Raw genomic sequence first — 143,444 nt, 5'->3', positions numbered from 1 at the left:
GTCCCTCAAGAAAGGCTACAGGGACTGGGTCGTGCAGGGTTGGTGGGAATTCAGCTGAAGGGTGAGAGTATTTGCACTGGCATGGAGAGAGCAGGGGCGGGCAGGGGCCTATTCGGAGTACTGTGCAAAGCCCAGAAGGCCAGGAAGACTAAGGCTTGCTTAGGGAACCCCACGTGGCTGGGTATCCTCAGCACACAGAGCATGCCCTGGGGGCAGGATGAGTTCTGAGAGATGGGCCTTGTAGGCCACTGTAGGGACTTTAGATGTGCCACACGAGGTGTGCAAGGATAGTAAGCAAAGAAGATCTATTTGTGACGTGGTCCCTCAAGCATCTAGGAAGGATGGCTCTGGTGGCTGTGTGGTCTGTGGGTGGAAAGGGGCCAGGTGAGACAGAGGAGAAAGTGACAGCCTCGCGTGACAGGGGCCAGAAGGGGACCATCACAGAGAGTGTGGGGAGGAGGGGATGGATTTGGGAAACATCGAGGTAGAAGGACAGGTGGACTTAGTGTCCACTTGGGGTGGGGAATGAGGGAATAGAAAAGCCAGAGGTGCCTCCAGCGTGTCTGGGCCAAGGGAGCAGGTGGAGGTGATATTTGCTGAGCTAGGAAGTTGGAGGAGCTGCATTTGTTTGGAGACATACTACATTTCAATCTAGATCAGTCAAACAAACATGTATTGAGGGCCTACTATGGGCCTGGCCAGGTGCTCCCTTGGTTTACAAAAGCCATAGACGAGCTAGGTCATTTTCACGGCCTGCTGGCACAAAGCCCTCTTCCAGGCTTCCCCAGGTGAGGAGGTTCTGACATCTGCTGGTGGGGCCCACTGACACCCCCACTTTCACCCCAAGAAACCCACTCCACAGGAGAGCCCAGAGGCCAGAATAGAAAGAGAGAAAGAAAGGTTGTTGTTGACCCAAGAGGGAAAACCAGGCTTCCTGTTTGAACTCAGGCAGGTACTGGAAGCTGTGAGTAATGTCGAATCTCGGCCCGCCCAGAAGGCGAAGGCGGCCTGCAGCGGAGGCTTCTCACACTTGCTGTGAAGAGCGGCTTTGAATCATTCACTTGCAGGGGACCTGGGGCCCAGCCGGGGCAGGCTGTGTAGAAGGACCACTGTGTCAATGTGGGCAGGTGGCTGGGTGGGTGACATACACTCTGCACGCAGCAGTCACCCTCAAGCAGGACCCAAGAGCAGATGCTGAGGGCTTCTCAAGTCACAGTCCCCAGTGGCCCTGGCTCCCACCAGCCAGACCATTCTCAAGCCGTTGGAGGCTGGCATTGTTCCCTTTTGCTCTGCTTGGGGTTGGGCCAGTGCAAGATGCATGGGACCGGGGACACACTCTGACTGGGAATGCTGGCCTGCGCTGTACCAACTCCCTGTAGGACCTAGGGCAGGGTCCTTGGACTCTCCCAGCCCCAGGTCCCTGTCTCTAAAGGGACCTCACAGTGAAATAAAATCTACAAGCCACCTACAGAGGTAAAGCACCAGATACTGGGCTAATGCCTTATCTCATTTAACCCTCATAACAATATTCCTGGGTTACAGACAAGGAAAGCATTCTCTCCTAAATGCACATATTTTTCAACTTTATTGAGGTATAAACTGCACATATTTAAAGTGTACAATTAATAAGTTCTGACCTGTTTATACCCATGCAATCAACTTAACAAATATTCCCATCACCCCACCCCCAAAGATTCCTCTTACCTCTTTGTAATCCATTCCTCCCTCCTTCCACCCCAGCCCTAGGCAACCACAGACCTACTTGCTGTCAATTTATTAGTAGATTCCTTTACATTTTCTAGAGTTTTGTATAGATCAAAACATACAGTATGTATTCTCTTTCCTCTGGATTTTCTCATTCAACATATTTATTGCGAGTTTTATCCATGTTGTTGCATGTAGCAATAGTTAACTACTTTTAATTGCTGAGTACTATTCCATTGAATGGATGTACCACAATTTGTTTATCCACTCACTTGTTGGTAGACATTTGGGATGTTTCCAGTTTGGGGCTATTACAAAACAAGTTTGCTGGAAACATTTATGTACAAGTTATTGTATGCATGTGTTTTCATTTCTCTTGGTAAATATCTAGAAGTAGAATATCTGGGTCATATAATAGGTATGTGTTTAACTTTTCAAGAAACTGCCAAAGTGGTTTTACAGTCCCAGCAGCAATACAGTTGTTTCACATCCTTGCCAACACCTGGTATGGTCAGTTTGGGATTTTTTTAAGGCCATTTTGATGGATATGGTAGTGTTATCTCACTGTGGTTTTAATTTGCATTTCCCTGACGACTAATGATGTTGAGCATCTTTTCATGTGCTTATTAGCTATTTGAATATTTTCTTTTGTGAAGTGTCTAGACAAATCTTAATATTTCTGAAACTGAGATACATCTTACAGCTGGTGGCTTAGCATAGCTTAACTGGCAGGGAGTGTTTTTCTCTTTCTTGCTGGGACATAAAATCTGGTACACCTTACGGTGGATGGAATCAGATTCATAAAATACATGAAGTCACTGCCCTGGGTCATACAGTAGATGGGGGACAGAGCGTCCAACACTGACCCTGTGCTTTTAAATAGCACATTATTCTACATTGTTAGAAGAGTCAGGACCAAGTTTGTGGGCAGTGTGAGAAAAACAAAGTGGGTCACCCTACTGCAATGCTGTGCTCTAAGTGCTAGGCCAGAGAGCACTGGAGTAGCCTGGCCCCTGGTGGGACCAGATGGAAGGAAAAGCAGCCCCCAGTCTTTTTTTGGCCAAGGAGCACGGCATGTGGGATCTTCCCCGCCAAGGATCAAATCCACGCCCCCTGCAGTGGAAGCACAGAGTCTTAACCACTGGACCACCAGGGAAGTCCCAGCCCCCAGTCTTACAGGCCCCACTGGCCTTGGTACCCCCTCCACACACCAGGTGCCTTCACTCTCTGAACCTTCAACTAGCAAGGGCTTACCAAGACCAACTATGTGACAGGCAGGTATGCGGAGCGGATGGCGCTGAATAGGATGCAACCTCTGACCTGCAACGCTCAGCCCAGAGAGGGTGATAAGTGAGATCCATGGAACACACACTCAGCGAGGATGGGAGTGCTCAGAAGACAGAGGGGTGGTCCCCAAGTGCTTTGTGAATGGGACAAAGAAGTCAGTGCTGTGTGGTGCCTACAACCCTGAGTGCTTTAGGTCATAAGATTCATATCCGGGCTCTACCCCCTGTCAGCTGCATGACCTCAGGCCTGTGGCTTAACCCTCTGAGCCTCAGTACCCACCTCTGCAAAATGGGTGATAAATGATGTTGGCTGTGTATATTTCTATTTCCATTTTACAGGCAAGGAAACAGAGAGGATTAAATACGAAAATGTATGTAGAGCCCTTGGCTCAAAGGAGGGCTTTTTGGTCTGGGCTTTAAGGATAGCTAAGAATTTGACTGGCAGGCGGAATGAGGGGATTCCAGCAGGGGAAACCTGTGTGATCCAAGGCAGAGGGCGTGGACACACAGGAGAGGTGCTGAGGGAGAAGACTCTGCTGGAGCAGTGATTCCCCTGCCTCCACCTCGTAAAGGCCTTTGTAGTTGCCTCCTGAAGTAACTCCTAGAATGCTGCCAGCTGTTGTGTGTGAGGCCAAGGGTCCAGCCACTGAAGCTGCACATGATAAGGAGGCTCAGAGGGCCAGGCATTCTAAGCCAGACCCTGAAGTTCTGGTGCTTCTCATTCCCCTCCAGGATAACACAGTAGGGATCCCTGACAGAAGGGGCTGCCCACAGACAGTCCAGAAATCTCCACATGTCTGCTCAGGTCCTGGCCAGCACCAGCTTGCCAGAGTTCCTGCGGCTAGCTACTTAATCTTTCTGTACCTCAACTTTTCCACCTCTCAAATGGGGATATGAAAATATGGCATGCCTGCCTGCCTACCCCACAGAGCTGTGGCTGAGATCAAATGAACTGCTAAAAGGTATGTGAAAGTGCTTCGAAACCTATAAGATGTTATGCTTATGCAAATTCAGGGTAATTCATAGAATCACAAAATCACAGACGCTCATGCCTAGCAGGGACCCTGAAGAGCTTTAACCATGACACCTGTATTTTCCTGATGAAGCAACTGAGGCCCAGAGAGGTAAAGTAACTCACCAAAAGTCACACAGCTGGTTAAGCAGATTCAAGCCTCAGTTTGTCTGATCCAAGCCAGCTCTAATCCCTCTGCCTCACAGGCTGGGGATCTTTGGGGTCCCTGGGAACAAGGCAAAGCTAAAAATGAAGTCAAGAGACAGGATGATCTCTCTTAAGAGACTTGAGAAGCCACTGATTTTAGCCCGAATCTTAGAAGTCTTTGAAAATGCCTGGTCTTTGCAGACACAATTATGAGACCTCCACTGAAAAGCCCTTCTCTTGGCCTTGGAGTATTTTTTGCAATTGTCACTTTAGTCACTCTTACCTTTTCTGTAAAATGGGCCTAGTACCCTACTGGGGTTTGTGCTGGCTGCCATATTGATGTCAACCTTCTCCATGGGTTTGGAGATGAGATAATGGACATGAAAATGCTTTGAAAAAAGCAACCATTGCTTATACAATGCAAGGGTCTGTTCCCGTTGTGAGGTAATGACTCCAGGTGTGGGCAGCTCTTGGTAGATTCCAAATACCGATGAGCGAAGGGAATAGCTTAAAGTCAACCACAGGAGGTGCAACACCTGATGAATCCAGAACCTCAAGACTCCCCCGGGAGAGCTCCGACATACCCAAGCTCTCTGGGCCGCTTAACAGCAGCCTCAAGGAGTCTTTTCCGTTAAGGAGAACTGATGGGCCTGAGTGCACAGATTCTTGGCAACTGTTGCCAAGGGGAAATAGCTCTTTCTAGGACATGGCCCACCATTTTCTCCTCTTCTGATCGGTGCCTGGTTCTTTTTTTTTTTTTTTTTTCCTCTTTGCAAAATCTTCAATACAGGCATCAGAGAGGAGAATTTCACAGACTCAGCACATTACTATCCCACTTCTCATAAGTTCGGGCACCTGATTTTCTCTTGTGACGCACATCCTATTGGTGAGCACGAGGTACAGTGAGTAGTTTTGAAGGCAGTTCCTTATCATGGAGCGTTATCTGGGCCATCAAAGTACACATTAAGAAAAAAGCAGTTTCAACATCAGACTTGAAGGGTTGACTGTTAAAAGGAAGAGCCGGGACAAAGTGACCACAGCTTTTATCGCACATTTATGAGGGCGGCGTGCGGTGGGAATACTATATTTTGGGCCCGCTGCTGAGAATGCCTTCATGGCCTTTGAACAAAAAACAAACCATGCTGTGGAAATTGCCGGTAATTGTCTTTACCTACAGTTTCAGAGGGCGCACAGCGGGCCTTGCGGTTGTGGGCGCCGTTTCATGCCGGGGTTCACGTCCCCGGCTCCGCGTGGCACAAAGAGAATGGAACAGATCAGGGCCTCAGATCTGCGCGCACCTGTGGTTTCTGGGGCAGCGAGTCGGGGATTGCCACAAGATAAGGCAACAATGGAAAGTTTCTCACCTGAAAGCTCTGTGGAAGAGCCCCGAGGCCTGGGCACCCTGGGGGAGAGTCATCTGCTCCCAGAAATTAGGAGTGTGGAGGAAGCCGGTCCCCCCGAATCCGGCCCCTCCCACTTAGGGACCCCAACCCCACGCTTCTCATTTTCTCCTACAGTTTCTTCAGCATCCACTTTGAAGGATCCATTTCACCCATTAAAAGGCAATGCCCTTTAAAACAGCAAACAGAACTTTGAAGATCAGAGATTTTTGTTTTCAAAAACTATGCTTATTCTAAAGATTGCCCTTCGTTCACAGTGAGGGGTGCCCCAGGGCATCCCTCAGAGAGAGCTGAGGTTGCCAGGGCAGGCCTGTTACCAGAGGCCACCCGACGACCGTCCACAGAGGCTCTCTGACCAGCTACTCAGCTTGCGGGCTGTTCCTGCAGAAGCTGAGGCAGGGAAGTCCAGGCGGCTCTGACGATTCCTGACCTGATGAGCGACCATGCGGAATCTCTCAGAGCCAGGAAAGTCGTGCCAATCGATCCAGGGCCCAGTGCTGGGCTAGGCCCAGAGTGGGCAGGGGCTACTGAGAAGAGGGCTCCACAGCCCCCTGGGCTTCAGGGCTCTCTGAGGATCAGGAAGTCCCCCTCACCTGTGACACCATCAGCACCAAGGAAGGCCTGGGACTGAGCCAGGCTGGGTAGGACAAGTGGGAAGGGGCTGACCGCTGGCTCATGGGGTGGGAGTTGGAGTGGGGGAGAAGAGGGAGGGAGTGTTCCAGGGCCCTGAGGACAAAGTGGGATGGAAAGGAGAGACAAGCCAGGGAGGGCAGTGAGTGCCATGCTCACTCGTTCAATGTCCTGTTTTTTGTTTTCTTAACTTTACTTTGTTGTTGTGTTGTTTTGTTTTGTTTTGTTTGGCTGCACCACATGGCCTGCCAATTTCCCTGACCGGGGACCATACCCATGCCCTCTGCAATGGGATCTCAGAGTCCTAACCACTGGACCACCAGGGAAGTCCCTCTTAGCCTTTTTTATTGTGAGAAATAGCCCATTCAGAAAGTCCATAAAGCATAAATCTACAGCTTCATGAATGATTGTAGAGAACGCTCCTGTAGCTACCTCAGGATCAAGAACTAGAACACGGCCTGCCCCCTGGAATCCCCCCGCCCCACCCAATGCAATCCCCAACCTCCTCACTAAAGGCTACCATCATCCCAACCTCCAGGGTAATCCCTTCCAACTTTAGTTTTATCTCCTAAGCTTACCTCTCTAACACCACAGAATAGTTTTACCTGGTTTGGAACTGTATATGAATGGAGTCCCTCATTCGTATTCTTTCACTCAACACCACACATTTAAGATCCATCCACGCTGTTGTGTGGAGCTTTGGTTCATTCACCTTCAGTGCAGCCGGCCTCCTGGCCTGCTTTGGTGCCCTGATTCTTGGTAGTGGCTGGGGGAGCCCAGAGTCCTCACTCCCCTGAACCAGCCTGGGGCACCAGGCCTCCCACAGGCCATGGGGCTTTGCCCAGACTCGGTTGTCTCCAGCTGGCTTTGCTCTGTGGGGACAGGCAAGGACAAAGAGCAGTGTGCTCCCAACTTCCCCCACAGAACTTCACATGGGGGCACGCTGGAGCCTGGGAGGGCTCACAGCAGAGGCTCACCCCAGCCTCAGCATGGATGTCTGGCAAGGGTAGTGATCCATGGCTGCCCTGCTGTCTCTCAAAACCAGCTGGGCCTTGGAAACAAACAATAAACCCAGACACATCCCAAATGAGAAGCAGGTGGCTTCCTGGGACCAAATTTCTTAACATCGGTTTACCCCTTCTTCAATGTGGTTCCCATTTGAAGGAGTCTGAGCCTCTGGAGCCTATAACCCATATGAAAAATGATATAAATTATAGCTCACCATCCCAGCCTGGCTGTTTAGGATTTGGGCATAAACATTAAGCAAGGGCCACCCTGATTATAAGGTAGAGGTCCTGGGGGAGAGCTGGGAAGCCCCCCAACATGTCTCTCTCTGCTCCCCTTTGGGTGCGGGGAGTAGCCAGTTCACCTCTCCCGGCCACCATTGAAAATGAGGCTCAACAGAACGTAGTGACGCAGGCTCCGAGCCCTGGGAGCGTGGAGACTCCCATCATTCCCCATGTTCAGGCCCAATGAGTTTCTACCACCTACCTTTTGCCCATACCGCTGGGCTGTCCTCTCAGCTACCCACGTTTTACCATTCCCAGACCCCAGGAGTTATTCCAATTCTCCACGGACTATTCATGGGCACTTGGTTCAGAGACCCACTGATGTTCTGCCCCCAAATGCCTGGCATTCCTCCCCCTCCTCTGAACCACACCAATTAGCGCTGATTACAGAATGCATACATTGTTCTTTAACGGTTTCATGTGTGCAAGTCCCAAATCCCCAGATGGGGAAGCGTGGAGGGGGTGGGGAGGTGGAGATTAGCCAGTTCTCCGCTCCTCTCCGGGCTTTAGTGCTCCCATCTTTGAAAGGAGATGGAGTCAGAGGCCTCAAAGGCCCTTCTCCCTTGCCTGCTCCCCAAGTGTAAGGTCTGGGGGCTCTGGTTTTCAGGAAAGATAAGTGATGATGGAACGTCTCCCAGCCTCAGCCTCCACCCTCAGGCCCTTTGCTGCCAGGAAACCCACTCCCACCAACCCTCAGCCTGAGGTCGCATCCCTTGGCCTCCACCCCAGCCCCACCCGCTGCCACTGAAAGGCAGCATTGGGGCAAACATCCTAAACCACCAAGCGCTTCTAAAAATACGGTGTTTTTGTCAGAGAGCAACCTTTTACTTCCTTCAGACTTTGATCTCCATGCAACCCACGGACAGAAGACACACTTACAATAACAGTTTAAAGCCTTCATCTTCCCTCGGGGGCTACCTCTCAAGGGCTTTGAATCCCCAACTGGGTGGTGGTACCCCCCTACGGTCCTACTGAGCATGCTCAGATCTATCTGCTGTTGGCTGGGGATGGAAGACTGACACATCTGCCCCCTGGGTGAGTCTGTGGTCAGGGAGAAAAGTCAGTAAAAGTCAGAAAAGACAGAGAGGTTGCCGGGTACAAATTGGCCCTCGAACCCTATGCAGTTTTCTAAGGCCCTTTGCCTTCTAAAATATTAATGCTATAGGATAAAGCAGAATACACAAGTGTTCAAGTGCAAAAATGGGCTGGGAAAAAAGAATGGAGAAGTTACCACCAGCACGGTACTGAACGGAGTAGGCACTCAGTAAATATCTGTTCAACTTTCAATGAATATACTGACTGAGGAATCAGGAAAGTTCTTCCCATTCTTCCCACAGCCTTTCAAGCTAGGCCTTGGAAGGATGCTAATAGATAGGGATGGAGAAGTGAGGAGCTTCTTAGCAATGGAACAGCATGGGCAAAGGCTCAGCCACATACTGAACAAGAGAAGCTCAAATTCGCACCATATTTGGCAGAAACAGAGCTATGGAAACTCTCCCGCTACTACTGTATGAGCCGTTGCTGCCCTGCCGGAAACGCAGGCAGAAAGAATAGGGACAGTGAAAAAACGACCATCCATGAGCACCCGGCACCAGTTCTAAGCCCTGAACATGGAGGTCCTTGCAACAGACCTGCGCTATCATTATCCGCTTTTATTTTTCCTTCAGGGAAACAGCCTCGGAGAGAACGAGTCCTTTGGCCCCAGGTCAGTGACAGAGTTGGATATGAACTCAGGCAGCCCTGCTTGTGATTCATAAGGCCGAGCAGGCTCTGCTTGAGCTCTCAATGTAGGCTGATTCTGTGCTTGCTGAGCAAGACCCCAGGGGTTATTCCCTTCCTGCTCAGCCAGGGAATAACCCAACTGCCCATTTGTTCAGGTCTCTTGGGGGCCAAGCCTTCTCTGCTCACTACCTCATTTAGTGCCCCAGCAACTCTTGAACTAATCCTGGTGTTAGTTACCATATCCAGCAAGGAAACTGAGGCTCAGAGTGGTTAACTCACACAGTAAGTGGCAGAGTGTGGATCTGAATTCAGATCCATCTGACCCTGGATCCTGTGTCCCTAACTTCTCTGCAGCCTCTCTGGGTTTCGCCCTCTGCCTGGGAATTCCAGACTGTGAGTAATTCAAACATGTCTCAAAAAGTCAAAATCACTATAATTTCCTAAAGACTTTAATGGAGGCAGAACATCTCGCTTCAAAACAAAGAATCTATCAGCAAAACTGCCAAGCGGGTTGTGAGTCACCATCTTGGCTTTCTCTCTGTTCTGGAGAGGAAGCTGTGTGTGGGAGGGCTCCAGGACAGGGGTCAGGCTTAGAAGACCAAGGTTGGGGTCCTAGCTTTGCCCCTCGCGTTCTGTTAAATGCTAGGGTAACGTCTTGATCATTCTGGATCTGTTTCCTCATCTAGAAGATGGGCAGGTTTCTCTGGGTGATCTCCAACACTGGTTCTAGAGTCCCCCCACTCATGCCAGTTCCCCCCACCAACCCCCTCTGGCCCGCCACAAGGATGGAAGACAGGTACTGTACTTGTAGCATTGCTGCATAGTTCAGTAAATTCTCTCCTGGGGCTTAGGTTATCACAGATTCGCATCCAAGTCTTTCTTGGTTTTAGCGCTTTACCACTTCTCAGGGACCAGCAGAACTACTGGAGTTTCCTTATGATGGCTAGTAGCTTTGACCAGGGTTTGCCAAAGACGCTTGCGGCAAAGGTCTCTTTCAATCTAACACACCATCATCCTTCCAGGGAATAAAGTGATTTATGGATTCCTAAATCTACCAGTGATCGGCTGTAGTTGGGAACAGCAGCTGCCCTGGCCCTTGGCAAGCCTGAATGTATGTGTGAGTCACTGGAGCACAGGTGCACTTCACCTGAAAGAGCTGGATGTGGTCCTGCAAAGTTAGATGTAAACGGAACCCACTTCAAATGCTCTGAAGGAAGCCATTAATTTCCAAGGGTGGGCAAGATCACTGCCTGTTCTTTTTAATCAAGTTGGATTTTTGTGTATCGGCGATACTGAGGTGTGGTGAGGAAGTGTGCATGGTGACAAGACTGACACGTATGTATGTGTGTGTCCCCAGCACAGTCACACGGGTCCCCTGTGAGTGGTGCCCCCAGAGTTGTTCCATGGTAGCCATGCATGTGTGTTCAGTGAGCCCACAGGAAACAGGCCCAGCCGCAGGACTCCAGGCTGGGGCAGAGCTGAGCATCCCACCTCAGCCCAAGCCCTACAGACCTGTAATTGCCTAGGTGGCTGGTGATATCTTATCACAGGGCCCGACCAGGCCTCCCAGACGTGCCTTCAGACTTCCCAGAATAGGTGGCAGGAAGTGTTCCGGATCTCCCATCAGTGCTCCTCATATCAAGCTCAAAGCATGGATCTGGGTAGGAGAGAATAGGCCTTCATGCAGGGCAGAGACCTGCACCCACAGAGTTCTAGGGGGAGTCGGGGGGAAGGCCCTCTTCCCTGCTGCCCAGAGAGGACTGAACCATCTCCCGAGGGAGAGACAGCTGCTGGGCCACAGCCCTGCAGAGAGAGATAGAAAGTGGCCATGGCAGCCCCTCTCCTGTTGGCCAGTTCCCTATTCTGATAAGCACGTAGGAAACCTTTGAACGTCCCCAGCAGGAATGCCCTGCCTCACCAGAGAGTAACTGTCACTCTCCTACATTTGCAGAGCTTCAACCCCACTGAGGTGCCCCAAAGACCAGACTGTTGGGGCCCATGGGGAGTGGGGGTGGGCTGCAGCTGCCTCCCTGCTTGGCTTGATGCAGGTGACAGGGCTTGTCGAATCAGCATGGAGAGTGTCCGGTAGGAGCCCTTGGAGTCTCCCTGCGGAGGTGCAAGTCCTGGCCAGCTCTGGGTCACTGCCTACCTGGGCAGATGGAGGGAACCCCTGACAGACACCTGCCCCATCTCCCCTCTCTTCTCATCAGGGTCCAGCTCAGAAACTAGAACAACAACAGAGCTTCTCCCAGTCCAGACACGTGGTCAGTCAAAGCAGTAGAAGATTGGAAAGACATGAAATGGGGCAGCTGCCTCTGTGCTCCCCACCAAGAGGCCCACATCCCACACCCTAAGGGCAATGGATGGAGCGGGGAGGGGCTGCCCTGGCCTGCAGCTGCCAGGTCCAGGGCAGAGCACACAGTGATGGAGCCTCCCAGGGTCCCTGCTGGGTTCCTGCCCAGGCCAGGAAGCCCTGGGGCAACCCATGGGAACATCTTCAATTTTAACCAAGAGCTCCAGGTTCCCTACACACGCTGCATGAACCAGAAGTAGCCCCATTTGGGAGTGTTAGCTCCTCTGGGAGTCTAGCCTCCTTTCGCAGCATTTCAAAGGGTTCCCAGAATACTACTAGCTGTGCAATGTGAAAAAGGCGCTGTGCTCACATGCATTTGGAACATTTGAGCTTAAATGAAACCAATGGGTTTCTTCTGAGCAGAAACATCTCAGAGCCTTTATTTCACATGGTAATATGCATCTCAAAAATCCAAGAGGAGAGATTAGGGTGTTTCATGGACTTTATCACAAGACTGTGGTTTATTGAAATCATTGGGGGACCTGCTTCCATACCTGATACTGCCATCCGCTCCCACTCACAGGGGCTCCAGTGAGCTGCAAGAGGCTAATGGGGCCCAGGGACCAGAGCTGCACTGTCCAGAAGGTTGCCACTAGCCACTGGCGGCTATTTATATTTTAAGTTACTAAAATTTAATTTAATTTGAAATGTAGCTCCTCAGTCACACTAGCCCCATTCTTTTAAAATTTTTATTGGAGTATAGTTGCTTTACAATGTTGTGTTAGTTTCTACTGTACAGCAAAGTAAATCAGCTATATGTATACATAGATCCCCTCTTTTTTGGATTTCCTTCCCACTTAGGTCACCACAGAGCACTGAGTAGAGCTCCCTCTGCTATACAGTAGGTTCTCATTCGTTACCTATTTCATACACTAGCCCCATTTAAATGCTCAGTAGGCACATGCGGCTAGTGGCAACCTTTCTGAACAGCACAGAGAACACTTCCATCACTGCAGAAAATTCTATTGGTCGGTGCTGATGAGACTCTCAGGGAGGCTAGGAGATAGCCCAGAGCCACACAGTAATTCTAGAAAAGAGCTCTGGACTTCTGCCCTATCGAGGAAACCAAGAACAAGCCTCCCTTGAGTCCTGAACAGCCATGGGGCACCGGCCACTGAGGCAGCCTCTACCCGAGTGGAGCACAGGTATTTCACAGGGACAGCAGCGAGGGGCACACTTCCTCCACCCAGGGCCTGACTGCCACTCTCTTGTTCCCTCCCAGGGCCTTCTTTCCCAACTCCTCCCCAGGCCTCACTGCTGCTGGATGGGGAAGGAGGGGCCGTGCTCCTCTCTCCCTTCCTCCCTCCCTCCCTCCCTCTCTCTCTCTCTCTCTCTCTCTCTCTCATACACACACACACACACACATGCTCCCCAGAGGAGTCCCAGCCCTGGGATGCCCTCCATGCCAGGTGACAAGGCAACTAAAACGTTGCCTCTGCCCCCAGTCAAGGCCCCACGCCAGCAGCTTGACTGAGCAGCCCTAGCTTTGGGATTTGAGCAGGTTCCAGAAGCTTTCTCTTCCAGGACTCTCAGCGTTATCAAATCCCTATTCTGGGGGTGGGAGTTGTAGAGCACCGAGCTCTCTCCTTCATCCAGGGAACAAGGGATACTCTGTTTCCACGCCCCTGCCTTCCCCCAGGGCGATGCCACAGGCTGACGCCACAGGCCTCCCTCAATGTTGGCTGTTTGGGAAACCAGAAAAGGGGCTGTCTTCCCTGTGGACCTCCAGACTCCTTGCTGCCCAGGCCAGTGCTGCTCTGAGGCTGGCAGTCTGGGAGGTCGGGGAGCTGGTCTGGGGGTCGACCCCCAGCAAGAAGTGCCAAAGACCCCTGCCCGCTGCTTCCTCAGTACATCCGGGAATAGACCCAGGCACCACCCGCTCTCGGCCGAGGGACACTGTAGACCCAGGGATTGGACAATCTGCCCCTACCTCTCAGCTCCCTGGGGACTTGGGCTCCATGCAATGCCCAGAGCAGCCACCAGATCTACTCAGGCTCCTTGGGCCTGTCTTCAGACCTCCAGGCTCCCCTTAAGGCCTCCTTCCTGGGGGGCATCAGCCCTGCCCCGGGACAAGGGATCCTGGGCACTCCCCTCCAGGGGAGCTTGCTAGGCTGGGGAGCTAATCTCTGTAGGAAGCCAAGCCCGTGACAACATAGACACCCCACGTGGCGGTCCTATGCTGCCTCGATGTAGGTCAGTGCACACATGGCTGTGGACTGGCCCTGCCCAGACCTGGGTGCTCAGGAAGTCACACAGTCTGCTCGACATCAAGAAAGTAGAGACCAGTTTAGCCGCCTACCACTGGTTCCATTTGGACCCCAAAAGGGCCACCATGTCACAGAACTCCCGGGGTCACCATTCACATGACAGTCCACATAAACAACACCTCCTGGAGTTGTGCAGGCTAAGCTTGTTGACCACATGCAGCAACCCCAGAACCAGGCTGACGGGAGGGCACGTCCTGAGGAGAAGCCTCGATGTCTGCGTTGCACAGCAGCGAGTTTGCCCCTCCTCCCAAGGAGCTGCTGCTTCAACCCAGAGTCCAGCCCCAGCCAGTTCCTCAATGAGCCCAACACAGACCTTTAGCAGATGTGGGGCTGGGAGAGGCCAAGAGCCTCATATGGTTCTTCAGCTCTTTCTCTAAAAAGCCACAATCTGAATCACAGGAATACTCCTGTAGTCCAGAAAGCACTCTTATAAACTCATAAGAAGGCTAACAAGCCAAAGGAAAAAATGGGCATAAGGACACAGATAAGAACTTAAAAGAGCGCTGCAACATGTTGCCATCTTTCTTCATGGGAACAGAAAAGACTGACACATTTTATCACACTGAGTATTGGTGAGGCAGTGGTGGGCCTGGCACCTTCCTAAGTGGGAAGGCTACTTGGTTATTGCCATCACAGCTACAAACACGCATCCTCTTTGGCTCAGCACTTTCACAGTTGGGAATTAGCCCACAGATATACTTGCCTATGTGTGAAATGGTGAATGTACCACATCATTCACTGCAGCATTGTTTATGACCAAAAATATACAAAACAATCCATATGATGATCAAGAAAAGACTGATCCATTTGAATATGGTTCATACAGTAGAATACTGTGTCACTACTAAAGCAGATTGAGAGCCATCTCTCTATACTAACATTAAGTGATCTCCAAGATATGTTGTTAGGTGAAAAAAAACAAAGTGCAGGACAATATGTTTAATATGCCATTTATGGCAGAAAAAAATTGCATTCGTATGTGCTTGTAGGTACATCGACTATTTCTGAAAAGATATACAGAAAAGTGATGGCAATGGCTATCTTTGGGAGGGGATGGGGGAAGCAAGGGGGTAGAAAAGAGACAATTTTCACTGCATATCTGTTTGTACCTTTTGAAGTTTGTCCCACTACCTATATAGTCTTTTCAAAAGATGAAGGAGGGCTTCCCTGGTGGCGCAGTGGTTGAGAGTCCGCCTGCCGATGCAGGGGACACGGATTCGTGCCCCAGTCCGGGAGGATCCCACATGCCGCGGAGCGGCTGGGCCCGTGAGCCATGGCCGCTGAGCCTGCGCGTCCGGAGCCTGTGCTCCGCAACGGGAGAGGCCACAACAGTGAAAGGCCTGCGTACCGCAAAAAAAGATGAATGAAATAAAATATAATAAAGCTCCCTTGGGGTGCACATTTCCCATTTCTCAGCCCTCAGGCTGGGCCAAGCTCCACCCTCTCATAGATTTCCCCAAAATTGGTAGTTTCTCTCTGGCCCCATTGGACCCTGCAGATCATGTGGAGTCAGCCCCCAGGAACTCAGATGGAGGAACGAGTGAGGTGCTGCCCACCTTCAGGGGAAAGAGACAAGGCCAGAGCCAAAAGCAGACTTCTTTTCTTTTCTTCCATCATTCAGATTTCCACAACTGTCTTTTTTCCCACATTTTCTTATTGTGGTAAAAACCACATAACATAAAATTTACCATATTAAGCACTTTTAAGTGTACAGTTTAGTAACGTTAAGAATATTCACATTATCCTGCAACAGAGTTCTAGACTTTTTCATCTTTCCACACTCAAACTCTATGCCCATGAAACACCGATCTCCCCCTCCTTCCCCTCCAGCCCTTGGCAACCACCTTTCTACATTCCTCTTCTATGCCCGAAGCATGATCCCTGCTGGGAAGATGGGCCCAGGGCCAAAGTTCCCAGGGGGTCCTGGCACAGTGTACACACACCTCTCACAGCTCAGGCAACCCCATCCTGCCCTCCATACATGCAGCATATTTTCAAGGTTGAGAGCATGGACATTCCAGCTTTCCACTCACAAGGTTGTATGTCCCTGGGCAAGTCTCAGCCTGTTTCCAGCTCAGTAAAATGTCAACTCACTTATAATCATGGTACCTTCCTTTCCATGGGATTGGATGTAGTCGAGCATATTAGATGAGTAGCCTGGCCCATGATACAGGCTCAGCAAATGCTAGCTTTGATCAACATTATCATTGGAGAAGCTCACATCTTAGTCTCAGTTCTCCAGATCCGTGCATGTGTGCATCTATCCATCTATCCATCCATCCATCTGTTGCCTGGGACCGACACTGTTGTTCTGTGAAGGACACCCTTCCCTGTGTAATGCGGAAGGGTTGAGGTCAAAGCCTTCCCAGGACCTGAACATATATTCCTAGAAGAGAGAGGAGTAAGCCTGTAGGTCACCACAAGTCCTCAGGAAAATCGCTGCCCTCAGAAGTTCCTAACCGGTGATCTATGGAATTGGACGCAGAACCAGGCAGATGTGGCTCTTTTTCCTGAGAAAGTCTTCTACTTTCATCAGGTCCTCAAAGGGGCCACAATCCATCACAAGTTCAGAACCCTCCTCCACCTGCTACCTGGTACCTGACAGCTTCTGATTGCCTTGGCCTACCCTCCATCTCCCTCCTTGAAAGGTGGGCTCTCCACCAGGCCTACCCATTAAGACACAAGCCCAGCAGAGCACAACCCAGGCTCTGGGCCAGGTGGAAGTGGGTCTGGGGTGACTTGTTGGTAAGTAGTGCACTGGTGTGAGTGTGGGTCCGTCCCCACAGCACATCACCTCTGGGGGAATGAGCACATTGATCCCCTGGGCCCTGAAAGCTTAAGATGTGATCGTGGTGAGCTTCATACCACACTTCCAGGCCCTCCAGCCCATTACTGAGGGGGGATGCTTCCAACGGAGCTTGGAAAGAGGTGTAGTAGAGTAGATCTGGTGATGAAGGGAAATATCCATTGTGCAGCCCATGGCTTGGCAAGTGACAAAACAATGTACTGTATGGCCTCGGTTTCAGAAAAAAAGCCAAAATGCATATATGCATGGAAAAGAAAGTCTGAAAGAAGGACATCAAAACCTTAAAAGTGGGGGACTTCCCTGGCGGTCCAGTGGTTAAAACTCCAGGCTTCCACTGCACGGGGCATGGGCCCAATCCCTGGTCAGGGAACTAAGATCCCACATGCCGCATGGCATGGCGAAAAACCAAGCGAACAAACAAAAACCTTAAAAGAGGTTAACTCTGGATACTGGAATTATAGATTTTTTTTTTTTTTTTGCAGTATGCAGGCTTCTCACTGTTGTGGCCTCTCCCGTTGTGGAGCACAGGCTCCGGATGCACAGGCTCAGCCGCCATGGCTCACGGGCCCAGCTGCTCCGCGGCATGTGGGATCTTCCCAGACCGGGGCACGAACCCGTGTCCTCTGCATCGGCAGGCGGACTCTCAACCACTGCGCCACCAGGGAAGCCCTATAGATTATTTTTATCTTATTTTCTATCATGAATGTGTATTATATTTTAACGCTGCAGTTCTCAACTGGGGGTAATTCTGTCCCCAAGGGGACATTTGGCAACTTCTGGAGACACTTTTGGTGTCACAACAGTGGGGGAGGGGTGCATGTGGGCTACTGGCATCTAGCAGGTAGAGGTCAGTGATGTTGCTAAACATCCTACAATGCACAGGACAATCCCTGGTAACAAAGAATTATCTGGCTGAAATGTCAATAGTGCCAAGACTGAAAAACCCTGAGGAAAACATCAGAAGTCTCTCTAACAGAGAGACTGGGGTGGGGAGCATGAGGCACTGCAAGCCGACTTAGCCTGTCCCACAGGCCGAGTGGCAATCCCTTCGCACCCACCTCTCCATGTCTGAGTAGACACATATGGGCTCTCCAGCAGGCAAGCTGAGGCCTGGCCAAGGGGCTAACGGCCCCCTCTCAGGAAGCTGTGAATTTCCTGGGGCCCAGACCATAGCTGGAGGTTCACAGCTCCCAGCTCATATTCCCATCAGCTTCTCCAGTTTCACCCTTTCCCAAAGCCCATCCCTGTCTAATGAAAAGACATCGACACATATCAACACTGTCAGAACCCTTAACATCGCTGCAATCAGTGAAACCCCCAAGTTCTCAAACGTCCCGTTCCCAGCGTTCCGACAATGGCATCCGGTTTTCTTTTGGAAGGAAACCCAGGTTGGATTGATTAACAAATACAATCATTATTTAACCTCAGAACTTGGTTTTGAAATTAATTTACAATAAAGGAAAAAGTCCATGCTAAATAATCTTTAATTATATGTTAAGGGCTCAGAATGGAAAACATTCAGGATCACAAGGGCACAATCAAGCTCATTAGCTCTGTTTTTGCCTCTAAAGTATCCCTAGAGGAACTCACTGAGGGTCCAGGCGGAGAAAAAGGCTTTTAAAATCAGATCGTTGAGAACTTCACCCAGAACAGCCACAACACAAAACTCTTTTAAATAAATCTTTGGATGATGAAACGGTGAGGGTGCATTTACACTGGCAGCTGGGCACAGGCATAGGGAAGCCATCTCTTCCTGGAAGCCCACAGCCTCCTCGGTTCACCAGGGAGAGGTCATTCCAGTGGCTCGAGTGCATTTGGTCCCTGCTGCTCTACACACCTCCACCTATGGAGGGGCTGCTGGTGAGTGGACCTCAGTAGTGCCCCTCTGGCTGGTAGGGGGACAGGAGCAGCAGTATGTGTTTGTCCGGAATAAGGGTCACAGCCATCAAGGAGATAGTTGTCTCATTTCCCCTGCAACTGGGGCTCAGGTTCCTGGGGACTTTCCCACTGGAACCTTCACAGGACAGGTCTTGCCAACACAAGGATTTCTTTTTCTTGGACAATTCTCTGCCAGCCTCTGACACTGCTCCCCTCTCACCCTCCAATCCTCTGTGCCTGGACAGGTAGTGGTCCCCTGTGTGGCCCTGACCACCAGCCCCATCTCCATCACATGAAGATCCTTGGCCCCAGGCCTCTGAGGCTTCTTGAATGAGCTCGGCCCAACCTTATCCTTGGCGGTATCTGCAGCCTGCATAAGTAGGGGGTTCAAGTCATGGTGACCAGGGCAGGCTCAGTGCCTACTCTCACTCCTGGAGTCTCCCCCAGAGAGACTGAGGCACTGGGGAGGGAGCCAAGTCCGAAGGGGCCAAGTTTGGGTCCATAAGGGACAGGAAAACAGCCCAGGTGGGCCGCACTGGATTCAAAGTTGTGTCTGAGGGCCTGTGATTCCGGGGCCTATATCTATTCAGGAGCAGGGGGCAAGCCAGACAGGGTTCCAGGCTCAGATCCTGCAGCTATGATGAGCAAGACGGTCAGATGCTGCTGACGCTGCCCCTGTGGGGGTAAAATTCTGAGGCCAAGGAGAAATGGAGCCTCATGAAGAGAAGCCGTGAGAGGGAAAGGAGAGGAGGAGGAGAAGTAAACAGACAGGCAGGAAAGACAGAACTCATTGAAACTCAGCAGCTCAGAGCCTGCAGTGTTTCAGGTTGAGGCCAAACTCTTAGAAGTAGGGCTTTTGGGGAGATTGTAATTTGGGCCAGTCAGCATCTGGCTGAGCCTAGCTTAGGGGACTGTTCTGGCTTGCCCTCTAATCACCGCAGAATTGCCCCTCGATGGGATCGGCCCTCTAAGTTACCAGAAGTTAAAGCCCTCCTGCCTCTTGGGGCCCTGAAGACCCACGGGGGTCCCTCTCACTCCTTTCCTCTCCACTTCCCCCATTGGCTCATCTTCTCATCTGAACTACCTAGCACAGCTTGAGTAAAGCAGGGCATCCTGTCTGGGAAGTTTCCAGGGGCACTGCCAGCTGTTAACCAGCCTTCACACCCTCTCCCTGGAGTCAGCCTTTCCCAGCTGCCTCCCTCACCTCACCAGAAACCGTTGTCAAGGCCCAGGGGTCAGGCCCAGTGGGAAGGGGGCTGTCCCACACCTCCCAGGCCTTGCTGGTACAGCCCGGCCCCTTGGCTGGCCCTGGGCCAATCCAGCAGGCTTTGTGCGTCCAGCCCTGTGCATAGGCCACAGGTGGAGCCTTTTATTTATTTAGACTTTATTCCCCACCTACTTCTCATAAGGATCTGAGGCCCCTCAGGGAGTACTTAGTGCCCAGGGGTACAGACTCTAACACTGCCCAGGGCACATTTCTAGAAGGAGGGGTCAGCAGATCTGCCCAAAGCCAGGGCTCTCTCTGGGGGCAAGCTGGATCAAGAGTGCATTTTCTGGACGGCACAAGCCAGCCAGAGCCAAGTCCCCTGCCTTCACATCTTGCTCAGCTGGGCTTTGAGGGCACCCACTCGTTTGCATATCATTAGCATCTATTTGCATATGATGCAAAGGATGGAAAACCCCTCCCCAACAGTGGGCCCCAAGATTACAGTCCCTAATGCTTTGCTCCCATATCTGTAGCACCCAGTGGTAGACAGGGGATCCTGCCTGCGATCTGGGCCTCCTACCTAGAGGTGGCAGCCGCTGTGAAGGTGGTAGCAGCAGCAGACACAGGCCTCGAAAAACAAGAGACTTTCACATGTGACTCACACACCAAGCACTAAAAGCAAAATTACAGTGTGAAAACCAGAGATGGCAGAGCCTTCTCTGGGGAATCCCCTCCAGCTCCCTTCTGTTTCACTCCTTTAAAAAGCCCTGGCACCACCCAGCACTCTGGAACCCTCCAGGAAAGTGCCATGCTTTCCCAGCCATGATGGGCAGGGGCTGTGCCACCAGGCTGGGTTCCTTGATGCTCTCTCCTGGGCCTCTGGGTAGAAGCAGAGAAATAGGCAGAAGTGGATTTATCCTAGGATGTGTGTTGGGAGCTGGGGGTCATTTGAGACCTCTGAGCAGTTGCTGCCTTCCAGGCCACAGGGCTACTTCACATTCATCTTTTCCCAGCCTGGATCTCTCCTTCTAATCCATTCTGTGAGCCATCCCATATCCCTCCAATAAACTCCTATTCTGCCCCCAAATTACCAAAGCTGATTTCTGTTGCTTACAAGCAGTAAACCCAACTGGCACATTCCCCATGACGGCAGGATGCCCTGAAGTCCTTAGCAAAGGTCATCTTCAGCTCCTGACACACCCCAGTGATGTCTGCCATCCCCAAGAGAGCAGCCTGGCTCCAAATCCTTCTCCTATCAGCTACCAGTATCCTGACCTTGGAAAGGCACTTCCTCCCTTTGAGCCTCTAGTTCCCTCACTTGCAGAATGAAGCTGCTAATCAGGAAACATAGGATTGGAGTAAAGATTCCAGGAGATAAGCACAAGCTGAGAGATGAGTGGGGACTCAGCAGACCTTAATTTCCTTTGTCATATTTGCAGTCATACCAATGTTCTATTAATTTTTCTGATTGCTTTATGTCGTTATTATTTTCATTGTTATTATTAGAGGCAAGAATAACATGGTACACTCATGCATTACCCTGTGAAGTAGTAAGGCAGTCATTATTGTTCCTCACTTTACAGAGAAGGAAACTGAGGACCAGAGAGAGTGATTTAGAGGGCAGGCTCCCAAGTCAGATTCTGTGGGTTCAGGTCCCATCCCTATCACTAACAAGCTTTGTGACCTTGGGCCAAGTTACTGGTCCCCTCAGAATCTCTGTTTCCTCATCTAATAAAATGGGGGCAATAAGCGTGCCTGCCTCACAGGCTGGATATTAGATAACACCAAGGAATTATTACTCATTTTTTTTGGATGTGATAACAGCTTTGTGGTTATTAAGAAAATGTCCATGTTTTTAGAAATACATACTAAAGCATGCAAGAGTGAGATGACATTATATCTGGGACTTGCTTTAAAATATTTAATTAAAAAGAGAGAAAGGAAGCGAAGGAAGGAAGGGAGGGAGGAAGGAAGGAAGGGGGAGCGAGGGAGGAAAAGCGAAACATTTGTGGTAAATCTTGATAATTGTAAAATTGGGACGATGGGATATAGGTGGGTTCATTATACAATTCTCTCTACCTTTAAGATTTTTCAGTAAAAAGAAGACCCCACTTGCCTCATGGAGCTGTTGTGAGGCTTCGGCTGTGCTGGCCCACAGGAGGCACTCAGTAAATGCCAGGTGACATTCTTACCGCCATTACTGTTGCTACTATCCTTCCAGCTTGAGCAGCTGAGCCGGGGTAGAGCCGGGCCTCGTGGCCCTGTCACTCTCGGGGCAGCCCTCACCGTGGGACCTCACCAGCTGTGTACCACAGGTCTGTCAGCAGCACTGAAGGTGGGGCTCAGACCGAGGCTCAGGAGCAACTGGAGGCTTCCAAGCTCTCGTGCAGCCTGCCACCCCCGTCAGGCCCCGTGTGAACGATTCTGCTCTAAAAGACCCCTTCTGGGGCTCAGTGGAACCTGCACATCCGGCCGCCAGGCCTGCTCCAGAGCCCAGGTGAGAACCCTGTCACACCTCCCTGATAACTGAGGGAGGTGAATTCTGCCAGTGAGACCGAGCGTCTGTCCTCCAGTATTCTCTGGGAGCAGCTGTGGAGAGAGGCGGGGATCCAGTGTCCGCGCGCCAACCTCCTTACTTCCCACCCCTGCCGTTCAGACACAGCCTCTTCCAGATCCAGCCACCAGGGGGCGCTGTGCGCGGGTCCGGCTGCTCCCCAGTAGGATCCAGCCTCCCCAACACTGGGAGGGAGGAGGCTGTGGAAGGAGCCGCCTGGTCACCCCGGCCGGCCCGGGCAGTGAGGGCGTGAACTACTTGTAATGCAGCAAGCTCCAAAGCCCCACCCTACCCCGAAAGTGTTTATGTCCACCTGCATTTTTTTAAAAATGACATTAAGTGGTTTATTTTTTATTACAAAAGCAGCTCATGCTCAATATACTAAATGTGTGCTTTGGATTTTTGTTTATTTTGCTGCACATTTCACGATGTCCTGAGCTTGGGGCAGGGGGCTCCTAAATTCTTTGAGCTAGGGAGTAGAGGAAGGAGCGCCAATGATTTGTGAGACCTGCCTCTCTGGGCCTCTTTCCCTGCCTGCACATTCAGGGGTCCTGGCAATCTCCTGAGTCTCTCTGAGCTCTAGCCATCTGGCTTTCCTCAGTGCTCAGGGCTGGTCCAGGGAAGAAAGGATGAGGAGCACCTCCTAACCTTTGCTCCAAAGGCCCCCGTCCCTGCCTCCCATCTCATCGCCCTCTAGTGCAGCTCTGGCCCCTCCTCCAGGGACCCTCCCGGACCACTCTTGTCCTCACTGCTCTCCTACCCTCTGAGGCCTGCACAGCTAGACTCAGCTGTCTGGGGCCTAGAGTTACACCAGGCCCTCGTCCATACAGTGGAACTCTTTAACTTCCCACTGACGATCCCCCATTTTCTGGGGGCTCTGGCACCAGCAGTCAACAAGACAGTCCTGGCCCTCTCTGTGCCGGCATCACAGCTCAGCTCCCTGACGAGCCCGTGAGCTGGTGCCCTGGGCACCTTCGGGACTTTCTGTGGGTGTAAAGGGAAGATCAAGACAGCATTTCCCACGCTGGTATGCCGTGGGTCTGTCTCAGGTACAGGTCTCAGCAACCAAAGGGGTTTCAAGTGCTTTCCCCCTACAGATCTGAATCTCATCTTTGAACACAAAACGAAAAGTTAGAGCTCAGCCACAAAAGCAAGAGTAGTTCTAGAACCAGCCAGGTCCCGCCCCTAGTATTTTGGAGGGGGAGGAGCTGGAGCAAAAAGCCTTGGAACTTCTGTCCCTCCCAGTTTGGGGTCCTGCGTACAAGGCTGAGCAGGAGGCCAGGAGTGTTTCTCTGGCTCCAAGGTGGAGGTATGAATTGAAGTTACTCTCTGAGAGCTCTGCAGTCCTGTCCTCCCAAAACCAGCTGCCAAGCGCTAGCCCCACAGTCAGGATAGAAGGGCCATCCCAGTCCCTGCCTAAGGCCCAGAATCTGCTGCAATGGGCCAGTGGCTATGGCCCAAGTGCTGCAGCTGCAGAAACCCCCGCCCCAGCCAGAGCGGCTGCGAATTTCAGAAGGGGAGTTTTCTGCCTAGACCTAGTCCCGCAATGAATCAGGATGAGCAGAAGGCCCCACGAAAGCCTTTTCCCATCCCCCATTTTGTCAGGCTCTGCCATGTGCCCATTTTCCCAGGGCACTACAGGCCCCAAGAAGTAAGTTGACTTGTTTATGGTCAGTGGTCTCAGCTGTGCTAGAAGTTTCCCTCAGCAGTGGGGACAGCCCCAAGAGGGAGAGAATGTTGGAGAGAAAGAGAAGGGGTGGGTCACGGCACCAAGGGGGCTTGTATGTGCAGGGCTAGAAGAACCAAAGCCACTTAGAACAAGAAAAAGAATTCCCAGTTCAAAGGGGCACCTTCTCCCCCAGGTGCTGCCCTCAGAGCTGGGTCCACCCTGGGGGCCCCTCAGGCCTGTAAGGGGCAGGGAGAGGGAGAGGAGGGAGGCAGGGGAAGCTACTTTTAAACCGCCTCCCACCTACCTCCTGCTTCAGCATCTTCCAAAACCACAGGCTGAGAGGAGAAAGAAAAGAGGAGAGGAGAGAAGTTCCAAAATTATATTAAAAACAAAAGACAAAGCTTGACCAGAAGGGGAAACCCTTTAAGATATCAGTAATAATAGAGCAGTGAACAAAAAGTAAAAACAGCAGAGCTGACAAGGAAAACCGCAGTTGTCAGCAGAGGCCCACCAGTGATCCAGAGGTGAAGAGATGTACTTTCACCGCTGCAGAATGGAGACTGGCCTTTGGGACAGTGACTTGGATGCACCTCCCTGGCAAAGAGCTTCTGACTGCATGGACCTGTCTATCTGACAGCCAGGAGAGGCTGGGAAAGAGCTTGGCATCCCTGAGCCTCCTCATCCCAGTCAGAAGCCCCGGAGGCTGTAGCTCTGTGTCCCAGTAGACAATAAGGCCATCTCCCCTGACGGTTTCTGAGGAGTACTTCTGTGCCAAAGGAGGCCATGGGGGAGCCTCCATCCACGAGGGGTTCCTTCTGTCCTCCCACTGTCCTCACACAAGGACAGGGGGAGACGTCTCTGTGGGCTGCGGAGCTACGGATAATTTGGAGCCCGGCGACCCGGGTTTGAGCTGTGTGACCTTGGGCAAGTCACGTCCTCTCTCTGAGCCGCAGTTTCCTCATCTACCTCTCAGGGTTGTTGTAAGGATCAGATGAGATAACAGAGGGGAAGGAATTTTGTAAACAGTGAAGTGCAGTGTCTGGAGACTTCTGGAATCCAACAGGTATTTATTGGACATCTGCTCTCCGCCAGGCCCTGGCTCAGCCCAGGGCGCACAGTTATGAGCAAGAGAGAGGAGTCCAGCTGGGACAGAAGAGAAAATGGGAGTGAGCAGGACACCTTAGGCCCACAGCCCCACACCACCCAGAGAGACTGTGTCCTTGTCCAGCTCCTGTCCCTTGTCCCTGGAGCTTGTCTGGGGTGGCCCAGCTCTCTCAGCAGTGTCACCGCCAAGGCAAACACTGCCAGCCCAGAACTCCGGCTACTTCCAGGCCCCCTCCTCCCCATCATGGAGATTACTCAGCTGGAGGAAGCAGGGCTGTAATTTGTAACCGGAGTCACCCAGCAACGTTTCCACAAATTAGTCAGAGAAATCTCTCCCAGGCAGCAGCCACGAGAGGGGGCTTCCAGCCTGACCAAGGCGGATGGGGGTTGGGGGACGCCTCTGACCCCTTCCTGCCCACTGATCTGTTGTTACCCTGCTCTCATTGGCACCTTACCTCCCTAGGGAGGCTGCAAACCTGTGGGGCAGCAGAGCCAAGTGACAGAGAGCCAGACCATCCGGAGTTTAAACCTTCACCCTGCCTCTCATCAGCTGTGTGACCTTGGGCAAGGAACTTGACCTTCTCAGATTCACTTTCCCTAATTTCCCTAATAATAGTAGTTTCAACCTCATTAGGCTGTTGTGGAGACTAAAAAAGGTGATTGATATAGAGACCTTTGCACGGTACTAGGCTAGGCATAGGTGAGTTTATCAATTAATTTTTATCTATTTAACAAATACATGGTACTTACTATGGACTATTATAGACCACAAACAATAACTCACTTAATCCTCACAAGAACCGAATGAGGGAGGTATTATTATCTTTCCGTCTTACAGAGAAAACTGAAGCACAGAGGGTTAAGTGACTTGTCCAAAGTCACAGAGCTACCAAGTGGCAGAACCAGTATTGAAACCCAGGCTCTCTCCTCTCCTGCTTCTTCCCTTCTTTCTCCTCAGCCCCTGGTTTAGAAGTTGCAGCAAGAGAGGGGAGGCTATGTAAGAATAAGACCCCTCCCACCACCAAGCTCTGTCCTCCGTGACCCCAGCAGGCCTAAGGCAGGTGCCTGGGTACAGAACAGGCTCCGGCTCCATGATGTCAGCCACTGAACTAAGCTGCTGCCTCAAAAAGGTGACTTTGTGGTTATTAACCCCCTTGAGATCAGCTTCTTATAGCAACACCCTCTCCCCTCCAGCCTCCAGCCCCAGTTTGGAGCCAGAAGTATCCAAGCTTTTGCTCTCACTCTCAGATACCTGCAGTGGACTCAGATGGGCCAGGGAGCAGCAGGCCCACTCAGGAAGTACAAGGGACTGCCCACAGCCTCGGAGGAGCCTCAAGGGTAGAAGTCCCCTCAGTGGCTTCCCTCCCTTGGAAGCCCCCAGCCTCTGCTCATACACCTCTGGTGACAGGGAGAGCTCACTGGCTCTGTCGGTGGCCTGGGCGGCCCACGGTTGGCCAGTTCTGCCTGGTAGACGTGCTTCCTCAAAAGCCAGATGAAATCTCTCCATGTAATTTCCTCCCATTAGTCCTGCCTCTGCCCTCAGGCGCCACAGGCCAGCTGGCTCCCTCCGGCCTGCAGACATATGGGATGGCCATCTCTTGGCAGGAGGAGTCCCTACTCAGGAGTCCCCACTTGAATACTCAGTGGCCTCGGCCTGGCCTCAGAAGGCAGGGTTCCCGGTGCCTTCCCCACCTTGGTTCCTGCTCTCCACCCATGACTAGCAGGACTGCAAGACGGCAGGACAGCCTCTGCTAAGCACTTTGAAGGGGTGGTCCTGAGCTCAGCCCTGCTGGCTGGGATCAATAATAATAATTGAAACTGGTCGCCACTTAGCAAGAACCTACTCCACACGTGACACCGTGCAAAGTACTTTACAAGCAGGAACTCATCTTCCCAGCTTTTGAGGCAATACTATTATTGCACCCACTTAACAGATGAGGAACCGAAGCCTCCAAGAAAGAGGGGACTCGCCCAAGGTCCCACCCACAATGAGTAAGTGCAGAAGCCCTAGTTCACACACAGGCTGTGAGCTCTAAGCCCCTCTCTTGACCACCAGACAACACAGACAGCAGTCGAGGGACAGGAGACTCACTCACAGGAAACAGAGACTGAACAGCTCAGGAGCAGTTGAGGGGTTCCAATTCTAAAGGCAATGGGAGTCTGGAAGGGAGAGAGATCCCTGTGGATCCAAGTAGGTGGGAAGGCTTCCTGGATAAGGGAGAGACCGGAGATGAGCCTTGAAAAAGCAAGGCATCTCAGACACTGCAGAATTCCCAGCTAACCAACCAATGGGAATAGCCCCTGGGAGTTTGAGGAACCGAGGTGGGTTGGGCCTTTACGCAACAGCCCCATCCCATGGGCAGCAGGCATTTATTAAGTGCCACAGTATGCTTGGTCCATATTAGCACTCAGCAATGGCACAGATGAAGCTTCCGTGATCCCAAGAAGCCGAGACTCCAGTAGGCCTAGAGTGAAGCCTGGTTAGAGCTGTAAAGACCAGTTTGGGGTGCAAGTGTTGCTAATTTCCTCCATATCAGGGACACAAATTGGAATATGTTCTGGATAAGGAGTGCCCATCTCTGCCTCCTGAAACCAGGGATACCAGCATTTCCCAAAAGACTTTCAGGGGAGCCACGTTCTTTGGAAAATCATACATGGAAAAATAGTTTTACAATCAGATAAGTTTGGAAGGCACTTAACCAAAGAAGGCTAGACAGAACTTTCCTGGTGCAGGACTTCTCAGAATCTTTACTGGCCATGTACATTGGGACTGGCAGTGACTCCAGGGTCTGGCCCAGGTCCCCCTTTTGTTTTTTTGCGGTACGCAGGCCTCTCACTGTTGTGGCCTCTCCTGTTGCGGAGCACAGGCTCTGGACACGCAGGCTCAGCGGCCATGGCTCACGGGCCCAGCCACTCCACGGCATGTGGGATCTTCCTGGACCGGGGCACGAACCCGTGTCCCCTGCATCGGCAGGCAGACTCTCAACCACTGCGCCACCAGGGAAACCCCCAGGTCCCCTTTAATCCTCCCTACCTCCCATGTCCTGTTGCTCCTCCCCCCGCCCAGCTGCTAGAAAAGAGGGGGCACTCTACTTGGGACACTGAGCCAGGAAACTCTTGAAGCCCAGTGCAAGATGGTGGATTATGCACCCAGGAAGTAGTCTGTCCTAGGAGAGGAGGTAAACAGGGAGAGCCGGTGTCTGGGGAGGTGGTACTTGGGAGAAATTGTCCCAGTTGGTGGGGGGCTGAGGGGACTGTAGGAAATGGGACGTGAAGATGTGCCATTCTGGGCAAGGCTCAACAGATAGCCAAACTCTCCCCCAGGATCCTGGCTCACCTAGGCCCCAGAGACCCTATGGGGTCAAAGTTCATCACAACCCAGAGTGTGGGCTACTGCCCCACCTCCTAAATTCTACTTGCCTCCTAGGCTGACCTCTACCCTCCGGAAGCCCTCCCTGTCTACCATGACATGCATACAACAGCCATGTCTCCAAACCCCTGGCTCCTGGGAACTCTATTGGCCTGATGTCCCCCGCAAGATGGCAAGTTCCTAGAAAGCAGGTACTGGGCTTGCTACTTTCTCCCTGAATTCTAAGTGGTCACTGCTGTGAATGATTCACCCATCCATCTATTCACCTACTCATCCATCCATCCATCAAGTAAGTCATCCATCCAAAAACTTCCGAGCACTGCAGTTCGCCAGCTCTGTGTCAGACCCTAGCGATAAGCAGCAAAGCCCTGACAGCCCTGTTTCAAAAAGAGACATCTAATGGTGCTTTCCTGGTAAGATGTTCATACGTCAACGTGTCTCGGGCCGTTCCCACACCCCAAACAGGAGCGAACGTGGGCACACTCTTCCGTGAAACTGCTGGCGACTCTCACATGGACACTGGGCCTCAGTGTCCCCCACTTCTTATTGCATTTGGGGTGCCTCTTGCCTCTCACCTCTGGACTCATCGCCACAGGCTCCTCATTGCATCCCTGAAACTAGGTAAGGGACACTGGGCCCGGAGAAGGCAGTTCACCCAGCAGGCCAGTGGTGGAGCAGGGTACAGGACACAGCCTCCCACTACTGAGCTCTTGGGAGACCAGTGCGCCCTGGCGGCACAGTGCTTGGCACGCAGCAGCCACTCCCAGCTTGTTTTTGCTGCTGACACCTTGGTGCCTCTGACTCCAGACCCCTTCCTGTGGAAACCCAGGACTCTTTATTCCTCCGGGTGAGCAAATCCCAGCCCCATTCACTGGGAACAATAGCTGGTCCCATGTGGGAGATTAGCCCCGGGAAACTGTCATAAGGAGCCCTCTGAACCTGTGGGGCAGCTCTCTTTATAATCTCACCACCACTACGACCCCTCAAGCCAATTTGGCCAAATTCCTTGGGTTTTCATCAGGAAAAACTAATATCGAGCTTCATTATTAACTTTCTATTTCAAGAGTAATTCTCGGGCTTCCCTGGTGGCGCAGTGGTTAAGAATCCGCCTGCCAATGCAGGGGATATGGGTTCGAGCCCTGGTATGGGAAGATCCCACATGCCGCGGAGCAACTAAGCCCGTGTGTCACAACTACTGAGCCTGCGCTCTAGAGCCCGCGAGCCACAACTACTGAGCTCACGCGCCTAGAGCCCGTGCTCCGCAACAAGAGAAGCCACCTCCATGAGGAGCCCACACACCACAAAAAAGAGTAGCCCCCGCTCGCTGCAACCAGAGAAAGCCAATGCACAGCAACGAAGACCCAATGCAGCCAAAAATAAATAAATAAATTTATTTTTTTAAAAAAAGAGTAATTCTCTGTTAGTGCATTAATTGCGGGGGAGGGAGCCTGGGGGAGAACACACACAAGATTATAAAGATGGAAAAAATGGCCCCAAACCCTGTTGCTTCATTTTATTATTTTTTTAAAATTTATTCGTTTATATATATTTTTTTGGCTGCACTGAGTCTTTGTTGCTGCGTGCGGGCTTTCTCTAGTTGCAGTGAGCGGGGGCTACTCTTCATTGCGGTGCGCGGGCTTCTCATTGCAGTGGCTTCTTTTGTTGCGGAGCACACGCTCTAGGCACACGGGCTTCAGTAGTTGTGGCTCACAGGCTCAGTAGTTGTGGCTCACAGGCTCTAGAGCACAGGCTCAGTAGTTGTGGTGCACGGGCTTTGTTGCTCCACGGCATGTGGGATCTTCCTGGACCAGGGCTCGAACCCGTGTCCCCTGCATTGGCAGGCGGAGTCTTAACCACTCTTGCTTCATTTTAAAGGCAGCTGCCAGAGCAGTCACATCCCAGCAATTGTGTGTCTTTGCCATTCTGCAGGCCACAACCTCCCACATGTACACACACAGACACACATGCACAGACGTGCAGTGAAACTACACAGAGTTTTCAGAGAGCAAACTGTGTTTCTAGTAACAAACCAGTCTGACTCTAGGACGTGTGACCAGGCTTTGCCCCGAGAGAGAAAGCTCCATGGGAAGTGTTCCTGCCTGGAGCCAGCAGCCCAGCCTCCAGGCAGTGTTCAGCAAGCCCCAACAGGATGCCAGGCGGCTGGCGGGCAGGAAGAGACCCACTCTGAACCTCTCTCCCCGTTGTAATTTACCAAATCCATCTGGGGCTCCTTTGAGCTGTTTTCTGGAAACACCACATTTCAAGGGTCTCCCTGTTAGAAAAGGTCAGAGAGTTCATGCGGGCCTTTCATGTTAAAGGAACTTGAAAGAAAAGGAAAGGAAATGTATATTTTCAGCCTTAGTTGTGATTAAGTGAGCTCAGGCCATGAGAACATTTAGATGATTTACATGACGTTACATGAAGAGCCAATTAGCCTAACAACTTCTGAAAAATATCTAGCTCAAGAGCACCCATTTATTAGAGTGCTTGGAATGTGCTGGGTGTTGTGCTAAGCTCTTTCCTAGGATACATGAGTCATCTCAGCCTTGCTCCCACAGTGCGAGGCAGGCTCTGGGGTGACACCCATTTTACCCCTGAGGAAGCTGAGGCTCAGAGAGGGTCGGTGATTTATCTGTAGTCCCCCAGCTAATAAATGACAGGGCAGGGATGGAAACCAGGTCTGTCTAAATCCAAACCTAGAGCTCTCTTGTTCCATCCCTCAACCCTTAAGAGCTCTGATTTTGTCCTGCATTCAGCATCTGATGACAGCGCGATCCACCTGGTTCATTTGTGTGAAAATGAAGCCTGGGTTGCGTGAGTCCAGAAGATTCTGGTGCCTCCCTGCAGCTGGCCCTGGTCCCCAAACTCCCTGGTCACCTCCAGAGGGGGCAGCCACAGCAGATCCCACTCACCACCCCACAGAGGAACCCCAGGGCCTATCATCTCTGTTTGGGATCTGAGTCAGCGCCGAGAACAAGCAGTCTAGGGTGAGTCCAAGTGAGAGATGGTATGGGCTGAGGTCTGTCTGACTCAAGGCAGATGCTCTGGGCCCTCTCAACCAGCAAAGGGCTTGAGCCACCCTATTCAGACCAGCCAGGAAGTTTCCCCAATCCTCCTGGTGGCCCCTGTATGCAACGTGAGCCACCCAGAAAGCTGGGATTCTATTAGTGACGGCTCATTCATCAGCATTTGTCTGCAAAGATCACAAAGCAGATAAGGACACCCTCTGGAATTTCAGAAGTCAAATGGAACACTAGAGTGTGGTGGTTAGGGTAGCTCAGGAGTCAGGCTGCCAGGGTTTGGAATACTAATACCCTCACTTCTAAGCTGTGAGACCTGCACTGACTTATTCAACCTCTCTGAGCTTTTTAGTTTCCTCATTCATAAATGGGGATAATAGTCCCTATGTCATAGGATTGGTATGGTGAGTAAATGAGATAATGTGTGTGAAGCTCTTGCCATGATGCCTGGCACATAGTAATCACTCAGTAATATGAAATCACTGTGTGGATGATAGATTCAGTGCTCACTAGACAAGGGGCTGCTGCAGAGGTGGGTATATATCTTATGGGGACAAGCCTGAATACCTTTTCCTCTCTCTCTCCAAGCACTACAGAGCCTTCCAGGCCCAGACGAAATCCGCCTCCTTCAGGAAACCAGCCTGACCGTTCCAGCCACATTGATCTCCCCATATCTGAGCTCCTTCTGCCCATCATCTGTACAGATTAATACAGTAACAAACTCAGCTCTAGTAATTTCTGAGCCTCTCAAACACTCAATGCCTCCTGGAGGGCAGGTCCCCACTTCGGCCCCTCCCTTCGCCACAGCCTGAGTCCAGGTATAGGGTAGAGGCTCCCTCAGCAAGCCTTCAGGCTGATTCCAGTGTGGCTGTGGATGTCTGAGCCTCAGCTTCTCTCTTCCAACCTTACCCCACCTCACCCCTCTGTTCTCCCTACTCGCCCACCCCCTCCCCCGGTTCCACCCAGCAGGGCAAGAGGTTGGGGCCATGACCCCATAGGGCAGCAGATCCCAGACCTTGGGATTTCACAGCCCTATAAAATGTCCAAAGAAATTTGGGGTGGCAGAGGGAACAGAGAGTAGCCAAGTTTTTCTTTTGCCAAATAAGGATATTTAAAAAATCAATTCTTACTATCATTTTAGTAAAGAAAGGCTGTTTTCATCCCAATAGAGCAGAAAGTTCATAATCTCTGATTAAAGGCTAATACTTTTTTTTTTTTTTTTTGCGGTACGCGGGCCTCTCACTGTTGTGGCCTCTCCCGTTGTGGAGCACAGGCTCCGGACGCGCAGGCTCAGCGGCCATGGCTCACGGGCCCAGCCGCTCCATGGCATGTGGGATCTTCCCGGACCGGGGCATGAACCCATGTCCCCTGCATCGGCAGGTGGACTCTCAACCACTGCGCCACCAGGGAAGCCCTAAAGGCTAATACTTTAAGCTGAAAAAAATTTAGCCTTATTGAGAAAAACAAACCAACCACTTCACTGTTGCCCTGACTTCTCTCCTTTCTCCATGGAGAAAACTTCAATCCCCACTGGCCTATGTCCACTGCGACGGCATGGGTCTGCGGACCTTCTCCTGGAGGAAGGAGGCTCCTGCTAAGCTGGGGTCACCCGCAAACAGAGGAGGACCTCCAAAGCCTTTGGATTAGGCAGATTTGTATTCCCATTCAACTTCCCAGAGGACGCTCAATCCAAAGCCAGACCCTGCAACCTCAGGGGCAGGGGATGGGGGGAAGCTGTGGGCCCCTCCTCCTGTACCCTCTCCCCTCTCAACTGGGCCAAGTCAGGATGGAACAACCCTCCCCCACACACACTCTAGAGGGGATGAGTGAGACTGACCAGCAAGCTCACAGCCAGGAAAGGAGCCGGGGGAGACCTAATGGGCAGGGTCTTCCCACATCTCCATCACCAAGCTGAGCACCAGTGCCCAACCCCCTCCCCCCCACCCCCCCCACCCCCGCCTCGCCCCTCCAGCACCGGGAAGGGAGGAAAAGTGGGCACTCTAGCCCTGAGGTGGGGGGCCGAGGCGCCCCGCTGGGCGGGTGCAGATAGGATCTGAACGCAGAGAAGGGCGGCCGTGGCTCTTTGATCCGCAGCCAGCCCGGCTGGGCCTGGACCCACAGGGGCGGCGCGGCCCTCTTCCGGCCAGGCTTTGCGCCGCTACAGGACTCCTGTGGGACTCTGAACCGGACACGCGTCCAAGACGCTCTCGCCTCCTAAATACCCTCTGCACCAGTTGCTTTCGGGAGACGTGGGAACGTCTACACTGAATCCAGCACCGAAACCTGCTGGGTTTACTGCACCGCGATCCAAAAGGGCCAGTGTCTTTCCTAGATGCAGTGGCTGAGCTGAGGTCAAGTGTGCTGAGGAGGCCCGCGTGGACGTGACACAAGGTGCCTGGTAGATGCGATGGAAGGTGTCTCACGTTCCCGCCCTCCTCCGGCTACAGACCCTGCAGCCTAGATCTTGCGAGGGCCCGCCTGCGCCAGGCTCAGAGTCAATGGGCTCTGCGGGAATGCGACTTCCCGGTTAAGTTGCTGGGACCACTGACCCCTCGTCAGAATCCCGCGGCCCACGTAGCTGCCCAAAGTCTCCCTCCCCCGGCCGCAGGTTCCAGGCAGGGAACTCAGTTGAGCGAGGTGTTGGGGGTGGGGTTGGGGGGTGGGGCTGGAGGATTGGAATGGGGTCTGGCGGGATATTTCCTCCTTGCCCTCTTGGCTGTGTTCGCGCCTCGGAGCCGCCACATGGCTGAGAGGCCCATCACAGATGTGTAATGTATGAGTCCCTCATACAACAGGCACTCAGTAAATGTGTGAGGGGTATATGCTTGCGTTCGCACTGTGTGCGGGCGACCTGGAAGGAGGGCCCAGATTGGCAGAAGGCTGGAAGATGCTTCAGAGAATGGAGTTTTAAGGAGTCCTAACTCTGCCGGCCCGGTGTTCGAGCACAGCCTCGAGCAGCCCCCGAGCTCTAGGAAGCCCCCAGTTCCAAGCCCAGGACATACTGGGCCCGGGGCACAGACTCTGCTCACACCTTGGCTCCCGTTCCAAGGCACCCACAAACTCCGCGCCCTCCGCAGCTGGGGGAGAAACCTGGGCGCAGGAAGGGACTCCCTTGTTGTAGGTGAGGAATCAAGGTCAAGAATCTCCTTTAGAGTCCCCGCATTTCAGGAGAAGTGTGATGCTTTTCAGGCTCCTCCGACGCCTCACTGAGGTTATGCCTGGGAGAGCGAGCCCTTTAAGTCTCTACCCACTGGGTATGTCCCGGCCTCTCCCGGGAGAGGAGGGGCGGGGCGCTATGGCTCCGCCCATCGGCCGGGCCCTCCCCCGGCGTCCCCGCCCCGCCCCCGGCACTCAGCCGGCGGCGCCTTTGATGTTCGGACCCGCCAGCTCCCCGAGCCTCGCAGCCCTGCGCCCGCGCCCGCGCCCGCGCCCCGCGCCCGCAGCCCGCCCAGGCGGAGTCAGCCCGCGCTCCGCCCGCCGCGCTCCGGGCTCGGAGGTCCGGACTCCGGGCTCGCTGCCTCCCGGGCCGGCTCCGCGCCCCGCACCCCCGCGCCCCGCGCCCCCGAGGGCGGAGCGCACCATGCCTCAGCTGGACTCGGGCGGGGGCGGCGCGGGCGGCGGCGACGACCTCGGCGCGCCCGACGAGCTGCTGGCCTTCCAGGACGAGGGCGAGGAGCAGGACGACAAGAGCCGCGACAGCGCCGCGGGCCCCGAGCGCGACCTGGCCGAGCTCAAGTCGTCGCTCGTCAATGAGTCCGAGGGCGCGGCCGGCGACGCGGGGGTCCCGGGGGCGGGCGCCGGTGCCCGCGGCGAGGCCGAGGTCGGGGCCGAGGTGAGCGCCGGCCCGCGCCCCGCTGCTCCCCCTCAGCCGCCGCGCTCCGCCGGCCCCGGCGCTCGACTCGCGCTGCCCCGCCCCTCCCTCCCGCGGCCCTCGGGGGTCCGCATCCCTCAGACCCCTCCTGCCCCGGGCCCCGAGCCCCCAGCTTTCCCAGCCCTCTCAAGGCCCCTCTGGATCTTCCCGCAGGCTCTCGGGCGGGAACACACTTCGCAGAGACTTTTCCCCGACAAACTTACAGAGTCTCTGGGAGACGGTGAGTTTCTGCCCGGCCCGGCTCCCCTCCTCCCGCTAAGGCCCGGCCTCGGTGGGAGAGCGGGGCCTTTGAGGATGGGAGGGAGCCGAGGGGGTGCCTCCCCCCAACTGCAGCTCGAGGAGGCGGTAAAACCGAGGGGGTGGGGAGTGGGGGCGGGTTTCCCGGGCGCCGCCGGGCTCGAGTCACTTCCGGTGCCCTGACCTTTATAGGAGTAAACAGACCCCCGCCATCTCCGCCTCCCCTCCTGCCCAGGTGACTGACTAATCCCCCGACTTGAGGAGAAAGCGTTGGCCAAGGTTTCTTGGCCGGAGGGCGGAGTGGGGGCCGAGAAAGGGAGGCCCGAACTCGGGGTCCTTCGTCGAAACTTGGCACTGCGGGCACCCCGAGCCCTTCAAGTCACGAACTTGAAGGGGACCCCTTGGCAATTCCGATTTTCTCTCGAGCGAGCAGACAGCCTTCAGCCCGAGCCGCCCGGGCTGGCGCTTCTGACCAGCTGTGGTTTTTCCAGGCCTGAAGGCCCCGGAGTGCGCCAGCGGCATGTACAAAGACACCGTCTACTCCGCCTTCAATCTGCTCATGCACTACCCACCCCCCTCGGGAGCAGGGCAGCACCCCCAGCCGCAGCCCTCGCTGGTAAGTGGCCCCAGCAGCCCAGCCCGCCTTGTGCCTGCAACCTTCTTGATCAGGTATGTGAGGCATGGGCAAGAAGTGACTTTTGCCTAGAACAAAATGGATACAGAACTCTTGTTCTTGTCTTTTTCCCCATCCACACCCAGCGGGATCTGAACCAGAAGGAGAACTTTCCTGAAGGAAGGAGGGCTGCCCTAGGCACCCCACCTGCCTCCAGCGGTTGGCTTTTGTCTTCCCAGCTTGCTCACTAGCAGGCGTGGGCCCTGTCCTGGTGCTAGGTGATGCTGGGATGGAGTCGGCTTGGAGAACGGTTAAGCTGAGACCACCCACCCCTCCGGAGGGTGGTGTATGTAGTGTGCTCAGAGTTGTAAGCTTTGCTGTTAGCCTTCTCCCACTAAGCCCCAATCCTCAGTGTTTGGAGGAACGGGCAGAAAAGCTGGTCTGCTTCAGGTCTCCTGGTTGTACAGGAGAAACATGCTCTACTCGCTCTGTCCTTACTGGCATGAATGTGGCCTTACCAGAGAAACAACCCGAACACGATGTGTGGAAAGTGGGTTTTTATGAAGCTGGCTTGGTCTCAAATGCACCAGGAAGGGTTTGCAAAGGTGTTTCAAATCAGTAGTGTCAGTAAGTAGCCTGTTTAATGAATTTGCAAATTAAATTTAAGTACCCAGTGCTTTGAGAAGATTCCATGACCATTACAAACCATGCTTTTTGCCCACTGGTGCAGATGACCTAAAGTGTGAAGAGCCTTTTCTGAGTGCTGGGGAGCAGCAGTAAAGCTGCACTTACGAAAAATTCAGATTAGTGTTTCAGAGTGTGCTCAGCTGGCCAAAGTCAGGGGTGAGATTAGAGCTTCTAGGGTACATGTAAGGGTTTGGGGTCTGTGGTGGGTGGGTGTTGGGTGCAAATGTAGACCCAGGGCAGGTCAGGCCAGCAGAAGGAGGCTCACATGGCTAGTGGTGGGGGTCACCCAGAGGGCGGAGAGTGACTGCCAGGCTGTGTCAGATCAGGAGTGAGGAGGGTTGGTTCTGAAAGCTGTTTCATGCTGAAGCTGGTGGGACATGAGAAAGTAGACTGAACCTTCTCTCCAGAAACCCAGGATGGAAAACCTGGTGGTAGGCAGCTGACTAGAAATAAGCTCCTTGCCCTTTGGACTCCCATTCCTTCATCTGGGAAGGAACATGTTGGCTGAGTGGTCTGTCTGGCTTTCTGCTCTGGGGTGGCTCCGTCTGTGAGGCACTCGCTTCCTTCCAAGTCTGTGGGGGCAAGGGGCTCACCTTCTGACCTCGCCACCTGACACAGCAGCTCTCCCCAGAGACCTCTACCCGCCATGAGCTGATACTGAAGGATGCTCTGGGGGCCCCCTACAAGGTCTAAACCCTTAGATTTGGGGCCAAGTGGTGGGACATGACCCACCACTGCCAAACCACAGGCACGTGAGCTGCTGACAGGGAGCTGGCATCCCTGATAATCATGACTAAACAAAAGGCCTAGGACTCAAAGCAGACCTAGCAGGCAGATTCCCTCCAGCATCTTATGATTACACAGAGGTGCAGGGAAAAGGCAGTGTTTCTGAGTTTCTTTCACAGCCTGGGCAAGTGGTAGGAGAGTGCCCAGAGTGGGAGTGCCTCGTTCTTCATAAGGGTGTGGTGATGGGACCATTTGGTGTCCTCTAGCTTACACTGGTCGAAGTGTAGGCAGATGGATGGCTGCCTTTAGCGGTCAGGATTGGGGGGGGAGTAGGAACTAGGGCAGGCACACCATCAGTACCCTGGCCTGGATCATTCATTTTTTCAACTTTGGGCTCTTTCTCAAGGTACAGCAGATGCATTTCTATGTGTCACACCCTCTCTTATAGGGGCAGATCCCTTTGTCCTCCTCCCCACACAGCTGTAGCCTCCCGCAGCCTGGCTTCTGGGAACACAGGAGGAGGGCAGGCTCTGGAGCTGACTTTCTGTGCCCTGGCATCGGCTGCTCCATGGGGCTGGGGACAAGGACAGAGGCAAGGGCCTAAGGTGGGGAGATGCTGGGTGAGGAAGGTGTACGTGAATATAGGGGAGCCTCCTTTAAGCAAATCTGATACTTACAACCAAATAGCAAATAAGAGTAGTAGTTCTTTGTGTTACTCAGAGTTGTGTGGATATTTAAAATATGATGAGGTTTTAAAAAGCAAAATTAATTGACCCCATGTTTTGGGAGCACATTTATCATGTGATTCAAGGTTCATGTGTCTGGAATGAGGAAAGAAACTCACGATGGGTTAGGAGTCCCTTGTAGGGGACCTGAGGAAAATCACCTTTGGAAGTTTTTTTCCAAAGCTCTGCTTTCCTGAGCCCCTCTTCAGGGGACAGATGACACACTGCCCAGCCCCCACCCCCCATGAGCCTTAGAACTTGGCCCCTCTTGCTCTTTGCCCTCTCTGAGAGAATCCAGGTGGTCAACAGTTGTGTGGGGTAGCTCGGGGCCGAACGCTTGACCTCCCCTGACAGTGGGGAAAACTTATGCCAGGGACCATCTGCCCTTGTGTGGGTGGAATACCCACACGGCTGCTACGTTGGACACCTCAAAGCAGGCAGACTTGAACGTTGTCAGGAGCAATGGGCCAAATGACCACCTCACAGACAACTGCCAGGGGGGCAGAGGGATTTTTTTCCCAAAAGGTTCCTTCCTTTTGGTACTTGGTTTCTTGCAAACTCTGTTTTTGGAAGTGGAAATTAGGTCAAAGTTAATTTCATAGCTGATGTCTTTCAGGCATCTAATGTAGGCTTGCAGACAGTTACTGGCCTAGACCAGTAGCCACTATTGTTTTGTTTTGTTTGCTCCGCTCTGGGATTGAGGTGGGGAGCGGCAATGACTGGTCCTGTGCCAGACTTTGAGGGATTTCTGGGATGAGTAAGGCATCACTACTTAGGGAAACTCAGAGTCTTAGTGCAGAACTGACAGTCTGGTGCAAATCCTCATCTCAAAAAGGATATGAGGCCATGTCACTCTTCTGACCCCTTCTATGGGCTCTGCCTGGAACGCTGCTGAGCCTTTTGCCATTTAGATGAAATGCCCAGAATAGGCAAATCCATAGAGACAGAAAGTAGAGGAGTGGTTGCCGAGGGCTGAGGGAAGAGGAGAATGGGGAGTGACTGCTAATGGGTATGGGGTTTCTTTTTTTGGGTGATGAATATGTTCTGGAATTAGATAGTGGTGATGGTTGCACAATCTTGTGAATATATTAAAAGCCGCTGAATTGTATACTTTAAAATGGTCAGTTTTAAGGTATGTGAATTACATCTCAATTTAAAAAAATAGCTGAGCTGAGCCTTTTGGCTCTTGCAGGGACTTGGGGCTGTTTCCCTGTGCCGTACTGGTGTCTGGGCATGCCCGGAGACATCTGACGTGAAGGAGCCCACTTGAAGCAGTGGGCTTCTGGCCATCGGGCTCATGTTCTCTGACTCCAAGGTCTGAGGACCAAGTGAGGGGAGCGAGCCCTGGGGGAGCAGGAGGTGAGGGTATGAGCAAGACTTGAGCAGAGGAAGGAAGTGCTGCTGACGCGTGGCTAGCCGGTCTGGGGGGCCTCTGCAGAGATGCACCCACCCAACCCTCCACACCCCTCAGAGGGTGAGCAGTGGGGCCTCGCAGAGGAGGGGTAGTGATGGTTGGTCACCAGCCCTGGTTGGGATGAAGCCTGTTAGGAGAGAGTTTGGCACCAGGCTGGGCACCAGACAGAGCAGAAGCAGCCTTTGCCCCTGGAGTGCCCAGCTGAGTGGAGGAGACAGATGAATAGACCTGAATCCCTGGCCAGAGGAGTACTGTCACAAAAGGTCCTGCCGGCGTGTCCTGGGCAGACCTGGCCCCTGCCTAGGCTGTGGGGAGGGTCTGCTGAGCAGCTTCCTGAAGGAGTAGAGTTGTCTGCCCGCTGAAGACAAATAGGGGGCTGGCAGGCTTCTGGGCTCCCTCCAGACATCCCAAATCTTCCATGTCTCTACTTCATTCGCTACCCCCAAGTCCCAACCATCACCATCCCTCCCCCAGGAAGGCAGCCTAGTCCTCTAGGGTCCCTGCAGCGGACCTGGGTCCCTCCCCACAACCCTACCCTAACCCTCAATCCAGGATCCACAGAGCAGCCAAACATAAGTCAGATCCCATCTCTCGCCTGATGAAACCCTGTAGAGGCTCCCATTGCTCCTGAAGTAAAATCTAAGTCACTCACCACGGCCTGAATGCCTGGGTGGCCAGCCCCTGCTGACCGCCCCTCCTCATCTGCACCATACTCTTCCTTTCTCCCTAAAAAGCAGCCACCTCAGTGGCCTGATAGGTTTTACAACCACCAGATTCTTCCCATCTCAAGACCTTTGCTCTCGTTCCCGCAGTTCAGCATTCTCTTCTCTAGCTCTTCACCTAGCTGCCGCTTCTCATTCCTCACTCAGGGCTTATTCAGATGTCTCCTCCTCAGAGAGACTTGCTCTGACCATCCAAGTGGGGCCCTTCGTCATCCCCCATCGGGCCTCGGCTGCCTTGTCCACCCCAGCAGCTCTTCAGGCCAAGGTTTATGATGCACTTGCCATGCTGAGTCCAGAGATAGCCCATGTGTCAGAAGTATGTCTGAGCCTTAGTTTCCTCATCTGCACAATGGGAGTGGCAAGCCCTCCTCCCAGAGTTGGAGTGAGGACTGGAGGCAGCAGTACCAGGGACGTGCCCAGGAAGGTGCCAGCATGGCCTGGGCTTGGGGGTCAGGGTTTGGCCACAGTTGATCCCTCTCCCTTGCTGTCCTGGCTCCTCTGGGACCAGTGGTGGCTCAGTGGTAGGCTCCATGTGCACTCCTGTCTGGAGGACTATATCTCCACTTTGGGCCACGGGGTTTGGGGGTCTGAACCCTGGGGACCAGCCCTCAGGTGGGACTCAGGTGTACAGGCCCCCTCCTCAATGCCTGCCTCACCCAGGCATTCTTGGGAGGAAAAGTGTTATTCCTGGGGCCAGATTGGGAGCCATAGCCACTCATTCCATCCTGAGAATCCTCTCCCACCGCCCAGAGATTTTTCGGAAAGAGGCTCCCCTTCCCCAGCCATATAGAAGCCCTTTACCCAAGATGTTAGGGGCTTAAGCTATTTTGTAAGAAAAAAAAGGGAAAAGACCTTCATGGCCATTAGCCTCTGAACCACTCCCAGAGCTTTTCTCACATGGTGCCCCGTGTGCAACACCCCTGTGTCTTGCTCCGACGCTTCCCTGGTGTGCAGGCCCCCAGGCAATGCCCATGCACGGCTTCTTTGCTTGTTTTCCCTCATGTTTATTATTCATCTCTCCCTCATGTGGCTTCTAGTTTGCCCACAGCTTGCCTTACCAGTGGGAACGATGCTCTATACAAATCACTCCTTAGTTTCCATTTTGATTATTTTCCTGGAGCATAATGTTCAAAGAGAATTATGGGTTCAAGAGGTAGGAAGAATCAAGGCCCCAGTTCACTGAGGGTTCCTTGCGGTGCCCAAGCATAGCTGACGTGGAGTTTCCCCTTTTTTGTTGTTCATTTTATAGGTTCGTGGTGGGCAGTGAGACTTAAAAGTAATTTTGACTTGCATTCCTTCCTGACTTAGAAGGCTGTGTGGTATTTGGAAAATCTGCAGCAACCCCCTCACAGCCAGCTGCTCCCAAGGTGAAACTTTGTTTTGGGGGCTTCCCTGATGGTTTCAGGGCCAGGAAAGCACCCTGACAGAGGCCTATCCTGCAGACCCCTGCCCCACCCTGTCACCAGGGGCTGCGGTTTTAGGGCTGCCATCCACTCCTCCAGCTTAGCAGGGTGGAGGGGCTGACAGAGAGCCCTGAGTTGGTCACCAGCACCCAGGTATTCTTCCCCCGGCCCCAGCAGGGTTTCACGAGCCAGCTTCCATAGCCCGCAAACAGGGATATCCATACCAGTTCTGCCTACTTCCTCAGGTGCTCCAAGACTTAGGCGTGAGTGGAGTTGAAGAGGGGGCCTTGGTGGTCCCCTCTCATGGCCAGTTGGCAGCCCATGCCCTCCTGGGTCTCCTAAGATCACACCCAACCCCCGTTCCTGCATGAAGGGAGGTTTAGCTGAGCTGTAAGGATGGGCTGCAGGGGCACTGGTTTCAAGTCGCATAACTGCTGAGGTCAGGCTGGATCAGGATGGGCACAGAGCCACATGGAGGGGACAGGGGGAGCCGCAGCCTCCCTCTGAGCCTCCTCGGGCAGCTGCGGTCCCGAAGCCATACAGTCACACTCCCTCATACCTTGTGACTGGCTGCTTCCTGCCACTGTGTACAAACAAGACTGTTGGAGGAAACAGGTGTTTTATCAGGTCACAGGGCTCCCCCTCCCCCAACGGTACAGTGCACAGATCCTTGGGTAACAACCCTCCTCTGCAGGTGGGGACAGTAAGGCCAGGTCAGGGAAGGGACTTATCCAAGGCCCCTTAGAGGAGTGAAGGGGGAAGGCCTGAGTCGGGAAGCTCCGCCCCCAAATACCATATCTTCCACTCCTTGGCTGAGTGGCCTTGGGTAAGTTAACTCCTGTGGGCCTTAGCTTTCTCATCTAAAAATGAGGATAGCGAAGGTTCCTACCTCCTTGGGTTACTGTGGAATAGAACGAGATAGTGTATGTGGAGTTCCCGGCACATAGTAGTTGCTTCATGAGTGGAAGCCACTGTGGGAGGGATTGTTAACACTGTGTGGGAATGGCCCTTGTAAAGGACGCCGGGCCAGTAGGTGCAGTGCTCCTGAAGGTGCAGCTGGACTGAAGCCCCTGATGCTCTCCGTCCTCAGCTCAGCAGCCAGTTCCCCTGGGGCAGGGCAAAGAGGACAGCTGTCCGGCCCAGCCAGCCCTCGGGCCCTCAGCTGGTCGACGACATAGTGCCAGCTGTATCTAGAATCCTGGTCAAGACTCTTAACCCGTATTTACTGAGCCCCACTTGGCCTTGGCTCAGCACAGAGGGGACGGCTACCTCTGCCCCACCCCCCAGAGCTCAGTTCTGGCAAGGCAAAGAGACTCTCCTGGGGGCTCAGAGTGTTGGATAAAGAGCACTGAGGAGGGAGGGAGGCCAGTGGGGGCAGCCAGGAAGTCTTCCTGACAGGGGAGAGTTCTGGCTGGCCCAGAACCTGCGAAGGTGAGAGTGGGAGAATGCTCTAGGTCGGGGGCACAGCTCAAGCAGAGGAGGAGAGGCAGAAATTAGTATGTTCTTGGTCATTGGAAGAGCCACCCGAAGCCCAGGGTCTGTGAGGCTGGAGAAGGTCCAGCACTGAAGGCCCAGCACGTGGCCTTAATACCCGGGCAGCGCTGGTTCCAGAGCCCAGGAGTGGCTGGTGGGTACCTGCAGTGTGTTGGCAGCATGAAGGGCAGTGTGGTGCCCATGGGAGATGGTTTGAGTTGAACATAGAGGGTGAGGCGGGCAGAGCCGGCAGCTGGGGCAGGTGGATGCTGGGATGCAAGGGAGGGGGTGGGCTTTGGGCAGGGCAGACCCGAGCGAGCTGGCACATGCAAGGCAGGAGTGCCTCAGAGGTGGAAGTTTTGTGTTATTTCTTTTGACTCTCAGTCTCACTCCAGGGTCATGAGTCCAGGGTCTTGTCCGCTGTTTCCTGAGGGGAGCTGAACCCCAGAGGTCAGGTTGTGCAGCCCATTGGTGCTTTAGCCAGGGTGTGGAGAGCACGTCTCATTAGCACTGTCTCTAGAAGGACTCCAAGGCCCCAGGAGTCAATGGAGGGTCTCTGAGAACCCAGGACATTGCTAGCTTCTTCCTTCAGGCAGTTTGCTGTGTCAGCTCGCAGACCTTTGATGCTTGGGGTTTGGACGTGGGTGCCGCCTCCCTCTCTTAAAGAGGTGTGGCCCACATCAGCCTTGGCATGTGTAGTCTCTGAGCTGCAGCCCGGGAGGGTTTGTCCTGGTCAGAGGGTTTGGCCCCTTCTGGTCCTGCAGAACATGGGGCTCCCGTTGGCTCAGTCCCCTGGTGGGTAGAGGGACTGTCCCCTGCTGGATAGGGTCCCTGGCCCAAGGTAGTAGTTTGGTGAGTTTGGCCCTCTCTTGTGGGGAGGTAGCCATGTAGCCTGTCCCACCCATGGAGCCTGCCTGCCTGGGCTGTGCCAGCAGATATGGCTTTAGAGCCCAGAGGGAGATGGTGACACACAGCCTTCATGTCACAGCCAACTCCACAGCCAAAACTCCTTGGAGATCAGAGGAAGCAGATGCTTTGCCAACCCCTTTACCCCCCCCATTAAAACAACCATCTCTCTCTCTCTCCACGGACCGGAGAGGTGTCTGGGCTCCACACTCTCTGCTTTCAGCTGATGGCGAGTGTGCGGCTGGGGCTGCAGGCATGGATGGGCAGGATGTGGCCCCAGGGAACAGTGGGTTCTGGGGGTGCATGATTACAGCTGCCCCAGCCCACCGTGTCTGGGAGGCCTAGCCAGGGCTGGCCGATCACCCCTCCCAAGGAAGCCCAATTTGCCCATGAGGGGAGGTGGCTATGATGGGTAAGGAAGCCAGGGACCAAGGCCACCTCCTCCCCTGGGTGTGTGACCTCAAGCAAATCTGTTAACCTCTCTGGGTCTAAGTTTCCTTCTGTAAACGGGGGTGGGGAGCTCTGGCCATGAGGATTTCTGAAGTTCAGATAAGTGTCAGCTGGAGAGGCCTGCTGCTTGGGTGGGCCTCAGGTGGGGCTTTGTTGGGCATTGCAAGAACTGCTCCAGGCCTAGTCTCCCTGTCAGGCAAGAAGGAATTGTAGGAAGGGAGAGACAGGTGACAGGAGTCCAGTTGAGGGTATTCTGACTAACTCTGACCTGGCTCTGGTGGCAGGAGGCCCAGCCTCCCGGTCTGCTGGGCCGCCATCTGAAACGCATTACCAATGCTTTGTAAACTGCACATCATTCGGCCACATGAAAGCCCGGGATCTAAAAATAGCCATTCCCAGAGGACACCCCGCATTGGCGGGGCTCAGCTGACCTCTGCACGCACACCCACCACTAGGCCACCTCCCTTGCCAGGGGCCCCGACTGGCAGGGCCACACCCACCCACCCTCCCAGTGTGGGTAGCCACTGCCGGAGGCCACTTTATCTGGGCACAGATCTCGTCCAGCTGGTCAAAGCTGCAGGCCTCAAGGCCTTAACTAGGGCAGAATGTCTGGAGGAGGCAGCTGAGGGCATGTCGGTGGCCGCAGGACCCCTTCCCTAGACCATAGATGCCTGGCATGTCTGTGGGAAGCCAGTGGAACCATCTTACAGATGAGCACACTGGGGCCCTGTGGAGGGGAAGCACAGGAAGGGGGACTTGGCCACTGTCAGATGGTAGACAGGAGGGCCGCTGGTGGATGTGCTGGTATGAGAAGGGCAGGGTCCTGCCCTGGACCCCGTGGTGTCGGTGGAGTCTGCCCCAGCATGAAGGCAAGGCAGCTGTGGGTCTCCAGGCTGCTACAGTTGACTCTTTGCCCTACTTTCTGCAGGCTCCTTTTCCCTATAGCCTCTATGACCAACTGCAAAACCACTCTTTTCCCTAAAAATAAACATGCTTATGGGATTGGGGGAAGCTTTGTAGCTATCAAAGGAAATAATAGGGTGTTTAAGAAAATTACATTGCGTTTTAAATAACCAGCATGAAAGTCATTAAGTTTGAAGTTTCATTCAAATCAGATGGCTCTGTGGCTGGCCCGGTGGCCAGGCAGGCAGGGGGTGGGTGGGCACTTAGGGACGCTGAGAAGCAGCCTGTAGAGAGTTCTGCAGCAGCGGCAGTGAGGTCTCTGTGGCTGTAGCCAGGGTCCAGGCGGGGTGGCCCTGAGTGTGTGCCGGGCTGCAGCAGCCGCCCCAGAGCTTGCTGACAGGCTTTGAAGCAGGCTGCAGCCTGGGAGCCCCCCAGCTGTGGTGGGCAACCCCATGGGTGGGGCTGGGGGGTGAACACAGACCAAAGGGTGTGGGGCCAGATGAAGCTGGGATTGCAGAGGCCACGAGCGTTGATGGCCGTGTTGAGGTGGGGTTTAAGAGATGGTGGTTGGGATCAAAAGGGCTGGAGAGGATCTACAGGGCCAAGGCCACATCTGTCTTCTTCACTGCTGGAATCTTAGCGGCCAGCATAGCGCCTGACCCATAGTAGGTGCTCGTAAACAGTTGCAAGAATAACAACAGCCACAGTAATAGTGCACGTGTCAAGAACATCCCAAGTGCCAGACCTGTGCTGGGGACTTTTAATCCTAATATCAAGATCCTTACAAGAAGCCAAGAAAGTAGATACTATTATTGCTCTCATTTTACAGATGGGGAAACTGAGGCTCAGAGAGGTTAAGAACTTTCTAGTACCTGGCAGAGTCAGGACTTGGACTGAGGGGTGTTTTACCCCAGAGCCCAGGCTCTGCTCTGTCCCTTTGGTCTCGATTGTGTGGAGCTCGTTGGGAGCACTGCAGCCTGCAAAGCTGAACCCACTCCTGTTGAGTTTATGAGCTGAATTCCTCTGGCCTCAAGGAAAGACTCGGCCCTTAGGGCATGACCTCAGAGCTCTGGACCTGGGTCAGGGCTGGACCACATGCTATCGGGGGCCAAAAGGGTTGTTTCTTGGTTAAAAGCAGGACCTCAGGGCTTCCAGAATAAATATTACCTGGAAAAGTGTTTATAAATGACATTTAAGATGACATCAGGTTCGGGAATTCCCTGGTGGTCCAGTGGTTAGGACTCTGTGCTTTCACTGCCGAGGGCATGGGTTCAGTCCCTGGTTGGGGAACTAAGATCCCGCAAGCCTCACAGCGCAGCCAAAAATTAAATTAAATGTTAAAAAAAAGATTACATCAGGTTTGATGCATGATTCAAGGACAGTTAAGAACTATGTATAGGTTGGTTCGTTCTTTCTAACTTTGGTCCTGGTCCTGGCTTAGCTTGGAGCTCACTGTTGGACTTCTCTGGCCCAGGTGCCCTCCTCTGTGTGGTCCAGGGATGGGCTAGAGGGTGTCCTAGGCTCGGAGACAACAGGAATGGCTGGACTGAGGAATCTGAGGGCATCCCTGCACATGGTTGTCCCCTCCCCAAACCCCTTGGGAACCAGATCCACCTCCCAGCCCTGCTGCGGCATTTTGAGAGTTTCTTCTTCTACCACTGCCCTCCTCTGCTCCTCCCGTGCCACCCCCCACGCCTCCCCCCGCCCCTGCCCTGGCTCTGGTCACTGAGGGCTAGTCAGGAGCTCAGGAGTCTGGCCCAACAGCAGTCTGGCAGTAGTCCGAAGGAAATCGAGGGCCAGCAGCCCTGGCCTGGCACAAAGTCCGGCTTTCCTGAAAAGCTTTGGTCTAGGGACATGCTCGCCTTTGTCTTTTGTTTTCTTCTTCATTAATTTTAAAAAATATTAGCAGACACAAATATTACTTCATTTAATCCCTATGAGATATGGATATTGTACAGATGGGGAACCCGAAGCACAGAGAGACACACTTTGCAAGTGCTGGAGGAGAGATGTGAATTCAGGCATCTACCTCTGTGTTCCCTGCCCTTACCACCTGCTACCTTGCCTCTTAGACAACATACCTATCCACTCATTTTTGAAAAGTTGGGTTTTATAGCTACAGCTGGGTCGCCTTGGCTCCCCCATCCCATCCATCCCCACTCCTCACCCCCCCCCCAGGAATTTAGTGTTTCACCCTCTCCCTGTGTTTTTATAGTGTTAGACTCAGGTGTGTATCTGTAAAAGCTGTTTGGTGTGGTTTTTGGAACCCCCTAACTCAACCTCATTAGAGGGCTCCACCCCAAGAGGCCCCCTGTGGCAGTTGCAGCAGCCCTGCACTCCTCCGTCTGCTTACACTTGGCGTGAGGGGCCAAATGTAAGTGGGAGTGGGAGTATCCTGGGGCCTGTGGGTGGGAGTGGGTGGGAGTATCCTGGGGCCTGAAGCCTCCAGCAACTCCTTTCCACTCCTTGCCTTGTTCACTTGGGATAAACCACTGGACTGAGTCCAGGCAGAGCCCCAAGGGCCTTCCTTAACTGGCAGTAGCTGCAAGGGTTAGACCCAAGTGAGCTTCGTGACTGTGGCCCCAGGGCAGAACTGTCCTCCGGGGCTGGTGCAGGCAGCTGAACAGACCAGGTAACTCAGAGACCCCCATCTTGTCTTTGCTCGTCAGAAGCTGGCTGGAATTAATCAGGGCAGGAATGCAGTGCCAAGGCTGGGGGTGAGATCTCTAAGTCTCTTCTGCCTCCCACCCTTGAGCCATTGCTGACCATCAGCCTCCGCCTCTCTGGGCCCTGCGCCGGGCCGTCCTGGCTCTTGCTCCTAGGCAGCACGCTAACTCTTCTGCGGGTGGCCATCCCACCCCGCGTGCACGTGGACGGGGAAAAGAGGCCAGACCTGGTGGGAAGAATGACTTCTCACGGTTCCTTTAGTCATTTACGACTGAGGACCCACATCACCTCCTATGAGGGCAGGGTGTTGCTGGCAAAATCCAGCAGGTCCCGGGTGGGTGGAGGTCTTAGTGAGGAGACCCAGTGTGCGGGGGGAGAACCTGGCAACCACTCGGCTCCTGCGCCTCACACGTGTGGTCTCCATTGCTGCGCGCTACCAGCTGGCCTGTGAGGCCTCTCACCGAGTGGTAAAGATCTCTGGCCAGGAACCCCAAAGGGCTGGATTCAAATCCCGATCTGTCATTACTTGCTCTGAGACGTTGAGCAAGTCGTTTAACCTCTCCCGGCTACCCTTTCCTCATCCGCACAATCTGTACACACGTCACAAAGTGGTTGGGAAGACTGGTGGGATTCGGGGGGCGGGGGGCGAACCCTGCAGGGTGCTAGGCACACAGGAGGCTGCCACTAGTGGGGGCTGCTGTGTCTAAATCTGCACGTCCGCTGCTTTCTTCATGCCTTTTCTACAAAGCCTTTTGGTTTTGCTCCCAGGGGAACAAAACCTCTGAACTCCTCAAATGCCTTCTTCCCAGAGCCTGGCTTTCCCTACTGCCAAAGACAGCCTGAGCCGAGGTTGTGCCCCGGCCTCTGCCTCAGGCACATGGGCTCCTGGAGGGCTGGGCCTTGAGGAGCTGGGGGGGCGACTGCCTGGACAGGGGACGCCCAGCCCCCGGGCTGCTGCAGAGTCCCCAGACAGTGTGTCGGTAGCATCAACTAGCAGCTCGGCTGCAGCAGCTCCCGGAAGCTTATATTTTCCTCTGAAAACATCCTGTCCTGAGGGGCGTTTACCTCAGAGAGGAAGAAGGAAAACAAAAGTAAACGAATGCATAGAAACCACTGGAGGCTGTGGGCCAGGCCACTCAGCTAAGTGAGGTTCCGCTAGCTCCGGGGGTGCCTCGGGGCCAGGCTGGGTCTAGAGCAGGCCTGTGGTTTGCCAAGGCTGTAGGCAGGGACTCGAGTCCTCGCCTCTGCTGTGGCAGGACCCCGTATCTGATGTCGAGGCCAGGCAGCTGCTGGACTGGCCACGTGGACCTGGGAGGGCTCTGTGCATCCCTGACCACAGTCCTGTGCTGGCAGGCGGGACTAAAGCCTCCTGGTCCACAGGGGTGTGGCCCAGCCATACCCCAGCTCTCCAGCTCAGCTGGCCACACAGCCGCGGCTCCATGCTCTGTGGTGGGCGTCTAGCACAAGGTGTCCAGCACGCTGTGGGCGGGGTGCTTGAGGGCCGTCATCTGGAGAGCACCATGTCCTGGGCAGCGGGGGCTGGCTATAAAAGGGCATGAGCCCAGCCGGGGGATATCTGCAGACGTGGGGTCTGCGGGAGCCCGCACATCAAGGCTTGGCTGATATGCAGGCGAGTCCCCTTTGGAGGACCTGCTTCCTTCTGGGAAGTTCATTCTCATGGTCCCAGGCCGTGGGGCAGCTTCCCACTCAGAAACTGGCCAGACTCCTTGGCACTTAAGCACCGTGGGTGCTGGACAGTGGATCCCCAGCTCCAGACCTAGAGGACTGGGGGAGCTGTGTGTGGTGGGCACTAGTGGGCCCTGGAGCTGGGAGAGGAGTCCAGAGGAACTGAACAAGGCCAGAGCAGAAGTTCAGTGGCAGACCCTGGATGGAGCGTGGCCTGGTTTCTGGCAATGCAGGGAAGAGAAGTGAGAACTGGAGAGGACCTCTTGAGCAGGGCCACTGTGTGGGGTTATGCAGGGGACCTGGGCCAAGGAGCTGAAATCTAGCCTGCACTATGCTCCCCAAGCCACGTGCCCTGGTGTGGGCCCGGCTGTCTCTCCAGAGGAAAGGGTACTTTTTCTAGTTAGCACAAAGGCACCATATGAACTAGTGGTAGCCCTGGCTTTGACTGTCTGGTGATTTCGACTCCCAAGGTGTTGCAGGAAGGAGGAGATTGGGTAGAAGGAGGCACAGGGTCTCAGTTGCCAGGCAGGATGTCCCTGACTCCCAGCAGTGGCCCCAGTTCCTCCCAGCCTCCTGTGTGCTGCTGTGACCATGCCCAGCCCCAGCCAGGGTGCTTTGTCCAGTGCTGCCACACGCTCCCTAAACACTGGCTCACACTGGGCCCTACCTACACGTACTGCTAGAGACCCAACTTTGAGAGCCCAACAGGTGGGGGGAGAGCTCTCCAGGCAGAGGCAACAGCATGGCCCTTGAGGCCAAAGTGGCTGGAGCACAGGGGGACAGGAGGTGAGAGATGAGAATGTGGCTGTCTGGTGTTGCTTGAAGACCCTGAGAGACCTTAAAGGGGTCCCCGGCACTGACTTGCAATTTTCTCAGCGTCACTGAGCCTCACGTCCCTCATGAGTAAAACGGGAAGGATAACGCCTGCCTCAAATAAGTTGTCACATGTGGCATTTACAATACTGAATTTCACATCTGTGCACTTGGCAGAGAGAACAATAACTCTGTCAATAGTCCACCCTTCTATCTAGTTCGAGGTGTGGATCTGCCCTCCTTCTGTGGACTCGTCCCAAGGGCCGTTCCGCAGCTCCAGAGCGGGCATCAGGAATACCCCCCTCCCCCTTCTAGGAGCCAAGAGACTGAAGTCAGGTCCATGGTTGGATGAGTGGGTAGGCATGCAGGGGCTCTGGGGCATCAGGTATTCTAGAGGCCTTCATTCAGCAAGTCTTAATGAACATGCCAAGTACAGACCCTGGAGAGGCAGAGATGACTAACAAGCCGATTCTGCCCTTTAGGACCCCCAGGCCAACAACCCCTGCAGCAAGTGGGCAGCTCTGCCTGCTGGGCTGGTGGAACCCCACCCAGGTCACAGTCCTAAGGAGGTGGCCCTTAGACAGAAGTCAGGATGAGAAGGAATCAATATGGCAAAGAGTAGGAGGAAGTGTGGAAAGCTGGGAGGGGAGGGCGTAAGGGGTGGGTTAAGGTGCAGAGGCGGAGAGCCGGACGCCTGGGTAAGAGAGAGGCAGGCCTGCGTGGTTGGGTATGGCTGGGGTGTGGCTGTGCGAGAGTGAGTCGGGGAGATGTGGGCTGGGGACCTGGGGTCATGTCCCAACTATAGCCATCAGGCAAGCTCCCCGTGCCAGCAGCCCTGGCTGGCAGGCAGGCAGGCATGGGGTATAGCTAGAACCCCAATCCCGGGGTCCCAGAACTTAGTGGAGCATCTTTAGGGTCAGGGGAGCACTGCCTCAGGTGACTCTGACCAACTAGGCTGAAGAAGGGAGAGACTGAGTTTAGGACTGGGACTCCTTCCCCTGTTCCCCCTTGTTCTATCCTTGATAACCGTAGGGCCTTTGCAGTACAGTGGGTGGAATCTCACCTCTGCCACTTACAAGCTGTGTGACCTTGGGCAAGCTATGTAATGTCTCCATCTCAGTTTCCTCGTTTATTAAATGGGGATAATAATTGTACCTATTTCATAGGTTTTAGGAGTACATGAGTTAAACTCTATAAGGTGCTCAGAATTATGCCTCGCACAGGGTATAAACCATCAGCTGTCATTAGCAGATGCTGATCTCCTGGCCTGATACATTGTAGGAGCTTAGTAAATACATCCTGACTGACTGTGTCTGCTGATAGTGATCAACTGCGAATTCTGGTGCAGTGTGTGTATGTGTGTGTTGGGGGGTGGTGCTCCTCCTGGCATAGTCCCTGCCAAGGGGAGACCTTCTTGGGAGGGCCTTGTCAGCCTCACAGGCTTCCAACCCCCCAGGCTTGAGACCAGAGGAAGCAGCAGCTTTCTTCGCTGAGAAAGTGTTGTGCGGCTTCTTGAGCGTTTGGGGGTTTTCAGAGTCAACCGTTAGAGGCGAGGGAGCTTCTCTGCTGGCAGTGGCAAGGGCTCTCAGGGTGCACACAGCCTGTAAGCCGACCTCTGCGGTCTGCAGGGAAAATGCCGACCGTGTTTATTTTTCACCTGAGCCTGCAGGAAGTTGGGGGTTGGGGAAGAGGGAGGTGGGAGCAGCCCGGCCAGGCCCAAGCCCGACTTCAGAGCAGAGGAGACCGACCTCAGGAGTCCCTCATTTCCACCTCCTCCTGCCTGGCCCTGCCCTAGGGCCCCTTCTTGGCTCCAGCCTGCTCAGCAAGAGGAGGGCTTGCTGGGGCACCAGAGTGAGGAATTTCCAACCATGGGACAACGAAAAGATTCCAGAAGGATGAGGACCGCCTTTGGAACGATAGGTTTTGAACCGGCGTGGGGAAGCACAGTAAGAGCAATGCCGTGGCAGGAAGGACCGCCTCTGCTAAGGCTGTTCCCAGTCCAAGGGTCTCAGAGTCTAGACTAGTCCTGGAGTGCTGCAGTCTGGAGGGGGAGAGGGGAAAGGGGCTGTATGCAAAGGCCAAGAACAGGGGTCTTGGAGTGTGCTGATCAAGGAGTATGGTCTGCTGTTAGGTCTTTCATTTGTTTATACATCCCACCATGCTGGGAGCGCTTACTGAGTGCCCAGCGCTATGCCTGGCACTCTGCCCTTAGAGGTAAGAGATGAGGTTGTGCCGTCGAGATACTCAGGGACCGGTGGGGACGATCAACGCAGGCCTGCCTCCTTCCCTCGGAGGCAGGGCACAGGCACCATCAGGGGAGGAGAGGAGCAGAGCTCCAGTCACTGGGCTCCCCAGACACAGGCCAGGCCCCAGGCAACTCCACCCTGCTGGCTGGGCAGCCTAGCCCTGGGACAGCCTTGTGCTGGGGCCGTGGAGCGGGACGTTCCATTGGCTGAGAGGGGCTTGGGGCACCAGGTCCTGCGCCAGACAGTTTCCCCTGGCTGCCACCACTGGGCATGCAGGGGGCTGGGGAGTGAGGCTGAGAGGCAGCCTGCACGAACGTGGGAAGGACTGGCCAGGCCATCAGTGCTCTGCCCTGGAGCCCTGGCACCTCAGGGCCTCCACCTGCAGGCAGGTTCTCAGCCCCACCTCCACCCACCTGGCACTTCTCCTGTGGCCTGGCTACAGACTCCCGTTCAATGAGGCTTTTCCCCAGTTCCCAGGGAAGGATGGGGGACAGGATGAGCCCTCTGTCCATCTGCTCCTGTCACACACATACATAACCAGGCCAGAGGCTATAGGGTGAGCTGGATTCTGAGGTTTCCTAGACCTAGAATGAGCTGTGTTACAACATGGAGCTTAACCAGCCTGGCCAAGGAGGGTCAGCTCTAGCTGTCCCTCAGGTGATAGGGCTTCGTGGCCCAAACGAGCCTTCCCCAGGGAAGGTGGTGTGCTGCGAAACCTGCTGTGGAGCCACCCTCTCCCTGCCCTGGGCAGAGTGGGACTCCGGGACTGTCTTCCTAGAGCTGGCACCTTGGACCCCAGGCTCTGCTCCTAAGATTTCCCCGGGTCAGAGCTGCCTGTTCCACCAGCCAGGCTTATAACTCTGAGGGCTGAAAAGCCAGAGCCAAGGCTGGATGGCAGGGCCTTCTCTGAAGCAGAAGTTTAGACTTGAAAGCTCCGTGGTCTGCAGGGCCCTGTGGAGGGTGTTCATTCCACCCATTGCACCAGGGCTCCAGGCATTTGTGCCCTTAGATGGCGAATAGTGGAATGCCTTCCACCAGGGTCCCAGGTTCCTGAGGGAGTGGGCCCTGAGGCTAATCTCCCTGTGTGCCACAAGGCCTGGGATCTGGCTAATCCCTGTCCTAGGAACTTATCAGGGTAAAAAGGCCCCCGAGGTTTCCATAAAGCTTTCCACCTTCATAGGCCCTTGGCTCCTGCTCCCAAAAATTCTAGGATACAGTAGGTTTTTTTGTATCCTTGACCAGTGAGGTAGGCAGGGTTGATATGATCATGCTCATTTTACAAGGGGCATACTGGCCCAGGGTCCTGTAGAGGAAAGGTCAGTGAAAAAGGTCAGCAAGCCTAGAGCTGTACTTCCCAACCCACTTCCCATCCTGGCACAGTTAAAAATGACCACTGGAGTAACTAACTGGAGGAAGAGGCTGGAGGCTGGAGGCTGGAGGAAGAGGCTGGAGGCTGAAACAACCATGAGAAGTGCTGGGCATAGTGAGCAAGGAGAGAGGAAGGTAATGGTGTTAGAGAGGTAGTTGGGGGCCTGATCCTGGAGCTTCATAGGCCTGGGCTGAGGAGCAACGTGATCTGATTTATATGGCTGCTGGATGGAGGACTGAGGAAGCAGGAGGCTGCTGCAGTCGCCAGGTGAGAAGGGACTGTGGCTTGGACTGGGTGGGGAAAGGGAGAAAGAAAGAAGTGGTTGGATTCTGTTATACTTTGAAAGTAGAGCCATTAGGATCTGCTGACAAATTGGAGGTGGAGTGTGAGAAAAAGAAGCGTCAAAGGTGACTCCAAGCTGTTTGGTCTCAGCCACTGGAAGGAGGGAGTTACCATTAACTGAGGAAGATGGAGAGGAATGTTTGGGGCAGGAAGTCAAAGGTTCTACTTTGGACATGTTGAATTTGGGGAGCATTTGGAGAGTGGCGTTCCTAGGAGAAGTGGGGGCTGGAGATACAGATGTGGAGTCATCAGATGAAGACGTTTAAAGCCGTAAGCCTGGATGAGAGCAGCCTGGGAGGGGAGGATTGATAGAGAACTGAGGGCCAAGCTTGGGTCAGGTCAGGAAGAAGATGAAGAGCCAGAAACAAGGCCGAGAAGGAGTGGTCTCTGAGGTTAGAGGAAAATCAGGGAAGTGTGGCATTCTGGAATCCAAGTGAAGAAACTACCACGAGGAGGGAGAAATCAGTTGTGTTCAGTGTGCTGAGAAGTCAGGTAAAATGCAGACTGAGAATTGACCGCTGAGTTCAGCAACATGGAAGTCACTGGGGACCTTGACGAGTCACCTAGGGAAGTGATGGGGCAAGAGACTGGCCTGGATGAAGGCATAATGAGAGCTGAGGACTAGAGGCAGCAAATGGGGACAGCTCTGCTGAGGTCTGCAATAAAGGGGAGCAAGACAGGAGGTGGCAGCTGGAGGACTTACAAATGGGAGAAATAGCAACCTGCTGGTGCCCTGGTGGGAATAAGACTGCGCTTGCAAAGTGCTGGGCACAGTGCCTGGCATGTGGCAAGTACTCAGTACATGAAGGGGTCACATTCCCCCACACCCCATACCCCACACCTACTGTCCCAGTCTGCTCCTCTCTCTCTTGCCGGTCACCTGCAGGCCTGAGGATCCTGTTTTCCACCTTCCATTCCCGCGCACAATCCCAACCTGTCACAGGTGTGTCTGGGTCCATGCTGGGGATAAAAGAAGGCCTGGGAATGACAGGAGCTTCCCCCCAGCTTGTTCAGGAAGCCCAGCCTTCACAGAGCAACAGGAGGGTCCCACCAACCAAAGCCTTGAACAGCATGGCCCCGTCTTCACTCTTCCCAAGTGATGCTGCCAGTGGGCTGCCAGGTGTGTCTGCCATCTCCAGGCAGACCTCCTTTGGCATAATAAGACCAAATCTGGCCCATGTGAGGCCTGGCACCAGGGGGCTAGGGAAGCACTCTAAGTAACGTTTCCTCCTCACTCTTCAGGGTGAATGAGGGGCTTCTTACATGTCCCTTCCTCATTACTTGACACCTGACTGCTTGAGCTCCTGGCTTTATCCTCACAAGAGCCATTTGAGACAAGATAATAGGTGCTCAGGTATTGTAGTAAATTAGATCCAGGAACTGAACGTGGTTGGCAGACTCTTCCTCAGGCTCACAGTGGAGAGTCCTCGGAAGCTCTCCTGCGCTGCCCCAGGAGGCCAGGAGAGGCCTCTGGTCAGAGGTGAGGCATCGGCCTCAGGAAGTGGTTGTGATGCCAGATCCATGCCAGCCGCAAAGAAGGAGCCACCACTATTAGAGCATTAACTCCTATCTGCCTGAGGACAGAAGGCAGGCTCATCATCCCTGGTATCTAAGACTCCTCCTGGTGGGCAGATGGATGAGCAAGGGACTGACAGGTGGCAGTGTGAGCAATTTACCGAGCCCTGAAGGGAAGGGTACAGCTTGTAGCCCAGCCTGAAGCTCCCCTGGAGGCAGGAATGTGGGAAAGGGGGTGGCCGGGGCTGTTGCTGGGAGGTGTGGGATCCTGTGCCCATCTGGGAGCCTCATGCCATGGCTACAGTGTGGCTCATACCTGCCCTTCCCTCTAGCCTCACTCTGGACCCCCAACAGCCAGTGCCAAAGGACCAGTGCCAGGCCTCCTCACCAAGAGCTACCCTCACCTTCCCCAAACCTGGTGATGAAGGGATCATGAACCCCATCCACTACACAGGAGAGGAAGCCCAGAGATGTTAAGGAGTCTGGCTAAATTCAGCCAGTGAGAAATTTCACCTACAGGGTGGGGAGGAGCCCAGACTACCATCTCTCATGACTGTCTTGCCCCAAAGATGTCCCATTTCTTCTGTGTCGTGGGTTAGAAGTCACTCATCTGTGCTCCCAGCCAGCAGCATCCCCACAGGTGGACTTTTCCAAGTGGAAGCTGACCTTCAGTTTTAGATGATGTCTCCAGGGCCCTGGCCTGCAAAGGTGCGCACCGAGGATATGCAGAGCTAGGCCTTGGCCCTGAGCCGCAAACTCCCTGTGGTTGGGTCTCAGGGGAGCCCCCGTCCCAGTCTGAATATGAGTCAACTCATGACAAATCCATGTGACTAGCGTGAAAAGTAAGAGTCCTGTGGTGCTGAGGAAACAGGAAATGTGGAGGCTGGGTGGGTTGGCCCTGGGGGGAGCCTGGCCACAGCTGGCACCACCTTGCCCCACCTCCCCTGAGTTAGAGAGCTGAGGGAGCCCCTTCCCTATGTCAACAAATCCTCTTAAGCCTGAGGTGGTTCCAGAGGGTCAGACTCAAGCCCCTCAGTCTGGGGGCTAGAGGAGGGGGACAGCAAGCTCCAGGCTGTCTTAGGGCTGGAGGCTTGTGAGCAGCTCCCCAGACAAGCCATAGGGCCTCAGAGAAACTGGGGGATCTCTGAAACCAGGAGGCAGGAAGAATTTCCTGGGCAGGGGAAACGCCTCCTAGAACTGAGGGCCAAGAAAGACCGAGAGGCTCTCTAGGAGACTGGACTGCTTGGGCAAAGTTGGGTGGAGAGGCAGGGCCACTGGACACCAGGTGGCCTGAGTGGGGTCCTGTCCAGTGAAGCCTGCGGTTTTGATCACCTCCACTTTCCTCTGGTGGTTGGGCTGCCGCCACACAGCTAATTGGGGCTCTTCCTATATGTGCACCCCGGTCTCGTGCCTTCCTCCCTCAGGTCCCCCACATTCACCCACCCTCCTCGTTTTTCAGCACAACAAGGCCAGTCAGCCTTCCCACGGCGTCCCCCAACTCTCTCCTCTCTATGACCATTTCAGCAGCCCACACCCCACACCTGCTCCAGCCGACATCAGCCAGAAGCAAGGTATGGATCCTGGATGGGAAGGGCCCAACAAGACCCAGAGCTGGGGAGTGGGGAGATCAAGTCCCAGCCTTCTGAGACCAGGTGGCTAGACCATGGAGAACCTGGGGCTGTGCAAACTCAGGGCCCCTCGAACATGCCCAAAAGATTGAGGAGCCTGAGGGCACCAAAGGGTTGGGGAAGGTGGTACCTGGTCAAAATCTGAAGGCTTCAGGTTGAGGTAGGAGCCTAAATCCTGCATGACTACCCAATACCAGTATGGGAGTAGGCCTCTGTAAAGCTGATAAATATAAAATTTGTAGTCTTTCCCTCCCCCAGTGAGAAAATGGAAAGTGGTGGTTGTGATGGCTGATTCACCTCAGCCTCGGGCAAAGTCATTCTGAAATCAGCCATTGTCGGCTGTGGGAAACCTGCTGACTCAACCCTGGGGAGGAGGGGGCATGGGGGGGCGGGTGGAGCCCTGGCTCCCCAGGCCAGGGGGTCTGCCTCCTGCCGGGAAAGCCAGGCTAGAGCCCCCAGCAGAGAGGCCCCAGTTACAGATCAGCATTGGACCAGGGTGTGGCAAGGTCTGGCCTCCCACTCCTGAATGACTCCAACTCTGCCATTGTCCAGCCACTGTCCGTAGGCAGGTCACCCAAACCCTCTGCCCTTGATTCCCCTAGCCTGTAAATGGGGCACTATTGTCACACTGGGATAGTCCTGAACAAACCAGTATGTCTGGTCCTCCCTCTAGCACATGGAGATGGGATCCTAGGAGGGCCCCACAGGAGGCTCCAGGATGCAGTAACAAGCTGAAGTGGCCTCCAGGTCAGGCTGGCTCACTTACTCGGCCCCTCTCCACTGCAGGAGTTCACAGGCCTCTGCAGACCCCTGACCTCTCTGGCTTCTACTCTCTGACCTCAGGCAGCATGGGACAGCTCCCGCACACTGTGAGCTGGTGAGTGAGGGCCCAGTGGGAAAGGGGCACCTTGCACTGGTTGGACCCACACCTGCCCTTCCATCTTCCTCCTCCACCCTTCTGTGCTGAGCACCCTGATGCCAGCTCTGTACAGGTACTAGGGGCTGGCCAGCAGCTCTATCCATGCCTCAGCTAGCCAGACATACTCCCTCTGGGAAGGCAGGAGACCTAGCTCCTGGTCCTAGCCCTATCACACTCTGCCGTAACGTCTGAGACTTTAACGGGGGAACCCTGGGCTGTTCAGGGCCATATGAGTACGTGAGGAAGAAAAAGTAGGCCTGACCAGGGAGGTGGCAGCATGCGTGGCCACGAGAGGCTGTTGCTTCTCAGTGGCCTGGTGGACAGAGGGATACTTCCCACTTGCCTCAGTGTCTACTGCTGGCTGGTCCCTTCCTTGGCTGAGCTGCTTGAAGGGCAGGGCCCTTCTTGCCCCTATGGTGCCTGCTTCAGTGCAAGCCCCTGGCATTCTGCTTGGAGAGCCGTCTAAGGCTGGGCCAGGGAAAGACAGCCTGGATCCCATTCAGTAGGCCCAACTGTGAGCCAAAGGGCCCGTCTTCACCCAGATCTGGGCCTTGGCAGAGTACGTGACCCTTTGTTCATCATGCGCAGTTTGACCTAGGCAGGTCTCTAGCCTCTCTAGGTTGGGGCAATTACCCAAAAGCAGGAAAGCTTGGCTTCCCAGGAAGGCAGAGCAGGCCAGAAGCCCAACCTGGGGCCCGCCTGCCCCTTCCTACTTGCCCTTTATCCACGTTCAGCTCACTCTTCCATGTCCAGATTGTCTCCGGATAAAGCTCCACCTTGAATACAAATCAGGACTACCCTTACGAGTACCCCCAGGATTTAAATGCACCGGGCAGGTTCTGGGAACCAGAGAAGCACTGCTGAAGCTGGTTGATCCTCAGGTCCCTGCCCTCTCAGAACTCAGTCCACCTAGTGCACAAGTCAGCCAAGAGGCCAATTACAGAGCACTGTTAGCAGTGCTTTGAGGACTGTAGAAGCCTGGAGGGACACCTCATCCAGTTTGGGATCTCAAGGGCTTTCAGGAGAAAGGGTATTTTGGCCAAGCAAGACCTTGACAGATGACCAGGAGAGTTTGAAGCAAAGTGGGACAGAAGAACAATCCTAACAGTGTCAACAGTGAGTGCAAAGGCCTTAGGGCAGGTGTGCAGGTATCAAGCCCGAATTTCAGGAGGTGAGGCTGGAGGGACCCCAGGGACCTACTAACCTGGGTCCCAGGAGAATGCTGCCATTTCTACCCCTTATACACGAGTAGAGGGAAGGTAAGCCTGTAGAGCAGGGGTTAGGAACCGGGCCGCACAGCAGGTGAGCAGCAGGGCAAGCCCCAAGTCTGTGGAAAAACTGTCTTCCACAAAACCGGTCCCTGGTGCCAGAAAGGTTGGGGACCGCTGCTGTAGAGGGAAAGGTTGCCCTCTGGTGGCTGGTGTTTAAAACATACACTAGAGTGGTCCAAGCAGAAGCCAATTTTCCTTATTACACTAGGGGTCAGGCCCGAGCAAGGTGGGGAAGTCGTTCCCCACATTTGGCAAGTAGCCAGACTGCTAACAGCTATCTCTCCCAACCACAGGCCCAGCCCTCCTCTCTACCCCCTGTCCCCTTCCTGCGGATATAGACAGCACTTCCCTGCCCCCACCGCAGCCCCTGGCGCCCCCTACCCCAGGTGAGTCCCCTACCCTGCAGCTAGGCTCCTGCTTCCTGTTGCCCAGGCTTCAGTGCCCACAAGAGGCCATGCCCAGGCCAGTGCTTGCCCTGTGTCAGTCGTCTGTCCATCCGTCCGTCTGTCATTCTCCAGCCCCACGCTGCCCTATACCAGAGAATGAAGCCAGTGGGAATGCAGGAGGCCTAAGCCCAGGCCATACAGTGCAGAGCACAACAGAGCAGCCAGAGGCAGTGCATGTACACGTGTGCAGGTGTGTGTGCACTCAACTCTGTTGTGCATCCTGCTGAGCAAAGGACTGAGTCAGGACAGCATCCCCCGAGCTCTGCCCAAGCTGAGGCAGCACCTTTTACATGTGTCTCCAACCTCTGGCCCTTAGGGGCCACCTGCTCAGTTATTCCACACCTGTGCAAGCAGTAAGGGACAGATTGGTATCCATAGAACATCAAGAAAGTAAAGTGGGAGCTATGTGTATACGTGTGTCCTTTCACCTGGCTCACTCCCTCAGTGACAGGCTTGTGCGCAGGTATGGAACAAGGAATTCAACAGACATTTCTAGCCCTTCTGGAGCCCACAGCCCAGGGTGGGAGGTATAGACACAGCAGCAGCAGTTGAATGGGCTAGCTGGGTGATGGGGAAGCCCCGAGGAGACCCCAGCCATGTCTGATGGGTCAGGGAAGGCTTCATGAAGAGGATAACATCTCTTGAGTGAGGGGAACAAAGGGAACATCAGTAGCTGGAGATGGCTGGGGGTGGGAAGTGATGGGAAATGGGGTGGGGGGGTGGGGCTAGAAATGTCAGCAGAGATGGCCATACAGGGCTGTGCAGGCCCTGGGGAGGAGCCTGGGTTTTATTCTGTGGGCAGTGGGGGAATTTCAACAGAAGTGGCCAAGAGCATTCAGGTGTTTCTAAAAGGTCACTCTGGCTGTTATATAGAGAGAGGCCTGGAGGGGTCAAGGAGGAAAGTAAGGGCAGCCACAGTGTGAGGCTGAGCTGTTGAGGGCAGGAGGTGAGAAGGGGATAGATTCAAAAGCTATTCAGGACTTTAGTAACCACCTGAATTTGACATACATGTAGATTTTTGCATCGTGTCTGTGCAGTGTGTTGGAAGCAGGTATTTGTATGTATTTCTGTGTACTTGTATGCAGGCCAGTGGAGGTGGGTATTTGTTCACCCTCTTGTACTGTGCAGGGGCCTCTCTGTGTCCAAAGATCTGGCCCGTACATACCTGGCTCAGTGTTAACTCTTCTTCTGCCTTTAGGTTCACCCATCCACCCCTGATGCTAGGTTCCGGTGTACCTGGTCACCCTGCAGCCATCCCCCACCCAGCCATTGTGCCCCCTTCAGGGAAGCAGGAGCTGCAGCCCTATGACCGCAGCCTGTGAGTGAAAAGACACTAAATGGGGATGGGGGGGTGGGACAGGTAAGCAGACCTCAAGATACACATTCCTCCCACCAGGCCCAAGCCTGCTGCCTGGAAGGTCCAGGGACTGCCAGGAGGCCTCTGGCCAAGCCATCTTGTGGCAATTGCCACTGACCAGTTTTTTGATCCTCAGAAGCAGGAGGGGAGTGGGTGGATTTAGTTTGAGCCAAGAGGGGAGGGGTTCTCCTTACTTAGCTGCAGAATTCCTATAAGGAACAGTTACTTAGCTCTGCTCACCTACTTTGGGGCAGCTAAAAAAAAGATCCCATTTACAAAACCCTAGTATCCAGGCATTTACACATACACTGGACACACTAGAGGAGAGTGGTAGCATCAGGACACCGTGGGGGCCCCTGAGTGATCTGTTCATGTGTCCTTCAGGAAGACACAGGCAGAATCCAAGGCAGAGAAGGAAGCCAAGAAGCCAACCATCAAGAAGCCTCTCAACGCCTTCATGCTGTACATGAAGGAGATGAGAGCAAAAGTCATTGCAGAATGCACACTCAAGGAGAGCGCTGCCATCAACCAGATCCTGGGCCGTAGGGTGAGGCCACGGGGCAGGTGGGCTGGTAGGGGCGGGCCCTGACTACCTTCACCCCGGTGCAGCCTGCTGACTCCCTGATGCACCTCCATCTGCCCCGCTTCCCCTCTGCAGTGGCACGCACTGTCCCGGGAAGAGCAGGCCAAGTATTATGAGCTGGCCCGCAAGGAGAGGCAGCTGCACATGCAGCTCTACCCAGGCTGGTCGGCGCGGGACAACTACGTGAGTGGCCAACACACAGTAGGGGAACCTTCAAGATGCCAGGCCACAGTCTCACCAGGGAAGTTGGGACTACTGTCCTGAAGGCACAGAGGAGGAGGGGAGGTGGTGGAATAGAGGGTCCAAAGGCCTCCCATGGCTAGCTCAGAAGAGGATCAGATGAGGGGAGCTGCCCCTAAAGGCAGGCTCATTTTCCCCAGCATGTACTTCCACACAGGGCTGTTGTCCAGTACTTGATTGGGCTACATCAGCACAAGTGGAGGAAGGGGCCCGGAAGTCACCTCCTGCATTCAGAAAGACCAGTGTGGGAAAGGGAGGAGGAGGCCCCAACTGCCCCGTGGTAACCTAGCAAAAAGCGCAATCAAGAGACACCAAGGCCCCCAAGTCAGAGGGAACTGTGGACCTGGAATCCCAGCGGCAGCCAGACTAGGCAGCAGGCTGCAGGTGTCCCAACCACTCGCTCACTGGGGTTACAGTGTCCACCTCCCAGCATCCTCTAAGCATCCTCCGCTTTGCTCCCTGCAGGGGAAGAAGAAGAGGCGGTCACGGGAAAAGCACCAGGAATCCAACACAGGTGAGGCCTTCCCTCAGCAGTAGTGGAGGCTCCTCTCCGGGTCCCCAGCTCACGAGCGGCCCTGCTCTGGCCCAGGAGAGAGGCAGAGTACTGAGCCATGAACCTTCAGGGCCTGGGCCCTCCGGAAATGAGGCCTGCACCTCACAAGTCAACCCCCCACAGGAGAAACAGCTACACTAAGTCCCAGGGAAGACCTGCAGAAGCCAATTCTTAGAGCAGTGCTTTGTGACCCACCACACACAACCCCTTGCAAGCCCTGCTAGCGGCCAGCCTCTGCCAGAGAAGCTAGTGAGGAACTGTTTAAGACTAAACCCAAATGCTGCATCCTGGTTAGCTCTGCGGAGGTGAGCAGCAGGCTGTCTGGGTGGAGGCTGAGCCAGGCCCCATGCCTGAGCCCAGCAGTCCAGCCTAGCAATTTCTCTATCTCCCCACCCCCAGTTCTCACGGAGGCGCAAAGTGCTCTGTATAGAGGACTCGGGAGGCCGCACCCTGCCTCAAGTCTTCCTGTGGGTGAATTCCTGTCCCAACTCTGATACTTCACACTCCGCATCCACGAGTGACTTTCTCAGCTGTGCTGCCCCACACAGGGAAGCTGGAGGCTAGGACTGGGGCACGGGAGAGTCCTCAGTCCTTTTTCTAAGGTTGAAGAATGGGCTTTACTTTCCTTCTGGAAAAGTATGTAGCATAGGCTTAAGCTACAGCTACAGGGGATATGGGTCAGGCAGATTGCACACTGGCAACGATGAAGAAAAACTGGATAAAATGGGCAGGGAGTTGGCGGGGGTAGTGGAGGCCCTAAGGCAGAAGAGGCTTGATCCCCACAGGCCCCCCAGGTCCTTCTCTGAGCTCCCTTGCTGCAAGGGGCCCCACAAGCCACAGAGAGGAGCCAGTCTGATAGGGTCCCCTCCCTCCCCACCCCCGCCATTCTTACCACTGCCTCTACACTGCCAGCTGGGTGCCACCCTTTCCTGATACCTTGGCTTTGGGCCCTGGGGCTCCCACTAGGGCTGGCCGTGCCGTGGAGAAGCCCTTGCCTGTAGGGACTGTGGGGTATCTGTGACTGGCTAACACTGACGTTACCTCTTCTTTCTGGGCCCTGCTCTGCCCTGCTGCCTGCCTGCTCGCCCTCTGCCCTGCTCTGCCCCTCTGGCATGGCTGTGAGCAGACCCTGGCTCGCCTAAGAAATGCCGTGCTCGCTTTGGCCTCAACCAGCAGACGGATTGGTGTGGTCCGTGCAGGTGGGTTTGTCCCCACCACTGTCCTCCCTTTGCTTCAAGCTGCTTCCCTTACCCTCTGCACATGTTCTGCTGGGCCTGCTGCCCTCCTTTGGCCCCTAGCCCCCAACATACCCACAGACTGGGGAGCCCATGCCTCCTAAGAATGGGAGTGAACACAGAACAGCTTGTGGGGAAGACCACTTGGGTCTAAGAGGAAGGAGAAGGAGAGACAATGATCTAGGAGGAAAGGAAAGGCAGACTTAGAAGGTATTTCTGGTACCTGGTGTCCAGGGTTCCCTGGTAATGTTGATCTGATGCTCATCAGGCCTAGCAGGTCCTCAGCAGACAAATCACACACACAGCATTTAAATGGCCTGAGCCCCTGTTCCCAGGCCTCAAAGTCATCATGGTCCACCAGCTCCCTCACTTCTTCCAGTTGGGGTCCCTGCTGTACCATACCGAGCCCTTAATTCTAAGAATAACAAAGTGACTGTAGTAGAGAAAAACCTGAATAACCTGAATGCCCAGTGGCCATGTGACTTATATCATGTACGTACTGAGACCAGAGGGCTCAGAGAGGTAGGGAGATGAACAGAGGTACCCCTGGTAGCCATACTCAGGCCCTGTGGCATTAAACCTGTATGTTTCACCATACAACAGAGAAATATTTGTGTATGGGAAAAGAAAGTATACCTACCAAATGACTAAAGTTGCCTAGTTGAGGTTCAGGCCAGGCCTGCTAGGGCCAAGGCTGAGGCTGCTCCAGGCAGTAAGTTCACTGACTCTAGGGAATACTTGTCCAGCCCCTATGAATGCCCACCATACTCCTGTCCAAGGGCAAAGAGGAATTTGGGGGAAATAAGTATGTGTGTGTATGTACACATGATGGGAGGCAACCCTGTTGTCAGAGGAGGCCCTATTCCATCCATTCCATGCTAGTCTGAAACAAAGTGTTGTCCAGAGAATAAGATGGTAGGAATGGATAAGGCAAGTCACTGTCCGTTTCTTTCCCTTCTCTGCCCCTAGCCTAGCTCTGAACATTTGGATTGCTCAGCCCTAGAAGCCACAAGCCCATTGCAGCACCCCCCACTTCCTTAATCAGATCTGAGCCCCACAAACATGTGAAGCAGAGCCTCAACAGCCTAGACTAGGAGATAGCTGCCCTGGAAGACAGCAGGCAGCCCACAGGCCAAGCTACAAAAGGTCCCTGTGCCACCTTGTGGCTCTGCTGGGAGCTGCACCTGTCCCAGGTCTGGGCCAGGCTCAGCAGTTGTAGCGCTAAGCATGAAGGCACAGGCATATCACCTAAGTCATGGGGAGCTAGGCCTATGCAAGGACAGCATTTTTTGGTTGTGGAGTATGACTATGAATTCACCCTCTGTTTACAGATAACTCTCTTCACTATTCCTAGGAGGAAAAAGAAATGTATTCGGTACTTACCCGGAGAAGGCCGCTGCCCCAGCCCCGTTCCTTCCGATGACAGTGCTCTAGGCTGCCCCGGGTCCCCAGCTCCCCAGGACTCGCCCTCGTACCTCCTGCTGCCCCACTTCCCCACAGAACTGCTTGCTAGCCCTGCGGAACCGGCGCCTACATCACCAGGTCTCTCGGCCACTCTCAGCCTCCCAGCCCCCTGGGCCCCCTCAGGCTCCTCACAGCAACCTGCAGAGTACACAGGTACAGCAACAGGAATCTCAGAGACAGGCAGCCTAGCATGCACAGGACACATGGCTTCCTCCAGGGGCCCACCCTCTGAGAGGAGACGACAGAGCCCCAAAGCACGTGGAAACCGGCCAGGGGCCCTGTTGGCTCCCTCTCAGAGTCCAGGCCCTGGAGATTTCAGAGGCTGCACATCTTCTGCCTGAACATGGGGCCATCAATTCAAACTGCTCCAAGTGGTGGGAATTAGATCTGCGTTGTGTCATTTGATTAAGGGCATCCCCTCATGCCTACGGCAGACTGGATCTATTTTTTTTTTACCATCTATCTTACTAGCCAGATGCCCCTCCCTGCCTCCCTTGCTTTTCTGCTATAGGTCATAGATGGACTGGACTGAGCCCAACTGCTTTCCCTACTTCCCCCACCCAACCCCACCACTGCCACACCCTCCCCGTACCAGATACTTCATGGACCAAGAACAAGCTGGTTTACCAAACAAATATGTAAGCATGGTCACAACCACAAAGCTCAAGACAACAGTGCTTCTCTCTTAAGGGCCTGGAGAAGCCCTGTTTACAGAAAACCAGCTGCTATCTGTAAGCTGGACCAAAGGAAGCTTCTTGCCACGTTCTTTGGAGCTTACAAGAAGAGGAGTGAATGGAATAGGTTAAATTTAGGCCTATCACCCTAGCCAACAGGAATAACCTGACACTACCTTAAAGGCAAGTGTGGGTGGTGAGGGTATGTGGCTCTAGTTCAAATTACTCGGAAATGTTTCCTAAGAAACTCAACCACCTAAGAAGCCCTTGATACCAAATGCCTCAGTCACTAGTAGCTGCAGTCAACGGTTCAAGTAAGTCATGGCTCAAAATCTGGTGTGCATCCTTACCCGCTCTTGAGAGCCTTTTTCACAGATCCAGTTCCAGCCTATCCACATCATTCTAGCCAGCTCTCAGACAGTTGTAAGAGGGCAAACCAAACCTCAGGACAGCCAGTGCCTATCTTCCAGCATGAAAGTAGGCCAGCTTCAGTTTCCCTATGGGGCTGCAGGAAGAAAGACTATTACAACCAAAGCAAGGAGCCCAGAAAACCTCTAGTGTTGGACGTCGGGTTTGCACCACAGCCTACTTTAACCCATCTCTGAGCCAAGCTTCAACCCTGAGCCTTAAAAATCAAATCTTTTTTTAATTTAACTTAGTTGGGTTTTTTGCCTCCTCTTCACTGTACATATAGCCTGAGTCCAAAGAGAAAGGGCTATCTCCATACCCACACACCCCCTCAACAAAAGCCTTTAGTTCCTACTTTAGCCACTGGCTTCTCAGAATCCAAAGATCATATGTTCTGGTGTAGTGCTGCAAGAAGTCTTGAGAGAGAAAAGACCATTGTAGTATTCAAAATATTTTTGTATTAATGCATAACACAGAAAAATTTCTGATATGAGAATAAAGATACTTTTTACTGGGTTTCTTTTTCAAAGCTTGACTCTGAGGAATAAGCTGTTTCAGTGACAGAGTATAACACTCTTTCCTTCTCCACAGCCACAAAGTTTATTCTCTATTATGGTACACATGTTCTCAAGACCTTGAACCTACACAAGCCAGGGATTGATTCTTGTCATCTCTCCTTAAGGGGCTTGGGCCCTGCTCCAACCCAGAGAGCGGGGCTCATGCTAGGTATAAGTTCCCATTGCAAGCCTTGATCTTAACCCCCAGTCCTCTGAGCTCACCCGTGATGCAGGCACAGGCCAACCTACCCCACTGCTCATATGAGAATGGACTGGAAACTGCCGTCACAGCCCCTAAGAAAACCCAACCAGAAATAGACACGTATCATCACTGGGCTCCATTTTCCTCTGAAGGCAGAGAGAAAAGACACAAGTATATAGCCTATTTGGAGAAAAACATGAACACACAGGAATCTTTTATAACCTGGTATCATCACAAAATCCAAAAGATGGGTATTTTAATAACACCCTTTCCTCCCAAAGACTGTAAGGTACATGAAGTATTTCTTGAGGTAGTCATATTCTTATACAACACTTCTGAAGACTGATAAATCTACAATCTACTTTTTCCACAGCAGTTTCCATCATGTTAAAGTATAAACTTCTTGAGACCCATCATGAATGTAAAAGGTGTCACAACGCCACCTCAAAAGGTCAGTCAACCATTAGGTGCAAATGGTGGGCAAGAAGTATTACAACAGCCAGCCGCTGGGTCACCATAATGTAATTTTCACTTAACAGAGTTAGTTTTCTGGATTTTATGTTTAAAAATATAAAGAAAGTCATCTTCCAGAGTAGTGTCTATTTAAAGTAGGCCACTGAAAGCTGTAATCCTAGACTTGCTTTTTTCTGCAAGGGTGCTAGAGGAGACCAGCCATTCTCTTGACATCTGTCCCATTTAAAGAATTCCGCTCTGGCTACTGGCCTAGTTGTTTCAAAAAACATTTTAACCAAGGCTTATGCAAGACTGGGTTGCTGCATCTGATCTGGTGTCTTATTTACAGCACAGGGGGTACATGAACAATGCACTCTTTGTGTATGTAAGTGTAAAGAGGGGGGCCTTGGCAACTTTGCTAAAATCAAACCAGCCTTTTAAAAAGGAACTGACTTCAAAGAGGAAACTCAAATCTTCCTAGATCATACCAGCACATTCCTGTGGGGGCACAGGGTGACTTGAGAGTGTAGCCGCAAATTCAACTTCAAATACCACAGCAGTCCCACCTCATTTCCAGCCAAAAACATGCCGTTTTCTGAGACATAAGACATCCCAACCTCCCTTACACATTCCTAGACAACTGGCAAATTTGCTTGAAATACAGATCTTGATCCCTCCCCTGCTACAGCTGCTCCCCCTGCCCTCCTAGGCTCAGAAGACATGGTGAGGGCTCAGCCCAACAAGCTAGCAGGGCCTTCCCAAGTCTCCCAATTTGAGGGTGTTTCCCCCTTTACAGGAAGCTCTGTGGCTAGACTCTTCTGAACTGTAACTACATTCTGGATGGCCCAGAAGCAATGCTGCCCAGCTCTACTCAGTGTACCATAAGCCTGGCTAGGAAGGCCACATGTACAGTGAAGCAGAATGGTTCTTTACATTGTTCCAAAGAATAAGAAAGGAATCAGTTCCTGCATGCATTTCTACGGGGGGAAAAAAAAAAAACAGCGCAGAAGGAGCAAGGCTAACACAGACTTGCCAGGCCTATAAGATTTGAGACCAAAAACTAATTCATTATATTAAAAGAGCTGAGTTGGCTTTTCTGTGAGGTTAGAAAAGCTGCTTTAGCATGCCTGTTTCTCAGGTCTCTTGAGAGCTTAAGAGTTCACCAAGGGTCCTTGAAACAGAGCTGGCCACCAAAGCAGAACCTGGTTCCTAGGTTGTGTCAAGTCCCCCAACTACTCTGATCACCTTCTGTTTCAGATCTCAAATCACCATGGGCTTCTTTTTTTTTTTTTTTTTTTTTTTTTTTTTTTTTTTTTTTTTTTTTTTTTTGTGGTATGCGGGCCTCTCACTGTTGTGGCCTCTCCCGTTGCGGAGCACAGGCTCCGGATGCGCAGGCTCAGCAGCCATGGCTCACGGGCCCAGCCGCTCCGCGGCATATGGGATCCTCCCAGACCGGGGCACGAACCCGTATCCCCTGCATCGGCAGGCGGACTCTCAACCACTGCGCCACCAGGGAGGCCCGGGCTTCTTTTTTTTGTTTGTTTACGCGGGCCTCTCACTGTTGTGGCCTCTCCCGTTGCGGAGCACAGGCTCCGGACGCACAGGCTCAGCGGCCATGGCTCACGGGCCCAGCCACTCCGCGGCATGTGGGATCTTCCCGAACCGGGGCACGAACCCGTGTCCCCTGCATCGGCAGGCGGACTCTCAACCACTGCGCCACCAGGGAAGCCCACCATGGGCTTTTTAACTCAGGCTCCCAAAGTCTGTACTCGTCTGCTTGTCCACAATGGGCAGTGGGGGTCTGAGAGGAGCTATAACTGAATGCTGTACTCAGGGAGTACAGCAGGAAGTTTTACAACAGAGAATATAGATGGGGATATTCCCATAGTCAATTCCCTCGAATAAAAGCCCACCTTAGATCAAGAGACATTCTGAAGTTGTTAAGAACAGTATGGGACTGGACAAAGAGTTAACTGGAAAGGGCATAATTCTGTCCTAGGGTAAGGGTAGGAACTATCCTATCCCTAGCAGTCCCCATGAGTTAGGTCACTAGCAACCTGAAGTAAGGGATATTTCAGCAGCTATGAATTATAACGGAGATAGTTCAGGCTGACACTTCTTTTAAGTTCCCCCGGGGCTCTGGACCAGATGTTCCTTTTTTATTCAGGTGTTCTCACATTCCTTTATCTGAAGTCTTCTTCTTTCAGGCATGTGCAGTCAATGGCGGGGCGGGGGGGAATGGAGGAGTAGAAATTAGGCTCTAGACACACACACAGCCACTGTGCAAACTCCTCTTGAATATATATATACCTGAGTTTCTTCTGTATCCCCACCCTTCCTATAAGCCTCCTACGACAGAAATATCTGCAAAGCATCTGAAGCAGGTAAAAGAGGATGTGAAATGGCACATTCAGCACACAAAGGAAAAATACCAATTTGCAACATATACAGGTGGAAGGTTCTGAAGGTGAGAGTACTTTTATGGAATAGGCTGATCCTCAGAGTGAAAGAAGAGGCCAGCATATAGCAGGTTAATAAGTTCAGCAAATGACTCCTGAACATGTCAAGTTCAGCAGTGTCAGCAGGTCATAAGAACTAGAGACATGGAAGCAGGTATTATTGTGAGCAACTATATTCCTCCTACAAAATGCCTCTCAGTATTGGCACACAGACCAGATATAGCCAACAGTGCAAAATACTGCAAGGAAGCAAGTATGTTATCCGTAAGTTAACAAACTGTCACTCAAAAGAAGTCCCACACTGGAAATCGCTCAAACAAGAGCCCCTTCACCAACACCGTTATGCCACCAACAATGCTGATATCCACTGACAACTCAACAGGAAGGATAGCATTCAGCCTACCTGCTTAGGTGTTCAAATGGCTAAATCTTGGGCTAAGGGACATGTTCTAAACTTACATCATTCTTCATCTTGTGTACACATACAGTTCTTACTCATCCTGTTTTTTGAAGGTAGTGACTTTTAACAATAGTAACCAAGAAAAAGGCATCAAGACTCTAGTTGTAAAGTCCTCAATATTCAGAATACTTTAATAATAATAAAAACATTCTGCTTCACTCAAGAACTGCACTGCCTAACATGAGTCTGATGAATACTCTTCCTACAATGTCACCAAAATTCTTTCACCAATCCAGCTTTAATATCTCTTTCCAGACTATATTCTCTAGCAGGCCTAATGACACCCAACTTCTGCTACTAGTTCCAGACTGAGCACACTGCTTTCTCCCTCACCTTGCCATCCCTCCACCCCAACCAAATCCAACTTGACCTTTGAAACCAAGTTCTTCATGGAACCTTTCCTAGACCCTTCCAGCTCTGCAGCCCCCATTTGCTCACTAATGTTCTGTCTCAGAACATTTTTATTATTCATTTCCTCCCAGCAGTATTTATCTTTGCCTCCTAAGCTACACCAAAATCTCCTAAGAAGGCAACCATGTCTTATACTTCCTACAAAGAAGCCAGGAGCTACACTTCAGGGATTTTACCATTTCATGTGCTTACCCTTTACTTGCAATCTTCTCCCTTATTCCCTTCTGGTTTTCATACAAATTCAGACAATTGAAGATTATCACCTTTTTAAAGCACAAGCAACTCATAAGGAGAACATTTATTTGGTACCTTCCCATTTCAATGTATACTGAGCTTTATAAAAATAATCAGAAACATCTTCAAATGGAACTGGTGGCAACCAAAAGTTAAGCTTTGAAAGATGAGATTCTGATGGATGTGGATACGGTAAAGGCCGTGCTCAGATCAAAGGGTCTGCTGCTCTCTTTCCCTGTGGAAACCACTTTGTCGCCCTGGTCAAACTGCCGTATTAAGAGCCTAGGCAGGACTTCCCCGGTAGCACAGTGGATAAGAATCCACCTGCCAATGCAGGGGACACGGGTTCAATCCCTGGTCCAGGAAGATCCCACATGCCGTGGAGCAACTAAGCCCGTGCGCCACAACTACTGAGCCTGCACTCTAGAGCCCGCGCGCCACAACTACTGAAGCCTGCATGCCTAGAGCCCATGCTCCGCAACAAGAGAAGCCACCACAATGAGAAGTCCACGCACAACAAAGAGTAGCCCCCGTAAGCCGCAACCAGAGAATGCCCGCATGATACAACGAAGACCCAACGCAGCCAAAAAAAAAAAAAAAAAAAAAATCACGTGGTTTGGAGTATCTGCCTGCCCTGAGTCATGTGCCTATAGTGACTCACTGTTACGCTCCTCCTTCTCCAGCTAGTTTCGGACTAAGCTCAGAATTACCATGACACCATGTTACAGAGCTGCAGTCCTAGCAGTCTACCAAGTTACAATATAGATCTTGCTTAATCAATTCCAGCAGCTGATGTGTTCAAACAGTTGTAGAATAAACAAATCACAGCTATAATGCCACTTCAGGGATCTGTAACCTAAAGGGATGCCTCTGTGAATCTTTGGAAAAATATAAAAACTGTAAAGCAATACCTACTTTGTATATTAAAAGTAGATTTATGAAGGTGAGCTAATAAAATATAACAGCACCTCAAAAGAGGTTAAGAATTATTAGAAACTGTTTGAGAGCGCACATTCTTAATCCTTGACAATGTTAGGGAGAAAGTAATAAGCTAACATTCAGAAGGTGGCTGGTTTACTTTCGATCACAAGTGACCCAGAGAATCAATGAAAAGCTGAGAAGCCAAAGGACTGTCACAGAGGAGTCTTCACCACCAAGAGCACCACACTGCAGGTAGCTACTATGTCCAACTTACCCAAGACGAGGTAGGCACTAAGAGGCAGAGGCAGGACTCCAGCCTCAGTTTGACTTCATGCTACAGCATTAGCTCAGAATAACTGGGAAATGAGAGGGCAGACAGGAGAGAGTGTGTCTTTGAAGACACGTTTGCTATTATGGATAATGGGAAAGGGCCACTCACTTTCCTTGGACAAGGTGAGAGCCCGGAAAACTCTTGGTAGACATATTAAAGAAATAGAATGTAACAGGGAAGAGGGAAAAGGGTAGGAAAGTGTTGCAGCCAGTTGAAGGGCCTCTTAATATGCCTATGATTTATTTGGGTACATAATGTCCACAGATTGCCTACTTTCTCTTGGATGAGCTGTCAGATTTCTATTAAACATGAGAGTTTAAGATTATCAGGAATCTTTGTTTGTTTAAAGACAAGGGCCAAGGTCTACAGAAAGTCAAGAAGAGAACAAAATTTTAAACTACTATATTGTCTGTCCACTCAATCTTACATATTCAGAAAGATCCCAGTATCCTTTAAATATGGGTAGTGATGATATTTAGTCCTGTAATTGTAACAATTCTTGGGGGTTACAGATCAACAGCTAATAATAATAGGCTCCCACTTCCTATAAGCTGATACTTCCTTTCCAAACTAAATAGAGCATATGCTAACAATCCTGAACTTTCAGGAAAGATTTGTTTGTTATGATATTGCTAGGGATATACTTTAGGTAGTTAAACTTTTGGCAAGAGTTGACCATTGGGAAACAGCAGAAATGAGACACTCCAGCTAGGAGTGAATGCTGCTACCTTCCCCACTAAAACCAGAACAAATGGAAAAACAAGCTTACTTCCTGAGTAAAGGGAATCAGGGATCCAGAAGTAGTCGAAGGGTTTGCAATCTTTTTCTGTGAAGAGCCAGAGTAAATATTTTAGGCTTTTTGGTCAAATACAGTCTTTGTGTGTCTATTTTTTACCAATCCTTTAAAAATGTAAAAACCATTTTTAACTCACAGACTGCAAAAACAGGTTGTAGGCTAGATTTCACCCACACACAGGCTGTAGTTTGCTATCTCTGGTACAGACAACAAATGGGGATTTATGTGAGACAGCACATGGAACTTTATTATAAAGGTAGATTTGGGACAAATAAGAGTTGAAGTAAAAGCAAACTACTGTCAAGTAATAATCTGAGCCAGAAGAGCTCACAGTAAACATGAAGAGAACACATTAAGACTACATGTGAATATAGTTAATTCTAACTGGGAAAGTAAGTAAAAAGGGAACACAAGGAGGAAAGAAAAAAAATTAGAAGACAATTAGAACAGAGTCTACCAGAACCTTATTGTTATGTCGCAGCCTCCAGTGAGCCAGGACATGAACTGCCTGCAAGTCTTTTCCAACTAAACAACCATACGTAAACTTTACTTTTAATATTAAGTGAAGAGAAACATTTAAATACACAAAAAGCAAACCATTTACTACCTACTACGTAACTTACTTTTTATTGAAAGTATCTTGCATTCGTGACTGATGCTTTCTGGGTAATGCCATACATTTTAACATTAAAAGTTAAATTATTTTTTACATGCAAGTAGTGTTTATGGTTTTCCCCACATAGGATTACTGATTATAAAAAGATGACACACCACATGGGTTAAGTGTCTCTTTAAGTGTCTCTTTTAATAGAAAAGCCAGCTAACTGTCTAATTCTGTTTCCTCCCAAACCACAAACTGAGTAGTAAATGAGCCTCTAGCCAACATATTCAAAGCTGAGAGGATTAAAAATGCAAAAATAAGTCCTCAGATCCAATTAAGGGAGCCCTGCTACATACAGGCTAATCAATACCAGTGGACTCCAGGAAGCTGGAAGCCATTCTGATAACCCCACTCTGATAACATTTACCTCAATCAGCCTTTTTCCAGTTTCCAACTCATGAATAAAGATAATACGTTGTTAATTCTATTTCAGAAAATTTTTTGCAAGTTGTTTTATTTACAATGCCAACTTTTAAAAGTCACTAAACTAAAGTTAACTGGACCATAAACTAGGCATAAATTGCTTTACAAAAAGAGGGAAAGCCCAAAATGCCACTTTCTATAGAGAACCCACAGTTCAATTTTATTCAGAGCAAAGAAAAAAGAACTTTTTATCATACTAGAAGAAACTGAGCCGTAAGTTTGGAATCTGTACTGAAACTACACATGCAATGAGGACAACATTCTGCTAATACAACTGATTTGCTGCTGCATTTGTGGACTGTTTTTCTAATATTAACAATTATAAACAAAGCAGTGCAACTAGTATTTGGAACAATCCTTACAGTGTTACAGCATCAGACACAAAATTTCACTTCTCCTCACACCACTGGTTCTCTTTGCGTACCTAGAAGAAGAGACAGATATAAGGAAGTACCTTAAGTAGTCTTTTCTAAGACTACTGTCTAATGATTCATCAATAGCCTGTGAGGTGGGTCAGAAGGAAATCGATGGAAAACCGGAAAAACCCGGTTAACATTACGCTTCCAGGTTACCATTCTTTCCCTCCCCAGTTTTTTATTGTGCCCTGCTGAAATTATCAAGAAAAGCAAAGACAATGGGCAATTACAGCTTTAGTCACCAGAGATGACCTGCATCAACAAAATCATTCTGATCTATTCATTTCTTCCCCATTCACTAAGTTGCTCTGAAGTATCCTGGCACATAATCCATAGGGCCTGCTCTTCTGAAGTCAAATATTGATGGCTTACATGTCAGGTCCCAGGTGCCAAAACTAGTAACTGCTAAGGAACAAATATCAAACAGCACCTTTGGATGAAAACTAATTGTTCTTATGCTTATAAAAGAACAGTATCATCTAAGTGCTTAGACTAAGAGACAGACCAGAATATTTTTAGCATACAAAAGGTACCTATTTTCCCTCAGGTAAAGTCAAGACTCCTTGATATAAATACCTCTTTTCCTAGCATGCTATGGGTTTTAGTCTCTCTTGAAAAGCATTTGATCAAGAACAAGCTGTTAGCCACCTACCTGGGCTTCCTCTTCTTCAGTAAAATCATTTTTGATATTGAATGTCTTTCGAATCTCCTCAGGAGTTTTCCCCTTGATCATATTGGCAACAGTCTTGCAGGTAACATCAAGCAGACCTTTGATGTCTAAGTAGTTTGCTGCCTGTAAAGTAATTGTTGTTTTCATTAAAGTATACTTGATGCTTTAAATTAAATCCAAAGTCAGTGACTAACAATCCATATCTAACTTAGCTTAAAATACTAGTTAATTTTAAGAAATTAAATGAATAAATAAATCAGACAAATTCTTCTGTGAAAGATTATTGTATGTCCCATTCTTTGTTATACCTCTGTAATATTGAGTCCTTGCGCTACATTCAGCAAACTACACTACCTCAAATGTCAAAGAATGGTCACTACTGGCAGTTGTGTACACGTGCACACACACAAACACAAGCTTGTGTTTGACAAAAATATTTAAAGAATTCAGTGATTTTCCTGGTGGTCCAGTGGTTAGGACTCTATGATCTCACTGCCAAGGGCCCAGGTTCAATCCCTGGTCGGGGAACTAAGATCCCATAAGTAGTTATAGCATTACATTTTACTGACCTTCCGATTCGACTTTTGGTTCCTTTGATTTTCTCTATTGTTTTCCTGTTTTCTATTTTGCTGATTTCTGCTCTTACCTTTACTACTCCCTTTCTCTGGGATGAAATTCATCTTTCATTAGTTTCTTAAGGTAAAAGCTTAGACTGCTGATTTGAAACTTTTCTTTTTTCTTTAAAAATATATTTATTTGGGGCTTCCCTGGTGGCGCAGTGGTTGAGAATCTGCCTGCCAATGCAGGGGACACAGGTTCGAGCCCTAGTCTGGGAAGATCCCACATGCTGCGGAGCAACTTGGCCCGTGAGCCACAACTACTGAGCCTGCACACCTGGAGCCTGTGCTCCACAGCAAGAGAGGCCGCGATAGTGAGAGGCCCGTGCACCGCAATGAAGAATGGCCCCTGCTTGCCACAACTAGAGAAAGCCCTCACACAGAAACGAAGACCCAAACGCAGCTAAAAATAAATAAATTTAAATATATATATATATATTTATTTATTTATTTATTTATTTATTTTATTTTTGGCTGCATTGGGTCTTTGCTGCTACACGTGGGTTTCTCTAGCTGCGGCGAGTGGGAGCTACTCTTTGTTGCAGTGCGTGGGCTTCTCATTGTGGTGGCTTCTCTTGTTGCGGAACACAGGCTCTAGGCATGTGGGCTTCAGTAGCTGTGGCACAAGAGCTCGGTAGTTGTGGCTCACGGGCTCCAGAGCACAGGCTCAGTAGTTGTGGTGCATGGGCTTAGTTGCTCCGCGGCATGTGGGATCTTCCCAGACCAGGGATCGAACCCATGTTCCCTGCATTGGCAGGCGGATTCTTAACCACTGTGCCACCAGGGAAGCCCTCTTCTTTTCTAATATAGGTGTTTAGGGCTATCAATTTCCTTCTACTACTTTCGCTTCATCTCACAGATTTTCGTATGTTGTGTTTCATTTCCATTCAGTTTAAAATACTAACTTTTCTTTTGATTTCTTCGTTGACTCATTCTTCAGTAATCATTCTTGATTACTAAGAAATGTGTTACTTAGTTTTCAAATATTTGCAGATTTTCCAGATAGCTTTCTGTTACTGATTTCTCATTTCATTCCACTGTGATTAGAAAACATATTTTGTGTGACTTGAAACCTTTCAAATGAGACTTTTTTGTTTTGTTTTGCTTTGGCCGTGCCACACAGCATGTGGGATCTTAGTTCCCCAACCAGATATTGAACCCGCACCCCCTGCAATGGAAGCGCGGGAGTCTTAACCACTGGACCACCAGGGAAGTTCCCCTGTGACTTGTTTTAAGGCCCACAACATGTCTATCTTGGAAGTATACACTTGAAAAGAATATGAATTCTGCTGTCATTAGTCTTCTACATCCTTATGATTCTCTGTCTACTTGTTTTATCAATTATTTAGAGACAGGTTTTGAAATCTCTAACTATGATTGTGGATTTGCCTACTTATCCTTTAGAGTTCTATTGGTTTTTGTTTCACTTTCTGGAAGTTCTGCTTTTAGGTAGAAAAACATTTAGGATTCTTATGTCCTCTTAATAATGAACAGACCACTTTATCATTATGCAATGACCCTCTTTAATCCTGGTAATATTCTTCGCTCTGAAATGTACTTTAATATAGTCACTCCAGTTTTCTTTTGGTTATTATTGTTAGCATAATATTATCTTATTCCACCCTTTAAACCTAATTGTGTCTTTATATTTAAAGTGAGTTTTTTGTAGACAGAATAGCTAACTCTTTTCTATCCAATGTGATGACCTCTAACCTTTATTTGTGGTGTTTAGACCGTTTACATTTAATGTGGTTACTGATACATGGATTTAAATATAGCATTGCAGAGTTTAGAGTTAAAATTCAGTATCAATGAATTTAACAAATTTAACTCTATGAAAAGTGCTAAAGGTATGGACTAGAAATATCTTATACTATGCATTAAAAACATACCAGTATAAGCTCAAAAAGTGTTCCTTGGTCAACTTTCAGGAATTCTTGATCCCAAACAGGGATATCATCTGTTCGCTTTTCTTTGTTCTCATCATCCTCAGGAGGAGGAGGATCATCCTTGTGGTGGGTGCACCACTGAATGACCTACAACAACAAAAGTTCATTCCTATATGGCATTTTATAACAAGGTACTTCATTCCACTGCTGGGGCAAGGTTATTCCTACACGGGGCTAAGAACTAACTGTAAGTCAACTTGAATAATAAAGTTAGTAGCCCAGCATGAAAAGCACAACCCTAGAGTTCATGGAAGATCTTAGATAACAGCGAACCATGAAGACAGATTACTATACTTGACCATACTAAAAAGCTCCTGTACAAAAAAACACATTAAGTCAGACAGGACAATGACTGGGAAATACCTGCAACATGTACATGCCAGCAATGGATTACCTTATAAAATATAAAATCTTAAAAATCTCTACACAGAAATGGGCTAAAGATATGAACAGGCAATTTACAAAATAAATCTGAATATGAATAGTCAAAATGGAGGAAATGCTCAGCCTCATTAAATGCAAAATTAACACTACAGATACTACTTTAGACTGTACCCCCAAAAGATAAATAAAAATCAAGATGTCAATACTAATCATTGGCAACAGTGTGAGGATAACATGAACTTTTCTACTGTAGAGTGTGAATTGGTATAATCCCTTTGAAAAGTAACCTAGGAGTACCTAGGGAAGCTGAATATGTGCATACCGTATCACCAAGCAATTCTAAACACCCTAGACACATGCACAACACTATCCAGTATAAGAACAATGCAGGAAAAGCCCAAAGTTCCCTTAGTAGTGGAATGAACACATTAAAGTTTCCAGAAGCTGATTAGCTAGACTGTGCACCATCATATAGACCACAATCTACACTGAAAGTGTTAAGTTACAGAATCTAAGTGGTAAGAAAATGGGTGTTTGCTGTATAATTTAACTTTTCTGTATGATTAACTTTTTTTTTAATATTATAACGTTGGGGGAATAAACAATGCTGAGAGAAAGTGGGAGAACTGAGAAATTATACTACCAGGATACAAAAAAGGGAAAGAACTACTTCTAGAAGAAAAAGCCAAGCATAAAGGGCTTTAATTAAATAGCCTTTTAAGAAGTATTCCAGTAGTATAAGAAAGAAACCAGGGCTTCCCTGGTGGTGCAGGGGTTGAGTCCGCCTGCCGATGCGGGGGACACGGGTTCATGCCCCGGTCCAGGAGTATCCCACATGCCGCGGAGCGGCTGGGCCCGTGAGCCATGGCCGCTGAGGCTGCGCGTCCGGAGCCTGTGCTCCGCAACAGGAGAGGCCACAACAGTGAGAGGCCCGCGTACCGCAAAAAAAAAAAAAAAAAAAAAAAAAAAAGCTTTAAAAAAAAAAGGCTACGTAAGAAATTAATGCTGATGGGAGTTTCTGGTCAGAGGAGAGACAAGGAAGGGAAATTTTACTTTACGCTTTTACAGTTTTGGGGTCATATAATCAGTAAATATACTTAACTTTAAATATTGATAAGTAATAATGCAAATAGGTTGGAAAAAAATTATTCTAGGTGGCCCTGTTTCACCCAATCCGTTAACTCTAACCTCTACTTCCTTGCCTGTTCACTATGATCTAGCCACCACACTAGCCTCCCTGCCTTACCTCAAAAGACAGGACATGCTCTTATCTTAGGGTCACTGCACTTACTCCCATTGCCCAGAGCTTTCTTCCCCCACATATTCATGTCGCTGTTCAAAGATCCACTTCTCACAGTAAGGCATTTCCTGACCATCTTTATTTTACAAATAGCCAACTCCCCCCTACCATCCCACTTATAGTCCACAGCTTCTCCATCTGACATATTTGTGTTGTATGCTTCCCACACACCTTCAGAATGTAAACTACCTAAGAACAGATCTTGTCTCTTTAGTTCACTGTTGTACCTCCAGCACCTAAAAAATGCCTGGAATTTGAATGAATGCAAGTAAAAGTCCTTTTAGAAGCATATTACATTAGCATAAGACAGAATGTTAATTTGCAACACAAAACCCAGAAGTCAGAAAGGAGATCTGGGCTTCCCTGGTGGCTCAGTGGTTGAGAATCCACCTGCCAATGCAGGGGACACGGGTTCGAGCCCTGGTCCGGGAGGATCCCACATGCCGCGGAGCAACTAAGCCCATGTGCCACAACTACTCAGCCTGCGCTCTAGAGCCTGAGAGCCACAACTACTGAAGCCCGCAAGCCACAACTACTGAAGCCTGCCTGCCTGGAGCCCATGCTCTGCAACAAGAGAAGCCATCGCAATGAGAAGCCCGCGCACCGCAATGAAGAGTAGCCCCCGCTCGTCGCAACTAGAGAAAGCCCGCGCACAGCAACGAAGACCCAACGCAGCCAAAAATAAATAAAAAATAATAAAAAAAGGAGATCTAACTAGATAAAAATATAAACCTGTGAATTGACCTAAGACAAGCAAAGTGGTAAAAACTACATAAAGAACTCCTATAAAAAGCCTATTAAGACTACAAAATGGATGAACCTTGAAAACATTACGCTAAGCGAAATAAGCCAGACACAAAAGAATATCCTATGATCCCATTTTTATAAGATAGCCCAGTATAGTCAAATTCACAGAGACAGAATACAGAATAGTGGTTACAAAGGGCTTTTTACCCAGACTAGGGATATTAAAAAGATTGGTAATAGCCAATCATGGTAAGAATATGGAAAAATATGCAGGGTCAAGAGAAAGCATAAAATGCAACTGCATATGGTCAATGACTCTGAAAATTCCTTAGGAAGGGGCCAACTGGAAATGATCGTTCCCATCTCTAAGCCTAGCCAGTTTTCCCTGCAATGTGGAAACTGGCTGCTGTTTCTTCAGAAGAGCATTCAGTTAAACAGCTGGCTCTATTAAGGAGCCATATGCTCTGAAACACTAAAATCCTATTCAATGTGGAGGGCTGGGGAATTCCCAGGTGGTCCAATGGTTAGGACTCGGTGTTTTCACTACCATGGGCCCAGGTTCAATCCCTGGTCGGGGAACTAAGATCCCTGCAAGCTGTGCACAATGCAGCCAAAAAAAATATGTAGAGGGCTGTTTATGCTTAGACACAGGGTAAGGTGATCAACTAAAAAAAAAGAAACAAACCAAAAAAAGCACGTATCTTGTTCTCAAACTCCTTTTTTTAAATTTTTTTTTATTTCTGGCTGCATTGGGTCTTCATTGCTGTGTGTGGGCTTTCCCTACTTGCGGCGAGCAGGGGCTACTCTTCGTTGTGGTGCGCAGGCTTCTCATTGTGGTGGCTTCTCTTGTTGCGGAGCACGGGCTCTAGGCGCGTGAGCTCAGTAGTTGTGGCTCGCAAGCTCTAGAGCACAGGCTCAGTAGTTGTGGTGCACGGGCTTAGTTGCTCCACGGCATGTGGGATCTTCCTGGACCAGGGCTCGAACCCATGTCCCCTGCACTGGCAGGCAGATTCTTAACCACTGACCACCAGGGAAGTCCCTCAAACTCTTTTTGAGGCATACCCATTCAGTAGACAAGCAATACAAAAAAATTTCCCTTTTTGCTAAGCACATACCATTATATTTCAATGATTTAAATGTGTTAATGAAAAAGACTAGACAACTTAAATATTCATAGGGCCTGGTTAAACTAAAATAAATATCTTAGTCATAATCTTACTATATAGTTATTGTTTTTGTTTTGTTTTTAAGGAAGGTATCTATATATCAATATAGAAATATCACCAGGATATTGTTAATGAGAAAAGGGATATATATATATATATATATGTATATATATGTATAGTTGCTACCTTACCTTTTTTAATATTGCTGCATTAACATTTGGCAAGGGGACTGGATCATCATCTCCTTCATCATCCATTCCCAAATCTAAGTAAACCAGAAGAGAGTTGCCATTATTTTCTAGCCCCACTATAACAACCAGGCTGTTTCAAACAAGTAACTTGTAAGACATGTTATCTGAAAGACTATAAAAGTACTTTACTAAGAATAGTTCTCTTGAAAGTATTTAAAACTGGCGGTTCCTAGCAACAGGTCCATGAACCACCCAAAACTATATAAAAATGTGTGAGAAGACAAATATAGGATTACATAAAAAGAGTTTTCTTCATTAGGAGGAAAAGTAATTTAATAAATGGGACTGAGATAACTGGGTAACCACCTGGGAAAAAATTAAAGCTAGACGCTTACCCTTACTCTTTATACCAAACTCTAGATGGATTGCACTTAGGAAAATAAAACAATGTGAGGTATTGCAGAAGTAACAGAATCTTAATCTATTAAAATCTGAAGCCCAAAAATGTACACACACACACACACACACACACACACACACACACACACACAACACATCGTGCAGCCACTGACAAAAAACAAGGCAGGCAGCTCCATACATACTGGTCTGATTTCAAGATTAAAGTTTTTAAAAGCCAGGTATAAAAGATAAATGTTACCTGAATAAAAATAGGAATATACTTATATTTATATTTAAAATATCTTCAAAAGGATATACAAGGAATTGTTAATATTATGTCTAAGGTAGTTAATGAGAACATGGGTTGAGAGACGTAGTTTCAACATATATCCTTTAGTGTTATTCATCACATACATACTACTTATAATTTTGAATATATAGGTTTCTCTAATAAAAAGTCCTAACTTTTAGACTATCAAAGTGGTTGCTGAGCTCCAAAGAGAAAACTTAAAATCCGTATGTTACTTAAAGATTCTAAATAAGAGTAGAACCCAAATGGGTCCATCCTTCAGTTTCTACAGGACTAAAAAAGAGCTGCCAAAGAAACTTATGTAACAGAAGTACCAAGATCAGAGGTCAAAAGTACTGCATTGCTATACTGGTTGTAGCACAGCACCAGTTATGCTGACACGGTTAAGTGCTGAGGCATACATTTGAGTCCCTAATATATAGCTGTGCTAGGCAGGGAAGAATCAGCAATGAATACAGGAGGATGGGAGGAACTATTGCAATTTTAGATAGAGTTGCTCAGGATGCCTCACAGAGAAGATGACATTTTAATTAAAATCCTAAAGGAGAGAACACCTAGCAGAGGAAATGGCAAATGCAAAGGCCTTCTGATAGTGTCCTAAAAACACTAAGGAATCTAGTGTTACAAAAGCAGAGTTAGCCAGGTTGAAAGGAGATGACAGGGCCCTAATAGGGCCTTCTGCAATTTGGCTACTATATTGGTAAGAGATAGCAGAGAGCAGGAGGGGAAAGAGGGAAACCAATTATGGGGCTAGCAATGATCCAGGCAAGTACAAGTGGCTTGTACAAGGTATATAGCTATGGCAGAAGAAATAGTCCAATTCTGTATGCATTTTGAAGTGAGAGGCAACAGGATTTGCCGACAGATGGAAAGCAGAATGTGAAAGGAGTTAGCGATGGCTAAGGCTTATAACATGAGGAACCAGATGGATGGAGCTGCCACTGGAGTTGCCACTAATTGATATGGGGAAGGTTGTCAGAGAACTTGTTTTAGAGGGCAGGGAATCAAGAATTCTAGTTTGGGGACTTCCCTAGTGGCACAGTGGTTAAGAACCCGCCTGCCAGTGCAGGGAACACGGGTTCAAGCCCTGGTCCGGGAAGATCCCACATGCCGCAGAGCAACTAAGCCCATGTGCCACAACTACTGAGCCCGTGCGCCACAACTACTGAAGCCCACGTACCTAGAGCCCGTGCTCTGCAACGAGAAGCCACCACAATGAGGAGCCTGTGCACCACAACGAAGAGTAGCCCCCACTCACTGCAACTAGAGAAAGCTCGCACGCAGCAACGAAGACCCAATGCAGCCAAAAATAAATTTAAAAAAAGAAAACAATTCTAGTTTAATAAGTTTGAGATATCTATTGGATATTCAATGGTAGACCAAGAAGTTAAATATGCAAGTCTAAAAATCAAAAGAAGAGATTAGAACTGTAGGTAAGTTTGGGAAATGATGTATAAATGATTTATAACACTATGAGTCTAGCTGAGGTAACCAAGGGAATGACTGAGTATTGATACAGTGAAGAGGTACAATGATTAAGCAAACTCCAGGGAAATGAAGGCTTTAAAGATGGGGAGACAGGTTGTCAGTGAGCTAAGTATTAAGTATCCTGAAAGCCAAATGTAGAAGGGACTGATCTACTGTCAAAGGCTATCAATAAGTCTAGATGAGAAATGAAACAATGCACTTGACAACATGGAGATCAATGAGTTTAACAAGCTTCTCCAGTGGAGTGGTAAAGATGAGAGTATATTCAAAAAGTATCCTATTTTCCTGTATGAGTACCTTCACTCATCTCCCCTCTATTCCTCCCCACCAATGCCTTTACCTGATCCCTTCTCTGCTGAGAGTAAAACTATAAAATGACAATATTTCAATTTGGATCAAGCCACTTACGGTTTTCTTGAACTAGTATGAAGTATTTTTAACTCAGAGGGGAGAAAAAGAATTTATACTATGGAAAATACATGTGTTTGGGGAATGAACAGATTAGAGGAAATGAAATACAGAAGACCAGCTTGTTTAGATACAAATGTTATTTGGAAGAAGGCTTAAGTCACATTAAAAATAAGGGCCTTAGAGTTGTAAAGGATCACTTCTCTAGCATTTAAACTGAGGATTTGAAATGGTTTTTGCTTTTAGACTGAATGCACAAGTACCAACAGTCATTCCTTTAAGCTATTTAGTTTCAAGGACTTCTGAAAGACACCTGTATCCTGATACCACAACCTGGACCTGAAGAAATGAGTCAATCCATGTGTACACATGCCAAGATTTTCACTTCTGATTGTCCACTGATTAGAAGATTTTATTTCAATACACTCCAGTCTTCAAGAGGCTAGAATTCTATATAAACCACTGGTACTTAAGATAAAGCCATTCACCTCTGATGCCCAAAGCTATGAAAGGAAAGAAACATTTTAACTGTTGCTATCTATCATCCACTTGCTTCATTGATCAAAGTTGGCAGAAAACCTTCAAGCAGCCCTATGTTCCTACACTGGCAAATGCTTCTTTGAAGCAGCACAGGAGAGATTAGTGTGCCAGGCACCAACTAAGATGAAATAAAGCAAGTATTCAGGCAGCAATTTTGTTATCAGTTTCTACATCTTCTAGATAAAGCCTTACTCACCTGCCTTTAGGGACACCTGGATAACTTTCACACTCTTTTATCAGTGACCATACTATAGTTCTTCATTCAACACAGTACTTGATGAACAGTGACTGTGGGTTGTACCAAGGGGGTTACAACTTAATAGAAGTAATCTATGTAAGTCACCAGGGTGCAGGACTGTAAGTGCCACATAACTGGTGTCAATTACCAAAAACAACTTTATGTTCAGCTTTTATTTTCTATTAGAAAACAGGAAAGGGGCTTCCCTGGTGGCGCAGTGGTTGAGAGTCCGCCTGCCGATGCAGGGGACGCGGGTTTGTGCCCCGGTCCAGGAAGATCCCACATGCCGCGGAGCGGCTGGGCCCGTGAGCCATGGCCGCTGAGCCTGCGTGTCCAGAGCCTGTGCTCCGCAACGGGAGAGGCCACAACAGTGAGAGGCCCGCGTACCACAAAAAAAAAAAAAAAGAAAAAAAGAAAACAGGAAAAAGACTAAAAAGAAAACCGAAAAGAATATGTTCAGCTTTTATTTTCTATTAGAAAACAGAAGACAAACCTTCTGCAGCGCAGCTTCTGCCTCTACCACACCTAATACTTGCTGTTAGAAGTCTTCTAACTTATTATCCCTGAAATCCCAAGTGACCAGTCTGCAGTATATGAATCTGATAATCACTCTGGTCACTTCAAAATGCCTCCCTTTTCCCTTGGCTTCCTACTCCACATATTCTCCACTTCTGACTTCACTCTTAACAGCCCATCCTGGCCCCAATATGGCCACCTGCCAAGCTCATTTACTTCCACAGATATATATATATATATATATACATACTCCTATAACCCACCATACAAAGTCAGTCTATCTCCAGCAGCCTACAACTCAGGGACCAAGATCCACATACTCAACTGACTAGTAGCTTATCACAAAGATCTTCTGAGGGAATCTCTAACATACACAACATGTTCAAGCTCAAAGTCATTTTCTTTCCATTCCCCTCGAACCTGTTCCTCAGCTCTATCAACTACAAGTATCACGATCACAACCCCAACTAAAAACCTCAATTTTTTAAAAACACATCCTGTCTACTTTACCTCACAATGATCTCCCAAAACATCTTAATTTTACTAGATTTGAAATATCACCTCACTAGTACTATACACTGCACTCTCTCCACAAGCCTAAAGAATAACATCAGCCAAGAAGTTCCCATAGCACCACTTGGCACAATTTTATTAACGCACTAATTATACCATGTGACCGTTAGCCTTGTTTGGTGTCTATCTCCCTGCCTAGTTTATAAATCCTTCAAGAGCAAAGACCACTTCTCACTTACCTTCTTTTCACCAGCACCAGGACTTATTCTTTGCCTGCCTTTCTGCTCTCATTGGACACTGACTACTATATCTCCCGCTAATGCTTGGCATATAACTCTTTAATTAAATATCTATAAGTTACAGATAAACAAAAACTTTTGATATTTGAGTGCACTCAGCCCTCCGTATCTGCAGGTCCCACATCCTCGGATTCAACCGTGGATAGAAAGTATTAAAAAATAAAAATTTTAGAATTCCAGAAAGTTCCAAAAAGCTAAATTTGAATTTACATAGCATTTATGGTGTTATTAGGTATAAATATCTAGAGATAATTTAAAGTATAAGGGAGAATGTATGTAGGTTATATGCAAATACTACACCATTTTATATAAGTGATTTGAGTATCCATGGATTTTGGTATCCATAGGGGGTCCTGGAACCAGTCCCCTGCAGATATGGAGACAAATGTACTGAAGAACATTCTTATTACTACTGTTTTTTTCCCACCAATTCTAGAAACTGATTTGTATGTCTCCATATACTATTAATGTCTACCAACCCACTGATAATACTAATTAGAGATCCAGGGCTTCCCTGGTGGCGCAGTGGTTAAGAATCCACCTGCCAATGCAGGGGACGTGGGTTTGAGCCCTGGTCCAGAAAGATCCCACATGCCGCAGAGCAACTAAGCCCGTGCGCCACAACTACTGAGCCTGCGCCCTAGAGCCCACGAGCCACAACTTCTGAAGCCTGTGCACCGAGAGCCTATGCTCTGTAACAAGAGAAGCCACTGCAATGAGAAGTCCGCGCACCACAAGGAAAAGTAGCCCCCACTCGCCGCAACTAGAGAAAGCCCGCGCGCAGCAACGAAGACCCAACTGAGCCAAAAATTAATTAATTAATTAATTAATTATTTTAAAAAAGAGAGATCCATGTTAACTAGTAAAAGTTTCAAAACGTTGCAGGACCTGTTTTCTTGCCTTCCTTCTTTGATGCACTGCATATATGCTTTGCAGCAGTTTCAGAGGAATGACAAAACAGAAAAAAGGGAAGACTTGGTTAAAAAAAAAAAGAAAGAAAGAAACAGACATCTACTCAGTTTACAATCTACTCAGCTTACTCCCGCTGTTGAAACAAGGTGTTCTATTTAGCTACCATATATAAGGTATCTCTTTTCCAAAGGCATTAGTTTTTGTCATTAGAAATTATGAACACAAATTTACTTGAAAGAGAAATGGGCCATTGTCTGAGGCTTGGAAATCATTTCAGTATTAACTTATGGTATTATCTACCTAATAAGGGAAAAAACTCAGTAATTCAAAAAATGCAGAAAAAATTGACCTGTACCAAAAAAAAAAAAATGCAGTTAATACTTTAAAGAAAAAAAAGTGAACTTTACCCCTTCATACCCCTGAGAGTTTTCTGACAGATCGTTACTTCTGTAGATTCGATGTTCACAGGTTATATCAAGCTACTCATTTCTTTCCCTTTCTCCTGACCCACGTTTTCTAATAAACTTACCTTCCAACATGGTCTTAATAGTCACAGATTGTTTCGCAATTTCAACATCAACTTCAAATATCTCTCCATCAGAACTCTGCAACTTAATTGAAGGCATCTAAAAAAAGGTATTATATTGAATTTGAAATTTAAGAGATATTACTTCTATACAAACTACATTTCAAACTACAGTCTGTTAGACACCTTCTAACTTATTAACCGTAAAACCCTAAGGACCTATAGTATATAACCCTATAAAACACTAAGTCATTATTCACAGGCTAGCACACAAGTGTTTCTATAAAAATTTTGTCAAAGTATAACTCCTAGGAACAGAAGCTTTTAAAGCCTGCCCTAGTGAATTCATTTCTAGTGTAAGTTTTAGAATTAACACTTTATATTTTTGATGCGAAATGTATCTAAAATGGACTTATTCTTTGCCCGCCTTTCTGCTTTCACTGCACACTGACTACTCCACCTGCAAACCTGAGGGAGGTGAGTCCAAAATAAACAAAGCTACTAGATAAGATAGTAATTTACCCACAGTGAGACTTACCAGTGAAAAATGAGTTCAGATCCAAAGAGTAGATCAGGATATACTTATTTATGTTTGGATCAATGCAAGACCATACACAAAAGAATAAAATATTTTAAGGTTAAGCAGATGTTGTAAACCTAGTAAATTTCAGAGTCCTTTTTACCTTTCATTACTGACTGTCCAGGTGTCCAAGTTTGAGATCTCCTGCCAAAGTCCTCATAGTAATAACCTATTACTTGTGCCAAAAATGTATTTATTAACTCAGATTAATTATGAGTCATTAGGAAAAAGACACCTCTTACATAAAAGTTAATTAAGCAATTAACTTCAAAAGACTTGAGTTTTGGCAAAAAAACCAAAACATACAAACAAAAAAACACCTCTTTAAAATTAAAAGTTCTAAGCTTCTAAGCCAGCAATTTCTTACCATATTCAGATTCTTGGGGGAGTGGCGCAGGGGAGGGGGGAACGGCAACAATACCTGACTGTAAAAATTCAAAACCTCTTTAAATTTCAAGTACAGATTTTTTTAAAGGTCCATCATAATCCTGCGATGTCGTTATAACTTAAAAACATAGAATTTGGCATTTAAAACACTGATCGAACCTTTTTAGGTCCCAAGACTTAAGACCCATTAAATCAGCTAAAATATTCATTCCGCTTTCCCCAATTGTCTCCATTTCCCAAACAACAAGCTGTTAAGGCAAGGAAGCAAAAAGGTAAAGCTGTTTTAAAACCAGCCATTGAAATATCCAGCTCTCACCCATCCATGGGTGGAGTGAATCAGATTTCATTTTACAGTTCACATATATGTCTGCTTTTCCGTGTTGCTCAGTACTTGCCAATAATGCAGTTGTCCTGCTCCATGAAGAAGGACCCAGAGCAGAGGACCTTCTCTGTGACAAGGCAATAACAAAAGGTATCCCCAAAAGAAATATTTTAACGTGAGCTCAATTTTTAATTACGAAACATTCTATGATCTTTTTATGTTCCACAGTACTGGAGTGAACATTATAGAATCAAGAGTCTGGCAACACAGTTGATAAAATTACTTTTAAGCAAGACAAATATTTCATATTTCAAATAACTTTTGATAAACAGCAAGATCTGCTTAGTCATAGTCAAATTCGTCTATTAGGTTACTCCTAAGGGAGCTGAGATCTTAATAAATAGCAGAGAAACAATCGGTTAATCTGTAATTCGATGCACTTTGTAACGCTAAACTTGGTACTCAAAGACAACTTTTTTAGTGTTTTACAGCTGGAATTCAGAGCAAAATTTTCGTATAACGATGGGTGAAATTTTGTTTGACGTGCTTTCAAGACCATTCCTTCAATTCCTTATGCTCCAGTACTTGTAAATCACTCTCTCTGAGTGGGTTCTATCAACACCATAAAGGAAAAAACCTGTTTTAAGAGACTCGAAATTCTGACACCTCTTTTTAGAGGGTAGAGTGAAATCTGCATTGCTCTATGACACAGAAACATTCTACTGTAACGCTCTGATGAAAAAAATCATGACCCAAAACCTAAACCTGAAGTCTCCATTAAGAAAGTAAACCGAAGCAGGTGAATGTCCTACCCCTTCAAAAACCAGGCACCTCGAGTTAGGAGTTAGAGCACCTAAAAGCCACACCACTATGACGATGGCATCTGCCATTACAACAATGGTTTCAGCAAGCCCAGGCTGTGGCAAAGTAATGGGAGAGAAATATTCCGAAGGACCAGGCGGCTCTCTGCCAAGATTCGGACCCAGCACAGTTAGCCAGGACCGGTGACTAGCGACGCTAGATACAGGGGCGAGAAAAGGATGGGTGCCAAGAATCCAGCGCTCCCGGACTACCACCGCCACGCTTCCTCCGGACACCAAAACAACAAACACGGACACACGCCTACGCTCACGACAGCCCCGGTAACTCCATTAAAAGCTCCGCCGCCACCCTCGCCCTGGGTGCCAGTGGCTGGCAGGCTCAACGCCAAGCGAGGCCCCCGGCCCCAGCCTGGGCCCTCAGCCGAGCTCCGCCACAGCTGACGGTCGCCCCGTACAGAGAAGGCCTAATCTCGGGTTCGGCTTGCACCTTCTCCCTCCCGGCCGCCCGCCTGGGCACCCACGGGGCGCCTTGAAGACGCGAGGCTAGAGGAGGCCTCGCCGAGTCGAGGGGCGGGGTGGGAGCACAAGGCCGACAACGGGTTCCAAACACCCTGAGGGAAGGCCAGGCCCAGGTGCCTCCCGCCTCCAGCAGGGCCAAAGCACCAGCGGTGCGGCCACCAGCTCGCAATCCGCGGCGCCACCGCCCCTCCCAGCTCCATTGGCGGCTACTCACAGTGTTAGGATTCAAGGAGATGGCGGGCCAGAGGCTGATGAGAGCAGGGCGAGGTCTGCAAATAAAAAAAAAAAAAACACAGAAAAGCAGAGAACAAGGCCAACACTGCGGAGCGGCGCGTCGTCTGCCTTTATACGAGCGGGCGCAGGCGCCGAGGACCCTGGCGCCCGTTACGTCACAGAGCCGGCGGGGCTGGCCGCCGAGATCGCCTGACGGCAGGCGGAGGCAGGCCGGGCGGGCCAGGCGGAGACGCGGCGGGGCGGGGCGAGGCGAGGCGCGGCGGGCCTTGATTCTCACCCCCTCCCTCGAAAGCTCGGCTCGGTCTCCTCAAAGCGGGAACGGAGGACTGGCTGTGGTACTCCACGGCCTGCGAGGGTCCTTCAGGCGGGGGCTGTCCTAAGCTGAATTAAAGACCCCAGACCTGAAAAGCCTAGAAGCCGCGAGCGAAGGAGGAGGAGGAGGAGGAGGAGGAGGAAGGGGGAGGAAGGGGGAGGAAGGGGGAGGAGGAAGGGGGAGGAGGAAGGGGGGGAGGGAGGAGGAAGGGGGGGAGGGAGGAGGGAGGAGGGAGGGGGGAGGGGGGAGGGGGGAGGGGGAGGGACGGGGTTGTGGGGAGAGGGACGGGGAAGGGGGGAGGAAGAGAGAGGTGTTCTCCGGCGTGTGTGTTGAGGGTGGTGTTTGGGAGGGGCTACGGCTCCCTTTCAGGACGGGGAAACTGGGACTCCGAGAAAGAATGGGAGCTGGCCTTTCCAGTCAGCGCTGTGAGATTCTGCTCAGGGTCTCAATGTCCTCCCCTGAACCTAATAGGAGTTAGCTCACTCTCCACAATAATCCATGCGGTGAAGTATCACTACCCTTTTTTATTTGTAAGGGAACAGGTTCAGAAAGGTTCAGTGGCAGAGCAAGGATTTTTTGATACTCTTAACCCCTATTGCCTATCGTTGACTTCTGAAGAGGCCTCCAGTCCAAAGTAACCACTCTTGCAGAGAAACCCCAAGTGTACAGAGGACGCCTCTCTCTGCCAGTGAATATCCATTCATTCAGCAGAAGTGTATTGGGGACGGGGGTGGGGGCGTGGAGGGGAGCGGGGCGGTCAAGAGCCACCGGGCGAGATTCTGCAGCGAACCAGGCAGCCAGGATCCAGCCTGCACAGAACTCTTGTATGGGATGCTTCCTGAGGGCTGTGTGATAGTCTCCCTAGGATGAAGCCAACCATTAAGGGAAAGGGGTTAGTCTGAAAATTCCCACCCCGCCCGCCCCCCATCCTCTCCAGTCAGAGACTTTGACCAGCTCTACCCTGCTCTGCTTAGGGAACATCACCACCCCTCCCTAGGAGACGAAGGCGCCAGGCTCAGCTAACCAGCAGGCACGTGATGGTATTCCTGACGCCAGAGAAACAAAAGACACTTCCACAGAGGGCCCCCTAAAGAAATCAGAGGCCTACAGCTCTTCTGGGAAGGGACTGGGCAGGGAGGCCAAGCAGCTCCTTGGGTTACCAGGTCTTTGTCTACTAGCTGTGGTATCCAGTGTCTGCCAGGTGCCACAGCTGATGACAGGAAGATGAAAGGACCTACAGCTCTCAGACTTTGCCTCACAACACTGCCCTGCCCTCAGCAGCTCAAGCTTCAGGTCTCCTCCTCAAGACCCACTGGAGCCCCTTTGCTCCCCAGCCTATGGCATACAAGGTGGCACCTTGTAAAGTCTTGTTGAGCATCGTAAGCAGTGCCACATCACACATTTAGCCTGAGGATCTAGCACGGGGCCTGGCATAAACTAGGTGTATGTTTTTTTCCACACGTCTGTGGTCCCCCAAAATTAGAGTCACCAAGAGATTCTTGTTTTTAAAAAGCACATTTTATTTATTCATGCAGCTATTGTACACATAGATTATCTCAGGAAAGATACACAAGTAATTGTTGGCTTCAGGGGAGGTGAACTAGGTGACTGGAGAAGAGGGTTGGGGTGATTTTTCACTTTATACCCCTTCTACCTTTTGGATTTTGATCCATATGAATGTATTACATATTCAAAAATTTCTTTACTTCAAAAAAATTGGCATCAGGTCAAGAAAAATACAGATTCCCAGGTCCACTCTTTTTTTGTGTGTGTGTGCGGTACGCGGGCCTCTCACTGTTGTGGCCTCTCCCGTTGCAGAGCACAGGCTACGGATGCGCAGGCTTCGCAGCCATGGATCACGAGCCCAGCCGCTCCGCGGCATGTGGGATCTTCCCAGACCAGGGCACGAACCCGTGTCCCCTGCATCAGCAGGTGGACTCTCAACCACTGCGCCACCAGGGAAGCCCCCAGGTCCACTCTTGATGTAATGAATCAGACTCCCTGGGGGCAGGTTTTTCTGCCTTTGAACAAGTTCCACCAAGTGATTCTTTTTTTTTTTTTTTTTTTTTTTGAATTTTTTTTTTTTTATTAGTTTCTGCTTTATAACAAAGTGAATCAGTCATACATATACATCTATTCCCACATCCCCTCCCTCATGCATCTCCCTCCCTCCCACCCTCCCCATCCCACCCCTCCAGGCGGTCACAAAGCACCGAGCTGATCTCCCTGTGCTCTGCGGCTGCTTCCCACTATCTATCTACCTTACGTTTGGTAGTGTATATATGTCCATGCCTCTCTTTCCCTTTGTCACAGCTTACCCTTCCCCTTCCCCATATCCTCAAGTCCATTCTCAAGTAGGTCTGTGTCTTTATTCCCGTTTTACCCCTAGGTTCTTCATGACATTTTTTTTTTTTTAATTCCATATATATGTGTTAGCATACGGTATTTGTCTTTCTCTTTCTGACTTACTTCACTCTGTATGACAGACTCTAGGTCTATCCACCTCATTACAAATAGCTCAGTTTCGTTTCTTTTTATGGCTGAGTAATATTCCATTGTATATATGTGCCACATCTTCTTTATCCATTCATCCGATGATGGACACTTAGGTTGTTTCCAGCTCCGGGCTATTGTGAATAGAGCTGCAATGAACATTTTGGTACATGTCTCTTTTTGAATTATGGTTTTCTCAGGGTATATGCCTAGTAGTGGGATTGCTGGGTCATATGGTAGTTCTATTTTTAGTTTTTTAAGGAACCTCCATACTGTTCTCCATAGTGGCTGTACCAATTCACATTCCCACCAGCAGTGCAAGAGTGTTCCCTTTTCTCCACACCCTCTCCAGCATTTATTGTTTCTAGATTTCTTGATGATGGCCATTCTGACTGGTGTGAGATGATATCTCATTGTAGTTTTGATTTGCATTTCTCTAATGATTAATGATGTTGAGCATTCTTTCATGTGTTTGTTGGCAGTCTGTATATCTTCTTTGCAGAAATGCCTATTTAAGTCTTCTGCCCATTTTTGGATTGGGTTGTTTGTTTTTTTGCTATTGAGCTGCATGAGCTGTTTATAAATTTTGGAGATTAATCCTTTGTCAGTTGCTTCATTTGCAAATATTTTCTCCCATTCTGAGGGTTGTCTTTTGGTCTTGTTTATGGTTTCCTTTGCTGTGCAAAAGCTTTTAAGTTTCATTAGGTCCCATTTGTTTATCTTTGTTTTTATTTCCATTTCTCTAGGAGGTGGGTCCAAAAGGATCTTGCTGTGATTTATGTCATAGAGTGTTCTACCTATGTTTTCCTCTAAGAGTTTGATAGTTTCTGGCCTTACATTTAGGTCTTTAATCCATTTTGAGCTTATTTTTGTGTATGGTGTTAGGGAATGATCTAATCTCATACTTTTACATGTCCCTGTCCAGTTTTCCCAGCACCACTTATTGAAGAGGCTGTCCTTTCTCCACTGTACATTCCTGCCTCCTTTATCAAAGATAAGTTGGCCATATGTGCGTGGGTTTATCTCTGGGCTTTCTATCCTGATCCACTGATCTATCTTTCTGTTTTTATGCCAGTACCACACTGTCTTAATTACTGTAGCTTTGTAGTATAGTCTGAAGTCAGGGAGCCTGATTCCTCCAGCTCCGTTTTTCGTTCTCAAGATTGCTTTGGCTATTCGGGGTCTTTTGTTTTTCCAAACAAATTTTGAAATTTTTTGTTCTACTTCTGTGAAAAATGCCAGTGGTAGTTTGATAGGGATTGCATTGAATCTGTAGATTGCTTTGGGTAGTAGAGTCATTTTCACAATATTGATTCTTCCAATCCAGGAGCATGGTATATCTCTCCATCTATTTATATCATCTTTAATTTCTTTCATCAGTGTCTTATAATTTTCTGCATACAGGTCTTTTGTCTCCTTAGGTAGGTTTATGCCTAGATATTTTATTCTTTTTGTTGCAATGGTAAATGGGAGTGTTTTCTTGATTTCATTTTCAGATTTTTCATCATTAGTGTACAGGAATGCCAGAGATTTCTGTGCATTAATTTTGTATCCTGCTACTTTACCAAATTCATTGATTAGCTCTAGTAGTTTTTTGGTAGCATCTTTAGGATTCTCTATGTATAGTATCATGTCATCTGCAAACAGTGACAGCTTTACTTCTTCTTTTCCAATTTGGATTCCTTTTATTTCCTTTTCTTCTCTGATTGCTGTGGCTAAAACTTCCAAAACTATGTTGAATAAGAGTGGTGAGAGTGGGCAGCCTTGTCTTGTTCCTGATCTTAGTGGAAATGGTTTCAGTTTTTCACCATTGAGGACAATGTTGGCTGTGGGTTTGTCATATATGGCCTTTATTATGTTGAGGAAAGTTCCCTCTATGCCTACTTTCTGCAGGGTTTTTATCATAAATGGGTGTTGAATTTTGTCAAAAGCTTTCTCTGCATCTATTGAGATGATCATATGGTTTTTCTCCTTCAACTTGTTAATATGGTGTATCACATTGATTGATTTGCGTATATTGAAGAATCCTTGCATTCCTGGAATAAACCCCACTTGATCATGGTGTATGATCCTTTTAATGTGCTGTTGGATTCTGTTTGCTAGTATTTTGTTGAGGATTTTTGCATCTATGTTCATCAGTGATATTGGCCTGTAGTTTTCTTTCTTTGTGCCATCCTTGCCTGGTTTTGGTATCAAGGTGATGGTGGCCTCGTAGAATGAGTTTGGGAGTGTTCCTTCCTCTGAAATTGTTTGGAAGAGTTTGAGAAGGATGGGTGTTAGCTCTTCTCTAAATGTTTGATAGAATTCGCCTGTGAAGCCATCTGGTCCTGGGCTTTTGTTTGATGGAAGATTTTTAATCACAGTTTCAATTTCAGTGCTTGTGATTGGTCTATTCATATTTTCTATTTCTTCCTGAGTCAGTCTTGGTAGGTTGTGCATTTCTAAGAATTTGTCCATTTCTTCCAGGTTGTCCATTTTATTGGAATAGAGTTGCTTATAGTAATCTCTCATGATCTTTTGTATTTCTGCAGTGTCAGTTGTTACTTCTCCTTTTTCATTTCTAATTCTGCTGATTTGAGTCTTCTCCCTTCTTTTCTTGATGAGTCTGGCTAATGGTTTGTCAATTTTGTTTATCTTCTCAAAGAACCAGCTTTTAGTTTGGTTGATCTTTGCTATCGTTTCCTTCATTTCTTTTTCATTTATTTCTGATCTGATCTTTATGATTTCTTTCCTTCTGCTAACTTTGGGGGTTACCAAGTGATTCTTAAACCCAGGGTAAGTTGAGAAACCACTATAGTAGGGACTTAGTGATGAAGCACTGCTAAGAAGGGGCCAGCAGTGTCTGTCAAAGGTGACTCATTTAGGTTCACACTTTCTGAATCCACCATACCCTCCACTCAGGAGACACAAGACAGTTGCAAGACTGCGGGGTGCAGGCTGGGGAACATGCATCCCCACTCATTTATCCGTAATCACCAGCCCAGGTCAAAAAGGACTGGCCCCGACAGAGTCCCCTTGGTATGTGGGTGTGGGTGTGTTTTTTTGAGGGGGTGGGGAGGCGGTGGTTCTACTGATCCTGGAGCTAGCTAGCCCTAGGAAGGCTGAGGTCTCATCCTTACTTCAGTCACTCCACACACCATGTGATCAAACTCCTTGTGCTATAGAGGAAGAAAATAAAACCAGAGAGAAGGGACTTTTCCAGTGTCACAAAGCCGTTGCAGAGCAGGGCTGAGGTTCCAGCCCCAGCTATGCTTCTGCAACCACAGCCCAGATATTGAATTTTAGCCCCATCCCTCAAATGTCAGGAATATTCTCTGATTAACTATTCCCAGCATACTACTTCCAGGGAAGCTAAAGTCCTGGGATTCAAGCAGTCCAGGTGGGAAAATCTGGTTTTTATGGTGAATTCATTTCCAGAGATGATCTCCTTTTGTAAATAGAGTTTCACTGATGTAAAGGGCTCACAGGAGCGTTCCTATGAGGACCGGCCCTCTCGGTGGGTCTAAAATCAAACTTTGCTGCCCAGAATTCAGTCACACTCCGTTTGTCAGGCGTTTACCCATGGAAAAGACCTCAGGCTCTGGATGTGTGTTCCAGCCCATAGGACAGCATGTAAGCTAAGAAGTAATCCAGTCTACATGGTCTGAGATCTCCTGGCTGTACTCTCGTGCTGTGTCAACTTTCTCAGTCTTTCTCCCCTGATACAGTGGTAAGCACAGTGACTGTTATATGATCTTGGGCAAGTTATTTCACCTCTCTGAGCCTCACGTTCCTCTGCTTAGCCACTCCTTCTTCCCCTTTGTCAAACTCTAAGCCTTCCATCTAAAATCATCTAAAATCAGACTACCTATTACTCCAGAGGAGAGAGTGCTGAATGCAAAGAATAAAGAGTGAAATTCTTGGATCTTGATTAGCAAAATGGACTCTTGAAACCCGAAGCTTTTTTTTTTTAATAAATTTATTTATTTTATTTTATTTATCTTTGGCTGCATTGGGTCTTCATTGCCACACGCGGGCTTTCTCTAGTTGCAGCGAGAGGGGGCTACTCTTCGTTGTGGTGTGCGGGCTTCTCATTGCGGTGGCTTCTCTTGTTGGGGAGCACAGGCTCTAGGTGCACGGGCTTCAGTCTTTGTGGCACACGGGCTCAGTAGTTGTGGCTCGCAGGCTCTAGAGCGCAGGCTCAGTAGTTGTGGCACATGGGCTTTGTTGCTCCGTGGCATGTGGGCTCTTCCCAGACCAGGGATCGAACCCGTGTCCACTGCATTGGCAGGTGGATTCTTAACCACTGCGCCACCAGGGAAGTCCCCCAAAGATTTTTAATGCAAGAAGTTTTTTTTGAGCAATGAAAGTCCAAGAGACTGAAGGACTCATATCTTAAATTTTACATCAGCAACAGCATAGTCAGGAAGAAGGTATGATGACACCAGAGCTAGTTTTCTAAAACACTGGGGGTGGGGAAAAAATCAAGGCAAAGGGAGCATTGCAGTTAGCTACTGCGGTGGGCCTCTTAGAAGGGACTCTCTCTCACTCCCTCCCCCGATCCCCTCTACCCAGGAATAGGGAGAGATTAGGACATCCAGAAAGGTTTGGGAGCTCTGAGAGTGAAGAGAATCTGTGCCTTGGTCTGTGAGTAACGTCTAAAGTCTTCCATGATGAGAAAGTATGGCAGCAGTGAAGTAGAAATGGCACCTGGGTGTGCCTAGGCAAGTGGGACCCTAAAACAGCATGGAAGTTGCTCAAAGAGGGGCTAGATAAGCAGCAAGGGGCTTGTGGGATGTAATAAATGGAACCAAATGAACCTAGAAGAATCTGGACAGTCCAAGCCAGAGACTATGGCACAAACACGGACATCCGTGGGCACAGCAGAAATCAAGGATGACAGTTCACAACTGGCAGGGGTTAAGTCTACCTGCCTTCCTGAGCAGTAGAGGAAGATGGATGATGACCAAGGACCAGACAATCTCCAGCCCCCTCAACTCCCCACTCCATGCCATGATCATATAAGCTCAGACTGTAGTTTTGACCCTGGATAGCAGAAGAGGGACAAAACCCTCAACTTGACTGAGTGTACCCCTGAAATGACAGTGATCATATAACCACTTGATTTAAGTGACCAGATTATATTTTTGCTGTCATCTGGAAATAGGTACTATAGAAAGTAAAAGAGCTATCATTTTGGCACACCTGAATTTTCTGACTTTAAAATTTCATACAGCCGTGGTGCAAGGGAATCATATAGACCTGCTGCTGCCCACTTGCTGCTCACATCTGTGACCTGGGTGGGATGTGTGGCTTCCCTTCTCTAACCCCAGTCTCCTTGTCTGTAGAATGGGGCTTATAGCAATACCTACCTCACAGGATTTTTGTGAAAATTATTTCAATCACTAGAATGGCTAAACTTAAGAGTGACAATACCAAGTGTTGACAAGGATGTGGAAAACTGAAACTCTCACATGTTGCTGGTGGGAGTACAAATTGGTATATTTCAGAAAATTGACAGTATCTACTAAAACTAAACATGCATATACCCAGTGGCTCAGTAATCCCAATTCTGGACTAATCCCCAACAGGGATAAGTCCTTATGTCCATAAAATATGTTTAAGAATGTTCCCAGTAACTTTATTCATAAGAGAAAAAAACTAGAAGTAACAAATCCATCAAATGTAATATGAAAAAATAAATTGTCATATATTCATTCAATGGCATACTAAACAGCAATGAAAAGGAAACTACGGATATAACCATGGATGTATCTCACAATGTTGAGTGAAAGAAGGTAGACACAAGAGTACTTATGAGTCCATTGAAATTAAGACCAAAAACTATTGTAGGTTAGAGAAGATAGAATAATAGTTCCCTTTGCCAGGGAGGCAGGTATCAAAGAGGGAAGCTCTGGGATGCTGGCGATTCCCTATCTTGATCCAGGAGGTAGTTTCACGGGTGTATGCACATATAAAAATTCACTGAGCTATAATCTTATTTGTGTACTGCCTACAAGTTTAAAAAGCAGGGAGTGTAAAAATGGATGCTGCATAATTAGCATGGTTCCAGGGTCAATTCCAGAAGGAACTTTGAGCCCCTGTAGCCTCTCCTTCACATGGCTGCCCAACCCTCCACAGCCAAGGCTGCAGGAGTAAAGAAAGACATTGGGAGGGAAGGTGGGGGATTGTTGCAAGGTCCCTGTGCCTTATCTGCTCAGGGAAGAAGAGTCTAACTGAGGCCTTAGACAACGCTGCAGAAAGGGCCCCTCATCAGCTTCCTTGCTTCTATCACAGCCAGCCAGTGCACTGCATCCCCCGCCCCCGGTGGGCTATGGACCCACCCTCTGAAAGCTGCCATGGAAGCTCTAGGCAGAAGGGGCATCCAATCTAAGTGGTGCAGGAGAAAACTTCCTGACCCATATCTGTACCCAGCACCATCAGAGAGCTGTGGGCCCAGGCTAGATTGGAGGGTTGTCAAGCCAGAGTGGACCTGCCCACGAGATGGAGATGGGTTATGCAACCTGCCCCAGCCACATATCAGGGTAGTGGGGAGGTGGGATTTGAACCTAGATCTGACCGACTCAAAGTCACCGACAGAAGAATCAAAGCTTCCCAGAAGAACATGGGCTGTTCTCTGTTCCACCCCCTCTCCCAGAGAGAAAGTCTATGGAGATACATGGGTGCCCCCTGTGGGCTCAGAGTGGCCAGGACGGACCCAGCAAAGGCAGGCACAGGTATGGGGTTGCCCTACAGGCTGGTCCTGGCCAATCCCCAAGAACTACCAACACTGATTGGTTTCAGCCAGCAGATGGTGCCAGAGGGCCAGACGGCTGTCCAAGGAGGCCTTCCCCTCCCAGGTTTGCCCTCTTTGCCCTGCCCTCTCACTGAGATGCCTCCAGAAGCTGCCCTCTCTCCTCTCCAGGACCCAGAATCCTATCCAGATCCCTGGTCTGGCCATCAGAGAATGAATGCCAGTGCAGATTTTTCACACACACCGTGGTTTCAGACTCCAACCCTGTGGGCCACAGCATCCTTCTGTGAAATCGAATTCACACACAGCAAGTCCTGGCAGCAGGAGTCAAGTAGGCTCAGTGAGGAGCAGGGCAGTGCAGTGCATCGAGGGCTCTTTTGCAGACGACAAAACCATGACATGTATGACCTATAATCTCCAGCTGTGTCTTCCCACTGTCTGCCTCCGCAGGAGATCAGAAGACCCCAGTACCAATGTGGCACATGTGGAGCCAGCACACCGGGGCAGAGATCACCAGGCAGGGTAATCTGTCTGAAAGGTGTGCAGCCTAGCCTGCCAGCTGTCTGCCCGTGGAGCTCCAGGCCAGGCCCTGAGATGCTGAACATTCCAGGAGCCAGACTCAGGGAGGCATCAGTGAGGTGAAGCCAAGTGCAGCTTGATTATGTCCTGCAAGGCAAGTGTCAGTTTGTGACTACTGAATGCCCAGGCAGGAAGGCCAGTCAGCCAAGGGGCCACTGAGTAGCAAGGATTTTCCCAGGAGAATCTCTGACTCAGTCAATGACCCACTCACTAACTGGCCCAGAAAGCTGCCAGTGTGTGGACTGTGTCAGTCAATTAATCAATGAGTATTTATCTAGTACCCTCTTGCTTCAACCACCCCCCCACCCCCATGTCATCAGCAGGCAGTGGTAAACAAGATAGATAAAGGATTTCTGCCCTCAGGGAGTTTCTCTTCTAATGGGTTAGATGTGACCAGCACAATTAAGGGAATGTTAAATAGGTAAGTACTGTGAAGAAAATAAGAGTTGAAATTGGGGAGAGGGGCGGGCAGCGATACATTTAAGCAGAAACCCGCTGAAGAAAGTACCAGCCATGGAAAGAAGTGGGAGAAGTGTTCAAGTAGAGCATGCGCAAAGGCTCTTAGGTAAGACTGAGTTTGGCATGTTTATGCTGGCATTCTTAGAGCTTAATGAATGGGGGGAGAGTGCAAAGAGATGAAGGCAGAGAAGGGCCAAAACATGAAGAGCTTTGCAGGGAAGACATTATAAGAAAGTTGGATTTTCTTCTATTTGCATTTAGCAACCTCAGGGGAGGGAGGGTAAGCAGCAAGTGGCATGATGGGGTCTACAGTTTACAAAGATCACTTTTTTTTGGCTGTGTTGGGTCTTCGTTGCTGTGCGTGGGCTTTCTCCAGCTGCGGGGAGCAGGGGCTACTCTTCGTTGTAGTGCACAGGCTTCTCATTGCAGTGGCTTCTCTTGTTGCGGAGCACGGGCTCTAGGCGCGTGGGCTCAGTAGTTGTGGCTCACAGGCTCTAGAGCGCAGGCTCAGTAGTTGTGGCCCACGGGTGCAGTTGCTCCGCGGCATGTGAGATCTTCCCAGACCAGCGATCCAACCCGTGTCCCCGGCATTGGCAGGCGGATTCTTAACCACTGCGCCACCAGGGAAGCCCCAAAAAGATCACTCTTGTGACTATATGGAGACTGGATTGTAGTGGGGGAAAGAAGGGAAGTAGTAGTAAGATTTTTTAGCAGGCTTGAACGAGCGCAGGGGCAATGGAGTTGAGGAGAAAGATGTATTTGCAGGTATAGCTAATGAAGTACATGTGAGGGATAGCCGCGTGAATGGCGGTACTATTTACTGAGGTAAGGGAACACCAGGAGTTGGTGTGGGAGGAGATCAGGAATTCAGCTTGAGATGTATGTTAGAGATTTGAGTCACGTCAAGGAGGCGATTGGAAATGTAACTCTGGAGCTCAGGGGAGAAGTTGGGCTAAGGATACAAATTTAGGGCTCTTCCGCATATAGATGGGACTAGATAAGATCACCTAGGTAGAGGAGAAACAGAGACCTAAGCATTTAATCATCCTAACGTTTAGAGCACAGGAAGAAATCGCAAAGGAACCTGGGAAGGAGCAAAAAGGAGAAAAACAAGCAAATCACTAGATTTGCCCTACGCTAGTAATGGTGGAAGAATAAATTATTTCCAGGAAATTGTTTTGGTCAATTGCTTCAAATGCTAGAAACTGGAATTTAATATTCAGAAAAATATCTACTATACTTGGCAATATGAAAATAATCTTAATAAAGCCAATGATTTCAGTGGAGTGGTGTGCTGAGAAGGGAATGTAATATGAAAAGGTGGACAGAATAGAGAACAGTTCTTTTAAGGAGTTTTGCTAAGAAGAGTATAGAAAAGGGGGAGACACTTAAGGGGGCTATGAGGTCAAAGAAGTTTGTTTTTAGGATTGAAGATACTGGAGCCATGTTTGTTTATGCTGCTGGGAATAATCCAATTGAGGAGATCAACATGAGAGACAGAGAGGTTGATGGAGGTGGTAGCAGGAGGGAGAGAGATCTTGTCTGACTGGACTCTGCAGTGTTAATAGGCAAGGTCATCAGAGTTCTGGAAGGGAGATGCTGGCAATCTGTATGAGTCCTTTTGATGGCTGAGAATAAAATCTCAGGAAGCAAAGGGGATTGTCTGGTGGCAACTATGGTCCCTACCAGTATAGTTGTGTCAGTTTCTCTAGCCATGTCCTGCTGCTCAGGTGCAGCCCCAGGCTCTGGTCAGAAAATCCCAGGCTAGACTACAACAGGTTCCCATCCAGCAGCTTCCCTCCTGCTGCCCCCGACCTCCCCGCCCCAGCAGGTGAAGACAGAAATTTCTGGGGATGTTGTCAGGTCGTGGGCAGTGCTGCTCTACAAACCACACTGCAGTTTTCTCTTATTTAAAATAAGTGTCATCTTGAGATAGTGTCTAATACAGACTGGTAAGAAGGGATAGCTCTTGCCATCCTTTAGGTCTCAGCTCAAAGTCACTTCCTCAGAAACCACCAGCCTCATTACTAGCCCAATCAGTGCAGTTAAAGAAAATTTATCTACATCAAAAAATTTAAAAGCCACTACATCAAAATGTCTTAATACAAGGAAAACTGTCATAATTCATAAACTTGAGTTGTGCGACAACCTGCACAAAAGTATATGCAGGCTCTGGCTAAAAGGGCACCTGTTTTTACCTTCCTGTCCCCTTTATTTCTCTTCATAGCACCTGCTTCCTATCTTTGATATTTGTCTCTCATTAAGTGTAAGCTTCCAAGGGCAGACACTTGGTGTTGTGCACCACTGTATTTATTCCCAGTGCCTAATAACACCTGGCATGTAACAGGTGGCTCAGTAAGCAGTTACTGAATGAGTGTTTAAATCTCTTTCCTTCTGCTTGCCCTTTCAAAGGTTGTTCCATTTTAAAAGGCTCCTGGCTGGGCTTCCCTGGTGGCGCAGTGGTTGCGAGTCCGCCTGCCGATGCAGGGACACGGGTTCGTGCCCCGGTCCGGGAGGATCCCACATGCCGCGGAGCGGCTGGGCCCGTGAGCCGTGGCCGCTGAGCCTGCGCGTCCGGAGCCTGTGCTCCGCAATGGGAGAGGCCACAACAGTGAGAGGCCCGCGTACCGCAAAAAAAAAAAAAAAAAGTAAAAGGCTCCTGGCTAACACTGAGAAGTATCTAATGAAGAAACTTCAAAGCTGCAGTTACCCAAGACAACACACCTAGCATCGGGGTCCTCACTATACCCTTCCACTTCCTTCACCATGCAGTTGTCTTGAGGATAGGACACAGCCCTGTGCTGCAACAAAGTTAAAATGGCTCCCAAGCCCACCCAGGCCATCCTGTCACTTGTCTCACTCAAGGTACCTGTGATATACCACCTGAACCAGCCACTAGCCGCACTCTACCAGACCACTCAGTTCACCTAGTGCTTGGCAGTGGCTTACCTACCCCGTGAGCTTTACTCAAACACTATGGCAGCATCTTTTTGTTCCACTCCCCATTGCGATGCTCCCCCAGATGGCAGCAACCCCTTACTACACTCTGAGAACGAAACCCTCTTGCTAGAATCAATATACCTTATTCCACCCCACAGCACACACTCATCCTTGCTTTCCCCCTTTCTTCCCATTTTTGTCGATTTATTCCTACCTTTGATCTCCCCCTTAGACAAATATTTCTGTCCTTTGCCTCAAGACTTGGAAAGCCTTGACATTCTCTTACAAGAGCATCAATAAAGCACAAGGTCTGGAATGTTGGGGAGTCAGCAAGCCCTAGAGTCACAGGCCATTTCCCCCCACCCCACATCTTCATTGAAGTATAAATGCTTTACAATGTTGTGTTAGTTTCTGCTGTACAACAAAGTGAATCAGCTATATGCATACATATATCCCCATATCCCCTCCGTCTTGCGTATCCCTCCCACCCTCCCTATACCCCCCCCTCTAGGTCACCACAAAGCACTGAGCTGATCTCCCTGTGCTGTGGCTGCTTCCCACTAGCCATCCATTTTACGTTTGGTAGTGTATATATGTCCATGCCACTCTCACTTCGTCCCAGCTTCCCCTTCCCCCCAGTGTGTCCTCAAGTCCGTTCTCTACGTCTGTGTCTTTATCCCTGCCCTGCCACTAGGTTCATCAGTATCGTTTTTTTAGATTCCATATACGTGCGTTAGCATACAGTATTTGTTTTTCTTTCTTACTTCACTCTGTACAACAGATTCTAGGTCCAAACGCCTCACTACAAAAAAGCTTTTTTTAAAATTTTAAAAAATATATTTATTTTTGGCTGCGTTGGGTCTTCGTTGCTGCACGCAGGCTTTCTCTAGTTGTGGCGAGCGGGGACTACTCTTCGTTGCAGTGAGCAGGCTCCTCACTGCGGTGGCTTCTCTTGTTGCAGAGCACGGGCTCTAGGCACGCACGCTTCAGTAGTTGTGGCTCGCGGGTTCTAGAGCACAGGCTCAGTAGTTGTGGTGCATGGGCTTAGTTGCTCCACGGCATATGGGATCTTCCCGGACCAGGGATCGAACCCATGTCCCCTGCATTGGCAGGCGGATTCTTTAACCACCGCACCACCAGGGAAGTCCTGAGTCATAGGCTTTTCAAATGCAGACTGGTTCCTGCTGACCAGTCCAAGCAACAGAAGGACTTAGGACTCAGGTGCGAATCGATTCATCCAGCTACCACCTCTGGCACTCCTCCACCAAAAACTCAGATGAGAGCCAAAGCAGAGCCTCGATTCTGCCAAGTTGGTGAGGGTAGGAAAAGCTTTCTGTACCTACAAGAGGAAGGCACAGAACCCCATACTGGGGGGACCAACTGTCCCAGCTTGAGAATTGAAAGCTCTGCTTCCTGGGAAACCCTTAAGTACTTGGCGAGCCGAGACGATCGTCACTCCATGTTGGAGCTGTGCACAACTATGACCACACTCAACCAAACTTGTGAGTTAACTTCGTTTTGCCTGTTTAAAATTTAGCTACTTTAGGGGCCCAGCATACTTTCGCCAACTCACTGCTGTTATTTGTAAAATAATTAAAAGCTCATACTGGTTGGCATGGTATCCAAGATGCTTGGATACCATGCCAACCATGTACAGAACAGTGTCGGCTATCATTTGTTGTAAAGGGGCCAGGAGTAACACACACACAGAGTACCTATGTGCTGACACATGTAAAATTAACCTAGGTTGCTCCCAGGGAGGCAATTTACTTCTCATGATCATCATGAGGTAAGTATAGTAGATCATGACCACCATACCAAAGGCATGCTTTATGTGCTGGTATGTATGACTGTGAAGGTATCCACAAATCATTAACAGAACTTCACAGGCATAAGGTGGGGGAGATCATTTTTTTGTATACATCTCTATTGCTTGACTTTACTACAAGTATTATTTTATAATAAAATAAAAGATCAACTAAAAAAAAAAAAAGCCGGAGCACCCATACAGATCAGAGGTGGGCAGCATTTGTAGAGCCAGGTCTTCCCTATCAGAATTTGTGGATGGTTAACTGGCACCAGGAGACCAGATAAGAAAGTAATTTGCTCTTGGCTTCTGGCTCCTCCCAAAGATGACAAATTAATGGTCTTCAGAAAGGTGGGGAGATTGTCAGGTGATGAAAAGCTAGCAGAAGCTTCCATTTACTCTCGTTGTTAAAGCCTGAACAACTGACTAGTTTCCAACAGTCTTATACAAAATACCAGATGTTTAATCAACGAGTAAAATACCAGGGGCATTTCTCACATACAGAAATACTCAAAAATCATTTCCGGCTATCAGAGAGAAAAGGAGGAATTATTTCACTCAGATGCAACAGACTGGGGTGGGGTGAGGGAGTGGTGAATAGGTGGAAGAGAGGATTTTTAGGGCAGTGAGAATACTCTGTATACAACGGTGGATACGTCATTATACATGTCCAAAACCATAGAATGGACACCAAGAGTGAACCCTAATGTAGACTCCAGATGATTATGTCGATGTAGGTTCATCAATTTTAACAAATGTACCACTCTGGTAGGGCATGCTGACAACGGGGGAGGTTATGCATACTTGGGGGTAGGGGATATATAGGAAACCTCTGTACTTTCTCAATTTTGCTGCGAACCCCAAAATTTTTTTAAATCTTAAAAAAAAAATTGGATGGGATATCCCACTCCATATATACCTCATTAAAATAAACCATAGGTTTTCCTTTTCATTTTTAATATATTTGTCAAGCTAAGTCCACTGTGAAAGTTCCTTTATCCTCAGAAACAACAATTAGGCTGTGGTGGCAGGTGGTGAGTCGAAAATAATTTTCTTGATCAGACCCAGCTCTTTCATAATCTAGTTCATGTAAGTGTCTTTGGGACACACAGTCAAGTCATTCCATAAGCTTCAGGAGCACAGTGACCAGGATACTTGACTTGGGCCAACACTCAAGAGGGCCAAACCTCCTTGACTATGCTTCCCAAAGGGCCTGCCACATATTTGGCTTACCTGAAGCAGGGTCAGGCACACACACAAGTCACTTTCTCTAGACCCAAAAGCTGTGTAGGCTCTTACCCACACTTCAAAGGCCACTAAATACAAATTTCAGCAAAGGAAAGCGAACTCTAATGCTTTTGATGCCGAGCAGCACCCTGTGGGGCTCCTGGGCACGGAGGACTTTTGCCTCCCATTTCTTGTAGGCAAGAGTCCAGCCTCCAAAGGACCTTCCCTGAGTTCCAAAGGGCAGATTTGAACAGTTGCTAATCAAGGGAGGAGCAGCCAGAAACCACCTGAGGCAAGATTAAAGGGTCCACCTGAGACCCTGCACACACCCTAATCTTGTCAGCAACCCACCCTTCTGACACTTTGCAGGAGAATGCAAGACTGTTACTGCCTATTCCTTTATTACATACCTCTGACCACAGTCCTGATTATATAACCTCTCCCTATTCCCCAGGGAGTGGGGCACAGTTCCAGCTAGGCTATTAGTGGGGCGCTAGCCTACTAGTGGGGCGCTAGCCTACTGTGTTCCCTCTCTGCCTGGCAAAGAAATAAAGCCACTTTTTCTCCGTAACTCTGTCTCCTTATTTATGTTTGGCATTGCTGCACAGCCAAGATTTTGGCAACACTTTCTGAAAGTCAAGGACTCTGGGGTAACACTGCCTGAATAGCTTTACTTTCCCACCCCTCCTAAACTGTTGAGACAACTCAATAAAATAATCCGTGTAAAATGTCTGACACATGGGAAATGCTGTGTTAGACATTATTCACTATTAGCTATTTCTGCCATTTTAAGGCCTGAAGGTCCAATGCCTAATGCTCTCCTGACCACTCTGAATTCAACTAACCCCTTTACAGTAATGGTCATTTCAGCACTCTATTCTCCTTATTCACAAATGACACCAGAACCCTTACTTAGTTCAGAAATCAGCTACTGCTCTGAGGACTGCAGCATCAAAATCATGTATTTCAGAAGCCACAGACCACTTACTCTGCACTCTTCAAACATACCTAACGATGTAGGCCACCTGCCATTTCAGGTTGAAAGCAGAAATGTCAAAGTGCTTCCAAGAGGTGGCTTAAACAGATACTCTCACCCAAGTCATCTATACACATTCCCAGCCCTACTTTTAAAATCCTGCCTCCTGATTACTGCAGTAGGGTATTTTCCCTAGGATCTGATGTGAAGTTGGAAATACCCACAGGCCTACAGTGCAATCATTAAGATTCTGCTTTGAAGAAATCCAACACCTGAAACTAATGCAATATTGTAAATCAACTATACCTGAATTAAAAAAAGAAACCCAGAGCAAAGGACAAAATATGCAGCAGTGGCACCACAAGAGGCCATAACCAGATCCCTTATCACCTTGAGCTTTTCAGAGGACATGAGAGCTACTGCACTACCACCCCAAAGATCTTGGTCCATATTTGATCATCCTCTCTCTCCATCCCTTCCCTCCCCTCCCCCTTCCCTTTCCTTCCTTGGCTGCACTGGGTCTGCGATGCTGCACACGGGCTTCTCATTGCGGTGACTTCTCTTGTGGAGCACAGGAACTAGGGATGCGGGCTTCAGGAGTTCCTGCAGGCGGGCCCTGGAGTGTGCGGGCTACTGTAGTTGTGGCGCATGGGCTTAGTTGCTCCACAGCATGTGGGATCTTCGCAGACCAGGGCTCGAATCCATGTTCCCTGCATTGGCAGGCAGATTCTTAACCACTGCGCCATCAGGGAAGTCCCTCCAGCCCTCTTCTGTACAACCAGCTCTGGTGTAGCTATGGGGAGGGAGTAGTGAGCTAGGGCTTATTATCTTTGTGGTCTTTTAATCACAGGTCATTGAAAGGATTAAAATTAAAGAGGTAGTTTTATTTGAACCAATGTAGAGACCACTCTTCTTTTGCACATGATTATGGGAAACAAAGATTGCTCAAGACCAAATACATCATACAGCTTCTCCTCCCATTCCTCTTGCTTGCTACATTCAACACATACTCAGATCCTCACTGCTGCTGGCAAGGGACTTACCTTGAAAGGAAAGCTGGACCTAACAGCAAGGGTAATTCTACACACATTTTTACATCTGGCATATTTCACCATACCTTGTAAACTGGCTCTTTCCTGAAACACTCTTGGACATTCCTGACCTTGAGTCACGAGCCCCAACCTTGACCAGGCTTTACAAAACCTAACTACTAGTCCTTGCCCCTGCCATGGAGGTAACACTGCTGTTTGATCCACTGCAAAAACCTTAACCATAATAGACCATGGAATCTCCTTACAGCTCAGAAGACATGCTAAAGCCTTGAAGCAGAAGTGCTCAACAGACTCTGGCATTTCCAAAAGCTTTAATTAGACCTTTCACTTTGGTCTTCCTAGCGTCTGCAGAGCAAGCACTCTTAACTTCCTTTTCTATCACACAATTCTGGTCTTTGACTTCCACCAATGGGCAACAGACTGGATGGTGGCCATACTACCACTACACTAATAAGTCAGCTAAGAACTTCCCTGGCGGACCAGCGGTTAAGACTCTGCAGTTTCAATGCAGGCAGCGTGGATTCAATCCCTGGTTGGGGAACTAAGATTCCACATGCCGCTCAGCGCAGCCAAAAGAGAAAGTCTGCTAAATCAGCTCTTGGAAGAACGTACCTGGTATTGTCCATTAAAGCCTAAATGGACTTTCCCAATGACAATATCTGGATGGCCGAGGCTATCTGAAGAGACTCCTAAGGTGGCTAAGTCTTCATATGAAGTGGTCTGCTCCATTAGCAGCATTTTAGGCAGAGAAAACTTAACAGCCCACCCACCTATCCCAAACCTGTTGCGGATACAAACTACTTACAATTAAATTTCAGCCATGAAAATCTGTTTTGCCTAAAGAAAAAATAAAAACAACAAATGAAAAAATTAAACAAAAATAACCAAAACACAACCACAGCCTTTTTTTCAGCATTCAATCACTAGCTATAACCTCCTCCCTTATCAATTCCTGGGAGAGGAATTCTCATCCAGGTATGACAGGAACCTTGAATCTGGGGTTTGTCATCCAGTCCACTTACTCTTAGTTATCAATCATCTTTGTATGTTCAACTTTCAAACAAATTTGTACATTATAAATATCCATAATCCATTTTCCTTCCCTCAAATTTATATACCAGCTGATAAGTGAACACTGTAACCTACTTACTGGATAGCACTAGGACTTCAAGCCAATACTACTGTTTCTGCAACATTCTACTTCTGTCTACATGGCAGTAACCTGTGCAATTAATTAAATATATATAATAAGAAACAGAAATATAATGTACTTACAGCCCTAAGACATAAGGCTTAAACTATAATTGAAACAAATATGGAGAACATTAGGTGTGTCCTAAATAATACATCTACAACCTGCATAATGTTATTCAACAGAATATATAACTGTGAAGGGGAAAAAACCTAACTTAAAAAAGTTCATATTCCCTGGTGGTCCGGAGGTTAGGACTCCAGTTCAATCCTTGGTCGGGAACTAAGATCCCACAAGCTACAAGGCGCTCCTCCCATCTCCTCCCCCACACAAGAAGTTCATAAAAGCTAGAAATATGTCAAAGAACATGTGAGAACAGATTAAGGCTTTAATGAAAAAAAGTTTTAGCTCATGGGAACAGAATCTACCTCATAACAAACAAGCCTATTATTAAACTTTAAGGTCCATTTCTAGTGACACATTACAGTTGAAAGTAAGGGACTACTTATTATACAGGACAGGTAAGTCACTACTGAAAGAAAATAATCACATGGTATATTTTAATTGTTCACTAAAACCCACAACAACCATCAATTAGCACAAAATCCAATATTCTTAAATTTGTAGTTGGGAAACTGAGCAGCGGTTCTTAAATCTAGATATAAATTAAAACCACTTGGGAAACTTAAAAATACTTACACCTGGGCCTTCCTCCAAATAATTTAAATCATAACCACTGTGGGCATCAACGTTAAGAACCACAGTAAAAAAAAAACAACATCCTTTGCCTATTAAGCTAAAGCTAGGTCTTTCTGAAAAATTATCCAATACTGACATGTTACACTTCTATTTAAAACACACCTACTGCAACCAAGAAAAGGAAGAGTCATCTATGTTTCCTTAGGATATTCAACCTAAGAAATAAGCACATCATTTTATCAATTCATTTTACCCTTACAAAATTAAGTTCCAAAGCAAATTTCACCAAGTCCTCAGTCTAGAACACTCAAAAACATTTTTTTGAACAAGCTTTGTAAAACTGAAAATTCTACTTTAATCTGTTACTAGTTGAGAAATCAGCAACAGCAATTATATATTAAAAGAAATTACTATACTTACCAATGCACTTTCTTTCTTTTTTAAAAAATTTATTTTTTATTGAAGTATAGTTGATTTACAATGTTACACCAATGCATTTTCTTTACCCATTTCATAATCAGGTAGGTTACTAACACTTTCTAGCTTAGATAGCCAAAGTCCAATCATTCTCTACAATTAGCCAATTCGTTTAAACCCTGGTAATCATTCTAAACCCAAGCCAGTCTGGCCACAAGCCCCACTCCACCCCCCCTTTTTTTGGCCGTGCCACACGGCATACATTATCTTACTTCCCCAACCAGGGACTGAACCCCTACCCCCTGCAGTGGAAGTTTGTAGTCTTAACCACTGGACCACCAGGGAAGTCCCCACAAGCCCTTTTCTGTTAACCACAAGGTCTACTTTAGAGAGGTTGTACCTGGATGACAATAACACATCAATTACAAGATACTCGTTCTTTTGGAGTCAATTTTGATCACAGGACCTGAAAAATCACTGCTTGGTATCTATTAATAGATCAGTTGGAAACTGGATTATGTACTGCACATAATAAACTATTTGTTCAGTCAGAAAGAAAACACATAAACTGACAAAACAAAAAAGAGACGGATGTATTTCTTATGAAAGCATAAAAGAGTAAAATGAAAGGGAGAAATGCGGAAAAACTAAGGGCTTTTGGACAATCAACTCCACGAGCTACCAAAAAAATAGAAAGTGGACCACTTAAAAAATATATATATTGTGTATGTATTTTCTTCAAGCATCTTAGAAATGCAAAATTTTCCTCATCAGTTCCAAATTCAACACAGTACAAAGCAAAGAAACTTTTATTACTATACCCACACAATTAATGATTAAGTGTCTTGAAGTCTACCCTGGTAGCTTAAGACAATCAAGTATTGGTTTCCATAGAAAACCTGTTTTAACTTTCTAATCCTATTCAAAGGATAAAAGGGAGGGGAAAAACTCAGTATGTGCTTATCACCGCCACTTCATTTCAAATGCCATTTTTGTCCTTGGGTGAATGTACATAACACTAAGCCATGATCCAGCAACAGTTTTCTATTTGGTTTAACTAGTATCATTTAAAGAGCATAATACAGGATAATGCTTTAACAGCTGTATCTTATCTGAGACAAATTTAACTTTAAGTGACAAGTAATGTACAAATATTCGTTAAGAACTTACCACTCTGTCAATCATCTTAAAGTGTCCACATAACATACACAGCAATATTTATAACCAGAAACTGCAGTGACTGATAAGTAGATACATTATTTAGTTTGTTAACCTCTACCTGAAAACATGCTTTTTTCATTAAAAAACAAAACCCGAAAAACATAAATCTCGATTTATATGGTTTTACAATCAGGTCTTACTGAAGCAGCACAGACTTCATTTCCTTTCTTGCAGATAATATGCAGGAAGAAGAACCCACAAAGAGCATGCTGGCAATCTGACATATTGTACTATCTGGACTGAAATTCATTTGAAGAATGTCAAGGAGTTACAAGAGAGATTATGTAGTGGCCTTGATTTTTATTTTTCTTTACCTAGAATTCTACAAATTCTAAAATTTATCAATTGATGTATCTTTTAAATAAACAGCACCAGTCTTGCCCATTGATACAATTAAAATTTGACATTCTCAGTTCTTAGTTCACAAGTTTATTATGAAAAACACTGCAGTGCTCTTGTGCAGTAACATCGTCTTACAGGAGGGAGGGAAAAAAAACAGTTCTGTTCAAAACAACTCACCAGGATCTGACAGTAACAAAGAACAACATGAGGCTGAGATTTGAGAAGGGGAAATAAACTGAGTGCAGACAAATCATACAATTAAATTAAACAGTATCCCTGAAAATAAACAAAACGATTTCAAAACTCACAAGTAGAGGGGAGGCCTTGGTACTTAATTTTAAAAATGTTCATTAAGCTCCAATGATTGTTTGCTGCTATTCTTATCTACAGTCATGCTGAGTAAAGCTATAGCTAAATGGAAGTTAAATTGTATTCACGAGGTGTTAATGTTTACATCTTATTATCTGCAGTCTCTCAGAGAAAGCAAAGTAACTACAAATAGCGCTATGCCAGAAACTGGTTTCTTGACCAACAATGTCGCTTCAGCATGCAATGAACTGGTTCATTCTAAAGTGGTCATGGCTGTTGATGACAAGAGGCTTTGTATTTTTATATGGCACATCTTTTTGGTCCGTGTGAAAACAAGTTTTTTTGAATGTTAACTATTCTCTGACACTTTGTGGAGTTACTGTTGCTCTTCCCATTTCCATTAGGTCAATATATGGTTCATGGCAATACTGTACAAGTTTAAAATTTCGTTACAGGAAGTAGTCTGGGGTACGACGAGTAACATGTGGCTCGCCTCTGCGAGGTGCTGGGTCAAACTGCAAGCTGAAAAACAAGACGTATTTGTTGTTTATACTCCAAGACATCAATGTACTGACAACTAAAATCAAGAATATTAGTCTTTGACTTTACACATTTTTTTAATAGTTTGTTTTTTAAAAAACTGAAGTATAATTGACTTACAGCACTGTTTTAGTTCCAGATGTACAACAGTGTTTTGAAATTTCTATACATTAATTACAATATGATCTAGATATGTCTAGTTACCACCTTTCACCATACAGTTATTACAATATTACTATATTCCCCATGTTGTACATTTCATCCCCGTGCAGATATTTACACATTTTCCCCCATCCAATAACTTAATGTAAGAGAACCCTAATCATGCATTTAATAAGGGTCTTCTAGCTGCACGCCTCCTCAAAGAACCAAGGCAACTTCAGCTAGAGAGGATATGTTTCTGTATATTTGTAGTTCCTTCTAAGACCATCTGAAAGAAGGATTCTACTAAATAAATAAATAAAGTTTAAAGAGCCTAAGGTACTGTTATCTATTATCTTATCCTCAGGATATATTTTATTAACTCTACAATAAAAACATGGATTTAACAGTTAAATCCCTAATAATTCATATTAGGATCTAGGTTTCTGTTGATGTGTTTCAAAGGAAACTTAAAAAATCCAATTGGAATCTGGATTTAGCATAAGCTCTTGAACTGTTAAACTTCCCATTAAAACTAATATATTCAAGTAATGGTAACCAACGACTCAAGTGTAAATACTTACAAAGAGTATTTTAGAGTATCATCAAGTTCCATGATTGCAGCTTGGTTACCGCAACGATAACAATAGTTTGGAGCACTGAAAATCGTTACTACATTTCGGTCATGGCACCAGTTATATCCCTACAAGGAAAAGAACACAAAAAAATCCGCTATTTTACTCCTTTATTTACACAACTAAATGTGACTTCTCTCAAGAGGGAAGAAAAAGATCTCCCCTTCTGCCCAAAATGCTTTCTAAAAAGTATTGCTTTGTTTCTGGATGATTTAATAATTTTCTGTACTCCACACTTTTTTTTTTTCTTTTTGCTGTGCCGTGCAGCTTGTGGGATCTCAGATCTCAGTTCCCCGACCAGGGAATGAACCCAGGCCATGGCAGTGAAAGCACCGAATCCTAACCACTAGACCACCAGTGAACTCCTTCTGCCCAACTTAAAAACAAAAACAAAAAAAACCAAACATGTATTTATTTTTTCCCAAAAGTACAAAAGTTGTCTACTATAAAAAGAAACTCCCAAAAAAATCACCAATCAGAAAAGGATAAGCTACTTCTTATATATCCGACTTTCGGTAAATAACAGCATTTCTTCAGCCTCTCTTATTGCAGTAGCCCTAAACATGATACAAGAATGAGTATATGGCCATTCCTTGTAGAGGCAGATACATACTCCTGGAGACCAGAACCTTATTAATTCTGTCCTCAGTCAGTACAGGCATTACCTGTACTGCCCAAGGTATAGGTGCCTCTAGGAACTCCAGCCTCATTCTCTCAAAGCCCATCTGAATGCATGAGTTACTTTTCAAGTATTGTTCACAAATTTCTTTCCCTATCTCTAGCAAAGTCAGACTTTATTGATAATCACAATACAGTTGTATTAGTATTAATCTAAATAGGACCCTAATTTTATAAGTATGCTAATCAATGTTCTACGCTAAGAATTTAGCCCATTTCCTTTTAGCTTCTTCTTTCAAATCACCTGTAATCCTATCATCCAAAGGACCACTTAAACATTTTGGTTTATTTCTTCCCAAACTCTCTTCCATACACACATATGTTAAATACATGAAATAAAACTGAGACCATAAAATATTATATTTCACTCTCCCCCATCTTACTTTCCCAGCCTTAAACCCCAAGCACTACTCAGTCATTAAGACTCTGAAAACATTTTACCTATGAATTTCATTTGGATCAAAAGTTTGAGATTTTAATCCTAGTGTGCATCTACTGAAAAGGCTCAGGCTATAATGGCAAATTCATCAGAAGAATACATGGCATGTTCTCACTATATCATATAATTTAAAATTTCCTAAGATTTTCCTTCATTAAGTTTACTTAAAAAGCAAATCAGTCAAAGAACAGAACATACCTCCATCACCAGCTGATGAGCTCTAGACACCAACGTGAGGCCATTGGCATGATTAAATGTCTCAGAAATATCTTGCCCAAAGGTGTAACCAGCTCCTCGAGGAGATATACCCCAACCTCCACGGTCATCTGGATCTGACCATAGCAAGTCACACATTGGACCCTAAAAAGCAAGTTATATTTTAGATTGCCTTTTGCAAAATTGGTTAACATGTGATCTGAGTAATTCACCAGAAGCAGCACCCTACTAAGTCACTTTTTGAATCGTGTTTGCTGAAAATGGTAAAAGGTTTTGCAGATAGAGCCAGATAAATAAACTATTTCCGGATGTCTTTAAGAGGCAGAGCCTATATCAATGAGTCCCAATAGCAACAAGCCCTAACTAATTAATCTGCCTAGTGTACGCCAATTTCAATGTTAGGCAGTAGAGTTTAGTAACTAAGGCAGAATCTCTTAAGACAACCAACACCTAAGTCCTAAACCCAGTCCCAGAGCTGTTGTGATCTTGGTAGGTTTCTTAACGTTAGCTTCTGAAGAATGGGGTCAACAAGAGTGCTCATACCACATGATCATTTTTGAGACTTAAACAAGAAAATACATACAATGAACTAAGTTACAATTAAATATTTCCTTTCTCTAAAAAGTTTTTTGAAAAGAAAAGATTACCAAAAATAAGGTCAATACCTCATGGGGAACTTCTTGTAGGCGATCAAGTGCTCTGATGTGATCCAGTGTATCTATGGATGGTGAGAGGCCACCATGTAGACAGAAGATCTGAAAAGAGTGGTTTACAACATTACCCTCATTTAAAATAAACTACAAACATTCTGGACTAAGCTGCAGGCTGTAACCCGCATCACTCGGCCCTGTTGGTGTTTCTGTGTTCTGCCAGAACCAGGCTTGTTTCTGCAGATCTTTCTTTCTTGCCTCCCACTCTAAACTATGGAATACACTCCCTTTCTTCCTGATAAACCATCCCTACTGCACCCAAACCCCAATCAGCTCTTCTAAGAAAACATTTCTCTGACCTTACCCTCATCATAGACAATTATTTTCCTTCTCACAGAATTTTCTTGCAGTTTCTTCTGTGCACTGCTCTACTGGGACCAGTAAATAGCTAATTACATCCCCCCGACATGTCCAGAAACAGCCCAAGAGGATGGACGGGCTACATCTTCCAACCCCCTGTGGTCCCAACATATAGTTCAGTACCCCTCACAAAGACTGCACTTCAAAGAAAAACCCCAAAGGGATGTGAGGATGGAAAAATAAGTTACTGGCACGTAAATGTAAGAAAGCAGATTCTTGAAAATAATCGGCAATGTAAGTTTCAAGAAGACCTACATACCTGCCCATCCACCAAGGCAGTGAGAGGAAGATAGTCAAAAAGATCTGTAAAATATTTCCAAACATTTGCATTTCCATACTTCCGTAAACACTCATCATAGAAACCATATACTTGTGTGATCTGTCTGCTCTCATGATTTCCTCGAAGAATGGTGATGCGTTCACGGTAACGAACCTGAAACAACAAAGTTGAAAACATGAACGGCTGGCTCCTTCAAAAACCAAATAAAAATCCAGCAAACATTCTACAGGGAAATACAGAATTCCAACTTTGCTGGAAAAAACGTCCCACACCCCCACATCACACAAAGTGAAATCACACCTACAGATCATTTATCCCATGGGGTATCTGCCAACCGCATTTCAACTAAAATCAAACTCTCACTACCACTAACTTTATCCCACGCATAATCATCAGCTGCAAAACTCCACCCATGAGGCTTTTTTTATTACATTATACAACAACCATTGCAATCCAGTTTTAGAACCGTTCCATTAACCCAAAAAGATCCCTCGTGCCTGTCTGCAATCACTCCCGACTCCCACTCTCAGCAACTACCGACACTTTGTCTCTTGAGATTTGCTTTCTCTAGAAATTTCATATAAATGGAATCAATACAATATGTAGTTTTTTTGTGTGTCTGGCTTCTTTCACTTAGCAGAATATTTTTTAGCCTGATCTGTGAATGGATCAGTGGTTTGTCACATCTTACCGCTCTGCACAGTATTCCATTGTATGGCTATACCATATTTTGGGTTTCTTTCACCAGTAGACTGAACATTTGGATTGTCTGCAGTTTTTGGCTATTATGAATAATGTTTTTATGATCATACCACATGTAAGGAGTTTCTGTACACATATATGCTTTCATTTCTCTAGGAGAGATTCCTAAGTTTCTAATCTCTCCAACAAACTCACTAACATATGGTATTACTAGCCTTATTGATGAAAGCCATTCTAATGGGCCTGATTCTGACTTTAATTTGCATTTCCCTGATGACTAAGGTTTGAGCATCTTTTCATGTGCTTAATGACCATTCATATATCTTCTTGGATGAAACATCTATTCAAATATTTTGTCCACTTAAAAATTATGTCTACTTATAGGTTTTAAAAATATATATGAATACAAGTACTTTTTTCTTAGTGATGTCTTTTGAAGAACAAAAAATCAATTTTTATGAAGTCTAATTTATCAGTTTTTTAATGGCTTGTGTTTTTGGTATCATATCTAAGACACCTTTGCCAAACCCAAGGTTACAAAGATTTTCTACATTTTATTTTAGAAGTTTCACAGTTTTACCACTCATATTTATATCTATGATTGACGTTGATCCATTTGTAAGGTATGAGGTAGCTAAGTTCATTTTTTGCATATAGATGCCCAACTGTTCCAGCACTATTTGCTTAAGCTTCCTTTCCCCTGTATTAAGTCTGCTAAGGCTACCATACGAGGTGCCACAGACTGGAAGGCTTAAACAACAGAAATTTATTTCCTCATAGTTCTAGAGGCTAGAAGTCCAAGATCAAGATCAAGGTGTCAGCAGGGTTGGTTCCTTCTGAAGGCCTCTCTTCTTTGGCTAGATAACGGCCATCTTCTTCATGTGTCTTCTCATCTTCCCTCTGTATGTGTCCTAATCTCTTCTTATAAGGACACAAATCATATTGGATTAGGGGTCACCTATATGACCTCATTTTACCTTAATTACCTCTTTAAAGGCCCTACCTCCAATACAGTCACATTCTGAGGTACTGGGAGTTAGGACTGCAACATATGAATTTGGGGAAGGGGTGGTGGTGGCACAATTCAGCACATAACACAAACATGAACTCTTAAAGGTAGCATATTTATTCCTCCTCTGAGCACTGGGATTCATCCTGGGCTTTAAGTGCAGGTTAGCTTGCAAGGCTGCTTTCATAGCATCTAGAGTCACTGCAGAAATTTTCCATCATTTAATTCAACTCCTTCAATTTACAGATGCAGAACATAATGACCTCCAAAAATGTTTTGTAGCACTTTACATTATTCAGACCTGTAGCTTCATGAACACTTACACTTTGTTAATTGCCTAAACTTCAGCTCTTGCCAAAACCACATCTCATTGCTTCTCCAGTACTAGAAGATGCTGGCAGCCATCTTACCGTTCTACATATTCTTTAAAATAAAATCAGCTCCCCAAAAGTAAAGTCAAATAATTTCTTTTAAGGGAGAAAGGTCATCTCAAAAAAGCTTTTTACCGTTTTGTGTTTCACCTTCAGATCTTTGTATATTTCCCAAAGCTACAACTGGTATAAAACAACATGCTTTCTTTAATGATCATTTCTATTGTTCAAGATTATGTGATGTTTAATGGCTGCAAACTATTCCATTGAGATAAGCCATAATTTAGATATTCACTTACCATTAGATATTTATATCACTTCTTTCTCTGATATTTAAGATGCTACAATTTATATGATTATTGTGTCAAAGGATATAAACATGCCAATATTTGAAATATTTTGCTCCTTTAAAATACTTCAAAAATATATAGAAAGGTAATTATATTACCTCTCATATCCCAAATTACTGAACTAAAATTTCTATTTAATCAGCCTTCTAGCATTTTTAAATCATGAGACATTTTCTTCCTTAGAAAATAACCTTCTTGTTTTTATTCTGTACCACTCCCTCATTCAGAATGAAGATAGACCTATGATTTATTAAGTCCCAAACCTGAATATCTAAATTCCTAAATGTGGGGATTTATTCTAAAAGCTAACATGCAGATGCAAAAAAAACCCCACAAATCACTGGGTAAAAAAGGACATTCAAGAGGACTGCCATATCCAGTTCAAAATGCTCAAACATAAAATTGAAATTACCTTAAGAGCTACAAGCAGAGTAACTGTTTCAACTGAATAATATCCTCTGTCAACATAATCTCCCATAAACAAGTAATTTGTATCTGGTGATTTGCCACCAATTCTAAACAGTTCCATGAGATCATGAAATTGCCCATGCACATCTCCACAGACAGTGACTGGACATCGAACTTCTTGCACATTGGATTCTTTTGTCAGGATTTCTTTAGCCTACAGATAGAGAAAAATAAACCAAGACATTTCACATTAAACAACATTAACAAAGATATGTTTAATTACACATAAGATATGTTTAAGTTACCCTTAATACAGCTTTAAAGGGCAGACTCAGCATAAGATGAAACTGTAGACAATTACGATCCCATTAAAATAAGAGGGCAAGGGCTTCCCTGGTGACGCAGTGGTTGAGAGTCCGCCTGCCGATGCAGGGGACACGGGTTCGTGCCCCGGTCCGGGAAGATCCCACATGCCTTGGAGCGGCTGGGCCCGTGAGCCATGGCCGCTGAGCCTGCGTGTCCAGAGCCTGTGCTCCGCAACGGGAGAGACCACAACAGTGAGAGGCCCGCATACCGCAAAAAAAAAAAAAAAAAAAAAAAAAAAAAGAGGGCAAGACATGCCTGGAACCTATCCACCAGCTATCTCACCTCTGATACCTAGAAAAAAAAACATGTATCAAGATACATAGTCCCATTCCTCTTATCAGTATCATGAGTTTTAGATCTATCAGTTGCCATCTAAGTGCTAAAGAGATCATTATTAGCAGCCATATACGATCAATGAAAATGGAGCAAGACACTCAGGTACCTAGTTCCTTAGCTTTAGAGTTCTAACTACAATGCACTCTAGGATTCCAGGCTACGAGGAGAGGTTTCTTAGTCCTACTTTAAAAAAAAAAGATTTTTGGAAGACATTAAAATTTTGTCTGTATTTTGGGTTTTTTACCCTCTTTATATCAAAACATAAACTTCTTATTTTACAACTGTGACTATTCAATATACATGGTTTTTATGCTGCTTTCAGAAAACTGTTTGGCATCCTATGCATTCCCCCATGTAACCACAAATTCAAACATCACTTTTAAGAGCAACATAATATTCCACTCAGTAGAAACTCTTTTATTCATTTCAACACACATTTATTGATCATTTATTGTATGCCAAAAACTGTGAAGAGAACTGGGAGATAATCATTCATTTGCTCAACCATGAGTGATACTTTGTGCCAGGCCCTGTGCTAGCCCCTGGAGGTATAGTGAACAAGATAAAGATAGATCATTCCCACAGCAGGGCTGGGGAGCGGGTATAGGGGAACGACCACAAACAAGTAATCAAGTAACAAAGTACAGACGGTATTAAGTGCCATGGAAGAAAGGGAGAGAGTAACTGGTGGAGGCCACTTTTTAAGATATCATAACAAAGAAGACAGCCCATAAACGCACACAGTGGAGCAGGAGAGGCAGACAATAAAAGATCATTACAAAAGAAAGGGCCAAGTGCTAAGACATGCTAGAGTAAGCAGCAGTGTTCCGGGCTCACAAAAACTGAGAGCTATGAAAACTGCCTGAGGTGCAAATAATGGGCGGGAGCTACAGAAATGGGATGGGAATAGGAAACTGGAGGACATCAAACACCGGCAGATGCAATCATGTGTATAAAGTCTAAGGAGTTAAGCAGAAAAGGTTAACATGGCTAAAGCATAGCATGCAAGAGTAGAGAAGAGAGCACACTGGAGTGGGGGCAGGTTAACAAACTACCCCGGTTTTTAGCACTGATAGTCCTGAATCCCAGAAAACGCCTCAGCTGTACCCAGGCAAACCATGATGACAGTTGGTCACCCAGCTAGGAAATGTAGGAGGAGAATGGAGCATGGATATGGACTGAAAACAAGTCTAATCAAAGTAGTATTAAAACAAAGATCCACTGGCAGAAAATGTGATTAGTGAATTAAGGATTTCAGAGGTAGGGCTGTGGATATGGGTATCTGAGGTGGAGTAGAGCTTAAAGGCCACCCACCAGTATTCAGGGACCAACCCACCGACAAGTCTTGCCTAGTCTCCTTCCAAAACATCTCAATCCATATGCTTCTATCTTTTTTGCCATATCCTGGTCCAAGACACCATCAAACAACCTGGATTACTGTGCTAGCCTCCACAATAAACTCCCTGTTTCTAGTCTTCCTGCCTCCAATTTAATTTCCACGCAACAATCAAAGTGACAGTTTAAAAAATTATCACCAGATTCATTTTATCCACCATTGTCTACACAGCACCTCTCTAGAACAATGCACCACGCGCTTAATATATATTTTGAGGGAATCAAGAACTTAAACTGAGACAAGTCATCTTTAGGGAGAGCCATGGATGTCTGCCAGGACAACAGCATAAGTACAGACCTGGAAAGTGGTACCAAGTTCTCTGGAGAATGAAGAAATAACAGGTAATAACCATAAGGAAAAATGTCCAGGTTTCTAGGTAGAGGACAGAAGCCTGAAAAACACAGGGAATTTTATCCTCAAATAGAAGGATGCAGAACCCATCCACCTGGGAGGGCTACTAGAGAAGGTACAAGACTTCCTCAGGGAGAGTCAGTAAAGCCAAGAAGGTAAAAGTAGTTTGTTCTGAGAATGGGTTTAAAGTGTTTTACTTCATATATCCAATCAACATTGATTGGGAATCTTCTATGTGGGATCAGCAGTATGGAATGGTGTCCCAGAATGTACAGTGGGAGGCTTGGTCAAGGGAAGGTTACACACTGCAATATGCGGGTGAAAATATCATAAGAGAATTGTTGCTAATGAGCCATTGCTCATTACATTTTGAGTGACAACCAAGGATATCAAGGACTGGTTTTAAGGTAGTGGTATGCAACCTTCGCGGCACGTTAAAAAATCACTTGGGAAGCTCTTTAAAAATATCCAGATGCCAACTACTCCTCTCCCAATTAAGTCAGAATCTTTGTCTGTGGGATCCAAGCATCAATAATTTTTTTAAGTCTCCCCTCCCCACCCTACACTAGTGCTTTCTTAGGTGCTGCCAAGTTTAAGAACCACTATTTTCAAGTCTCCAAACATTTTGGGAAGCCTATTTCAGGACATTTACCAACCACTGACATCACAATGTTAGTTATTAATTTCATCTAACATTTTTAAATTTAGAAAAAATTTCCACTGTGTTTCAAAAAGAGATATTTCTTAAGAAATACATATAATCCATCTCTCTACAGTAATTCCAACTTCTCAATTTATTATTACTAAAAAGCGGAAGTTCACTAGGCATATTCCATTACTAAACCTGTTTGGAATTAATACCAGGCCTGATGTTTTCAGCACCTAGTACATACTAATGAAAACAGCTATGAATGAAAGATAGGTCCTACTTAAAAGAAATTTGCAGGACTCCCCTGGTGGCTCAGTGGTTAAGAATCCACCTGCCAATACAAGGGACACGGGTTCGAGCTCTGGTCCAGGAAGATCCCACATGCCGTGGAGCAACTAAGCCCGTGCACCACAACGACTGAGCCTGGGCTCTAGAACCCGCGAGCCACAACTACTGAAGCCCACGTGCCTAGAGCCCGTGCTCCACAAGAGAAGCCACCGCAATGAGAAGCCCACGCACCGCAACCAAGAGTAGCCCCCGCTCACCACAACTAGAGAGAGCCCACACGCAGCAATGAAGACCCAACACAGCCAAAAGTAAAAATAAAATAAATAAGTTTATTAAAAAATTTCTTTTAAAAAACGTACTTTTTGGGTTTTTGTCTCAACTTATCAGCTCTCAGGTGATCACTACACAAAATACACTAGTTCCAGAACACCACAACAAAAAAGACTGTAGACGTCCTTATTAAAGATTATTCTAGTCAGGAAAACTAATCATAGCATAGCTTCTCTTAGACATCTCTTTTTCTATCACAGGAGTCAGGCCTTATAAATCCCAGAAGCACCTAATAGAACCCCCCTCTATGGGTCACCCAATGGGACCTCTAATGAGTCACCTTTAGTGCCTCCAGGCCTTCACCAACCATCAGTTTCAAAGATAGCTATACAACTTCAACTCTCTGGTTTAATACTCAAAGTAAATGGTACAACCAGACTCTCAAGGTAACTTAGATAACATTAGAGACTAAAAAATTTTTAATAACTACCTTTTCACTCTCTGGTATTCTGACTCCCATAATTTAAAGCCTCATGTCACCTGAACCATGCAGAGAATCAAAAGTAACACACACACCTCAAACTTTTGTTTCCCCTAAAACACTTTTCAAGGACTTCAAATGTCTCTGCTAATATAATTCATATTTGAAAAAAGAATTAAGATCAAGCTTTAAGAAACAGTGTAACTAGCATCATACTGATTTATTTATTGGAACCCTACTGAAATTCAGTCAAATGAGACAGACTGAAATGAATGAATTCAAGGGAAGAACCTTCCTAGAACAAGGTTAAAACTGGAACAAGCTATTCCATTAATAAGAGCTTATCACAAGTAACTGTGGAAAGTTAAAATTTTTTACACCTTCCTGAAATTTAAAAATTTAGATTCACCCAAAGACCAGCAACCTTCAGGAGCATTAATTTATTATAAACATCCTCTCAGCATTCTGAGTTCGGATTCAGAAATCTCACTCTATTTTCAACCTCCTATAAAAAACATCAGGTAATAAAGCCAATGACCTATAGACTTAAGTAAGTCTTAGATATGGACCATACCTAACCACCATAACATGAAATTACAAACAAATCAGATTTAAAACAGACCAAAAGACCAACAGATCATCCAAGATTTTTCAAGGAAGGCAAGTAAAATAAAAAAACATGAACCAACAACAGATTTACCAACCACTTATATATCTATTAATTTCCTTAAGGATATACAACATTGATATCATTCCTACATAATTTACACGGTAGAAAAAGCCACACAATGCATTTATGCATTTTTAATTATTAAAAGAAAAACACAATGTATTTATGCATTTTTATTAAATCAAGGAAACATTTTAAAATACAAAATGATTACAAGGTAAAAATTCTTTGTGTAAAATGACTGGAAAACAATAAAATCTTAACAGATTGTTTATTTCAGCAGTGAGACTGTAAGAATAATGCTTTCTCAATTCTTCCACACCAGCAAAAACTATTCTCATTTCTTTGTATTCCCTTCCAGTTTACAACTGGGTAACGTCTCATTTTGTGTCCTAAATTTTCATATTCACTGACCCAATTTCCTATAGCATTATAGTGATCATTGTAAACCACTATATAATATGCTCCTGAACAGATCTACACACGTATTACTGTTTCTTTGAATTATTTTCTTTCAGGAAAATTTCAATTGTGGGATTACAGAGCAAAACAATATTAACGATCTTTGTTCCCTATGTACCACTGGACCTATGCCTAACTTGTGCAGTAATAAATATGAGACTGTACCCATTCTCAGCTATTTCAGATATAAAGTGTTATCTTCTAATTTAACTGGCACTTTTAATTTCAGGGTTTGAACTTTTTATTCCATGTTTATATAGTATCAGTTATTTCTCCTCTTGTACAACGTGTCCACACATATTCTTTGAGTATTCATAGGGAGCCAAAGGTTCTTAGATATTTTTCCATTAAAAATCCGATTATTAATTATAATGTTCATTAGAACTCTAGTTAAGTAAATTTAACATTTCATACTCTAATCCCAGTTGAATACATCTTCTACCAATAGAGCCATAAAGACATAAGAGAAGCGAAACAAAAAACAAAAGCAATAATTAATCTTTGAATTTTACTTCTCAGTTCAAGTAAAAACTGAAGACATTTGAAAACTTTTTTAAAAAGCAAAATAACTGGGGCTTCCCTGGCAGTCCAGGAGTTAAGACTCCATGCTTCCACTGCAGAGGGCACAGGTTCGATCCCTGGTCAGGGAACTAAGATCCCACATGCCGCATGGCACAGCCAAAAAATATAAAATACCTGTAGGGTCAAGCAACCATGACACACATCCTTATCAGGCATGGAAAAATATTTTTTAAAATAAAATAAAAAGCAAAATAATTAAATTTGCAAGCAAGAATCAAGCATTTCAATATCCTAAGAGAATTTCATTTTGCTTCATACTGCTTTTATGAATCAATGGTAGGTTTCTTTGATTTTCATAACTGTGCAAAAAAAATTTAAGTTCATGATAAATTAGTGTATGCAGCTAGATTTTTATTTTGGTGTGATACATTGGGTAGGACATATTACTAGCCCTGGAAGCAAAAGAATCTTGAGTTAATTATCTTCAACCATCAAATCTTTCTTCATACCACTTGTCTTTCATTAATTATACTGATCAGATGCCTCTAATATTTTATGAAATATTTGTCTTCTTTGATTAAAATCTGTATGATTATAATACTTTCAAAGTATCATAACCCTCCACATAATGTTCTGCAAACAAGTATCTGCTATTTGGTTTAGGGCCTAATGGAAAGAAAAGGTCAGGGATGAGGGATAATTCTAAATTTGTATTAAGAGAAAATACGTAAGGTGATGTTTTCCCATCTGTTTCTGTAAACAACCATCTTCACCTCTGACCAAAATGAATGACTGCTTTCTTTAAAGCTGTGTGTCTCACGTGCAACAGACTGGCCTCCATCTTTACCAACGAACATACCCATGTGCATGAATTAAACAGTCCCAATCATTCCTGCATAGGGAAAAAAATGTTAATCTACTGAACTGAGAAATGTTGCTATATACACAGTTGTTTAAAATTTTTCACCATAACAATCCATCTTGAATGAGATTCAACCACTCTGGGTCTCAGTCTCCTCCCTCATCTGTGAAAGGTGACTTGGCCTAGAGGATCTCTGAGGTTTTTTTCATCACTAAAATTCTACACATCCTAAAGCACTTCACTTCTTAAGCCTTTTTATTGAAAATCAAAGCCACCCAACAGAGATAGCAGGCATTACTGCTAGTTTACAGATGATGGGCACCAGAGAAAGACAATTAACTTGATCACCACTAGCACAAAAATTCTAAAATCTTTCCTATCTGGAGTTTACTACACGTTCAACCTCCTGACTAATCCAAAACCCTGCTATTAGAGCAAAACAACTAACAGATCCCTACAATGATACTATTTAGACAAAGCTAAACAAATAGTGAAAATAGTACATATAAAGGAAGCATAATAAATTTTGCTTGAATGGACTTCCCTGGTGGCGCAGTGATTAAGAACCTGCCTGCCAAGCCAGGGGACACGGGGTAGAGCCCTGATCTGGGAAGATCCCACATGCCGCGGAGCAACTGAGCCCATGCGCCACAACTACTAAGCCTGTGCTCTAGAGCCCGCGAGCCACAACTACTGAAGCCCATGTGCCTAGAGCCCATTCTCCACGACAAGAGAAGCCACCGCAATGAGAAGTCTGTGACCCGCAACAAGAAGCCTGCACACCGCAATGAAGAGTAGCCCCCGCTCACTGCAACTAGAGAAAGCCCGTGCGCAGCAACAAAGACCCAACACAGCCAAAGAGAAATAAATAAAAAATAAATTTAGGGCTTTCCTGGTGGCGCAGTGGTTGAGAGTCCACCTGCCGATGCAGGGGACACAGGTTCGTGCCCGGGTCCGGGAAGATCCCACATGCCACGGAGCGGCTGGGCCCGTGAGCCATGGCCGCTGAGCCTGCACGTCCGGGGCCTGTGCTCCTCAACGGGAGAGGCCACAACAGTGAGAGGCCCGCATACCGCAAAATAAATAAATAAATAAATAAATAAATAAATAAATAAAAAGAAAAATAAATAAATAAATTTATATATATAAAAAATTTTTGGTTGAATGTATTCCAAAAACAAATGCACACTGTCACAGTTAATAATAATACTGACACTCCATAACCTGTGTGAACTACACTTTGCGTGACTATCTAGGTAATCTAATGTTTGTCTTACAGGTGCACTCTAGAACAAAGGTTCGCTCGGCCTTCTTTCAGGCCCCTCAACAACAGAAAGGTAAAAATTCCCATTGGTGGTAGTAATTAAATGACTAAGGCAGAGGTGGGGACAGGGTGTGCCAGAGTGACGAGCCAGCTGATCACATACAGTTTAGAAAATACCCAGATGCAGACACATACGTCTCTGTCACTGCTTTGTTTATCCATTCCAAACCACAATACCAATATATCCGTGGCAACAGCAACCTTGTATTGTGAAGAAATTAAGCTGTTAATCCCAGATTGCTCTTCAGTTTTTTCAGACCCCACCCCCGCCCCCAGCCATTTACTGGCAATCAGACCTCTGTCAGCCTCTTCTACAACTTCTGCTCCAGAAGCTGAAAGAAAACCTATTTTAAACAACAAACAAAATCTTTCCCCTTCCCAGTTCTAGTCCATTTCAGATCTCACTTGTGTAGGAGAGGGCAGGTTGAGGGTTTTTTCAGAAAAGGATGGTAATGTGAAATGGGTAAGGAAAAAGGTGAAAATAAGAGAAACAGGTCAAAGTATAAAGAAAACGGTAAGGGGTGGGGGGTAGTTCTATGCCACACATAACTTCTCCTACCTCTCCTCAGCGCCCTCAAAAAAGACCCCTCTCTGGGACTTCCCTGGTGGCGCAGTGGTTAAGAATTCACCTGCCAGGGCTTCCCTGGTGGAGCAGTGGTTGGGAGTCCGCCTGCCGATGCAGGGGACACGGGTTCGTGCCCCGGTCCGGGAAGATCCCACATGCCTTGGAGTGGCTGGGCCCGTGAGCCATGGCCGCTGAGCCTGTGCATCCGGAGCCTGTGCTCCGCAACGGGAGAGGCCACAACAGTGAGAGGCCCGTGTACCGCAAAAAAAAAAAAAAAAAAAATTCACCTGCCATTGCAGGGGACACGGGTTCGAGCCCTAGGTCTGGGAAGATCCCACATGCCGTGGAGTAACTAAGCCCGTGAGTGCGCCTCAACTACTGAGCCTGCGCTCTAGAGCCCGCGAGCCACAACTACGGAAGCCCGCACACCTAGAGCCTGTGCTCTGCAACAAGAGAAGCCACTGCAATGAGAAGCCTGCACACCACAACAAAGAGTAGTCACCACTCGCAGCAACTAGAGAAAGCCCACGTGTAGCAGCAAAGACCCAACGCAGCCAAGAAAAAATAAATAAATTTACAAAAACAAACAAACAAAAAACACCAACCCTCTCTATCATGCGTCAACCCAAACCCAATGTCTCCTGGTTTTCCTAGCTTATCTCCTCCAAACTAAACAAGTAATACGCCACAGGTAACTGACAAACCTGACTTACAATGAGATAGGGGGAAAAACGAACACCAGACTACTGTTAACTCAAATGCTGGGCCAGTGCCCATCATTCTTTCTATAGCATGAGTTTCACCTTAGTCCTATTGCCCATATTTGCAAACACAGAACTCTTGGCTCTGATAGAGAAAACAAAGGCAGAGTGGGGCAGGGGGTGGGGGGAACTTGTGTGTCTGAAGAGAAGAACTGTTCACCTTTTTGGTGTTTCCTCATTAAGTCAACTCAAAACCAACTGCACTACCGCTTCATGCCTGGGAGATCACAGAATACACACAGGCAAACAGCCTTGACTGTGGAAGCTATGAGGATAAAAAGAAAGGCATTTAAACAAGCTTAATGAACAATATAAATGTCAGTTACACTTTATTAGAGTATTTTAGAGCTTGGTCTCTGGATCATGATTTACACTATCTGAGAATACACAGAAAATTAACTGGGGTTTTCATCTCACTAATCTTATTTGAGAGGCAAATGCAGTTAGCCACGTCCAAAATTGAAAAATAATTACTGTTTCCTCCTCCAGGAGAGAGTGGGACAACAGTATGTGACATGAATAGGAAGCTCTAAAGAACAAAAATTATGCGTTCTTTTACAGAGCCGTTGATTCTACAATTCAGTCTGGCCCCAATTCATCTGAGTCTTCATTATTAACACTACCTCAGAAAAGAGAAGGGCGCTGTGAAGCAAGACTAAAACATTGGCAATCTCAATTTAGCCCCTGTAGTCAAGTCACTTTATCTTTCTGAGCTGTAGTTTCCATCTCTGAGGATAACTGTCTCATAAACCTGTTAAGAGAACTGTGTATGTGAAAGTACGATGAAAACAATATTCTGTATCATTCTCCCCCCACAACTGCTTGTTCTCAATATTCAAATTACCTTTATGGAAATAAGTCAAACCACCTTTTAAATTAAACACACATACAGACTCACAAAAATACATTACCCATTTCATATAGGAATTTAACCTTGGTCAAGTACTTGGTCAAGTACTTGCAGGTCATCCAACTAGCAGGAAGACTCATGCTGCATTTTATTTATAGTGCTTGTAGAGCAATGGAAAACAGCATACCTAGGTAAAGAATTCCTTTGGAAAAAAAAATCTGGCTATCAAACAACATTCTCCACAAGTTTGGTAAGACATGAAAGCACAAACCCAAAACTCATACTGCTGAACATAAATGAAGCCACTGCTGAACATAACAAAAGACTATAGTTAAAGCAAAAGCAAGCTGATACTATCTACTTCTTCCAATAGGTAGATGGAAACATACCAGTCCAGTTATACAGGTGTAGTAAATGACTACAGACCTGTGACTATAGGCAAAACTGCTTCACTCACAACAAATTTTTAAACAACCAACAAATTATGATCCCCAAAATGACAAGATTTATTGCACACACAACAACCCTGTCTTTGATATAGACTTTAATCACATCTTGGGGGAAAAAAGCTTAACTAATTAATAACATAAAAACCATATTCACTCTTGTCTATAAACACACTTTCCTTCTTATAATCAAAGAAATAATCAACTATTATCAAATAGCTATCTCCACCAAGTATCGTTTCTTTAAAAGGAACAAAAGAAAGAAAAAAAAACTATTATACTAATGAGAACTTTTGCTACACTAAAAAGATTTGTACAAAACATGTTTCAAGTCATGCATCCTAACTTATCCCATATACCTAAAAAGCTGCCTTCAAATTAACTTAGTTTGGAAGGTTAATAATGCTCCAAAAGTTGGAATACTTACAAGTTAAAAACAGTTTGAAGGCTGTGTGATAGTCCCCCAAAAGGATTCATGTTTTGGAAATCTAGCTTCAAATATTTTCTCCTTTTTTTTGGCTCTAAGAATTAAAATCTTGACGCAGTAGATGAGCAATGGAGATTTCAGCATAAATTGATTAACTTCACTACATCTTAGTTTTACAAACACGTGGCAAACAACGACCATTTACCAGATGGATCGAGCTTCAGCCACCCCACTGTAACTCCAGTATTATCTTCTGTTGTCTCCAACACAAACCCTCTACTTCTGTGTTCCATCTACTACTGACTTCCAAGTAGATTCAGGCTCCTTGAGAATAAGCATGATTCTTTTTCATTGCTTTTCATTCATCTCATAAAATTGGATATCCAGTAAGCGTTCAATATTTAAACACAGAGTACTAATTTAAAATGGAACTGTATAATCTAAGATTAGAAGGAACCTTGGAACATCTATTTTAATTCTAGTTTATAGACAGGAAAATGTGGACCAAGTGAAGTGGTTGCCTCAAGGTCAATCACAATTAGTTAGTGGCAGAAAGAGGACTAGTGCCAGTTCTAACTCACAGTCCAGTGGTCTTCCAATTACATCACTGCTCTCTTGCGATGTTTTCTACACAAATGACCAGTTATCTAGCCAACTACTGACTCAAAGTCTTATACAGAGTAAAAACTCAACCTTAGAAGTCATTAAAATCATCACTTATAGTACCTAGAAACTAAGACCTAACACTATACATTAAATAATTTTTTAAAGCCTATTTCTAAACCTTTAAAACAAATATTATTCTCATTTGATGGAAGCAAATTAAGGATCAAGAAGCAACAAAAGACTACATTGCTACCATTAAAATTCAGCTCCAAGAGATGATGTGCCACCTCATCAACTAATAGGAGAGTTTTGTCGAAGCATGGGATAAATGAATCTGAGTTAGACTCACTTAAATTGCAATTATTCACAGAATAGTTTCTGAAAAAGCCGGTTTTAGGAGCATATACATCAAACTCATGAACCTAATTTTCACATCAAGCCACAAACAAGTCAGCATAATTGCTTTCTAATAACTCTTCACTAATACAAAATGCTAATATGATATTCCACAACTCTGTGGAACTAAAAAGAAATGCTGCAAAGTTAATTTTGAAAAGGTAAATTGAAACATTCATGGTGGAGCTCATCATTTTCTCTACTTAGGAAACTGAATTATAAGACAAACCCAACAGGCTATCTGTTTCCCCAACTCCTTGGAAAAAACAAATCATAATTAGGTAATTTAAAACGGACTTACTAAAATAGATTACAACATTCCATTTTCAACACCTGTGAGATAAATTATTTAAACACTAAGCACAATATCTGGGATACTGTAAAAGCTCAATCGACAGCTATTCTTATCATTACTACCACTATTTAAAGTCACAAATATACAAACAACTTTCCCAAGAAAGAGCCAGGATACAAAATTTGCTCTTACAGTTTATGTTGCTCGTTTTAAAAAGAAAATGGCAAAATGCCAAGTACGTTAGACTTAGAGAAGCGTTTCACACTACCCAATTTGAGTCGGCATATAAATCATAAACTGACACTTGATTTCCAATCCCAAAGTTCCTTATGTAGTATGACTCACCAAATTCTCCATTCTTCCAACTATGAAAAATAAGTTATACTCCTCCCTATGACTACCACCATGACATTCGTAGAAACTAGGTTAGAAATTCATTTTAACATTCTTTAAAAACACGCTTCAAATAAGTCTCTGGAAAAGATATCTCGGTGAGTTTAACACAAACCACCCAAGATAGTGCTAAAGCTGTGTGACCTTTAGAGAGGTCCTAGGATCTGGTCTACAAGGTTGCCGTTCGGGGAGCTTCTGGACAGCTTTGGACCTAAGAATTAGGTCTGAGTACAAGTAAAAAGCCTCTTACTCACCTGAATCCCAGGCCCCACTCCCAGGCCATAGAACTCAAGTTCTCTTACCTACATCTCAAAACCGTCCCCAACCCTGACCCACAGGGTCTCCGCTCCCCACAGCCACCTCGCCCCGCGCCAAGGCCGGGAAGCTCTGAAGCCCCGGAGTTGGGCGAACGGCGCCATTTTAGGCGGCGGTGGCAACGACAACCAATCCCTGCGCGGGAGGCAGAGGGCGCCGGGTGGCCCGGGAGCCGCCGCCGGGCCGCGGCGGGCTCCGGTCTGGGAGGCTCGGGGGGCCGAGGCCTCCGCCATGTTGCACCCTCCCCATGGCCGCCTCCTTCTTTGCGGGCTCGGCCCGCCGCGGCTCCCGCATCCGAGGTGCAGCTCACCTTCTCGCAGAGGCTCTTGACCTGGGACTCGGAGAGCTGCTTGCACTCGTTCAGCTGCTCGACCCACTGGTCCAGCTCCTTGGTGAACACCTTCTCGTCCATGATGCCACCCGCCCGAACCGGCTGCCGCTCCGCGCTCCTCCCGCGCCGCCGCCCGCACACGGGCCACACACACACGCCGCCGCCGGTTCCCGGGGTACTTGTGCGGGTACTGGCGGTTGCTCGGCGCTAGCGCTGGCCCGCTGGCTCGCCCCTCCGTGCCCGGCCACCGGCCGCGGCCGTCCTCCGCTCACTCTAGCCCCGGAGCTCTGCTCTCTGTAATGGCGGCCGCCGGCGTGGTGACGTCACGCCCGGCGTCAGGAGGCGGCGGGGTAGAAGGGCCGGGACCAGAGCTGCGCAACTGCAGCGCCAGCCCGGATCAGCCGCCAGACTGGAGTGCTAGGGACCGAGGCGCAGGCGCAACGTAGCCAGCTGGTAACAGACACCTTAGCCTTTAGGGCGTTGTCCTCCAGAAGGGAGAGGCCGAGGGGGAAGGGAAGACCGAGACCAAGCAGGGGCCAGGCTTGCAGCTGGGAAGTAGGCTAATCCCAGAGCAGTACGTCCTGCGCGGCTGAGGCGCGGACGTGGCGCAGGCGCAGTCGGGGAGGGAGGGTGGCTCCTTGCTGCTGAAGACTTTTTCTCGAAGGCGATACGCTTCGGATCTTCACCTGGCGACTGAAATCAAATCACGGAAATTAGAAATGCGACCCCATGGCTCCTCCGTGATACAACACTGGAATTGCGTGGGATTCCTGCATCTTGGGGGCAAGAACGGGCGCCGAGTGGTAACCTGGTTGGAGTGGCCACCTTCGCCTCCGGGCGCGGCCGGCACCTTGTAATTAGGTCACTCGTAGGCGGAGGAGGGTGTACCTGTCGGGGGAGGGCCGCGTAGTGCACCTGACTCCCCCGGCACACACCTGTCCCCGGGCCTAGATGTCTCTTCCGGCGCGATGGCTGGGGCCTCGTAGCGCTCCTGGCTTCCGCACGCCCTGCGCAGCCTCACCCCTTGTACCCAAGGTGTGCGCCTTCCTCCTACTCCGGTTCCACCTGGGGAGAAACGCTCTCCTCCCCTAACCCCTGCCCTCTCGGGCCTACTTTCTCAAGGAAAGGCCGCAAGGAGATGGATGCACCCGTCCTGCCCGGGACCCGGTCGTGTTAGAAGCGGCAGTGGTCCGCGCTTTAAATAAAGCTCGGATACCCTAGGATCGGACCTCTGTCTGGCTGTTGAATCTCTTTGAGACTTGTGAAATGTTTTCACATTTCGTCGTCCTTCCCTTCACAGAAATATTTGGCTCCGTAGAGTGCCAACTATGTGCTAGATCCATGACTAGGAGACAGAAGGGTCATCCAAACAGACACGGTACCCTACCCTGGTGGAGCTTGTATTCTCCCAACAGTACTTCCTAGGATGGTCTGCGGATATGTAGGCAGAAGAGCGATTATGATGTCCACAGGACCTGAGAGATAGAAGCTTTCCAAAAGACATTAAACCTCAAAGGGCAAGGCAAGAGGTGTGAACCTGGTCCCTGTCTTCTAGACTCCTTACCCCCAATAGCAGCCAACCCAAGTACTCAGCAGTGTGCTGGAGGAGAGTTCTCACTCTGCAGCCTTGACCACATCATCCTGACCAACAGGCTGAAGAAGGCCCTGGGGGCCAGAATCAGCCAATGGTGGGACTGAAAATTCTCCTTCATCCAAGACAACCTGCTTGACGAAGCTGACTGGTGTGGTCTACCCGGGCTGGAAATTGCAATTCCACTTTCTCAATTTCTGACTATGTTTTGCAGTTAACGTCCCCAAACACAGAGGAATAAGAGTTAAGACTATGTGGAATGAATGAGGAAAAAAGTCATCACTTGGTGCCCATGATTATAAAGCTATGCCCAGTGTGCTATCTTATTCACCATTGCCCTGTACCTGTGAGAAGTGGTCCTTTCTCATCAGGCAAGAAGCAGACAGGCACTCAGAAAAGAGAAGGGAGTTGCCCAAGGTAGTGGTCAGGATTTAAACTTCATACTCCCAAGTGCAAGGTCTCAGCCACACTTACACAACTGACCTCAAAGGACTGAAATATGGAGCAGGCTCAGTATAATTTCCCTTTGCCTGAGTTCTCTTATCTAAAAAGGTGGGAGTGATGTTAGTTTGGCAGATTAAAAAGTATTGAGTACTCAGTGTATGCCTAGATTATAATGAGTGGGTTATTCCAAAATGCTGTGAGATCCTAGCTGGTAGCATTAATGCAGGTATTATTTTCTCTTGATGCAGATGACTTGGCTCTCCACCACCACAAAAATGGAAGATATAATTAGATATACTTAAAACATCCTGCCAAATAATTAGATGCCATGACTTCTTAAGGAATGAATTCTAGGAAGCTCTTATTAGCATTCAAGCCGTGAAGTAAAGCATATATGACTATAAACAGTACAGAACTAAATCAGAATATCGTTTCCTTTAGAAGAAATCTAGATTTTTTTTTTTTACTCTGTAGAACCCAAAATAACCAATGGATCTGAAAATTCAATTTGATTTATCTGGTCTTGGCTAATCAGACCTGACTGTCTCAATTCTAGAGCTGAGGAATACCTGGAACAAAAAGTTAAAAGCGGGACTTCCCTGGTGGTGCAGTGGTTGGGAGTTCGCCTGCTGATGCGGGGGACAGGCCTGTGCGCCGCAGCTGCTGAGCCTGTGCTCTGGGGCCCGCGGGCCACAACTGCTGAAGCCTGTGTGCCTGGAGCCTGTGCTCTACAGCAGGAGAGGCCACCGCAGTGAAAGGCCGGCACACCACGGCAGAGAGTGGCCCCTGCTCACCGCAACTGGAGAGGGCCTGCGTGCAGCGGTGAACACCCAATGCGGCCAAAAAGATAGATAAATTAAAAAAAAAAAAAGTTAAAAGCAAGCCAAAAAGAATTGTCCTTTTTTGCGCTTCCCTGGTGGCGCAGTGGTTAAGAATCCGCCTGCCACGGGTTCGAGCCCTGGTCCGGAAAGATCCCCATGCCGCGGAGCAACTAAGCCCGTGTGCCACAACTACTGAGCCCGCATGCCACAACTACTGAAGCCTGCGCGCCTAGAGCCTGTGCTCTGCAATAAGACAAGCCACTGCAATGAGAAGCCCGTGCACCGCAATGAAAAGTAGCCCCAGCTCACCACAACTAGAGAAAGCCTGCGTACAGCAACGAAGACCCAATGCAGCCAAAAATAAATAAATAAATTTATTTAAAAAAAAAAAAAAGAATTGTCCTTTTTATTTCTTGGCAAAAACCAGAGAATGAATAAAGCAAATATGCTTCGAAAAAGAATCTTTGCTCAGGTGGCAAATTCAGTATACAGTGAGTCTGAGGGTTGCCTATGATGTTTAAACATAGGTATAAATAAAAATCATCTGATGATGGGGGCGGGGTATGAGGAAGATAACCTTGAGCAAATAGTTTTATAAAGGGCACTCTTAGCCAAGGTATAAAAATTGACATTAAACATGGAGAAGGAATGAGATGTATTTTATTTGTCAGCAATTCTCTTTGCCTTATGTTAGGTATATTTTGTTGTTTCTTCTAGTTGCCTGACTTCTAAACTTACTGAGACAGAAAGTAGAGCTGTGTAGGTAAGAAATGGCATCTGGAGTCAGATGGACCAGCTTTGAATTCCAGTTCTGCAACTGCCTAGATGTGTGAGGTTTGGCAAGTTACCTAACTTTTCTGAGTTTTCTCATCTATAAAGTGAGGATCATTATAATAGCCAATAAAAGGGCTCTTCTGAGAACTAAATGAAATTATAAATATAACACACCAAAGAGTATATCATAAATGTCCAGTAAGTATTATTATTTCTAAGTGATCTCTGATTCTAAATATCCTTTAATGCCAGTTGGAGCCCCTCAGTGTCTGCCATGAAATACACAGTGGTCTTTGGAAACAAAACATAACTATCAGAAACATCATATAGGGAATTCCCTGGCGGTCCAATGGTTAGGACTCTGCGCTTCCATGGCAGGGTGCCCAGGTTCGATCCCTGGTTGGGGAACTAAGATTCCACCCCCACCAAAAAAAACATCATATAGACATAAAGCCATTGGATCAAGCGGGGAAGGGGGAGGATATTCAAGGAAAGAGAGTAGAGATGGAACAAAAAGAACACCCTCTCTCTTCCTTTGCCATCAAGCAAACATTCAGAAAGTTTGTTGTACAGAGAGTAAGTCACTTAGGAATAAATCCAAAAATTAATTCAGTTGGTCTGTCTTACGCTCCTGTCTCCTCTCTGAAAAAGGTGCCATATCTGATAACACACTCTTTGCGGCAAGGCCGTATATGCCCCAGAAACCCAAAAACAGACCTGAGCAGTCAACATCTTAGTGGCTCTGCCCATGAGAAGCCTGCCATGCTCTGATCAACTGCGCCTGCCCAACTACCAGGAGATTTTTGCACTCACGATACGCAATGATGCTTGCAACTCATTGGTATCTATCCCTGTTCCTTTCCTTTGTGGTTTTCAGAAAAATTAAACTTATACTGCCCTTTCACCTGAAATTAGAATTTTATAGATGTGGTCAAAATTTTGTGACCAGGAGCTTTGCCACAGATATAAATCAGCCCTTTCCCTTAGCTCTGCAGTTTGACTAAAGAAAATATGACCATGTCCTCTAGTAATGTCCATGACATTGTCAGTTACAGAGGGCATATTTTTTTCTGTTAAAGGAAAAAAAAGTCTGAAATGGAAAGCAAAGTTCATCACTCGGGAAGGCTGGGTAAACCTTAAGAATACTGTCACCAACTTTGCAGCTATTAAAAATCTTATCATAGAAATATGTTTATGACATAGAACATTATTTGCAATATATTTTAAGTGAAAAAAATACCTTTATAAAACAGCATGTATGAAGTAGTACTAAAAACTGAGAGCAGGTGTTTATAGAAATTAGGTACTGGAATCACTCAGTTATATACCACAGTTAAAGAGATAAGGTCAAAAGTTCCCAAACTTTAACCACAAGTTTTAATTAGATTTAAATGCTGGCATCATCTAAGAGTGGTTTTACAACTTCAGAAAGTTGGCTCTTTTACCCCATCCAAACTTCACTGGGTCAGATTATTCCAATTTAGATATGACTTTAACATAATAAACTTCTACCATGTGGCAGCAAGTTCATACATACATCACCTAACTGTACACTCTCCAAATGAGGCCTCTTAGTGAATATAAATATTCCATTAATCCCAGTGTAATTCAAACTATGAATGTACAGTGGTTAGGCTGGAGATACTCCTAGTTTATGGGGCAGATGACACAGGGAAGTTGGGAGCCAATAGCAGTGGCTGGGGTATGGAGCGGTGATGGGGAGCACAGACAGAAACTTTACCTTCAGTTTTAAAAATATTATGTATATCGAAATATAAATTTATTGCAGCAGAATCCTATTATAACATGGGGTTTAAAAAAAATCATTTGCACTGGGGTTGGCAAACTTGTGTAAAGGGACAGAGAGTAAATATTTCAGATTTGCCATATGATCTCTGTTGTATCTACTCAGCTCAGTCATTGTAGCCAAAAAGCAGCCACAGTAAAATGTAAATAAAGGAGTATAACTGTGTTTCAATAAAACATTATTTATAGACAAGGAAAAAAAATCATTTGCATTGTAAGGGGAGTCCTACATTCCAACAATGAAAACACCTGGACAAACAAAACATCTGGAATTTTCTGTTCTTCTTGTCTTCCTGGGCTTGTGCTAGGCTCAATGCAGCGCCACCAATGGGAAGTTCTCTGTGGAACTATATAGGAAGTTTTAAACATGTATGAGCTAACATCTATATTAAGTAGTTGGGCAAAAATTCCTTCGGTGATCTTGCAATAACTGAAGTTTGGAATGTTATCATTTATGTGATAAAGTAATTTTAAAAATTACAACAGGCCTTAAAAAACAGCATGTATGACATAACCCTAATTTTATTAAGTATATATTATAAAATATATGTTTATAAGAGACTTTAGAAAGATACACAGTGAGGTGTTGACAGCAGTTGCTTCTGGTGAGTGGGATTGTTTTTTATTTTCTTTTTACTTCGGTAACAAAACATATTGCTTTTATAACTGACTGCTTTTATAATTGGGAAAAAAAAAATCTTCAGAATACCTGAGTAAATATGACATGGCACATTTTAGAGGAGTCACAGGCCCAAAGAACATGTAGCCAACAGTTCTAGTAAATATTCCACCATGCCCTGGAATATTACTCAAGGGCCCTCACTTTCTTGAGAAAAGAAGTCTCACCTCTCCTGTGGTCTTCTCAAACGGTCTCCTCACAAATCATTTCAATATGGCCTTTTCTCCTGCCTTACCTCTCACTAAAAGCTCTTCCATTCAGCTCAGTGGGCCCCTAAATCTCCCAGACCAAAGCTATCTTCATCCGTTCCATTCCTACTTTCACCTCTTTGCTCAGCCTGTCCCTGCTTCCCAGCTAGCCCCTTGTATCTACATGAACCCTACTTGTCATTCAAGCCCCACACCCTCTGAACAGTCTTCCCTGATGACTCTAGGTCTCTCTTGATTGGGAGCGCCTAGCCCCAGAATCTAGTGGAACCTCAGAGAGACCTGGCGCTTGTCAGAGCAGAGAGGTATGAATGGAGGACTTATTGGTGAGCCCGTGGGAGGTGTTCCATAAAGACTCCCAGAAACACTGCCAAGGAGGGGGACATTTTGCCAGAGGCGGGAGTGAAAAATCTGTTCATATTTTGTTCTTCGTTTTCCAGATTAATCAGTTCACCACCACTCTAACTTGATGCTAGGAAAGATTTAAAAATCAGATCCCCCAAAGAAGGTGAATTTGCAAGCACAGAGACATCTAAACAGTGCTTTGAAGTTCATTTGTAAAAATAGAAAGATAGGACCATACTGCACTCCTGTCAGATGGAAAGAAACAAACTTTCCCCTCACCAGAGTATTTGTTCCCTAAGCCATTAGAGGGAACACCAGACAGGGAGACCCCTTGATTACCAGGTACTTATGTGCTCCTCTTTAAGTTCTCCTCGTGGTGGATGGTAGTGGAATTGGGTCCACAAACAGAAGAAGGAACAGTGTGTGCAGAAAAGAGAAAACCGGTGGATAATTTAGTGCCTACATGTTGATGGTTGTTTCTTAGAGGAAAGATGCTAATCACTGTCTCAGTCTTTGGAGGAACAAGCAAGAGGAAATGAGCCTCTGTCAAGTAGTAACAATTATAAGGCCAGCATTAATTAAGCACCTACTATGTGTCAGGTACTCTTCTAAATGCTTTACATGTATTATATAATTTATTCCTCACCACTCATGAGGTAGGTACCATTATTATCCTCCTTTTACAGATGATGAAACTGAGGCACAAAGGGATTAAGTAACTTGTAAAATAACTAGTACAGAGTACCTAAACTCTTAACTACTGGAGGGCCTTTAGCATCAGATCACAAGTGATTTTCATAAAAGGAATATCTTGACCACTCGACCATCTGACACTTTCAATGCCTAGCAATCTCCAAGAATAGAACAATAACTGGTGTCCTCAAAGGCTGCAGCTTAGTGAGTGGCCTGTGGTCCAAGCCACCCCATCAATCCTACTCCCTAAATACACCTATCCCATCCCCTCCTCCACTGTCTTCTCCTCCTACCATGCCTTTCTGCTCTCTTTCCTCCTGATGTCCCCTCTTTTTCTTCTCTTTTTCTCTCCTACTCCTCCATTTCTACCCTATTGGGATAACCCATAGGCACAGTTTGGCTCCCCTTATGGCACTCAGAATCAAAAAGGCTGCTGGTCCCTAAGCCACACCTTTCCAAGCCACCTTCTTTGGGAATGAGATCCTTCCCATCCATAGGCTGAGTACAGGCAGCCTAAAAAGCAATGAGAAGGAAAAAAAGACCAAATAATTCTGCAAACGAATTACTCAGCTTGCCCCCATGTCAGGGAATATCAGTTGCCCTGATTGGTTTGTCTTGCCTTTAAGTCAAGAAAATAGCACAATGTGGACAGCACTCCCTTTCTCCCAGGAGCCAGCTGTAGTGTAAGCAAAAGAAAGCTGGGCTCATTTCCTCTTCTGCCACCAACAATCTGTATGACTTTGAGCACATCCTTTCCCATCAGTTTCCCCTCCAACGATGTAGAGATTAGACTATATTGGGGAGCTCTCAAATTAGGATTCATGGGTGAATTCAAGGGGATATATCAATTCCTAAAGGATAATGTACAGGATTTTCCTTTTTGTTGAAAATTTTATTGAGATAATTTTAGATTCATATGCAGTTGTAAGAAATAATAGAGATCCCAATTTCCCAGTGGTAACATCTTGCACTATAGCAGTACACAACTGGGATACTAATATTGGTAAAATCCACCTATTTTATTCAGATTTCCCGTTTTACACGCACTCATTTGTGTATTTGTTGGTGTGTGTGTGTGTGTGTGTATGTATTTACTGCTATACAATTGGTAATTTTCTTTTGCATGTGTTTTCTGGGGAAGGGTTCTTAGCCTTCATCAGATTCTCTCCAGTATTAGAGATGCAAAAGGGGGATTGGATACCAGCTCTGAGAATTCTAGAAGACCACACCATAAACCTCTACAGCTCTCTGTTCCAACAGCAATATTTAATTAACACTTACCAGGGACTTCCCTGGCGGTCCAGTGGTTAAGACTTTGAGCTCCCAATGCAAGGGGCATGTGTTCGATCCCTGGTGGGGAACTAAGATCCCGCATGCTGCATGGTGCGGCCTAAAAAAAAAAAAATTCCCCCCCAAAAATTGCTAATCAGCACTTACCACATGGCATGCACAGGGATGCTTGGCGGGGAGAGTTGATGGCAAGAGATACAGGGAAAGCAGGGAAAACCTAGAGGTGTATAACACAGTCCACTGAGCTATGCTACAGCAGGGGAAGACAGACAGTCCGACAGGTAAACAAGTCATTTATTAAACATTTATAGAAGAGGGATGGCCTTGTTGCTTCAGGCAGCTTGGGAAGTATTTCCACAGAAGCTGATGCTTGAGCTACATCTTGAAAGATAGTCCAGAATTCTTCAGCTGAGAAGAACTAACTGTTAAAATCCATTCCTCTTAAATCATATCTGTTCTAGCTGTTTTGAAGAAAACATGCCTACATTTGTTTATTCTACAATGTTAAGGT

General features: G+C 47.6%; 3 protein-coding genes across 5 annotated transcripts; 1 reads left to right on the top strand and 2 right to left on the bottom strand.

Annotated features, from left to right (window-relative positions):
* Positions 1-34,998: 34,998 nt before the first annotated feature.
* Positions 34,999-66,071, top strand: TCF7 (transcription factor 7; the record flags this gene model as incomplete). The annotated part of the gene is given in 12 exon segments (XM_079703361.1): positions 34,999-35,250; positions 35,443-35,509; positions 36,018-36,142; positions 57,646-57,757; positions 58,601-58,691; positions 61,649-61,768; positions 62,192-62,354; positions 62,466-62,573; positions 63,096-63,144; positions 64,310-64,382; positions 65,773-65,998; positions 66,000-66,071. Coding segments are annotated over 12 exon segments (1,458 nt in total).
* A 7,949-nt stretch (positions 66,072-74,020) lies between these two features.
* SKP1 (S-phase kinase associated protein 1) lies at positions 74,021-91,501 on the bottom strand. Of its 3 annotated transcripts, XM_079703601.1 has the most exons (7): positions 91,305-91,501; positions 88,465-88,561; positions 82,313-82,386; positions 78,468-78,611; positions 75,941-76,081; positions 75,235-75,296; positions 74,021-74,172 (listed from the first exon to the last, which is right to left on the bottom strand). In XM_079703601.1, the coding sequence occupies exons 2-6, from the start codon at positions 88,559-88,561 to the stop codon at positions 75,261-75,263; spliced, it is 492 nt and encodes a 163-aa protein (XP_079559727.1). In that variant the 5' UTR covers positions 91,305-91,501; the 3' UTR covers positions 74,021-74,172; positions 75,235-75,260. The 3 variants fall into 3 exon arrangements, with proteins under 3 accessions (XP_079559727.1, XP_079559725.1, XP_079559726.1); XM_079703599.1 differs by lacking the exon at positions 74,021-74,172 and having other exon boundaries at positions 75,002-75,296; XM_079703600.1 differs by lacking the exons at positions 74,021-74,172; positions 91,305-91,501 and adding an exon at positions 89,145-89,228 and having other exon boundaries at positions 75,002-75,296.
* A 21,501-nt stretch (positions 91,502-113,002) lies between these two features.
* On the bottom strand, positions 113,003-134,538 carry PPP2CA (protein phosphatase 2 catalytic subunit alpha). The gene is made up of 7 exons (XM_079703470.1): positions 134,264-134,538; positions 120,927-121,136; positions 118,062-118,235; positions 117,398-117,487; positions 116,715-116,876; positions 115,349-115,467; positions 113,003-114,605 (listed from the first exon to the last, which is right to left on the bottom strand). The coding sequence occupies exons 1-7, from the start codon at positions 134,363-134,365 to the stop codon at positions 114,533-114,535; spliced, it is 930 nt and encodes a 309-aa protein (XP_079559596.1). The 5' UTR covers positions 134,366-134,538; the 3' UTR covers positions 113,003-114,532.
* Positions 134,539-143,444: the final 8,906 nt, after the last annotated feature.

Source organism: Hyperoodon ampullatus (assembly GCF_949752795.1).
Source record: "Hyperoodon ampullatus genome assembly, chromosome: 4".
Taxonomy (NCBI): domain Eukaryota; kingdom Metazoa; phylum Chordata; class Mammalia; order Artiodactyla; family Ziphiidae; genus Hyperoodon; species Hyperoodon ampullatus.
This window is presented reverse-complemented; position numbering and strand designations above follow the sequence as displayed.

Coding starts and splice junctions, on each gene's coding strand:
- SKP1 (XM_079703601.1), bottom strand. CDS start 88,561: ATGCCTTCAATTAAGTTGCAGAGTTCTGATGGAGAGATATTTGAAGTT. Junction 82,387..88,464: donor TATTAAGACCATGTTGGAAG/GTAAGTTTATTA, acceptor TGGTTTACTTAG/ATTTGGGAATGGATGATGAA. Junction 76,082..78,467: donor CACTTTTTGAGCTTATACTG/GTATGTTTTTAA, acceptor ATTACTTTACAG/GCAGCAAACTACTTAGACAT.
- PPP2CA (XM_079703470.1), bottom strand. CDS start 134,365: ATGGACGAGAAGGTGTTCACCAAGGAGCTGGACCAGTGGGTCGAGCAG. Junction 121,137..134,263: donor TCAAGAGCCTCTGCGAGAAG/GTGAGCTGCACC, acceptor CTCTATCTGTAG/GCTAAAGAAATCCTGACAAA. Junction 115,468..116,714: donor CTCATCAGCTGGTGATGGAG/GTATGTTCTGTT, acceptor TTTTCCTTGTAG/GGATATAACTGGTGCCATGA.